Genomic DNA, 144,179 nt, shown 5'->3' with positions numbered 1-144,179 from the left:
AAAGCAGCGACCGCCCCCTCCGACTTCTGCTGCGGGATGTCGACCGGCCCAGCAGCAGAGGAGAACCGCCCCCTGATTTGCAACGGTGGGAACGAGGTGAAGAGGGAGCTCGACCTCGGAGAAATGGCAGAGTCAAGTGCATGCACGGCTGCCGATCTCAAGACAGCGAAGATGATCAGCAGGTGTCCGAGCGACGACGAAGAGATCCCGGCTTGCCCTCGCCCACCAGAGGCGGACCCGCATCCACTGCAGCTGAAGGATCTGAACTCCTTGGAGCCGCCGGCGTAGGAGCCGAGCCTACCTATTCCGACCACGGAGCCAGCAGGTGCGGAGCTATGGAGAGCGGAGCCACATCGAGAGGCCACCTTGGAGGAGCCGCGGTCCGGGCTGCAGCCGATTCCAGTGTCCTTGTCAGCGGACCGGATCGACATCGGTGGAATCACATCAGGCGCAGGTATGGAAGGCGCCCCTACTCCCCCGACCGATCCTGCTCTCCTGACCGCTCCCGCTCCCACGGCCGCTCCTCACCCCAACAATAACTGTTTCCTCTCGGTGGAGCGGGTGATCCTCACCCCCGACACGATGTGGAGGCTGGTACCTCCACTACCGACCAAGATGGGAGAACCCATAGACGTGAGCTCAGACGGGGTGGTCCTCCGGTGGGACACCCCCTGGATCGGGCCAGATGGAGCTCGGGAGGAGGGCCTCACCCTTGCTGTGCTCACTTGGGAACAATATAAACAATGCTTGATCCTACACTGGAAAAACCGAAAAGAGACAGAACAAACTGACGCGCCAAAAATGAAACAGCCAAAGCCTGCGCATGGCAGGAAAGACGTGGTAAAGCGGGGAACTGTGCTGGCCTTCCACCCGAAGCGGGGTTGGGGCTCCATACAGGAACCGGGACTACCGACTGACATCTTCGTTACAAGTCACGATGTGAAGACTCCTTTCCGCAACCGATACGGTGACCCACTATTGCAAAGGGGGATCAGGTGACCTACACCCGTCACCGGAGTGCACAAGGATGGTGCGCTCGGAACGTCCAACGATGTGGGCCTGAGGGGGTGTCACCTGTTGCCTCGGCCATGATTGAACCAGACTTGACAGATCTTGCTACTATCGCCACCGTACGCCTTGTTGCAGCTACTGAGCTGGCAGCTAGGGTTAGCCTTCGAATCCAGACACCAGGTGACCTGATTGCACCTGAGGGATCAACCACCGATCCTGATACCGCATCAGCCGGAGACCAGGGACCGAAGCCGCCCCCGGTCAGGAGATGTCCACTACCGGCTGATGTCTTGCAATTTACTATGAAGCTTTAAAGTGCTTTGCAAACTGTAAATAGTTAACTGTTCGTCTTTTTATGTGTTCCTCTGCTGCTACGACCAGTCTAGGGTTAACTCTTAAAGGGATCCCTTAGTTTACCCGGGATCCCTATTTTGCCTTTTTGCTTTTGTTTTGTTTCTTGTTCATCATTGTTGAAAAGAACTGCTGGATCATGAACACTGCATGATTACAAACTCATTGTAAATAGTTTGCACCTTCTTAAAGGTGCCCTCTACTTGTTTTACAAAAGAAAGGACTCTTTGCGAAGAAACTGTTCCTGGAAACAGCACCGGAGTCCTTACGGCATATGGACTTGTAGCTTGAGAAGTTGCACTACCTCATAGAGACTTGGTCCCTTCTTAAAGGGGACGTTCATCGATAGCACTTAGAGAATGATGATACTTTAACAGAAGAAGTAATAATGCTGACATGTAGCAGTTATATGTAGTTAGCTAGCTAATTGTAAGGAATGTTTAATAATGTGTTAGAGAATGAGGACAGGAAGTGAACCCGTACGGGGTTAGTCGGTGAGTCCTCCTAGGAGCCATACAGAGATGGCTCGGTGATCCTGAACTGAGAGATGGATGATACGTTCTATACTGTGTATAGTAGCAGAAAGGCAGAAGGCCCGGGCGGAAAGGGGCGGTCCTGCAACAGAACGAGAGCAGTAGGCCTGGGGCAGATAGACAGGCGGTCCTGCAGATGTAAGGATGGAAAATGAAGGAAACGTTGATTAGCCTTATAGTGTTTTATAAGAAGGTCTTTAGTGGATTCAGTGTGTACGTCCTTAAAGGCAACGTTAAATTATTGTTCAAAAATTTGCACTTAGTAGAATACCCGGTTGGGTAAGGAAAAGTTATTTATAGTACGTTATTTAAAGTATTTAACCATGTTTGTAACGTTCAAGTGTCCTCACCTCCCATAAAGGGAAGCTCTGTTCAAATTTGCTTCTTGTTACTGTGTTTCAAAATTGTATGTCTTTTTGCTGACATGTATTGTTGTTTTCTTCCCAGTCCAGGAATACTGGATTTAACCGGGGGGGAGTGCAGCGCCCCAGAGTCCTGGTCGTTGCAGTACTGATGCTTCGCCGCTAAGGAGGGCTATGGTACGTCTAATGGCACTGAAGGAGTTCACCTGACCAGGTATCATAGACACCAATACACTTCACAGTCTGGCCTCCAGGGGGAGCTAAGGGTGCTATGTATTAGGCCACTCCTCACAATCTGGTAAAACTGGGGGTTGGATAGGAAGTGAGTTAGAAAGCTGACTGGGTTGGAACCAGGCAACATCCTGTGGCAGAGGGTGTTGCAGGGGAAGATTCAGGAGGGTCCCTGTCAGGGGTGGGATCCTGACAGAGGCCTAGCGAACTGAGAGAACGTTACGGGACCGCGCCTGCACCTGATTGCGGCGGTACCCTAAGAAAGGACAAGAAGCGAGGTTTATTGTGATGAGTGAGAAACGAGATCAACGCAACAAGGAGAAACACCAGTAGGAGTCGTGCTGTAAGACGAGGCAACATCCTACTGAGGCGCGCAGCCGGTGGCCGGAACGCCGAGGAAGTATAGAGCTCCAGGCCTAACTTCAAACCTACGGCAGGACAGTCAGTTATAGGCGGGCTGTCTCACTCAAATCACCTAAGAAGACATAGGGGGCAACAACAGGAGAGGGGCGACACTAGGGTCCAGGAAGAGCTCCGAGCCTACCCGTCATATGGGTGCGTCCTAGCCATATCATCTGGGGGACGAAGAAGAACATCATAATCGAGTTGTAGGGAACTTCAGAAACAGACACAACAGTTGTGGGGACTATCCCGTAAGCACAGCAGGGGAGGACCACAACACACAAGCGCTAGAAGGTAGGCACAGATTTCCACCTGCAAAGGGAACTCTGGAGGTGCCTTCGGACTGGCCGGACTCCCACAGCCCGGTTAACCGTATTCCGGACCGAGGATCCTGAAGCCTTCAGTAAAGAGGTAAAGAGACTGCAACCTGGTGTCCTCGTTATTTACTGCGACCTGCACCGCACCACTACAGCATCACCACCCACACCTTTCATTGGGCGCCCCTCAGCAGGGTCACGGACCGGGTCTAGCCACCGTGACAACCCCAGAGCAGAGACTCAGAGGCCCGGTACCGGGTACCCCTCGGCCCTGCGGCAGTGGGGGCGCTACACAATGACTGATAATACCTCGATATACAGGAGATAACACAGGATCCACCATTCACAATAGGTGATGTGTGTCACAGCTCACCTCCTCCTCCGGTAAAATTACTGATAATACCTCTATCTACAGGAGATAACACAGGATCAACCATGCACAATAGGTGATGTCACATCTCACCTCCTCCTTTACAATGACTGATAACACCTCTATATACAGTTGATAACACAGGATCCACCATTCACAATAGGTGATGTCACAGCTCACCTCCTCCTGTACAATGACTGATAACACTTCTATATACAGTAGATAACACAGTATCCACCATTCACAATAGGTGGTATCACAGCTCACCTCCACCTCCTGTGCAATGACTGATAACACCTCTATATACAGTAGATAACACAGGATCCACCATTCACAATAGGTGATATCACAGCTCACCCCCTCCTCCTCCTGTACAATGGCTGATAACACCTCTATATACAGCAAATAACACAGGATCCACCATTCACAATAGGCATTGTCACAGCTGACCTCCTCTTCCTGTACAATGGCTGATCACACCTCTATATACAGTAGATAACACAGGATCCACCATTCACAATAGGTGATATCACAGGTCCCCTCCTCCTCCTGTACAATGACTGATAACACCTCTATATACAGTAGATAACACAGGATCCACCATTCACAATAGGTGATGTCACAGCTCACCTCCTCTTCCTCCTTTACAATGGCTGATAACACCTCTATATAAAGCAGATAACACAGAATCCACCATTCACAATAGGTGACGTCACAGCTCACCTCCTCCTCCTGTACAATGACTGAGTGATAACACCTCTAAATACAGTAGATAACAAAGGATCCACCATTCACAAAAGGTGATGTCACAGTTCACCTCCTCCTCCTGTACAATGACTGATAACACCTCTATATACAGTAGATAACACAGGATCCACCATTCACAATAGGTGATGTCACAGCTAACCTCCTCACGTACAATGGCTGACAACACCTCTATATACAGTCGATAACACAGCATCCACCATTCACAATAGGTGATGTCACAGCTCACCTCCTCCTCCTGTACAATGACTGATAATACCTCTATAAACAGTCGATAAGACAGGATCCACCATTCACAATAGGTGATGTCACAGCTCACCTCCTCATGTACAATGGCTGACAACACCTCTATATACAGTCGATAACACAGGATCCACCATTCACAATAGGTGATGTCACAGCTCACCTCCTCTTCCTGTACAATGACTGATAATACCTTTATATACAGTATATAACACAGGATCCACCATTCACAATAGGCGATGTCACAGCTCACCTCCTCCTGTACAATGACTGATAATACCTCTATATACAGTTGATAACACAGGATCCCCCATTCACAATAGGTAATGTCACAGATTACCTCCTCCTCCTGTACAATGACTGATAACCTGATAACACCTCTATATACAGTAGATGACACAGGAACCACCATTCACAATAGGTGATGTCACAGCTCACCTCCTCCTCCTGTACAATGACTGATAATACCTCTATATACAGTATATAACACAGGATCCACCATTCACAATAGGTGATGTCACAGCTCACCTCCTCCTCCTGTACAATGACTGATAATACCTCTATATACAGTAGATAACACAGGATCCACCATTCACAATAGGTGATGTCACAGCTCACCTCCTCCTCCTGTACAATGACTGATAATACCTCTATATACAGTCGATAACACAGGATCCACCATTCACAATAGGCAATGTCACAGCTAACCTCCTCATGTACAATGGCTGACAACACCTCTATATACAGTCGATAACACAGGATCCTCCATACACAATAGGTGATGTCACAGCTCACCTCCTCCTCCTGTAAAATGACTAAGATGTCTGAATACAGTAGATAACACAGCATTCACCATTCGCAATAGGTGATGTCACAGCTCACCTCCTCCTCCTATACAATGACTGATAATACCTCTATATACAATATATAACACAAGATCCACCATTCACAATAGGTGATGTAACAGCTCACCTCCTCCTCCTGTACAATGACTGATAATACCTCTATAAACAGTCGATAACACAGGATCCACCATTCACAATAGGTGATGTCACAGCTCACCTCCTCCTCCTGTACAATGACTGATAATACCTCTATAAACAGTCGATAAGACAGGATCCACCATTCACAATAGGTGATGTCACAGCTCACCTCCTCATGTACAATGGCTGACAACACCTCCATATACAGTCGATAACACAGGATCCACCATTCACAATAGGTGATGTCACAGCTCACCTCCTCTTCCTGTACAATTACTGATAATACCTCTATATACAGTATATAACACAAGATCCACCATTCACAATAGGTGATGTAACAGCTCACCTCCTCCTCCTGTACATTGACTGATAATACCTCTATAAACAGTCGATAAGACAGGATCCACCATTCACAATAGGTGATGTCACAGCTCACCTCCTCCTCCTGTACAATGACTGATAATACCTCTATAAACAGTCGATAAGACAGGATCCACCATTCACAATAGGTGATGTCACAGCTCACCTCCTCATGTACAATGGCTGACAACACCTCCATATACAGTCGATAACACAGGATCCACCATTCACAATAGGTGATGTCACAGCTCACCTCCTCCTGTACAATGACTGATAATACTTCTATATACAGTTGATAACACAGGATCCCCCATTCACAATAGGTAATGTCACAGCTTACCTCCTCCTCCTGTACAATGACTGATAACCTGATAACACCTCTATATACAGTAGATGACACAGGAACCACCATTCACAATAGGTGATGTCACAGCTCACCTCCTCCTCCTGTACAATGACTGATAATACCTCTATATACAGTATATAACACAGGATCCACCATTCACAATAGGTGATGTAACAGCTCACCTCCTCCTCCTGTACAATGACTGATAATACCTCTATATACAGTAGATAACACAGGATCCATCATTCACAATAGGTGATATCACAGCTCACCTCCTTCTCCTGTACAATGACTGATAACACCTCTACATACAGTAGATAACACAGGATCCACCATTCACAATAGGTGATATCACAGCTCACCTCCTCCTCCTGTGCAATGACTGATAACACCTCTATATACAGTTGATAACACAGGATCACCCATTCACAATAGGTAATGTCACAGCTTACCTCCTCCTCCTGTACAATGAGTGATAACCTGATAACACATCTATATACAGTAGATGACACAGGAACCACCATTCACAATAGGTGATGTCACAGCTCACCTCCTCCTCCTGTACAATGACGGATAATACCTCTATATACAGTATATAACACAGGATCCACCATTCACAATAGGTGATGTCACAGCTCACCTCCTCCTCCTGTACAATGCCTGATAATACCTCTATATACAGTCGATAACACAGGATCCACCATTCACAATAGGTAAAGTCACAGATCACCTCCTCCTCCTGTACAATGACTGATAAGACCTCTATATACAGTAGATAACACAGGATCCACCATTCACAATAGGTGATATCACAGCTCACCCTCTCCTCCTGTACAATGACTGATAACACCTCTACATACAGTAGATAACACAGGATCCACCATTCACAATAGGTGATATCACAGCTCACCTCCTCCTCCTGTGCAATGACTGATAACACTTCTATATACAGTAGATAACACAGGATCCATCATATAAAATAGGTGATGACACAGCTCACCTCCACCTCGTGTACAATGGCTGATCACACCTCTATATACAGTAGATAACACAGGATCCACCATTCACAATAGGTGATGTCACAGCTCACAACCTCCTCCTGTAAAATGACTGATAACACCTCTACATACAGTAGATAACACAGGATCCACCATTCACAATAGGTGATATCACAGCTCACCTCCTCCTCCTGTGCAATGACTGATAACACCTCTATATACAGTAGATAACACAGGATCACCCATTCACAATAGGTAATGTCACAGCTTACCTCCTCCTCCTGTACAATGACTGATAACCTGATAACACATCTATATACAGTAGATGACACAGGAACCACCATTCACAATAGGTGATGTCACAGCTCACCTCCTCCTCCTGTACAATGACGGATAATACCTCTATATACAGTATATAACACAGGATCCACCATTCACAATAGGTGATGTCACAGCTCACCTCCTCCTCCTGTACAATGCCTGATAATACCTCTATATACAGTCGATAACACAGGATCCACCATTCACAATAGGTAAAGTCACAGATCACCTCCTCCTCCTGTGCAATGACTGATAAGACCTCTATATACAGTAGATAACACAGGATCCACCATTCACAATAGGTGATATCACAGCTCACCCTCTCCTCCTGTACAATGACTGATAACACCTCTACATACAGTAGATAACACAGGATCCACCATTCACAATAGGTGATATCACAGCTCACCTCCTCCTCCTGTGCAATGACTGATAACACTTCTATATACAGTAGATAACACAGGATCCATCATATAAAATAGGTGATGACACAGCTCACCTCCACCTCGTGTACAATGGCTGATCACACCTCTATATACAGTAGATAACACAGGATCCACCATTCACAATAGGTGATGTCACAGCTCACAACCTCCTCCTGTAAAATGACTGATAATACCTCTATATACAGGAGATAACACAGGATCCACCATTCACAATAGGAGATGTCACAGCTCAGCTCCTCCTCCTGTACAATGACTGATAATACCTCTATATACAGGAGATAACACAGGATCCACCATTCATAATAGGTGATGGGTGCCACAGCTCACCTCCTCCTCCGGTAAAATTACTGATAATACCTCTATCTACAGGAGATAACACAGGATCCACCATGCACAATAGGTGATGTCACATCTAACCTCCTCCTGTACAATGACTGATAACACCTATATATACAGTAGATAACACAGGATCCACCATTCACAATAGGTGATGTCACAGCTCACCTCCTCCTCCTGTACAATGACTGATAACACCTCTATATACAGTAGATAACACAGGATCCACCATTCACAATAGATGTCACAGCTCACCTCCTCCTCCTGTACAATGACTGATAACAACTCTATATACAGTAGATAACACAGGATCCACGATTCACAATAGGTGATGTCACAGCTCACCTCCCCCTCCTGTACAATAATTGATAACACCTGTATATACAGTAGATAACACAGGATCCACCATTCACAATAGGTGATGTGTGTCACAGCTCACCTCCTCCTCCGGTACAATTACTGATAATACGTCTATCTACAGGAGATAACACAGGATCAACCATTCATAATATTTGATTTCACAGCTCACCTCCTCCTCCTGTACAATGACTGATAACACCTCTATATACAGTAGATAACACAGGATCCACCATTAACAATAGGAGATGTCACAGCTCACCTCCTCCTCCTGTATAACGACTGATAACACCTCTATATTCACTAGATAACACAAGATCAACCATTCACAATAGGTGACGTCACAGCACACTTCCTCTTCCTGTACAATGACTGATAATACCTCTATATACAGTAGATCACACAGGATCCACCATTCACAATAGGTGATGTCACAGCTCACCTCCTCCTCCCATACAATGACTGATAATACCTCTATACAGCAGATAACACAGCATACATCATTCACAATAGGTGATGTCACAGCTTACCTCCTCCTCCTCCTGTACAATGAATGATAAATCCTCTATATACAGTAGATAACACAGGATCCACGTTTCACAATAGGTGATGTCAAAGCTCACCTCCCCTTGTACAATGACTGATAACACCTCTATATACAGTAGATAACACAGGATCCACCATTAATAATAGGTGATGTCACAGCTCACCTCCTCCTCCTGTATAATGACTGATAACACCTATATATTCACTAGATAACACAAGATCCACCATTCACAATAAGTGAAGTCACAGCTCACTTTCTCTTCCTGTACAATGACTGATAATACCTCTATATACAGTAGATCACACAGGATCCACCATTCACAATAGGTGATGTCACAGCTCACCTCCTCCTCCTGTACAATGACTGATAATACCTCTATACAGGAGATAACACAAGATCCATCATTCACAATAGGTGATGTCACAGCTCACCTCCTCCTCCTCCTGTACAATGAATGATAAAACCTCTATATACAGGAGATAACACAGGATCCACCATTCACAATAGGTGATGTCAAAGCTCACCTCCCCTTGTACAATGACTGATAACACCTTTATATACAGTAGATAACACAGGATCCACTATTTACAATAGGTGATGTCACAGCTCACCTCCTCCTCCTGTACAATGACTGATCACACCTCTATATACAGTAGATAACACAGGATCCACCATTAACAATAGGTCATGTCACAGCTCACCTCCTCCTCGTGTATAATGACTGATAACTCCTCTATATTCACTAGATAACACAAGATCCACCACTCACAATAGGTGAAGTCACAGCTCACTTCCTCTTCCTGTACAATGACTGATAATACCTCTATATACAGTAGATCACACAGGATCCACCATTCACAATAGGTGATGTGACAGCTCACCTCCTCCTCCTGTACAATGACTGATAATACCTCTATACAGGAGATAACACAGGATCCACCATTCACAATAGGTGATGTCACAGCTCACCTCCTCCTCCTGTACAATAACTGATAACACCTCAATATACAGTAGATAACACAGGATCCACCATTCACAGAAGGAGATGTCACAGCTCACCTCCACTTCCTGTACAATGACTGATAATACCTCTATATACAGGAGATAACACAGGATCCACCATTCACAATTGGTGATGTGTGTCACAGCTCACCTCCTCCTCCGGTACAATTACTGATAATACGTCTATCCACAGGAGATAACACAGGATCCACCATTCACAATATGTGATGTCACAGCTCACCTCCTCCTCCTGTATAATGACTGATAACACCTCTATATTCACTAGATAACACAAGATCCCCCATTCACAATAGGTGACGTCACAGCTCACTTCCTCTTCCTGTACAATGACTGATAATACCTCTATATACAGTAGATCACACAGGATCCACCATTCACAATAGGTGATGTCACAGCTCACCCCCTCCTCCCATACAATGACTGTTAATACCTCTATACAGCAGATAACACAGGATCCATCATTCACAATAGGTGATGTCACAGCTCACCTCCTTCTCCTGTACAATGACTGATAACACCTCTATATTCACTAGATAACACAAGATCCACCATTCACAATAAGTGAAGTCACAGCTCACTTCCTCTTCCTGTACAATGACTGATAATACCTCTATGTACAGTAGATCACACAGGATCCACCATTCACAATAGGTGATGTCACAGCTCACCTCCTCCTCCTGTACAATGACTGATAACACCTCTATATACAGTAGATAACACAGGATCCACCATTCACAATAGGTGATGTCACAGCTAACCTCCTCATGTACAATGGCTGACAACACCTCTATATACAGTCGATAACACAGCATCCACCATATTCAATAGGTGATGTCACAGCTCACCTCCTCCTCCTGTACAATGACTAAGATGTCTGAATACAGTCGATAACACAGCATCCACCATATTCAATAGGTGATGTCACAGCTCACCTCCTCCTCCTGTACAATGACTGATAATACCTCTATATACAATATATTACACAAGATCCACCATTCACAATAGGTGATGTCACTGCTCACCTCCTCCTCCTGTACAATGACTGATAATACCTCTATAAACAGTCGATAAGACAGGATCCACCATTCACAATAGGTAATGTCACAGCTCACCTCCTCCTCCTGTACAATGACTGATAATACCTCTATATACAATATATTACACAGGATCCACCATTCACAATCGGTGATGTCATAGCTCACCTCCTCATGTACAATGGCTGACAAGTGACAACACCTCTATATACAGTCGATAACACAGGATCCACCATTCACAATAGGTGATGTCACAGCTCACCTCCTCTGTTGTGGATTCTGTTTGTGGGCTCCCTCTGGTGGTTACTGCTGGTACTGGGTGACTTTGGTGGGTTGCGGCCTTTGGTTTCCACCTGTCCATCAGAGGCTGGGTGTTTCCTATTTTACCTGGCCTTTCTGTCATTCCCTTGCCAGCTATCAATGTATTCAGATGTGCTCTGTTTGGTTCCTGCCTACCTGCTCCCAGATCTTTCAGGATAAGCTAAGTGCTGATTTTCAGTTGTTTGGTTTTTTGTCCAGCTTGCTTATTATGTCTCTATGCTAGCTGGTAGCTCTAGTGGACTGAGGTTCTCCCCATGTGCCATGAGTTGGCACATGGGTTCTTGTAATCTCAGGATGGTTTTTTTGATTAGGGTTTTTTGCTGACCGCTCAGCCCCCTTTTGTATCTTTCTGCTTTCTAGTTTACAGCGGGCCTCAATTTGCTAAAGCTATATATATCATCTCTATGTGTGTGCCTTCCTCTCATTTCACCGTCAATACATGCAGGGCCGGCGTTAGGGCCAGGCAGACTAGGCAGCTGCCTGGGGCCCCCACTCCCTTGGGGGCCCCCAGCATCTACAGCAGAAGCTTCACTGATAATAGCATTATCAGTGAAGCTTCCGAGTAGAGACTGGTTAAGGACCTGTAGTGACATCACGATCAGGTGACCTGCCATGTGACCGTGATGTCACCACAGGCCATGTACTCTGGGAATGTTTGTAGCAGTAAAATAGGAGCCTGCAGTGAAGCACAGGAGCAGCGGCCACTGAACCTCCCCCATCAGCGTGATAGAAGTGCTCATTGGCCAGCGCCCTGTCCTGCTGCACGGAGCCTCTGAGGGGAAGGGAGAGAGACCCAGCACCAGTAACAGCCTGAGCCGGCAGATAAGTAAAGAGCACCGTCCCACTGTGTGTGCTGCTCCTGGTGATGATGGCTCCTGTCCTGCTGTCAGCAACTCCTGCTCTTGTCGGCAGTCCCAGCAGAGGAGAGGGCAGGGAGGTGTCTGCTGGGAGCAGGAGGAGCTGCATCTGATAGTGTGCATCATCTCATTCCCTCCAGCATAAAGGTGTGTGTGTGTGTGTATAGCGTGTGTCATGTGTAGTGTGTGCTTATGTGAATCACATGTATCAAATGAGCATTTGTTGTGCTGCATGTGTGTGCCGTGTATGTGTGCATGTATAAGTGTGTCTTTGCTTGCCGTGTGTGTGTGTGTGTGTGTGTGTATGTATATATATATATATATTGTATGTGTGTATATATATGTGTGTGTATGTATGTGTGTATAAATGCGTGCCATGTATGTGTATAAATGCATGCCATGTATATATTTGTGTGTATAAGTGCATGCCATGTGTGTGTTTATGTGTGTGTAAAATATATATATACGCTATGTATGTGTGTATGTATAAGAATGCTATGTATGTGTCTGTGTATAAGTGCATGCCATATATATGTGTGTGTATATAAGTGTGTGCCGTGTATGTGTGTATGCGTGCGTGCCATGTACATGTATGTGTGTATAAGTGTGTGTGTATAAGCATGTGTCATGTGCGTGTGTGTTTAATTGTGTGTATATATATATATATATATATATATGACACACACACACACAGCCCTGCTGCTTATAGCATGATACTATATGGGGACAGATTGATCTACTAGTGTTCTGTCCCCATCATTCGATTCGTCCTCAGACGATGTAAAGAGGCCGAGAAACAAGAGCCAAACGACTTCAATGTTGTCAATCGCACGCATCGAACGGTCTGAACTCAACGCATGTAAATGCAACCAAAATGTTTGAGCGTCATGGTGCAATATGTATGTGAGCATTGGGGGCCTCATTTTAAACTTTTGCCTAGGGCCCCACTTTGTCTAAAACCGGCCCTGAATACATGTGAGGGGGCAACTATATCTTTTGGGGTTCATTCCTCTGGAGGCAAGTGAGGTCTTATTTTCTCTGCAGTACTAGTTAGCTCTTAGGCTGGTGCGTGGCGTCTAGAACCAACGTAGGCACGCTCCCTGGCTATCTCTAGTTGCGTTTGTCAGGCGTAGGGCAGCGGTCAGCCCAGGTTCCATCACCCTAGAGCTCGTCCGTTATTTATTTGTACTTTGCTTGTCCTGTGCTATCCCTAGCCATTGGGGATTCATGACAGTATAGCCGGCCCGCAAAGCGTTAATTGTTTGGGCTGAAGCAGGAGAAAAAGAAGTGTTTAAGGGAATTTTTTTTTTTTTTTTTTTTTTCCTTCAGAGTTTTGCTGCCTAGCCCTTAATTGCTGTCTAGCTGCTTCTTACCTCCTCTTAACCCTTGAATGGCTCTGATCTTAGCTGTTTAACATGGATGTCCAGAGTTTGGCTTCCAGCCTGAGTAATCTCGCGGCAAAAGTTCAAAACATACAGGATTTTGTTGTTCACACTCCCATGTCTGAACCTAGAATTCCTATTCCAGAGTTCTTTTCTGGAGATAGATCTACCTTCCTGAATTTCAGGAACAATTGTAAATTGTTTCTTTCTTTAACATCTCGCTCCTCTGGAGACCCTGCTCAACAGGTCAAGATTGTAATATCTTTCCTGCGGGGCGACCCTCAGAATTGGGCATTTGCATTGGCACCAGGGGATCCTGCATTGCTCAGTGTGGATGCGTTTTTTCTGGCATTGGGATTGCTCTATGAGGAACCTAACCTGGAGATTCAGGCTGAAAAGGCTTTATTAGCCCTCTCTCAGGGGCATGATGAAGCGGAAATATATTGTCAAAAATTTCGGAAATGGTCGGTGCTTACTCAGTGGAATGAGTGCGCCCTGGCTGCAAACTTCAGAAATGGTCTTTCTGAGGCCATTAAGGAGATTATGGTGGGGTTCCCTACGCCTACAGGTCTGAATGAGTCTATGGCTATGGCCATTCAGATTGATCGGCGTTTACGGGAGCGCAAACCCGTGCACCAGTTGGCGGTGTCTTCTGAACAGGCACCTGAGACTATGCAATGTGATAGAATTCAGTCCAGAAGTGAACGGCAAAATTATAGGCGGAAAAATGGATTGTGTTTTTATTGTGGTGATTCAGCTCATGTTATATCAGCATGCTCTAAACGCACAAAAAGGGTTGATAAATCTTTTGCCATTGGTACTCTGCAGCCTAAGTTCATTTTGTCTGTGACTCTGATTTTTTCACTGTCTTCCATTTCCGTCGATGCCTATGTGGATTCGGGCGCTGCCCTGAGTCTTATGGATTGGTCATTTGCTAAACGCTGCGGTTTTAGTCTGGAGCCTCTGGAAGTTCCTATTTCTCTGAAGGGAATTGACTCTACACCATTGGCTATGAATAAACCGCAGTACTGGACACAAGTGACCATGCGCATGACTCCCGTTCATCAGGAGGTGATTCGCTTCCTTGTACTGTATAATTTACATGATGTACTAGTGCTTGGTCTGCCATGGTTACAAACTCATAATCCTGTCCTGGACTGGAAAACAATGTCTGTGTTAAGCTGGGGATGTCAGGGGGTTCATGGTGATGCACCTCCGATTTCAATCGCTTCATCTACTCCTTCTGAGATCCCTGCGTTCTGACTATAGGGATGTTTTTGAGGAGCCTAAGCTCAATTCGCTCCCTCCTCATAGAGAGTGTGACTGTGCTATAGAATTGATTCCTGGCAGTAAGTTCCCTAAGGGTCGTTTATTTAATCTGTCACTACCAGAGCATACTGCTATGCGGAATTATATTAAGGAGTCCTTGGAAAAGGGACATATTCGTCCATCTTCGTCCCCTCTGGGAGCAGGTTTTTTTTTCGTGGCAAAAAAAGATGGTTCCCTGAGGCCTTGTACAGATTATCGCCTTCTAAATAAGATTACAGTCAAATATCAGTATCCATTGCCATTATTAACTGATTTGTTTGCTCGCATTAAGGGGGCCAGGTGGTTCACTAAGATAGATCTTCGCGGTGCGTATAATCTGGTGCGGATAAAACAGGGTGATGAGTGGAAAACCGCATTTAATACGCCTGAGGGCCATTTTGAGTATTTGGTAATGCCTTTTGGACTCTCCAATGCTCCGTCAGTCTTTCAGTCCTTTATGCACAATATTTTCCGTGAATATCTGGATAAGTTTATGATTGTGTATTTGGATGATATTTTGGTGTTTTCTGATGACTGGGAGTCTCATGTTCTACAGGTCAGGAAGGTGTTTCAGGTTCTGCGGGCCAATTCTCTGTTTGTGAAGGGCTCAAAGTGTCTCTTCGGAGTCCAGAAGATTTCTTTTTTGGGGTACATTTTTTCTCCTTCTACTATTGAGATGGATCCCGTCAAGGTTCAGGCTATTTGTGACTGGACACAACCTACATCTGTTAAGAGCCTTCAGAAGTTCTTGGGGTTTGCTAATTTTTATCGTCGGTTCATTGCTAATTTTTCCAGTATTGTTAAACCTTTGACTGATTTGACTAAAAAGGGTGCTGATGTTGCTGATTGGTCTCCTGCGGCTGTGGAGGCCTTTCAGGAACTTAAGCGCCGGTTTTCTTCTGCTCCTGTGTTGTGTCAACCAGATGTTTCACTTCCTTTTCAGGTTGAGGTTGATGCTTCCGAGATTGGAGCGGGGGCGGTTTTGTCACAGAGAAGTTCTAATGGCTCGGTGATGAAGCCATGTGCATTCTTCTCTAGAAAATTCTCGCCCGCCGAGCGCAATTATGATGTGGGTAATCGGGAGCTTTTGGCCATGAAATGGGCATTTGAGGAGTGGCGTCATTGGCTTGAGGGTGCTAAACATCGTGTGGTGGTCTTGACTGATCACAAGAATCTCATTTACCTTGAGTCTGCCAGGCGTTTGAATCCTAGACAGGCTCGTTGGTCGTTGTTTTTTTCTCGTTTCAATTTCGTGGTTTCATACCTGCCAGGTTCAAAGAATGTGAAGGCAGATGCTCTTTCCAGGAGTTTTGTGCCTGACTCTCCTGGAGCCTCTGGGCCTACTGGTATCCTTAGGGATGGGGTAATATTGTCCGCCGTATCCCCAGACTTGCGACGTGCATTGCAGGAGTTTCAGGTGGATAAACCGGATCGTTGTCCCCCAGAAAGACTGTTTGTCCCGGATGATTGGACCAGTAGAGTCATCTCCGAGGTCCATTCTTCTGTGTTGGCTGGTCATCCTGGAATATTTGGTACTAGAGACTTGGTGGCCAGGTCTTTTTGGTGGCCTTCCTTGTCTAGGGATGTGCGTACCTTTGTGCAGTCTTGTGAAGTGTGTGCTCGAGCTAAACCTTGCTGTTCTCGGGCCAGTGGGTTGTTGTTATCTTTGCCCATTCCGAAGAGGCCTTGGACACACATTTCCATGGATTTTATTTCTGATCTCCCGGTTTCACAGAAAATGTCCGTTATCTGGGTTGTGTGTGACCGCTTTTCCAAGATGGTTCATTTGGTGCCCTTGCCTAAGTTGCCCTCCTCCTCTGAGTTGGTCCCTTTATTTTTTCAGAACGTGGTTTGTTATGGTTCTCAATGGCAAGAGAACATAGCCCAGCAAACATAAGAACTAGCTCTTGGAAGGATGGAAACTAAACTGACCATGAACTAAACCTGCCGCACAACTAACAGTAGCCGGGTAGCGTAGCCTGCGTTTTATCCCTAGACGCCCAGCGCCGGCCGGAGGACTAACTAATCCTGGCAGAGGAAAATATAGTCCTGGCTCACCTCTAGAGAAATTTCCCCGAAAGGCAGACAGAGGCCCCCACAAATAATGGCGGTGATTTTAGATGAAATGACAAACGTAGTATGAAAATAGGTTTAGCAAAATTGAGGTCCGCTTACTAGATAGCAGGAAGACAGAAAGGGCACTTTCATGGTCAGCTGAAAACCCTATCAAAATACCATCCTGAAATTACTTTAAGACTCTAGTATTAACTCATAACATCAGAGTGGCAATTTCAGATCACAAGAGCTTTCCAGACACAGAAACGAAACTACAGCTGTGAACTGGAACAAAATGCAAAAACAAACAAGGACTAAGTCCAACTTAGCTGGGAGTTGTCTAGCAGCAGGAACATGCACAGAAAGGCTTCTGATTACAATGTTGACCGGCATGGAAGTGACAGAGGAGCAAGGCTAAATAGCGACTCCCACATCCTGATGGAAACAGGTGAACAGAGAGGATGATGCACACCAGTTCAATTCCACCAGTGGCCACCGGGGGAGCCCAAAATCCAATTTCACAACAGTACCCCCCCCTCAAGGAGGGGGCACCGAACCCTCACCAGAACCACCAGGGCGATCAGGATGAGCCCTATGAAAGGCACGGACCGAATCGGAGGCATGAACATCAGAGGCAGTCACCCAAGAATTATCCTCCTGACCGTATCCCTTCCATTTGACCAGATACTGGAGTTTCCGTCTGGAAACACGGGAGTCCAAGATTTTTTCCACAACGTACTCCAACTCGCCCTCAACCAACACCGGAGCAGGAGGCTCAACGGAAGGCACAACCGGTACCTCATACCTGCGCAATAATGACCGATGAAAAACATTATGAATAGAAAAAGATGCAGGGAGGTCCAAACGGAAGGACACAGGGTTAAGAATCTCCAATATCTTGTACGGGCCGATGAACCGAGGCTTAAACTTGGGAGAAGAAACCCTCATAGGGAGAAAACGAGAAGACAACCACACCAAGTCCCCAACACAAAGCCGAGGACCAACCCGACGCCGGCGGTTGGCAAAAAGCTGAGTCTTCTCCTGGGACAACTTCAAATTGTCCACTACCTGCCCCCAAATCTGATGCAACCTCTCCACCACAGCATCCACTCCAGGACAATCCGAAGATTCCACCTGACCAGAAGAAAATCGAGGATGAAACCCCGAATTACAGAAAAAGGGAGACACCAAGGTGGCAGAGCTGGCCCGATTATTGAGGGCAAACTCCGCTAAAGGCAAAAAAGCAACCCAATCATCCTGATCTGCAGACACAAAACACCTCAAATATGTCTCCAAGGTCTGATTCGTCCGCTCGGTCTGGCCATTAGTCTGAGGATGGAAAGCAGACGAGAAAGACAAATCTATGCCCATCCTAGCACAGAATGCTCGCCAAAATCTAGACACGAATTGGGTACCTCTGTCAGAAACGATATTCTCAGGAATACCATGCAAACGGACCACATTTTGAAAAAACAGAGGAACCAACTCGGAAGAAGAAGGCAACTTAGGCAGGGGAACCAAATGGACCATCTTAGAGAAACGATCACACACCACCCAGATGACAGACATCTTCTGAGAAACAGGAAGATCCGAAATAAAATCCATCGAGATGTGCGTCCAGGGCCTCTTCGGGATAGGCAAGGGCAACAACAATCCACTAGCCCGAGAACAACAAGGCTTGGCCCGAGCACAAACGTCACAAGACTGCACGAAGCCTCGCACATCTCGAGACAGGGAAGGCCACCAGAAGGACCTTGCCACCAAATCCCTGGTACCAAAGATTCCAGGATGACCTGCCAACGCAGAAGAATGAACCTCAGAAATGACTTTACTGGTCCAATCATCAGGAACAAACAGTCTACCAGGTGGGCAACGATCAGGTCTATCCGCCTGAAACTCCTGCAAGGCCCGCCGCAGGTCTGGAGAAACGGCAGACAATATCACTCCATCCTTAAGGATACCTGTAGGTTCAGAATTACCAGGGGAGTCAGGCTCAAAACTCCTAGAAAGGGCATCCGCCTTAACATTCTTAGAACCCGGCAGGTAGGACACCACAAAATTAAACCGAGAGAAAAACAACGACCAGCGCGCCTGTCTAGGATTCAGGCGTCTGGCGGACTCAAGATAAATTAGATTTTTGTGGTCAGTCAATACCACCACCTGATGTCTAGCCCCCTCAAGCCAATGACGCCACTCCTCAAAAGCCCACTTCATGGCCAAAAGCTCCCGATTCCCAACATCATAATTCCGCTCGGCGGGCGAAAATTTACGCGAGAAAAAAGCACAAGGTCTCATCACGGAGCAATCGGAACTTCTCTGCGACAAAACCGCCCCAGCTCCGATTTCAGAAGCGTCGACCTCAACCTGAAAAGGAAGAGCAACATCAGGCTGACGCAACACAGGGGCGGAAGAAAAGCGGCGCTTAAGCTCCCAAAAGGCCTCCACAGCAGCAGGGGACCAATCAGCAACATCAGCACCCTTCTTAGTCAAATCAGTCAATGGTTTAACAACATCAGAAAAACCAGCAATAAATCGACGATAAAAGTTAGCAAAGCCCAAAAATTTCTGAAGACTCTTAAGAGAAGAGGGTTGCGTCCAATCACAAATAGCCTGAACCTTGACAGGATCCATCTCGATGGAAGAGGGGGAAAAAATATATCCCAAAAAGGAAATCTTTTGAACCCCAAAAACGCACTTAGAACCCTTCACACACAAGGAATTAGACCGCAAAACCTGAAAAACCCTCCTGACCTGCTGGACATGAGAGTCCCAGTCATCCGAAAAAATCAAAATATCATCCAGATACACAATCATAAATTTATCCAAATAATCACGGAAAATGTCATGCATAAAGGACTGAAAGACTGAAGGGGCATTTGAAAGACCAAAAGGCATCACCAAATACTCAAAGTGGCCCTCGGGCGTATTAAATGCGGTTTTCCACTCATCCCCCTGCTTAATTCGCACCAAATTATACGCCCCACGAAGATCTATCTTAGAGAACCACTTGGCCCCCTTTATGCGAGCAAACAAATCAGTCAGCAGTGGCAACGGATATTGATATTTAACCGTGATTTTATTCAAAAGCCGATAATCAATGCACGGCCTCAAAGAGCCATCTTTCTTAGCCACAAAGAAAAAACCGGCTCCTAAGGGAGATGACGAAGGACGAATATGTCCCTTTTCCAAGGACTCCTTTATATATTCTCGCATAGCAGCATGTTCAGGCACAGACAGATTAAATAAACGACCCTTAGGGTATTTACTACCCGGAATCAAATCTATGGCACAATCGCACTCCCGGTGCGGAGGTAATGAACCAAGTTTAGGTTTTTCAAAAACGTCACGATATTCAGTCAAGAATTCAGGAATCTCAGAGGGAATAGATGATGAAATGGAAACCACAGGTACGTCCCCATGCGTCCCCTTACATCCCCAGCTTAACACAGACATAGCTTTCCAGTTAAGGACTGGGTTATGAGATTGCAGCCATGGCAATCCAAGCACCAACACATCATGTAGGTTATACAGCACAAGAAAGCGAATAATCTCCTGGTGATCCGGATTAATCCGCATAGTTACTTGTGTCCAGTATTGTGGTTTATTGCTAGCCAATGGGGTGGAGTCAATCCCCTTCAGGGGTATAGGAGTTTCAAGAGGCTCCAAATCATACCCACAGCGTTTGGCAAAGGACCAATCCATAAGACTCAAAGCTGCGCCAGAGTCGACATAGGCATCCGCGGTAATAGATGATAAAGAACAAATCAGGGTCACAGATAGAATAAACTTAGACTGTAAAGTGCCAATTGAAACAGACTTATCAAGCTTCTTAGTACGCTTAGAGCATGCTGATATAACATGAGTTGAATCACCGCAATAGAAGCACAATCCATTTTTTCGTCTAAAATTCTGCCGTTCACTTCTGGACAGAATTCTATCACATTGCATATTCTCTGGCGTCTTCTCAGTAGACACCGCCAAATGGTGCCCAGGTTTGCGCTCCCGCAGACGCCTATCGATCTGGATAGCCATTGTCATGGACTCATTCAGACCCGCAGGCACAGGGAACCCCACCATAACATCCTTAATGGCATCAGAGAGACCCTCTCTGAAATTCGCCGCCAGGGCGCACTCATTCCACTGAGTAAGCACAGCCCATTTACGGAATTTCTGGCAGTATATTTCAGCTTCGTCTTGCCCCTGAGATAGGGACATCAAGGCCTTTTCCGCCTGAAGTTCTAACTGAGGTTCCTCATAAAGCAACCCCAAGGCCAGAAAAAACGCATCCACATTGAGCAACGCAGGATCCCCTGGAGCCAATGCAAAAGCCCAATCCTGAGGGTCGCCCCGGAGCACAGAAATCACAATCCTGACCTGCTGAGCAGGATCTCCAGCAGAGCGAGATTTCAGGGACAAAAACAACTTGCAATTATTTTTGAAATTTTGAAAGCAAGATCTATTCCCCGAGAAAAATTCAGGCAAAGGAATTCTAGGTTCAGATATAGGAACATGAACAACAAAATCTTGTAAGTTTTGAACTTTCGTGGTGAGATTATTCAAACCTGCAGCTAAACTCTGAATATCCATTTTAAACAGGTGAACACAGAGCCATTCCAGGATTAGAAGGAGAGAGAGAGAGAAAGGCTGCAATATAGGCAGACTTGCAAGAGATTCAATTACAAGCACACTCAGAACTGAGAAAAAAAAAAAAAAAATCTTCAGCAGACTTCTCTTTTCTCTCCTTTCTCTGTCAATTAATTTAACCCTTTTAGGCCGGTCAAACTGTTATGGTTCTCAATGGCAAGAGAACATAGCCCAGCAAACATAAGAACTAGCTCTTGGAAGGATGGAAACTAAACTGACCATGAACTAAACCTGCCGCACAACTAACAGTAGCCGGGTAGCGTAGCCTGCGTTTTATCCCTAGACGCCCAGCGCCGGCCGGAGGACTAACTAATCCTGGCAGAGGAAAATATAGTCCTGGCTCACCTCTAGAGAAATTTCCCCGAAAGGCAGACAGAGGCCTCCACAAATAATGGCGGTGATTTTAGATGAAATGACAAACGTAGTATGAAAATAGGTTTAGCAAAATTGAGGTCCGCTTACTAGATAGCAGGAAGACAGAAAGGGCACTTTCATGGTCAGCTGAAAACCCTATCAAAATACCATCCTGAAATTACTTTAAGACTCTAGTATTAACTCATAACATCAGAGTGGCAATTTCAGATCACAAGAGCTTTCCAGACACAGAAACGAAACTACAGCTGTGAACTGGAACAAAATGCAAAAACAAACAAGGACTAAGTCCAACTTAGCTGGGAGTTGTCTAGCAGCAGGAACATGCACAGAAAGGCTTCTGATTACAATGTTGACCGGCATGGAAGTGACAGAGGAGCAAGGCTAAATAGCGACTCCCACATCCTGATGGAAACAGGTGAACAGAGAGGATGATGCACACCAGTTCAATTCCACCAGTGGCCACCGGGGGAGCCCAAAATCCAATTTCACAACAGTGGTTCGTTTGCATGGGATTCCGGAGAATATCGTTTCTGACAGGGGATCCCAGTTTGTGTCTAGATTTTGGCGGACGTTTTGTGCCAAGATGGGCATTGATTTGTCTTTCTCGTCTGCATTCCATCCTCAGACGAATGGCCAGACGGAGCGAACTAATCAGACCTTGGAAACTTATTTGAGGTGTTTTGTTTCTGCTGATCAAGATGACTGGGTTGCTTTTTTGCCACTGGCCGAATTTGCTCTTAATAATCGGGTTAGTTCTGCCACGTTGGTCTCTCCTTTTTTTTGTAATTCGGGGTTTCATCCTCGTTTTTCCTCTGGTCAGGTGGAGTCTTCGGATTGTCCTGGAGTGGACGTGGTGGTGGACAGGCTACATCAGATTTGGAATCAGGTGGTGGACAATTTGAAGTTATCTCAGGAGAAGACTCAGCAGTTTGCTAATCGCCGTCGCCGCGTGGGTCCCCGACTTCTTGTTGGGGATTTGGTGTGGTTGTCTTCTCGTTTTGTCCCTATGAAGGTCTCTTCTCCTAAGTTCAAGCCTCGGTTCATCGGTCCTTATAGGATCTCGGAGATTCTTAACCCTGTATCTTTTCGTTTGGATCTCCCAGCATCGTTTGCTATTCATAATGTGTTCCATCGGTCGTTGTTGCGGAGGTATGAGGTGCCCGTTGTTCCTTCGGTTGAGCCTCCTGCTCCGGTGCTGGTGGAGGGAGAATTGGAGTATGTTGTTGAGAAGATCTTGGATTCTCGTGTTTCCAGACGCAAACTCCAGTATTTGGTTAAGTGGAAGGGTTATGGTCAGGAGGATAATTCCTGGGTGGTCGCCTCCGATGTTCATGCGACTGATTTGGTCCGCGCCTTCCATAGAGCTCACCCTGATCGCCCTGGGGGTTCTCGTGAGGGTTCGGTGACCCCTCCTCAAGGGGGGGGTACTGTTGTGGATTCTGTTTGTGGGCTCCCTCTGGTGGTTACTGCTGGTACTGGGTGACTTTGGTGGGTTGCGGCCTTTGGTTTCCACCTGTCCATCAGAGGCTGGGTGTTTCCTATTTTACCTGGCCTTTCTGTCATTCCCTTGCCGGCTATCAATGTATTCAGATGTGCTCTGTTTGGTTCCTGCCTACCTGCTCCCAGATCTTTCAGGATAAGCTAAGTGCTGATTTTCAGTTGTTTGGTTTTTTGTCCAGCTTGCTTATTATGTCTCTATGCTAGCTGGTAGCTCTAGTGGACTGAGGTTCTCCCCATGTGCCATGAGTTGGCACATGGGTTCTTGTAATCTCAGGATGGTTTTTTTGATTAGGGTTTTTTGCTGACCGCTCAGCCCCCTTTTGTATCTTTCTGCTTTCTAGTTTACAGCGGGCCTCAATTTGCTAAAGCTATATATATCATCTCTATGTGTGTGCCTTCCTCTCATTTCACCGTCAATACATGTGAGGGGGCAACTATATCTTTTGGGGTTCATTCCTCTGGAGGCAAGTGAGGTCTTATTTTCTCTGCAGTACTAGTTAGCTCTTAGGCTGGTGCGTGGCGTCTAGAACCAACGTAGGCACGCTCCCTGGCTATCTCTAGTTGCGTTTGTCAGGCGTAGGGCAGCGGTCAGCCCAGGTTCCATCACCCTAGAGCTCGTCCGTTATTTATTTGTACTTTGCTTGTCCTGTGCTATCCCTAGCCATTGGGGATTCATAACACTCCTCTTCCTGTACAATCACTGATAATACCTCTATATACAGTATATAACACAGGATCCACCATTCACAATAGGTGATGTCACAGCTCACCTCCTCCTGTACAATGACTGATAATACCTCTATATACAGTTGATAACACAGGATCCACCATTCACAATAGGTAATGTCACAGCTTACCTCCTCCTCCTGTACAATGACTGATAACCTGATAACACCTCTATATACAGTAGATGACACAGGAACCACCATTCACAATAGGTGATGTCACAGCTCACCTCCTCCTCCTGTACAATGACTGATAATACCTCTGTATACAGTATATAACACAGGATCCACCATTCACAATAGGTGATGTCACAGCTCACCTCCTCCTCCTGTACAATGACTGATAATACCTCTATATACAGTAGATAATACAGGATCCACCATTCACATTAGGTAAAGTCACCTCCTCCTCCTGTACAATGACTGATAAGACCTCTATATACAGTAGATAACACAGGATCCACCAGTCACAATAGGTGATATCACAGCTCACCTCCTCCTCCTGTACAATGACTGATAACACATCTATATACAGTAGATAACACAGGATACACCATTCACAATAGGTGATGTCACAGCTTACCTCCTCCTCCTGAACAATGACTGATAATACCTCTATATACAGTAGATAACACAGGATCCATCATATAAAATAGGTGATGACACAGCTCACCTCCACCTCCTGTACAATGGCTGATCACACCTCTATATACAGTAGATAACTGTTGTGATTTCCGTTCTGGAGCTCCCTCCTGTGGTTGCTAATGGTATTTTTGTTAGTTCTGCCCTTGGGCTCCCTCTGGTGGTTTCGAGTGGAACTGCTGCTCCTTTAGGTAGCTGTAGCAGCTGCCTTCACTGATCGCCTTGCCTGGGTTTGTTATTTAAACCTGCTCTGGGCTTTAGTTCATGCCAGTTGGCAATGTTCTTGGTTGGATTTGGTTCTCTCCTTGGATTTCTCACATGGCCTGTCCTTGTCAGCAAAAGATAAGTTTTTGCTAGTTCTTGTTTGTCCATTTGTTTTGGACTCTATTGCTCTGCAAATTTGTCTCTTTTTGTCCAGCTTGTCACTATGTAATATTCAGGCTAGCTGGAAGCTCTGGGGTTGCAGATTTGCCCCTCCACACCGTGAGTCGGCGTGGAGTTCATTTTTGTAAACTCTGCGTGGATTTTGTAGTTTTTTATACTGACCGCACAGTATCCTTTTCTCTCTGTCTATCAAGTTTAGTATTGGTCTCCTTTGCTGAAATCTGATTTCATTTCTGTGTACGTCATTTCCCTCTCCACTCACAGTCAATATTTGTGGGGGGCTGTCTTTCCTTTTGGGGTTTTCTCTGAGGCAAGATAGCTTTCTATTTCCTACTTTAGGGGTAGTTAGTTCTTAGGCTGTGAAGAGGTGTCTAGGGAGAGTCAGGAACATCCCACGGCTATTACTAGTGTTGTTGTTAGGATTAGGGACTGCGGTCAGTAGAAATACCACCTCCTCAGAGCTCGTCCCATGTTGCGTTTTAGCCACCAGGTCATATCAGTGTGGCCTCTTAACCACCAGGTCATAACAGTTAACACAGGATCCACCATTCACAATAGGTGATGTCACAGCTCACCTCCGCTTCCTCCTGTACAATGGCTGATAACACCTCTATATACAGCAAATAACACAGGATCCACCATTCACAATAGGTGTTGTGACAGCTGACCTCCTCTTCCTGTACAATGGCTGATCACACCTCTATATACAGTAGATAACACAGGATCCACCATTCACAATAGGTGATGTCACAGGTCACCCCCTCCTCCTGTACAATGACTGATAATACCTCTATATACAGGATATAACACAGGATCCACCATTCACAATAGGAGAAGTCACAACTCAGCTCCTCCTCCTGTACAATGACTGATAATACCTCTATATACAGGAGATAACACAGGATCCACCATTCACAATAGGTGATGTGTGTCACAGCTCACCTCCTCCTCCGGTAAAATTACTGATAATACCTCTATCTACAGGAGATAACACAGGATCCACCATGCACAATAGGTGATGTCACATCTCACCTCCTCCTGCACAATGACTGATAACACCTCTATATACAGTAGATAACACAGGATCCACCATTCACAATAGGTGATGTCACAGCTCACCTCCTCCTCCTGTAAAATGACTGATAACACCTCTATATACAGTAGTTAACACAGGATCCACCATTCACAATAGATGTCACAGCTCACCTCATCCTCCAGTACAATGACTGATAACACCTCTATATACAGTAGATAACACAGGATCCACCATTCACAATAGATGTCACAGCTCACCTCATCCTCCTGTACAATGACTGATAACACCTCCATATACCGTAGATAACACAGGATCCACCATTCACAATAGGTGATGTCACAGCTCACCTCCTCCTCCTGTACAATGACTGATAACACCTCTATATACAGTAGATAACACAGGATCCACCATTCACAATAGATGTCACAGCTCACCTCCTCCTCCTGTACAATGACTGGTAACACCTCTATATACAGTAGATAACACAGGATCCACGATTCACAATAGGTGATGTCACAGCTCACCTCCCCCTCCTGTAAAATGACTGATAACACCTCTATTTACAGTAGTTAACACAGGATCCACCATTCACAATAGATGTCACAGCTCACCTCATCCTCCAGTACAATGACTGATAACACCTCTATATACAGTAGATAACACAGGATCCACCATTCACAATAGATGTCACAGCTCACCTCATCCTCCTGTACAATGACTGATAACACCTCTATATACAGTAGATAACACAGGATCCACCATTCACAATAGATGTCACAGCTCACCTCCTCCTCCTGTACAATGACTGGTAACACCTCTATATACAGTAGATAACACAGGATCCACGATTCACAATAGGTGATGTCACAGCTCACCTCCCCCTCCTGTACAATAATTGATAACACCTGTATATACAGTAGATAACACAGGATCCACCATTCACAATAGAAGATGCCATAGCGCACCTCGTCCTCCTGTACAATGACTATTAATACCTCTATATACAGGAGATAACACAGGATCCACCATTCACAATAGGTGATGTCACAGCTCACCTCCTCCTCCTGTACAATAACTGATAACACCTCTATATACAGTAGATAACACAGGATCCACCATTCACAATAGGAGATGTCACAGCTCACCTCCTCTTCCTGTACAATGACTGATAATACCTCTATATACAGGAGATAACACAGGATCCACCATTCACAATAGGTGATGTGTGTCACAGCTCACCTCCTCCTCCGGTACAATTACTGATAATACGTCTATCTACAGGAGATAACACAGGATCCACCATTCACAATATGTGATGTCACAGCTCACCTCCTCCTCCTGTACAATGACTGATAATACCTCTATATACAGTAGATAACACAGGATCCACCATTCACAATACGTGATGTCACAGCTCACTTCCTCTTCCTGTACAATGACTGATAAAACCTCTATATACAGTATATCACACAGGATCCACCATTCACAATAGGTGATGTCACAGCTCACCTCCTCCTCCTGTACAATGAATGATAAAACCTCTATATACAGTACATAACACAGGATCCACCATTCACAATAGGTGATGTCAAAGCTCACCTCCCCTTGTACAATGACTGATAACACCTCTATATACAGTAGATAACACAGGATCCACCATTACCAATAGGTGATGTCACAGCTCACCTCCTCCTCCTGTATAATGACTGATAACACCTCTATATTCACTAGATAACACAAGATCCACCATTCACAATAAGTGAAGTCACAGCTCACTTCCTCTTCCTGTACAATGACTGATAATACCTCTATATACAGTAGATCACACAGGATCCACCATTCACAATAGGTGATGTCACAGCTCACCTCCTCCTCCTGTACAATGACTGATAATACCTCTATATACAGGAGATAACACAGGATCCACCATTCACAACAGGTGATGTCAAAGCTCACCTCCCCTTGTACAATGACTGATAACACCTCTATATACAGTAGATAACACAGGATCCACCATTCACAATAGGTGATGTCACAGGTCACCTCCTCCTCCTGTACAATGACTGATAACACCTCTATATACAGTAGATAACACAGGATCCACCATTAACAATAGATGATGTCACAGCTCACCTCCTCCTCGTGTATAATGACTGATAACACCTCTATGTTCACTAGATAACACAAGATCCACCATTCACAATAGGTGAAGTCACAGCTCACTTCCTCTTCCTGTACAATGACTGATAATACCTCTATACAGGAGATAACACAGGATCCATCATTCACAATAGGTGATGTCACAGCTCACCTCCTCCTCCTCCTGTACAATGAATGATAAAACCTCTATATACAGGAGATAACACAGGATCCACCATTCACAATAGGTGATGTCACAGCTCACCTCCTCCTCCTGTACAATGACTGATAATACCTCTATACAGGAGATAACACAGGATCCATCATTCACAATAGGTGATGTCACAGCTCACCTCCTCCTCCTCCTGTACAATGAATGATAAAACCTCTATATCCTCTTCATGACCTTGGGATTTTCTGTTTTTCCGTATTCGATTTTCACTCCCCTCCTTCCCAGAGCCATAACTTTTTTATTTTTCCGTTAATTTGGCCATGTGAGGGCTTATTTTTTGCGGGACGAGTTGTACTTTTGAACGACATCATTGGTTTTAGCATGTCATGTACTAGAAAACGGGAAAAAAATTCCAAGTGCGGTGAAATTGCAAAAGAAGTGCAATCCCACACTTGTTTTTTGTTTGGCTTTTTTGCTAGGTTCACTAAATGCTAAAACTCAGCTACCTTTATGATTCTCCAGGTCATTACAAGTTCATAGACACCTAACATGACTAGGTTCTTTTTTATCTAAGTGGTAAAAAAAAATTCCAAACTTTGCTAAAAAAATTTTTTAAAAAAATTGCGCCATTTTCCGATATCCGTAGCGTTTCCATTTTTCATGATCTGGGGTCGGTTGAGGGCTTATTTTTTCGTGCCTAGCTGGCATTTTTAATGATACCATTTTGGTGCAGATACGTTCTGTTGATCGCCCTTTATTGCATTTTAATGCAATGTCACAGCGACCAAAAAAACGTAATTCTGGCGTTTCCAATTTTTTTTTTTCGCTACGCTGTTTAGTGATCAGGTTAATGGGTTTTTTTTATTGATAGATCGGGCGATTCTGAACGCGGCGATACCAAATATGCGTAGATTTGATTTTTTTTTATTGATTTATTTTGAATGGGGCGAAAGGGGGGTGATTTAAACTTTTAGTTTTTTTTATTTTTTCACATTTTTTTTTAACTTTTGCCAAGCTTCAATAGCCTCCATAGGAGGCTAGAAGCTGGCACAACGCGATCGCCTCTGCTACATAGCAGTGATCTTATGTTCGCTGCTATGTAGCAGAAAATCAGGTGTGCTGTGAGCGCCGACCACAGGGTGGTGCTCACAGCTACCATGCATCAGTAACCATAGAGGTCTCAAGGACCTCCATGGTTACAATAGAGAAGTATCGCCGACTTCCGATCATGTGACGGGGGTCGGTGATGCGCTTATTTCCGGCCGCCCGGCCGGAAGCGGTAGTTAACTGCCGCTGTCTGCGTTTGACAGCGGCATTTAACTAGTTAATAGGCGCAGGCAGATCGCAATTCTGCCTGCGCCTATTACGGGCACATGTCAGCTGTTCAAAACAGCTTACATGTCCCGGCTTTGATGCAGGCTCACCGCCAGAGCCCGCATCAAAGCGGGGCTTCTGACCTCGGACGTACTATCCCGTCCGAGGTCAGAAAGGGGATATACAGTAGATAACACAGGATCCACCATTCACAATAGGTGATGTCAAAGCTCACCTCCCCTTTTACAATGACTGATAACACCTCTATATACAGTAGATAACACAGGATCCACCATTCACAATAGGTGATGTCACAGCTCACCTCCTCCTGTACAATGACTGATAACACCTCTATATACAGTAGATAACACAGAATCCACCATTCACAATAGGTGATGTCACAGCTCACCTCCTCCTCCTGTACAATGACTGATAACACCTCTATATACAGTAGATAACACAGGATCCACCATTCACAATAGGTGATGTCACAGCTCACCTCCTCCTCCTGTACAATGACTGATAACTCCTCTATATACAGTAGATAACACAGGATCCACCATTCACAATAGGTGATGCCACAGCTAACCTCCTTTTCCTCCTGTACAATGACTGATAACACCTCTATATATAGTAGATAACGCAGGATCCACCATTCACAATAGGTGATGTCACAACTCACCTCCTCCTCCTGTACAATGACTGATAACACCTCTATATACAGTAGATAACACAGGATCCACCATTCACAATAGGTGATGCCACAGCTAACCTCCTTCTCCTCCTGTACAATGACTGATAACACCTCTATATATAGTAGATAACGCAGGATCCACCATTCACAATAGGGGATGTCACAGCTCACCTCCTCCTCCTGTACAATGACTGATAACACCTCTATATACAGTGATAACACAGAATCCACCATTCACAATAGATGATATCACAGCTCACTATAAGGCCATGTGCACACGTTGCGGATTTCTTGCAGAAATTTCCTGAAGAAAACCGGAAATTTTCTGCAAGAAATCCGCATTTTTTTTTTTGCATTTTTTTTCCGTTTTTTTCGCGTTTTTTTAGCATTCTGCAAGCGTAATTAGCTTGCAGAATGCTAAAGTTTTCCAAGCGATCTGTAGCATCGCTTGGAAAACTGACTGACAAGTTGGTCACACTTGTCAAACATAGTGTTTGACAAGTGTGACCAACTTTTTACTATAGATGCAGCTTATGCAGCATCTATAGTAAAAGATAGAATGTTTAAAAATAATAAAAAAAATAAAAAAATGCTTATACTCACCCAGACATCTCATCAGCGGCGTCCGTTCGTCTTCCTATAGCTGGTCTGTGCGCACAGGGCCTTCCGTGACGTCACGGTCACGTGAGCGGTCACATGACCGCTCACGACCAATCACAGGACAGTGACGTCATCGGCAAGGTCCTCCACCGCACATCAGCTACAGGAACCGAACGGCAGCGTGCAGCGGTGAGGCGGGAACACTGCGCGGGACATCGAGGGTGAGTATAGGACTATTTTTTATTTTATTTCTTATTTTTTGACCACTTATATGGTGCCCAGTGCGTGGAGGAGAGTCTCCTCTCCTCCACCCTGGGTACCAACCGCACATAATCTGCTTACTTCCCGCATGGTGTGCACAGCCCCGTGCGGGAAGTAAGCAGATCAATGGACCCCTAGGTGTGCGGAATCCCTGCAATTCCGCATTTTTAATGAACATGTTGCTTTTTTTTCCGCGATGCGATTTTTTCGCGGAAAAAATCGCAACATTTGCACAAAAAATGCGGAATACCTTGTAAATAATAGGAGGCATATGTTAGCGTTTTTTTCGCGTTTTTATCACGTTTTTATAGCGAAAAAACGCGAAAAAAACGCTAAAAATCCGCAACGTGTGCACATGGCCTAAATGTATAGAAATAGATGCCATTTACAATCTTGAGTTACGCAGTAGGTAATTTTCTGATGATACATTTCCTTTAAAATGGAATTTTATAAAAGGCAGAATATAAAGACTGATAAAAATGCAGTCAGACAGATACTACTCAAGAATGCAAGATAAGCAAAAAAAAACAGAAAGATAAGAAATAAATACACAGTAGGTGGAATTGTCATGGTAGAAGGCATAAACGTTTTATAAAATGTAATTTAAAAAATTGCAACCAGAAGGCTGATTCTGGCAGCAGGGTCGCTGATGGGTATGAGCTGATAACAAGTTCACTAATAAGTAAACTCACTGAGTTTTACCGTAAAACATGATGTAATACTAAAATTTCATAAGAGTTCAGAATATTTTAACATTGCTGACCAATGCCAGTTTTCGTCCCACCGTACACTCATCCCTATGATTTGTCTAACAAGCTCATCATTTGATCTCCTTTCGCTCCTCTTCTCCCACTTTCCTGTCGGTTTTACTGATTTGCATTTGGACATATTTTTTAACAGCTATGAAGGTTTCAAAATATTTCCAGAAAAAGAATGGAAAGAGGAACTATAGGAAATAGGAGTTAAATATAGATATACTCTATAATGTTGCAATCAAAATTATTCATCCCCCTCTCCACCATTGTAGATAAAGTTTATAAGCAAAATGTATAACTTTCTACTTTTTGCAATAAACCAACCAAATGAGAAAAATGTAAACCCTTCCAAATGTAGAACATTATAGCATAGTCCTACATGGGGTGTATGTAGCAGGCTCAAGAGCTGAGCCCGCACCATACCCAGCAGATGCAGACAGTGTCATACTGCTGTCATCTGCCTGTACTGTAACTGCAGCGACTGGAGCTGACTGCGATTGCTCCTGTTTTAACCATTAAAATGTCACTTTCAATGGCCAACAGCGTAATTTAAATTGTAAAATTGCTGGTGCACATATCAATAGGCATTCTGCCCTAAATTATCTCACCCTACCGCACCCTGATGGGATCCTGTAAGATCTCCTCCTGGACCTGGATCAGGACATCAGTGAGCCCCCGGAGAGTGGGTGGTGCAGTAGCATTGGGTTGGCATTGGGTTTGCTGACACATAATGTCCCAGAAGGTCTTATTTTGTATCACATTTGTGGAATATGAGACAATTCCTCGACGGCAACGGCGCTAATTCCTTCATCATAATGGAACTGCCTCCCTATTCTGGCCACATGATGGAAGCCATTTTTTTTTTGCTTCAGTGATAACCCAGGGCTCAATGCACCATTTTAATGTCAGACTATAGCTCTTAGGATATCAGCTCGGTACCTAACATTAGTCAGGGTATTGTTGGCCATCATGTGGACCATCACTATTCCAGTCATGCTTGACAATTCTGAAGGTACCATAATGTTCAGGCTTCAAACGTCCATCACATTAGCTCAGTATGAACCTGCTCTCATCGGTGAAGACAACATGGCACCATTGACAGACCTGACAATTCTGGTTCTTTGGTGATTGCCGATCGAGCTGTACGTTACAGAGCTGTGAGCACTGGTCACACTACAGGATGTCAGACCCTCACGCCACTCACATGGAGTCTGTTTGGGCAGATACATGCACACCAGTAGCCTGTTGGAGGTTATTTTTTAAGACTTTGGTAGTGATCTACATGTTCCTTCCTCAAACAAAGAAGCCATACTGTTCTCACTACGGTGTTGATGTCCTTCTAAGGCTCTGTCCAGCTTTGTTCGTGTAACTGTCCATGACGTGATATATTTTCCATGTTCTTGAGACTGCTCTGGCAGAAACAACAAACCATGTTCTGGTGGCATTTGTTGATGTGGTATCCTGGAGGTGCTGGACTACTTATGCAACCTGAATTCGCTGCATGTACAACCTCAAGCTACTAGTAATGACAAGGACACCAGTGAGATGCAAAACTAGAGATTAATCGGTCCAGAAGGTAATTGTCTGTGGTCACCACCAGCAAAACCTGGTTCATCGCTGCTCAGAAAGACCCAGCACATTTGTGCATTACATGGACAACATATTGATTTTATTGATGACTGCGTAATGCTTTATTTTACCTGCAGAGAAGGAGAAGAAAAATTGATTACACGGTGCAGCGTCTACCTGCAGTTTACAGCTAATGCAGCATTCATGTGTAAGGAGGTGACAGGGACCCTCATTTGCCCCCAATCTCTCCTATGCACCCTGTGTGGTACCCTGATGGTTTACCTGTATGTTAATGTTGTGTATTACTGTTGTATTAATGTAATGTACTGTGTCCTGTGTATATTGTCCATTGCATGTGTACAGGTTAGGGATAGAAAGGGTTAAGTAAAGAAAGGGGGTTGGCCCAGTAGGCTGCAAAAAGCAGCAATTTCCTGCTTCTAGAGCAGAACCGGGGCAGGCTTGCCCATGGCAGGACAAGCACCACTGACTGGAGGAGGATGTACCCCTGGAGAAGGATAAGCCACTACCAAGGACTGCCGGGCAGTGAACACGGGCAACAGGACTGTGGAAGTGCTTACCAAAGGACTGTCAGTTCCCAGGAACCGGATGGGAGCTCATGCTGTGACAGAGCTTGATAGTGAAAGGATGTTTTGCCTCATTTACCTCATCTACCCCATCCCTATTAAAGTTTGTTAATGTTGGAACTGAAGCGTGGCGTGTGTTGTATCCGGAGGACGCCGTTCCAGTGTTGGGAGCAACCGTGTGCTAGAGGTAACTGACTGTGCTGCAGGACCGGGACTTTATCTGTCTCTCTATGTGCAAGGGGCCGGGGTCCTCACTGACTGTGCCTTAGTGGAGTCGCCCATGACTACCACCCCGTGCCACCTTGTTACACTTGCATCCATGTGTCACAGTCCGAGCAGGGGTCATGATGCATGGACTGTCTCCTAAACCAAAGTTAACAGCCTTATACATCCGAGAGTCCTGATCTCAGCATTGATCATGATGCATAAACTGTCTGCAGATTTCTTGATTCAAACTTTAGAGCCTTATACATCCATGTGTCATGGTCTGAGCACAGACAGGGATGCATGGCCTGTCCATGGATCTCCTGACCTGAATTTGCCAGCTTCATATATGCCTATGAGTCTGTCAATTTCAGGTCAGGAGACCCAAGAACAGTCCGTGCATCATATTCTGTGCTCAGACCATGACACACCGATGTATAAAGCTGTCAATTTTGGGTCAGGAGACCTGGGGACAGTCCATGCATCATGGTCCGTGTTACGACCGGCACACACATAAGTGTTAATGATGCATAAGTTTTAGCGGTCTCAGAAGCAAAACAACTAGTAATACACTTATTTTTAGCTGATCATGAGAGCAAACCAGGATTATATAGAGTGGACAGCCCGTTTTACATTTTTCAACAGGTTAGTATGAATATTAAGAAAGTTAAAAATGTCTAGAAAGCTGGAACCAACATACTATCTGGTTGGTGTTTCAGAAACAAGTGACCTACATGCCTGACTATCTCTAGGCCAATACCTAAAGTTGCTTCCCTCCACCCGAAATATCTGTGTTTTCTTTTCTGCTTACATCACTAGACAGATTAGTTAATGGAGGATGGGAGCTTTCATGTTGATCGAGGGCCCTCTTACGGCAAGAATTCCCAACATTCAGCACTGTACCTTGGACCCATTGTAATAAAAGCAACGTGCTGAAGTTCAAATGATCGTAAAAGCATACAAATCATTAATATTTTGTTATAAGTCAATTATTAGCTAATTGTAGGTGCAATAACATCAAATTATTACCTCTACTTCCTTAAACAAGGACCTGACCATGCACAATTAGTAAAAAGGGAAGAATCATTTTTAATTCTCACCTAACCATCTTTGAAGAACTTTGACCCTTTTCAAATGTTTTTATTATGGCCATAGTTATTCCCCCTGGTGGTTCTACAGAGCCTAAGGTAGATCATCATTGAACCTTATTGTGATCTAACTTTTTCAGTAGGAGAGAGTCCGAATGGGAGTCTGAATATTGCATGAGTCTACCTTTAGATCAAGAAACTTTGCTGTCTTAAAGAACCTAAACGTGAGAATAAAGATTTGCCATGAGTGATTAGGCAAACACCAAGATTTCTGGAATGCAAAAATTTGGCCACGGTACCAGAAGGCGTGTTTTTGGAAACCAAAAACCAGGAGTTCATTAAAAGTAATTTGTAGCCAATTAGTTTCAGTAGGATTAGTTAGCTCTCCATCCTTGCTTAACTCTCCATCCTTGTTTAGCTCTCCATCCTTGGTTAACTCTCCATCCTTGGTTAGCTCTCCATCCTTGGTTAGCTCTCCATCCTAGGTTAACTCTCCGTCCTTGGTTATCTCTCCGTCCTTGGATAGCTCTCCATCCTTGGTTAGCTCTCCGTCCTTGGTTAGCGCTCCATCCTTGGTTAGCTATCCATCCTTTGTTAACTCTCCATCCTTGGTTAGCTCTCCATCCTTGGTTAGCTCTCTGTCCTTGGATAGCTCTCCATCCTTGGTAGCTCTCCTTTCTTGGTTAGCTCGCCATCCTTGGTTAGCTCTTCAACCTTGGTTAGCTCTCCATTCTTGGATAGTTCTCCATCCTTAGTTAGCTCTCTGTCCTTGGTTAGCTCTCCGTCCTTGGTTAGCTCTCCATCCTTGGGTCATTCTCCATTATTGCTTAGCTCTCCGTCCTTGGTTAGCTCTCCATCCTTGGTTAGCTCTCCATCCTCAAATCCATTATGAATTCTTTATTGCACTATTGCACCAGAATGTGATTGAGAATTAGAGTATGTGCACATACAGGTGGAAAAAGCGCTAAAAAAGGCAATGTAAAAAAACTTAGTGCATAAGTTCAGTTTTTTCTTTTTCCAAAGCGGATAGAAGAAGTGACTGGTCCATTCTAGCACTGCCTAAGAAATAAAAACAAAGCACTTCAGGAAAAAAAAATACTGACATTTATCTGAAACCTCACCTCAGCGAGTACGCCAGCAGCTCTAAGGGGACATTTAAATCTCATTGAATTGTTTTTCTTTTTTCTTTTAGAAGAGTGTTGAGAAATTGGACACACAACATCTTTTACAGGTGGATTTCATCTGGAATACGCCTGAAAAAGCAAAACCCACGGAAAAAATGGGCATAACGCACGACAATGTTAAAACGGCATTGCTGTGCACATGTTTGGTAACAATGATGCAGTTAAAAAAAGTAACATGTTCAGTCTTCAGGAAGTAGGCAGTGCTCTATACTGACAGCAAAAGACACCAGTGGTGGACTTGCAGCAAGAACAAAGGCAGAGCTGCCAGTCTAGCTGGTTCGGGAAATCGACTGCTTGCATTTTCCTGAAGCGGCTTTGCTTGGATTAACTTGGTGGCTGCAATGATATCTTATACATAAACTTCATGTGGACATACATTTTGAGATATTGGATGAAGGTAATGGCAAATCTGTTCGCTTTTGGTTAAGAACCCAAAAAGCCACCACCGCAAAGCAACCGAGTACCACCATGGTGAAACTATAAGTGTGCTCTTCCTTAACTTTACTCTTGGCTCGATACGTCCTGAGAAGGGTGGCATTAGATGAAAAGTATTGAAAAAAAGAACAGGATTTTGCAACACTCTGTCGGGAGACAACTATACCATTTGTGCCTATACGTAGCTACTCAGGTTTTTTTTACGTGAATTTTGTGCGCTGACTTTTACTACAATTCTGCAGTATTATGTTGAATTTGTATCATAAGAAATAACTTGTTGACAATTAAGACTGGCCAAATCTGGACTCCATCTTTATTTTTTTATACGGCTTAGAACAATTATTGATATGATCCGATATGATAAAGTGCAATTCCTTAACTGGCCTTCGCAATCAGCATGGAATTTTGGGCGTATTTATACTAAAAAGGAAGAGTTTGGGCGGCTTGAACTTTAGACATTAATGGGATAAGTTATTAATTGCACGATCATGAACTTGTAGACGAATTTTGGCAATAAAAGCCAAGTCATAACCACAAGGATTCGGGTTCATATGTAACAAGCACAGTTCAGGGATTTTTCGCAAACAATTTATGGGAATCAAATGTTGAGTTATGTACAACCCCAAATACCCAAAAATGTAAAATGTGAAGAAAACATGAATGCATTGATTTGGAAATCTCTTGTAAGAACCTAGAACACATTTGAGTGTCAACGTTGGACGTTTTTCCATTTAAGTGACCATGTGTACCATGTAAATGGTCTGGGAAGTGAGGAGACAATTGCTGGAGTTTTGGAAGAGGAAATTTGTCTCATGTAGAATTTTCACTGATCCTCTGTCCATCATAAATGGATTTTGACCCAGAGAAGATGGCAGCATTTCTGGATTGGGTTGACATATGGCTTCTCCTTTAACTTATATTTGTGGGTTGCACAGAGGGCTGTGTTCACATACAAAGCCACCAGGCGTCCTATAGATTGTGAGGATCCAATACTGACCATCAGCCTTGTCACTTGTGCACATGGATTTCTACAGAATCTCTGATTCTTGTGATAACATCATGTACTATAGATTATGGATATTCAAAGTCTTATCAATTATACATTGATGAATATTTTTCACAATTACACAATTTTTAGTTGCACTTGTTCAGATTGGTGAACTCCAACCATCTTTGCTTCTGGGAGACTCTACCTCTCTAACATAGTCTTTTTATACACAATCATTTGACATAACCGAAAATTGACCCTCCAGCTGTTTTTCAATACTCCTAGTGTGGAGTAAATGTGCTTGGATAAGGTGTTATCCAAATATGCTCTGGTGCTAACAGAGTATCTTCGGCATGCTTGAATACTATGTTGAAGTCACTACAGCTGCATGTCTTGCGGCTGTTCAACAGCAGCAACACATGCAGAGATTACCTAACAAAACTGTCAATCCCTGCTTGTGTTGCGCCTGTTGAATAGCCGCGGGGACTAGAACATAGTATTCGAGCATGCTGAATATACTATGTTAGCATTCGAGCTTGCTCGGATAACACCATATCTGGGCTGGTTCCTTCAACATTAATTACTATCACTTACCTTTTCAACCTTTTGTTAAACCTGTCCCGACTCTTTTTGATACGTGTCGATGCCATCAATTTCTAAATGACTTAATCTTTTTTAATGAAATGGAAAAATGATTTCTTTAAACTTTACACAATGTCTCCACTTTTTGGGAATTGGGGTTGTACCTGAGGTAAGAAGATTAAAGACATGTGGTTGGTTGGTTGATTCATTGGGGCATCTTTTTCCACTTTTTTGTCTATTGAACTATTGAAAATTTTAATGCTGCGGTATTCTTTATAGGAAGTAGCGAAACATATTTTTGTATTGGTAAGGCGTGAAAAATTGGTGGATCTGAAAAACCTTAAAAGAGTTGCTTTAGTGGAACATTAGAAGTCTTATTGCCTGAGGAGACTCAATGGCCACTTGGCCAGAAGAGAAGGCACAAGTGAGATTAACGGCATTCGGTTGGTTGAGAACTTGATATCAATTTTTGATTTTTTTGGAAGGCACACTTTTTTGATGGCCAGTCGGAAACTCCCGAGTCATGCATTTTCCTTACAGCACCCACCACTTGGCAAATGTAGTATTACATACAAAGATGTAAATGAAGCATCTGAACCCAAATGAAAAATTGGTACCATGCGTCACCAATAAAATTAATTTCAAAGAGGCTACTAAAGGCAGAAAGGCCTTCGAGGGGCGCCAGAGATCAGGGTTCAGCTATCTCCAGGGCCAGGACTGTTCTTTGCCCTCGGCTTGAAGGAAGAGGCATAATCCCTCATCGACAGTGATAATTCTTAACAGATAATATGCAAATACTTTAACGTTTTTTCCTGTTTACGAAGTACTGCAGACTTTGTCATGTGTCAGCTATAAATATCCGTGACATGATTAACAATCACCAGAAGAAAATATACGAGGATTAATGACACAAAGTGGCAGGTAAAATGTTTTCATTGCTCATTAGAAATCAGATCTGTGCACTGGGGACAAATGTCCTGGTGGGTATTTTATCGTAGACACTTTATTATCGTCGGCAAATAAAAAAATAGAAAATGTCTACCTGCGCCAAAAAAGAGAGGACAACTCTACAAATTCTCACAGCACCCTCTGTTGGTCACTTAATGATCATGAAGGAATGGAATAATAATTCGTGAAGTGCAAATGAACAAAAGAGGAATCAAAATCACATCAATATTTGGTTTGATCGCTCTTTGCCTCCAAATTTATTTTGCCCCAGCAAAAGGTTCCCGAACATCCAGCCAATGTATTCAAGAAGAACAACGAATCCTTAGGGCTCATTCCCACTTGCGTTGAAATTGGCCAAATGCAAACTGATAAAAAAATCGGATTGAATTTGGACCAATGTTATTCTATGATTGTGTCTTCATCTGTTTTTTTTTCCAGCTCGGAACGGATCACAATCGGACTGGAAAAAAGTTGAAGCATGCTGCGATTGTAATTGGAATTCGGATCCCATCCAGCAATAGAAGTCAATGGGTGTGGATCGCCCCCACGCGTAAGGGCAGTGGGGTACTCAGTACCGGGTCCCTCTCAGTTCCAGGGATGTCACGGTGGCCCGACCCGGTCCGTGGCCCTTCTGAGGGGCGTCCAATTAAAGGTGAAGTTTGTACGGTGTTTGTGACGCCACCTGTGGTATTCGGTCAGGGTGACCGACGCTGCTATGGGTCCGCTGGGGTGATGGAATGGCAGCTAGATGGTATACCTTCCCACAGGTGAAGTGTATCTCCAGGGCTTCCCAGATGTCTAGGTGGTGATGGTGGACGATGTAAGGTGCAATGAATAACGAGGACACAAGGTTGCAGTCTCTTTACCTTTTACTGAAGACTTCAGCGTCCGCAGTCCAGAGCACAGATCTCAGGGCTGGCAGAGTCCGGCCGGTCCGAAGGCACATCCAGAGCCCTCTTGTGCAGGTGGAAATCAGTAGCCTTCCTACTAGCGCTTGTGTGTTGTAGTACCTCCCTGCTGAGCACCACGGGATAGTCCTCACAACTGTCGTGGATGTTTCTGATGTTCTCTCTCTCTCTGTCCCCCAGATGGTATGGATAGGACAACCCATATGATGGGGTAGGCCTGGAGCTTATTTATAGGGACCCTAGAGACGCCCCTCTCCCACAATTTGCCTCCGTGTCTTCATAGGTATTAAGGTCAGGCAACCAACTTGGAATTGACTGTCCTGCCGGTCTCTGAAGTAATGCGTAGAGCCTATTACTCCCTCGGTGTTCCGGCCACCGGCTATGCGCCTCAGAAGGAGGCTGCCGATCTTGGGGCAGAACTCCTCCCGGTATTATCTCCTTGTGCTGTGACTTCGTTTCTCACTCTCCACAATACAATTCGCTTCGTGTCCTTTCTTAGGATGCTACCGCAATGGGTGCAGGCGCAGCTCCGTAACGTTCTATCTCGTGCTATGTCTCTGTCAGGATCCCACCCCTGACAGGGACCCTCTGTCTACAGCTCAGATGTTCCTCCTTTCCCCCTGTCTGCCTGACAGGTCCTCTCTGGGTCAAACCCAGGTAGCTTCTGACTAACTTCCTATCCAACCCACCAGTTTTACCCGTGTGTGAGGAGTGGCCTAGTAGATAGAACCTTTGCTCCTCCTGGTGGACTGGAGTGTGAAGTGTAGTGTGTGACTGTGATACCTGGCAAGGTGAACTCCTTTAGTACCATCAGACGTAATATCACTCCCCCTGGTGGAAGAGCGACATTACTGCAACGACTAGGACTCTGGGGCGCTGCAGGTGCGAGAAAGAAATCACACAGCACTCGGACCATGTGAGTGCTGGCCAATTTTTACACACCGATCTCCTTGTAAAAGCAAGCAATTCATACATGGGTACAGTAAAATCACACTGACAGGTTAGAATAGAATAGATATATAAACATAGAACACACATATATATATATATATATATATATATATATATATATATATATATATATATATATATAATTGTCTAAGGGGTACTTCCATCTTTCCGTCTGCAACTTCCGTCACGGAAATCCCGCGTCGCTGATTGGTCTCGCCAGCTGCCTGTCATGGCTGCCGCGACCAATCAACGACGGGCACAGTCCGATTAGTCCCTCCCTCCTCCCCTGCAGTCAGTGCCCGGCGCCCGCTCCATACTCCCTGCAGTCAGTGCCCGGCGCCCGCTCCATACTCCCCACAGTCAGTGCCCGGTGCCCGCTCCATACTCCCCTCACCGCTCACACAGGGTTAATGCCAGCGGTAACATACCGCGCTATGCCGCGGGTAACGTTACCCCTGCTATTAACCCTGTGTCCCCAACTTTTTACTATTGATGCTGCCTATGCAGCGTCAATAGTAAAAACATCTAATGTCAAAAAATAATTAAAAAAACAAAAAACCTGCTATACTCACCCTCCGTAGTCCGACGATGCGCTCGCGGCTGCCACCATCTTCTCTTACCAGAGATGCTTTGCGAAATTACCCAGAAGACTTAGCGGTCTCGCGAGACCGCTAAGTCATCTGGGTAATTTCGCAATGCATCCTGGGAACGGAAGATGGCGGCAGCCGCGCGCCTCGGGACAGCTTCGCTGGATCCCGGTGGGTGAGTATAGAACTATTTTTTGTTTTAATTATCTTTTTTTAACACGGATATGTGCCCACACTGCTATATACTACGTGGGCAGTGTTATATACCGCGTGGGCTGCGTTCTATACCGCGTGGGCTGCTATATACTACGTGGCCAGTGTTATATACTGCGTGGGCAGTATTATATACCGCGTGGGCAGTATTATATACAGCGTGGGCAGTGTTATATACTGCATGGGCTGCGTTATATAGCACGTGGCTGCTATATACTATGTGGCCAGTGTTAGATACTATGTGGGCTGTGTTATGTACTGCGTGGCCTGTGCTATATATTACGTGGCCACTGTTATATACTGCATGGCCTGTGTTATATACTATGTCGCCTGTGTTATATACTGCGTAGGCTGTGTTATATACTATTTGGGCTGTGTTATATACTGCGTGGCCACTGTTATATATTGCGTGGCCTGTATTAACGCATCGGGTATTCTACAATATGTATGTATGTATGTATATAGCAGCCACATAGTATATAGCACAGGCCACGTAGTATTTGTCTTCTATATACTACATGGCTCCTATATACTATGTGGCCTGTGCTATATACTATGTGGCTGCTATATACATACACACATACATATTCTAGAATACCCAATGCGTTAGAATCGGGCCACCATCTAGTATATATATATATATATATATATATATATATATATATATAGAGAGAGAGAGAGAAATATAGGTGTCACACACCTCTATGTATTTATATTACATACATAGATAGATAGATAGATAGATAGATAGATAGATGAAAAGCCAGTAATTCAGCAGCGCGGTAGTGTAAAATCACAGCAGGAACCGACAGGATAGAAGAGATGAATTACATACAGTAAATACAAATGGAATAGGTAGATATATAGATCTCAGTGACAAATACAATTAGTAATGTGTGTGCAAATTACTGTACATGTATTTAATTAATAAAAGATTATTTCTTGGAAAAAAGTGGCGTGGGCTCACGTGCAATTTTCAAAACCAGCAGGGGGAAAGCCGATGACTGGGGGCAGATGTTTATAGCCTGGGAAGGGGGTAATACCCATGGAGCTTCCCAGGCTATTAATATCAGCTCACAACTGAATAGTTAGCCTTTACTGGCAATTAAAATGGGGGACCCTCCAAAAATGAGGTGGGGTCCCCCTATAATTAATAACCAGCAAAGGCTATGCAGACAGCTGCGGGCTGATATTAATAGCCTAGGAAGGGGCCATGGATACTGGCCCCCCCTGGCTAAAGCCATCACCTCTCAGAAAAGGCGCATCTCTAAGATGCGCCAATTCTGGCAATTAGCCTCACTCTTCCCACTTGCCCTGTAGCGGTGGCAAGTGGGGTAATAGTTTGGGGGGGTTGATGTCCTGAGGTTAGTAATGGAGAGGCATCAATATAACGCCCCCATTACTAACCCCATAGTCACATTGTAAGAAAACACAGACACCCAGAAAAAAGTCCTTTAATTGAAAGAAAGACACATACTCCTTTAATATTCTTAATTAAACCATACTTATGATTTCGCCTAATTCCACCGAAGCCCTCGATTTCCTGTAATAAAAGTAAAATAAAAAAAACAAGAATATATCATATGTGTCCATCATTCTGTCCCACACCGTAATCCATGTCTGGGGAATAAACAGTTTTCAACCTGGATGGTGACAAGATGCGACCGCCCAGCTGAAAACAACTGGGGAATGAGCTGCTGGGAGCGCAGCTTCAGTGACTAGTGGTGACATCACTGAGGCTGCGCTCTCAGCCAGCCTGAACAGCTGTGACCACTGGACTGTGGGAAAATGCCAGTATGAGGTCACTGTAGTTCAAGCTCAGTGTCTTCACAGCAGATCACCGTGAGAATTTTTACTCAAGGGTGCTTCTAACACACCAGAATCGCGTCAGGTGTTTCCTATGTATTTAAAGGGAACCTGTCACCACGTTTTTGGAAGATGGGATAAAAATAGCGTTAAATAGGGGCAGAGGTGGGCATTACATTAGTGTGTTTGTTATGCGTTTATTACCCACCTAAGTTGCCGAAATACCTTTGCAAAGTCTCCGTTTTCGCCTGTCAATCAGGCTGGTCTGCTCAAAAGGGCGTCTTGTCTTCCCCCAGATTTTGCGTAGTTTTCCGTTGGTGGCGTAGTGGTGTGCGCATGCCCAAAGTCCTGAATCCTCTGCCAGGGGATTTAAAAGAGCGCGCTGTTCGTTTTCATTGGTGATCGGTGGGCGCGGCCATCTTCCTTTGGCCGCGCGTGCGCAGAAGCGGCGCTATGCTGGCCGCGGCTTCAGGAAAATGGCCGCGGGATGCCGCGCGTGCGCAGATGGATATCGCGGCGGCCATTTTCCTGAAGCCGCGGCCAGCAGAGCGCCGCTTCTGCGCACGCGCGGCCAAAGGAAGATGGCCGCGCCCACCGATCACCAATGAAAACGAACAGCGCGCTCTTTTAAATCCCCTGGCAGAGGATTCGGGACCTTGGGCATGCGCACACCACTACGCCACCAACGGAAAACTACGCAAAATCTGGGGGAAGACAACGCCCTTTTGACCAGACCAGCCTGATTGACAGGCGAAAACGGAGACTTTGCAAAGGTATTTCGGCAACTTAGGTGGGTAATAAACGCATAACAAACACACTAATGTAATGCCCACCTCTGCCCCTATTTAACGCTATTTTTATCCCATCTTCCAAAAACGTGGTGACAGGTTCCCTTTAACATGGCTTGACTTGCCGGAATGAAGTGTTTGGATTTTATTATATGGGTTGGAGTGCCGAATCTTTCCTCTTCCCACCAATATAATATTCAATATAAATCCTAAGGATATAACAGACGCTGAGAAACACTAAGAGTTATAAAATTGGATTTTAGGAGGCAGTAAGGCCATGTGCACACGTTAAGTATTTTTCGCGTTTTTTTCGCGTTTTTTCGCTATAAAAACGTGATAAAAACGCGAAAAAAACGCTTACATATGCCTCCCATTATTTTCAGTGTATTCCGCATTTTTTGTGCAAATGTAGCCTTTTTTTCCACGAAAAAATCGCATCGCGGAAAAAAAAGCAACATGTTCATTAAAATGCAGAATTGCAGGGGATTCCGCACACCTAGGGGTCCATTGATCTGCTTACTTCCCGCACGGGGCTGTGCCCACGATGCGGGAAGTAAGCAGATTATGTGCGGTTGGTACCCAGGGTGGAGGAGAGGAGACTCTCCTCCACGGACTGGGCACCATATAATTGGTAAAAAAATAAGAATTAAAATAAAAAACAGTCCTATACTCACCCTCGATGTCTTCCCGCCTCCACTGCATGCTGCCGCTTCGGTTCCTGTAGCTGATGTGCGGTGGAGGACCTTGCCGATGACGTCACTGTCCTGTGATTGGTCGTGAGCGGTCATGTGACCGGTCACGTGACCGTGACGTCACGGAAGGTCCTGTGCGCACAGACCAGCTATAGGAAGAGGAACGGACGCCGGTGAGGAGATGTCTGGGTGAGTATAACCTTTTTTTTTATTTTTTTTTTTATTATTTTTAAACATTCTATCTTTTACTATAGATGCTGCATAAGCTGCATCTATAGTAAAAAGTTGGTCACACTTGTCAAACACTATGTTTGACAAGTGTGACCAACCTGTCAGTCAGTTTTCCAAGCGATGCTACAGATCGCTTGGAAAACTTTAGCATTCTGCAAGCTAATTACGCTTGCAGAATGCTAAAAAAACGCGAAAAAAACGGAAAAAAAAACGCAAAAAAAAAAATGCGGATTTCTTGCAGAAAATTTCCGGTTTTCTTCAGGAAATTTCTGCAAGAAATCCGCAACGTGTGCACATACCCTTACACCTGTTCTCATAAGATAAATATTTAAAACATGAACTGAAAGTTACACAGTTGAAAAAAACAAGAACAACCAATTTTCAAATTCCCTATTGAGAAACTTCACATATAAAGGGAGTCCCCCATTTAAAACTGCTTAACCTTTGGCCTTTTTCCAATACCATCAGCTTCCTCTAGGTTACTAATTTGAGAGCCATAATCTGGGTTTACAATTACTGTAGATAAGATCTTTCCTCTTAACCTTTTTATGTTTTCTAAATCTTTAATTTGGAAAATTCTTTTTTTTTCCCCATTTAGAATCAAAATAAAAATGTGTGATCTTTCCTGTCTATTAGCTCTTTTAGTGTGACATACTTACTGACTTACCTAATGTCTTACCCACTTGTCTACCTAAACATAGAATTACAGGCCGCGATTCTGTCTGTAGAATGAACTTGCAAGTTATTAAAGTCCTGCAATTACAGCTGTTACAGCTCTGTGATTGCTGCAGCCCGAGTCCTCTGATCGCCGCAGCCTCAGTCCTGCGATCACCGCACCCTCAGTCCTGCGATTACCGCACCCTCAGTCCTGCGATTACTGCAGCCTCAGTCCTGTGATCACCGCACCCTCAGTCCTGCGATCACCGCAGCCTCAGTCCTGCGATCACCGCACCCTCAGTCCTACGATTACTGCAGCCCTAGTCCTGCGATCACCGCACCCTCAGTCCTGCGATTACTGCAGCCTCAGTCCTGTGATCACCGCACCCTCAGTCCTACGATCACCGCACCCTTAGTCCTACGATTACTGCAGCCCTAGTCCTGCGATCACCGCACCCTCAGTCCTGCGATTACTGCAGCCTCAGTCCTGTGATCACCGCACCCTCAGTCCTGTGATCACCGCACCCTCAGTCCTGCGATCACCGCAGCCTCAGTCCTGCGATCACCGCAGCCTCAGTCCTGTGATCACCGCACCCTCAGTCCTGCGATCACCGCAGCCTCAGTCCTGCGATCACCGCACCCTCAGTCCTACGATTACTGCAGCCCTAGTCCTGCGATCACCGCACCCTCAGTCCTGCGATTACTGCAGCCTCAGTCCTGCGATCACCGCACCCTCAGTCCTGCAATTACCGCACCCTCAGTCCTGCGATCACCGCACCCTCAGTCCTGCAATTACCGCACCCTCAGTCCTGCGATTACTGCAGCCTCAGTCCTGCGATTACTGCAGCCTCAGTCCTGTGATCACCGCACCCTCAGTCCTGCGATCACCGCACCCTCAGTCCTACGATTACTGCAGCCCTAGTCCTGCGATCACCGCACCCTCAGTCCTGCGATTACTGCAGCCTCAGTCCTGTGATCACCGCAGCCTCAGTCCTGTGATCACCGCACCCTCAGTCCTGCGATCACCGCAGCCTCAGTCCTGTGATCACCGCAGCCTCAGTCCTGCGATCACCGCACCCTCAGTCCTGCGATTACTGCAGCCTCAGTCCTGTGATCACCGCAGCCTCAGTCCTGTGATCACCGCACCCTCAGTCCTGCGATCACCGCAGCCTCAGTCCTGTGATCACCGCACCCTCAGTCCTGCGATCACCGCAGCCTCAGTCCTGCGATCACCGCACCCTCAGTCCTACGATTACTGCAGCCCTAGTCCTGCGATCACCGCACCCTCAGTCCTGCGATTACTGCAGCCTCAGTCCTGTGATCACCGCACCCTCAGTCCTGCGATCACCGCAGCCTCAGTCCTGCGATCACCGCACCCTCAGTCCTACGATTACTGCAGCCCTAGTCCTGCGATCACCGCACCCTCAGTCCTGCGATTACTGCAGCCTCAGTCCTGTGATCACCGCACCCTCAGTCCTGCGATCACCGCAGCCTCAGTCCTGCGATCACCGCACCCTCAGTCCTGCGATTACCGCACCCTCAGTCCTGCGATTACTGCAGCCTCAGTCCTGCGATCACCGCACCCTCAGTCCTGCGATTACCGCAGCCTCAGTCCTGCGATTACTGCAGCCTCAGTCCTGCGATCACCGCACCCTCAGTCCTGCGATTACCGCACCCTCAGTCCTGCGATTACTGCAGCCTCAGTCCTGCGATCACCGCACCCTCAGTCCTGCGATTACCGCAGCCTCAGTCCTGCGATTACTGCAGCCTCAGTCCTGCGATCACCGCACCCTCAGTCCTGCGATTACCGCACCCTCAGTCCTGCGATTACTGCAGCCTCAGTCCTGCGATCACCGCACCCTCAGTCCTGCGATTACCGCAGCCTCAGTCCTACGATTACTGCAGCCCTAGTCCTGTGATTACTGCAGCCTCAGGTCATGAGTGCATTATGTCCTCCTGGGACACCTGGGGTTAGGTGATCTTTACGTACTGTGAATCGCAGTTCTCCCATTTAGCCTGTGTGTTTTGTTCCTGATATTAAATGGACTTCATTTCCTTTGGAAGAAGGAAAGATCAACAGATATATTGTCTCAACATTGCAGGGATAGTCTCCAGCAAAATCGCACTGTACATCACCTAAAAGCACTGTTTTTTTTTTCTGTGGATGTATGCTTTAAGGCGAATTTACACACTTTTTGGAAAAAGCACTTACAGATAGAAGATTTCCAATGTTGCCCATAATGGACAGTACATATGTAAATATCCATGTTACTATGTCCAATTTGCATTGCATAGTCAATCCTATTAATAAAACAAAAGCATACAATAAAAATAAAGTGACAAATCAGCAAAATGTGTGTACTGTCCACTTTAATAGTTAAGTAATCCTAGATTGTTAGCGCAATATATACATATAGTCCTTCAGCTATGGTTACTGAATTATCTTTTTGGTCCAAATACTTTGAAATAAATCTGTGCTATTTGGCTATTGCTGCACTTCACTAATATCTTCTGTATTTATATCTTTCTACGCTTCATTTGGATTTCAGTTCTCAGTTTCAGTTTCACTGTACGACGAGGGAAATTCTGAGTTACTCTTAGAATATCAGATGACAGGACAAGGAGGAAAAGCAATTTCTTTTCATGAGAACTGAAAAAACTCATGAGGGCCAAAACGTCTGCAGTCACAGGTACGAGGCTGCTGCAATCACAGGGCAGAGGCTGCTGCAAGCACAGGGCAGAGGCTGCTGTAATCACAGTACCGATGCTGCAGTAATCACAGTGCCAAGGCTGCTGCAATCACAGGTCCGAGGCTGCTGCAATCACAGGACCGAGGCTGCTGCAAGCACAGGACCGAGGCTGCTGCAAGCACAGGACCGAGGCTGCTGCAAGCACAGGACCGAGGCTGCTGCAAGCACAGGACCGAGGCTGCTGCAAGCACAGGACCGAGGCTGCTGCAAGCACAGGACCGAGGCTGCTGCAAGCACAGGACCGAGGCTGCTGCAAGCACAGGACCGAGGCTGCTGCAAGCACAGGAACGAGGCTGCTGCAAGCACAGGAACGAGGCTGCTGCAATCACAGGGCAGAGGCTGCTGCAATCACAGGGCAGAGGCTGCTGCAATCACAGGGCAGAGGCTGCTGCAATCACAGGGCAGAGGCTGCTGCAATCACAGGGCAGAGGCTGCTGTAATCACAGTACCGAGGCTGCAGTAATCACAGGACCGAGGCTGCAGTAATCACAGGTCCAAGGCTGCTGCAAGCACAGGACCAAGGCTGCTGCAAGCACAGGACCATGGCTGCTGCAAGCACAGGGCAGAGGCTGCTGCAAGCACAGGGCAGAGGCTGCTGTAATCACAGTACCGATGCTGCAGTAATCACAGTGCTGAGGCTGCTGCAATCACAGGACTTTAATACCGTAACTTGCAAGTTCATTTTACAGACAAAATGACAGCCTATAGTTCTCTACTTCGGTAAGACAAGTGGTAAAAACAAGGGAAAGTGCTTAAAAGGAAAAAAGGAAGTTTGTCAGCAAAAATTGACTGTTCAAACCAAGCACAGAGATTTGATGCATCCTTGGCATAGCTAAACAGTTCAGTGCATCTTATTTATCTTCCATCTATCTATCTCTCATCTATCAATTGTAGAGTTGTAAATCAAGGAAGAACTCCCCTTCCATTGCTTAATAACTAAAAAGTGCAGCTCTTGTGTAATATCAGGAAAGCAAAACTTCCCTGAAACAATTAGTTTACGGACATCATATAAAGCTTCATGTCCTCATAGATATCTATTCATCAGCTACATCCGAAAGCTGATCAGTCAATTATTAGGGATTCTCTGCAGCGTTGTGGGAAAGGTGTCCATGAGCGAGGAATCTACAGATCCAGCCTGGGCAGGTCATGTTTTTCCAAGAGCTATACCTTAAAACGAAAAAAAAAACCAAACAAACAAACAAAAAAAATATACACACACACACACACACACACACACACACACACACACACACACACACACACACACACACACACACACACACACACACACACACGATGGTAGCCGGATTCTAATGCATCGGGTATTCTAGAATATGTATGTAGTTTATTTATGAAGATTTTAGAATAATACATTGAATACACATGATTCGGCCAACCGCGACCAATTAGCAAAGTGTGGTTCAAATCCCGTGCCAATTCGCGGCCGGACTGCGTCTGTCGCTAATTGTTTGCGGCCGGCTACGTAGTATATAGCACAGCCACGTAGTATATAACAGCCCACGTAGTAAATAGCACAGCCACGTAGTATATAACAGCCCACGGAGTATATAGCACAGCCCACATTGTATATTGCACAGCCCACATAGTATATTGCACAGCCCACGTAGGATATAGCAATGTGGGCATCATATCCCTGTTAAAAAAAAAAGAATTAAAATAAAAAATAGCTATATACTCACCTTCCGTTGGCCCCCGGATCCAGGCGAAGCGTTTACCGATGCTCCTTGCGCGCTCCGGTCCCAAGAGTGCATTGCGGTCTCGCGAGATGATGACGTAGCGGTCTCGCGAGATCGCAATGCATGGAGCGGTCACCGGAGCGTCGCGAGGAGCGGGAAAGGCCTGTTCTGGATCAGAGGGGCCGACGGACGGTGAGTATATAACTATTTTTTTTTTAATTATTTTTAACATTAGATCTTTTTACTATTGATGCTGCATAGGCAGCATCAATAGTAAAAAGTTGGTCACACAGGGTTAATAGCAGCGTTAACGGAGTGCGTTACACCACGGCATAACGCGGTCCGTTAACGCTGCCATTAACCCTGTGTGAGCGCTGACTGGAGGGGAGTATGAAGCGGGCGCTGACTGCGGGGAGGAAGGAGCGGACATTTTGCCGCCAGACTGTGCCCGTCACTGATTGGTCGTGGCTGTTTTGCCGCGACCAATCAGCGACTTGGGATTTCCATTACAGACAGACAGATGGACAGAAGGGTAGACAGAAAGACGGAAGTGACCCTTAGACAATTATATAGTAGATTATATATATATATATATATATATATATATATATATATATATATTTATTTATATATATATACTGTATATATACACATACCGAGATCTACTATATAATTGTCTAAGGGTCAATTCCGTCTTTCTGTCTATCCTTCTGTCGTTCTTTCTGTCTGTCACGGAAATCCCAAGTCGCTGATTGGTCGTGGCAAAACGTAACACACTCCGTTAACGCTATTAACCCTGTGTGACCAACTTTTTACTATTGACGCTGCCTATGCAGCATCAATAGTAAAAAGATCTAATGTTATTAATAATAATAATAATAATAATAATAATAAAAAAAAATCATTATATACTCACCCTCCGTCGCCCCCCCGGATCCAGCCGAGGCCTTTCCCGCTCCACGCAATGCTCCGGTGACCGGTCCATGCATTGCAGTCTCGCGAGATGACGTAGCGGTCTCGTGAGACCGCTACATCATCATCTCGTGAGACTGCAATGCACTCTTGGGAGCAACGGGCAAAGTCCGGCAGCGAAATGGCCGCTCCCTACTCCCCTGCACTCAGTACCCCCTCTATACTACCCCCCGTCAGCACTCGCCACCCACATAGCGCTGTAGCAGTCTGTTAAAGCGACTGCGTTACACCGCGGCATAACGCGGTGTAATGCAGTGTGTTAATGCTGCTATTAACCCTATGTGACAAACTTTTTACTATTGATGCTGCCTAAGCAGCATCAATAGTAAAAGGATATAATGTTAAAAATACTAAAAAAATCATGATTCTCACCTTCCGTCGCCTCCACAGCAGTTTTTCCTGCAGCTCGCGATGCTCCGGTCCCACTGCTTCGCTGATTGGGCACGACCAATCGGTGACATTGGCGCGGAATTTAAATCCCGCAGCAACGACCAATCAGCGACGGGCACAGTCCAGCAGCAAAATGGCCGCTCCATACTCCCCTCCAGTCAGCGCTCACACAGGGTTAATGGCAGCGTTAACGGACCGCGTTATGCCGCGGTGTAACGCACTCCGTTAACGCTGCTATTAACCCTGTGTGACCAACTTTTTACTATTGATGCTGCCTATGCAGCATCAATAGTAAAAAGATCTAATGTTAAAAATAATTTTAAAAAATAAAAATCATTATATATTCACCCTCCGTCAGCCCCCCCCGGATCCAGCCGAGGCCTTTCCCGCTCCACGCGACGCTCCAGTGACCAGTCCATGCATTGCGGTCTCGCGAGATGATGACGTAGTGGTCTCGCAAGACCGCTACGTCATCATCTCGCGAGACCGCAATGCATTCTTGGGATCGGAGCATCGTGAGGAGCATTTGTGAACGCCTCGGCTGGATCCAGGGGGCCGACGGAGGGTGAGTATATAACTGTTTTTTATTTTAATTCTTTTTTTAACAGGAATATGGTGCCCACATTGCTATATACTACGTGGGCTGTGTTATATACTACGTGGGCTGTGTTATATACTGCGTGGGCTGTGCTATATACTGCATGAGCTGTGTTATATACTACATCTCTGTGCTATATACTATGTGGGCTGTGCTATATATTACGTGGCTGGGCACTATACCACATTGCTGTGCTCTAAACTACGTGGCCTGTGCTATATACTACGTGCCTGTGTTATATACTACATCATAGTGCTATATACTATGTGGCTGTGCTATATATTCTGTGGCTGGGCTTTATACTACGTGGCTGGGCTATATACTACGTGTCTGTGCTATATACACTACGTGTCTGCTATATACTACGTGGCTGCGCTATATATTACGTCGCTGTGCAATATACTACGTGGCTGGGCTTTATACTACGTGGCTGGGCTATATACTACATGGCTGAGCAATATACTACTCGGCTGAGCAATATACTACGTGGCCTGTGTTATATACTATGTCTCTGTGATATATACTACATCTCTGTGCTATATACTACGTGGCTGCGCTATATATTACGTGGCTGTGCAATATACTACGTGGCTGGGCTTTATACTATGTGGCTGGGCTATATACTACGTGTCTGTGCTATATACACTACGTGTCTGTGCTATATACACTACGTGTCTGCTATATACTATGTGGCTGCGCTATATATTATGTGGCTGTGCAATATACTACGTGGCTGGGCTTTATACTACGTGGCTGGGCTTTGTACTACGTGGCTGAGCAATATACTATGTGGCAGTCTTATATACTACGTGGGCTGTGTTATATACTACGTGGGCTGTGTTATATACTACGTGGCTCTGCGATATATTACGTGGGCTGTATTATATGCTGCTTGACTGTGCTATATTTCTCTGCTGTATCTGTGCATCATGAATCGTGGTATGTGTTAAAGAAGGGGGCCCACTGAGACTCTTTCGCCCGGGGCCCTCAAAAACCTGGAGCCGGCCCTGGCTTCACTGATTGGTCGCGCCCGGCCGCAACCAATCAGCGACAGTCACAGTCCGCCCGCAAATTGGCGCGGAATTTGAACCACGCTTCACTAATTGGTCGCCCCTGGTCTAATACTGTGTATAAATTCATAAATAAACTACATACATATTCTAGAATACCTGATGCGCTAGAATCGGGCCACCATCTAGTGTGTATATATATTTATACATTATATACTGTGTGTGTATATATATATATATATATATATATATATATATATATATATATATATATATATATATATATATACATATATACACACACATATACACATATATACACACACATACATACACACTAATATAATTATATATATATAATTATATATATATGTATATATATATATATATATATATATATATATATATATATATATATTTGTTTGTTTGTTTTTTATTTTAAAAAAATTAACATTGACAGCTATATAAGGGGCTTGTCTTTTTGTGAGACGAGTCATAATTCATTTTCAACATAAAATGAAAAGCGCTGGGTACAATAAAATTGTACATGGGCTGAAATGCTGAACAGACCACAATACCGGCATTGTTCTTAAATTCATTTTTACTGCATTCATTGTGCACTAAAAATTACCTTGCATCACAATTGTCCAGGTCAGTATGTTTATGGCAAATCCTATTTTTTTTTATATTTTACCTTTTAAGAAAATCCATGATAGAGTTGTGGGACAAATTCCTTTTACTGACTCTTTTTGCACCATTTTGGAGTACATACAGTACATATTTTTGATAACTTTTGATCCAATTTTTAAGACAGGATGAAGGTGATTAAAAAAAAGCTAAATTTATTTTACATTTTTTACTTTATGGTAGTGACCAAAAGGGTTAGAAAATTTTAAGATTTTTAAAGATCAGACTTTTTTTAATTATTGAGAAAATAGGGTGATTTGAACTTTTAGGTTTTTGAATTATTTATATTTTTTCATGTTTATTTATTCCCTAGGGTACATAAAATCACAATTGTTCTACTGCTTGCACTATATACTCAAATACTTGCAGTACATAGTGAAAATAATTGTCTCCTATGAAGGAGCACTGAGGTGGTGGTGAGGAAGGGGCTGTCATAAGGAGATTAACAGTTGCTAAACAGCAGCGACCAGAGCTAGCTCCGATCATTGCTGTTAGAGGCAGGTAAAACTCATCCACTATGGACCATGGTCCTACGAATGTGGTTGCTCAACTCTACTTTTGTGTAAATATATCCTTAGGTTTTTACATGAAATGCCAAAATAATGTTATAATAGCAATAACCAACTCACATGCTTAAGAGAGACAGACGCCATTTTAATTATATTCATATATATTTACAGTATAGTGCTCACATATACCATAGATGTGTGAAGAGTGGTGCATTCACTCACGGCTGTACCTGCTCCAGTGGAGCTCACAATTATCCCAATACTTACAGTACATATACAACCAACTACAAAGGACAGCAATAAAAGGGGTTAGAGAGGCCTCCGTTACCCTCAAACTTGCTCCCTAGTTTTCCTCCATTGTGGCAATAGACAGTGGAATCTCCCCACCTGAACTGAGCCACTATGTCCAGAGACGCCATATCAGCTGCAAAAAAGGGGCAGACCGAAAATTACCTTGGCACAGGGCAATTAGGGAAATTAGCCCCCTTACCGTGCACATTTGTATAAATATGTAAACTCTACGATGTCAAAAAGTTTCAAAGTTCTTTATATTAAAAAATGATGGGGATCCACTCCTGTGAGGACTGTGGATTAGAGAGAAGCAAAAAGATTCACACTACACTGGTCCGGTATTTTCTAGAGCCACCACCATGCTACACTGGTCCAGAGTTCACTTCAGCATTTCATAGAGCCTCCACCATACCACACTGGTCCAGAGTCCACTTCAGAACTTCATGTCATCTCTATCTCACTACACTGGTCCAGAGCCCATTTTGGTTCTCCATCAAGCTTCTATAGTATCAGCCTGGCCCGGTGTCCACTTCGGTACTCCATGGATATGGAGCCTCTATCATACTAGTCTGGTCCAGAGCCCACTTTGGTTCTCCATGAAGCCTCTATCATACTAGCCTGATCTAGAGCCCACTGCATTACTCCATGGAGTCAATATAGTTCAAGCCTTGTCCAAAGCACACTACAGAACTCCATGACATCTCTATCGTACTAGCATGGTTTGGAGTCTACTTCAGCACTCCATGGCGTCTATATCACATTATACTGGTTCGGAGGCCACTTGTGTACTCCATGGAGCCACCATCATACTAGCTTGGTCAACAATCCACTTAGGTGCTCTTGGCAGCTGGACCAGAGTGGTGTGAACTTCCTTGGCCATCACTTGAGTGCCGGGATCTTGCGCACCTATTTCAGTTACAAAGTCTTCACGACTCCATAATATCCAGTGAGGCTTAGTAATCACAAGACGTGTCCAAGATGCTGTGAATTGATTTTCGACCAAAGAAGTTCACACTGCTCTGGTCTGGCCATCATGGAGTAATGGAGTGGAAGTCAGCCAAGGATAGAGTAGATGTCGGTCCAGAGTAGTGCAATAGAGGTGTCCGAGAACGTGGGCACTGGTCTGTCAATCTTTTTGCTCATCTCTACTGGGGCCCCTTTAACGATCTGAGCGCTGGGCTATGATGTTCCACTCTTGGTGAAAAGAAGTCCACATAGAAACCCATATTGTGATTTGGCAATTAACTCATGATCTTATAGGAACCTCTTCTTCACAGGAAATGAGTCCTTTGAAAATTATCTATCATTTCAAGTTTTTATGATAAACATCTTAAGAAATTTGGGCAAATTTCATGAATTACTATTTTATAGAAAAAAATATCCTAAAATCTTGTACTTCTTACTCTGACCATTGAGCTTAATAGTAGGCTGACACTTCCTGTTCTGTAGAGATCACTTCTCAGCAGCTTCATTACCATCACAGGCAGGATCACAATACAAGGTAATACCTATATAGAGATAACACAGGGTCCACCATTGACAATAGGCAATGTCACAGCTCACTTCCCTCCCCTCCCTCCCTGCACAGGTCACAGAACATGCCCACAACACTCTCCCATAGAAGTCAATGAGTCAGATCCTGTCTATTGTTGTCTATGGTCCATGTAGCTGTTAATAGAAGCTCCGGCAAAATGGCTGCCCTCGTAAATCATGTACAGAAAATTAAAATAATAATAACAAAAAAATATATATTGTAAAAAAATAAGCAACAGAAAAGCAAAGGGGTGAGTAATCAGGTGGTAGAGGAGGGTTTGGGAAACTTTGAGCACACTCACCAGATAATTTAATTTTTTTTACCCAAATTGCTGATGGCAAAATAAGTTCACAGAGGAATGCCCTCATCCGCCCAAATAGAATGAGACCACCTACTTTTTTTTTTTTTTTTTTTTTTTTTTTAGTGTGGCCAACATAAACCTTCTCCTTTTACATCAGGGATAGCCCAAATTTTTCCCAAAAACACAGGGCAGTCCCAGCAAATTTGAGATGGTTTAGTCATGCAGACCATTAACGGAGGTGTAAATTTAAGCTCCTGAGCCCCAAAGCAAATTTTGTAACCAGGTTCCCTATCTACCATGTGCTATTTATAATACTGGTGTAGTTTGTGGCAGAGGGGCCTTGGAGCACCTTAGGCACCAGGGTGATGCACCTTTTTAGGCCAGTGGTATGACTAACCAGTGGCAGACATATAGATGCATCCAGTGTCGGACTGGATTGGCGACGGCCCACCAGAAACTTTGATTCACTGTTCAGTTGACCCTAGCACACAAATTTACTTTTGCTTCTATGTAATATTAATTTGGTGAGCTTGTTTAATATATTATTACATTATACCTTTTTACGCAAATTGTGAATCAAGTATAATAGCATTACTCATTATTACTCCTTCACAGGGGCCCACCGGAGGATTTTCCGGTACCACCATGGGCCAGTCCGAGCCTGGGTGCAACATGTGCAGCCACACAAGGGTCCCCATTTCCACCTTTAGGAAAATGTTATCTTCCGCCTCTTCCAAGAACGCACCCACCTATTCATCCTGGACATCCACTATTGGGCGAGGCTTACAATTAACCCTCACCACCATTTTTGGCCCAGGAATACCAGCTAATCCAGGACAGTTGGCTGGCTCTACAGATGAGTCTTTCTAGAGTATTACATTTTCCATGGAGGAGTACAGTAGAGACATTTTATGGTAAAAAAATAAAATTCAAATTTTTTTTTTTTTTTTTAGATAAGATTCTGTAATGTTAAGGTCACCTCAAGTTCCTCTGCAAAAAAAATGACTTCATTGCATGCAACTGTCTTGCAAAAAAAAACACTACTTGAGAAATAAAAAATGTATAGGGGATAATATCTCGCACGAAAACATGTCCCATCTTAGAAACGGAAATCATTCTATCCCTTTAAAACTTTTTTTCTCGTTTCGCGAAGGTACATTTAGCTGCCATTCTTCACCTGGACACCAGAGGGCGGCATGAGACAGGCAGGAAGCACAGGACTAAAGCTACACTGGGAAAAGGTTCACATTGTGTCAGAGCCTGAGGTTGGATGGACGGTTCAGCTTCGGTGCTGAGCTCATGTCCTGCCAGGACGGAGCCGGGTAACTCACATCCTGAGCTGCGTTGAATTTACACATCCGACAGAGTGTCAAGAAGATGGATAGTACAGCAAATCCTGGTGCACGGTTGTAGGAATGTTGGAGAAATGAGACATTTCGGAAAGGAAAAAGACTTTCAACGTAATTTCAGTTCCGAATACACCACGTTGTCTGAAGGCGGCGGCGCTTCTGGACTCCGGTTTTCATATATTACTTCAGGTGTCTGAAGGAGAGAAAAAAAAATAATATTAGCAGTAGTATCACCAGCAGATTTCACAATACAAATGGCATTAATTGGACCTGATGAGGCTGGTGTACTTACGCTGAAAATCCATGTCAGCATGACCAAATCCATTTTGGAACGTTTCCATGCTTTAGCTGGTCTCATAAAATGCTCATTTTGATTAGAGCATTTATAAAGCCATTCTGACGTAGATTTTCAAAGTAAGTACAGTACACCATCAGGTCCAAGAGATCTATTTCATGATGGAGGCAGCTTGGAAATGTGATCTTTAAATTATAGTTAAGGCGGTTTTTTTCTGTCACTTTCTTTCATAATAAAAAGTGTGTTTTATCTTTAAATTGACCTGATGAAGCTGTTGTGCTTACTTTGAAACTCAATTTCTAAATGATTGTGAAACTTTACTAAAAGGTTTTTACAAACTAATATTAAAATGAGCATTAATGAGTCCTGCTCAAGCTGGGCTCATAAAATGCTTCATGGAGGATTATACAGGCAATTTAATTGTGGATTTTCAAAGTAAGTAACCAGTCTCACTAGGTGTAAGAGCTGTATTGTGAAATATGGTGTTCAGATCTGCTATAAATTGATTGCATCATGGCTGCTTTCTTCGGTCACCATGTTTCACAATACAAACTGCATTCATTAGTAATTAGACCCATAGAGGCTTATGTACTTAAGTTGAAAATCAATTTTTGAATGACTGACTCTATAAGCCTTTTTGAAGCGTTTCACTAGATAATATTAAAATAGAAAATGTTAGGAGTCCTGCTCTAAGGACTCAAAATGCTTGTTTAATTAAAGGATCATGCAGGCAATTTAATGTGTTTTTTTTTCAAAGTAAGTACACCAGCCTCATCAAGTCTAAGAGGTCTGTATAATGATGGATGCGGTTTGTAATTTGAAATCTGGTGCCTTATATGCTTTAAGTTGATTAGCTTTCTTACCAAAGCAGAGCCACTAATATTTATTGGTTGGTTCTGATACTGCAGCCAAGCTACCTTGTGAAGGAGCTGCAATACCATATGGGCATGTGCAGCGTTTTGGCCAATCCATTTGGGATCAGTTCAAACTTTACTGCAAAAGTTTTAAAATGGCAAGAGGCTTATAGGCAGAAGTAGCCCAAAGAATGAACATGCTACTTCTTCTAACAGCTTCTGGGCTTTCGAAGCATAAGAAAAGATGGAACATGAGCACAGCAATGTCGTATTTGCTTGCTGTGCACTATGTTCATTCTTCGTAGCATTTATTTTAGGTGGGTTCCAAACGGAGTGCACACCACGTAGACATGGAAACTTTCCCAAAATATCCAAGAGGCTTTTGAAAAAGTAGAAGACCTCCTACACTTCTGAAAAAGTTGACAAATATCTCGGGAGCATGTTGATGCCTTCTAAATGCTTCCAATGGATGACAATGGCATGCTCCACGAATAGACGAGGGAGGAATGTAAGAGGGTTGCCTGGATCATGGAGAAGATGTAGTTGGGTGAGGCCTGACGGGTGTAGGTATGTGGATAAAATTTCTAATCAAAGACCACTAGGTGGTCACGTCTATATGCTGACAAGTATGACCTAATGTGGCCCCAAAAAAAGCTTATGGGAAAAACAAACCATTAGCCATGCCTAGTGCAAGGTCAAAAGGGTGGAGCAAGACAAAGAAGATCGTGTAGAGAATCCCTTTGTCACGTCACGCATTTATACTGGAACTGTATTGTCCATATTGTGGAATTAATCGCGCCTACTATTACAGGACCAAGTATTAAAAGAGCATTGGCATGTCAGGGCGTTCTATCTTGTGGTTTGAAAATGTATACACAATGGGACCAGCCCCCTCACATTAAGGTCCACCCAGCAAAAGCTGAAAAGGGAGGCTAAAAAGGGGTAAAAAAAAGAAAAAAAAGTTGCAAAACTTTATGGGGGCATGTGGCTTCATAAATGTCCCACCATGGACAAGATTTAATCAAAAGTAATCCAAATGAAAGTGAAACATTTGCCCGCAACAACCAATCAAATGCCAGTTCTCATTTTTCGCTGACCTTCTGATTGGTTGGAAAATTTTACTTGAAAGTGGTGCCAAGAATATCAAAATTTCCTTGTGCTGACGCATTTCAGCGAAACGCCTACAGACAGGCACGTCGTTACTGTACCTTTTCCTTTTTTGGCTGGTTCTTGAACTCAATCGCAGCGTACTGAAGCTCATGCTGCTCCTAAAATAAAACACAACAGTAATTTTTTTTTCCACTATCGTTTTTTATTAAAGGTTTTTCACCTTATCAACTTCATGCATCCTCACATGTAATATAAAAAACATACGACTATCGAATATTAATCTTCTGTTCTGCATTTGACTCTTTTCCAATCAATTTATCATTTTACTATTTACCACTAGTTGCCCAAGTTACCGGTTACCCTGCAGTCTATCACAGGTGGTTGAACATACATTATGCTTACAAGCTCTTTCCAAGAGAACTTGTAAGCACTGCTCTGAAATTGGAGTGCACTGTTAGCATCCAATCCTCGCCATCTCCAGTGCCACGGTGCTCCTCTGATGAACTGTTGAAAAAGTCACAGTTCGATTAATCCAAACTATAATGCCGCTGATCAAGTAGGACCAAACTGCCCCCTGCAAGGATGGGAGCCAGTGGAGCAGTGCGCTCCTGCAGAAAAAAGAAAAGAAAAAAAAAAAGGAGACAACCCCTTTAGTAGTGAAATACCCTAGATGTAGGGTCCTCATGAGTAATTATGCCTGACCAGAGTTATCCAGATGCAGTGCCCCCTGGCAAGGAGAAAGCTGGGAGGCAGGGGAGCAGTGCGCTCCTGCAGAAAAGAAAAAAAAAGAGACATCCCCCCGTTAATAGTGAAATAATCCTACATGTAGGGTCCTCATAAGTAATTATGCCAGACCAGCGCTATCCAGACAACATGGCTGACCTATAATAAGACTTTCTACACCACTTTAAAAAGGGATGTCTGGTGTAGAATACCCTTTGTCAAATACCCTATTTAGGTGTTTTGGTTTAGAAAAGGGGGTCACCAGTTATGGTTCGTCTTCTATAAAGGCAGATATAAAGAGTATCTCTCTTTCAGGATGACCCAGCTCCTCTGTGTATAAGGACAGCTCATTCAATTGTAACAGTGTAATGCTCCATTTTTCCTGCGGAGGCACTGCAGAAGAATTGAACACTTCCTGCCATGCTTCCTCTACAGATTATAACACATTTCTGTAACCCACTGCAATGGAGGAACTTGTAATCAGCCTAATATTAAAAAAATCCTTAACTGTCCAGATCACAAACTTTTTGGTAGGATTCCCTGAAATAAAGGGCTTTGTGTGAGTGAGTGGTTCCCTTTAATGGCCAAGTTGATTGTGATGAATCTTAGCAACCACATTCTGAGCGGAGTGAATGCGGATACTGGCTTTGTATTCCCCGGCAGCAGAGACCGCAAAAAATCAAGACCTGAAAGTGTAATTTCTATCTTAGACAAGGGGAAGGTCGTTTTTCTAGTAAAAGCAGAAAATATGGGTCAGAACTACCTCTGACGTAGTCAATGTCCTCCTTCTGGATATTGGTTTATGCGTTTTACAAAAAAAAATAAAATAAAAAAATTGCTTTTCAACATTCAGGATGGAAAAAAATAGCATGATCTCCTATGAAATGGTGGATCATGAGGGTGGAGTAATTTGCAGATGCTCCTCTGCACCACCGGTAGAGGGAAGTCTTCGAGACAAGGATGAAAGATTCATTTCAGATCAAATGCAACATTGATTTTGGAATAATGAAAGTTGAACTAATTTTCCCAAATGTGTATAATTCTTAATACCTAAACTATCACACAACGCCCACATACTATTGCCTATGTAATGGTGCCACACAGTACCCAAAAAAACAATGGCCAAACAATACGTCAGCTCTCAGCTTAATATCAACTTGAGGTAACTTTTTGAGCTAAGGAGACCAATTCCCCCACCCATACAGAAACCAAGTGAAAAAGGGAACTAATAAGTATTTGCAGAAGTTTCATGTTATGTAACTAGAAAGATGATTTGCAAAATAGACTAAGTCAACTACGTGATCTTTCTATACTACCGTAATTAAAGGCACGTATCCATGGAAAGATGAGGAGGCCCTGCCTTGGATCATCCCATTTCCTTTGTTGTTGGGTGGGAAAAAGGAGGTGGAATAGTCTCTCCTCTCCAGAGCAACTAAATTGCTAGCAAACAAATGTATAAAAAGGAGTTTGTTTTTCTTTATTTTTTATTTTTTAAGTACTCCATGGTAAGGGATGTTGATGAAAGAAACCGTCCCTACCCCTGAAATCTACGCTTCTCTCCAGCTGTCCTTGGCATGGTAGAAGAGAGGACATCCCGACTACCAATCACCTGACACCACAGCCAGTCTTCTGGCTGATCATTTCGATAACTGGTGGTCGTGACGTCAACTTTTCCGGTCGAGTCAACACAATCAGGGTGGCAGATTGTGAGGGTAAAGCCAACCGTACACATTAGATGGCTCATAGCTGAGCAGAGTTTTGGCCTCCAGTTGTCCTTGGCATAGTGAAAGAGATGACATCCCGACTACCCATCCATCACCTGACACTACAGCTAATCTTCTGGCTCATCATTTCGATAACTGGTGGTCGTGACGTCAACTTTTCTGGTCAGGTGGAGACAATCAGGGGGCAGGTTGTGAGGGTGAGCCAACCGTACACATTAGATGGTTGATAGCTGAACTAAGTTTTGGCCTATCGCTCGGACAATAGCCATCTCAGTCATTTCTCCAGTACAAGGGAATGCTTGTTCGGCCAGGAAAACAAGATGATCAGCAGTCTGAATGCCGGATAGAGTTCTCCGACAATCAGATCACAGATTCCCCCACACACATTAGAGTGTCAGCCAAACCCATCAGGCGCATCAGGGTGGGGTCAAACATTAAAATGCACCTTCCCACTTGCTTATTTTCCCTTAATCTCCAACCACCCCCCTCTTGGATTGATAGCTTTGTTTTCATAGAGTCAGAGGTGGGTGGAGATAGATAGAAGACAAGTCGTAAACGATCGGTGAACCCTTGGTGTGGCCAAGCGCCTATACTTGGTTTGAACAGTTATCCTTTGCTGACAGAGTGCTTAAAGCATGCCTTCTTTCAGTTTTCAATATAAAATAAACCCGGCACTCAACTTAAGGTGGATCTCTTTGTGTTTATTTGCCAAAGAGAAAATAAATGTTTCGGCCTTTGTGGCCTTCCTCAGTAACTGTGTTGTGCTGTGACTCTGTGTCAGCGTGTGTCCGACGACGCGGCAGACAAGCGGTGGACACCGCGTCGCCGGACACACGCTGACACAGAGTCACAGCACAACGCGGTTACTGAGGAAGGCCACAAAGGCAGAAACGTTTATTTTCTCTTTGGCAAATAAACACAAAGAGATCCACCTTAAGTTGGGTGCCGGGTTTATTTTATATGGTCACATGGTGTGGGATCCTACCCGGGCACCTTTACAGGGTAGTGCATACGGTATCTTCTTCTACACGTTAACCTTTACGTATAGCACACCCCATGGTCATGACATCTTTAGTCTTCTCCTATAATGCAGAGGAGACCTCCAATATCATTCCACAATCCACCCTTTCCAGCGATTTCTTGAAAGTCCCCCCCAGGGAAACCAGGGGCAGGGATTTAGAAAGGGAACAACGCCACCTGATAAATATTGAATTACATTGTGCCACATTAACGGAGTATTTAAGGGTCCAGAGAATACCGCGTGGCCTGAGAGTCCCTTTACGCCCCACACTCTTTAGCGACTCTACGGAATATTGCTCTAAATTTGAGAAAATACTCAATAAGTGTTCCTTTGATCTAATCACTCTGACCATAGAGCATCTCCACAAGGAAATTGAATCCAGCTCAGCCCGAATCCAGAGTATCGAGACACAGCTGGCCTCGGCTAGCACAGCAGAAGAACTTAGTTCTCTCAAAACTTGGATCCAAACTGTCTTGGATCTACACCGCAAGGATACAGAAGGCAAAAAGCAGAATAAGTTCGCACGGGACACTGAGGATTACGAGTTGGACCGAGTCTATAAATGGCGCAGCAAATCCTCCTCAAGGTGGGCCCCAACCAGAAACGTTTCCAGGTCTTAGACTTATCCACCTCGGGGTCAGAGCCAGAGAGGAGAGAACCAGCGTCCACGAGTCATTTTTTACCAAAAGGCAGGAGACAGCCCAGAAGAAGAGGACCAGAAGAGGCCATGGGCACAGGCAGAGACAACGGAAAGAAACGCATGACCCGCTCCCAGGTAATTGGCCACTAGCTGTTAACATTTCCTCCAGGACTTTGGGAATAGCAGAACATAACATTCTACAAAAGGGCTTATCCTAGGCAGACAAGTGGTGAACACCGCGTCGCCGGACACACGCTGACACAGAGTCACAGCACAACGCAGTTACTGAGGAAGGCCACAAAGGCCGAAACGTTTATTTTCTCTTTGACAAAGAGATCCACCTTAAGTTGAGTGCCGGGTTTATTTTATATTGTCACATGGTGTGGGATCCTACCCGGGCACCTTTACGGGGTAGTGCATATGGTATCTTCTTTCAGTTTTCAGCATCCCTTCCCATGGATGACTTAATCGAAACCCCCTTTAATAAGAGGAGGTAGGGAGCAAGGCACACGTGGTGGAGGTGGAGGTGTTTAACTTTGCTATACATGCATGTCGCAAGAAAACAATATTGTGTCTACTTACCGGAGACTGTGTTGGAATGTCGGCCTGACCTGTTAGAAAATAAAAAGTAGAAATAATTAGATGTTGGTTATTTTAACACTTCCTACTTTCAGCAACTTAATAAACAGGTACAGTGAAAGTTTCCAGAAATAGTTATAGAAACTATAGTCAATTTGCGATGATGAAATATTGTACAAAAACCAAGTGACTCACAAGTGGCATGAGAAAGGTATAAATTAAAAGGCATGGTCTGGTTTTAGAAACAATTGTCAATTTTCCCCAGAATAATCTAAATCGATAGACTAAGATACTGTAGGTCATTCCTCTAGACCAACTTTGATCTTTCATCCGCTCCCCTACATCATACAGGTTTATTCTGGACTACAGAAGTCCCCAACAAGACCGGCCAATTACAGCCAAAATTCAGGAAACCACAGAAAATGGTTAATGATTTCCATATGTGAAAGAATTTTTGGCTCACACGAAAAAAAAAGAAAAGTTTGAGACTGGTTAATGGACAAGGAGAGGCTAAGCAGTGGTAAAACCTTCAAGAGGCAGGAATTTTTATTTATTTTTTTCTTATAGAGATATTCTCCATTAGATAGGAGAAAGCTTCCAGATCACCAAGTCTGACTGCTGGGATATCCACTGATCCCAAGAACTGAGACCCTGAAGAGCCGCCTGTGAATAGCGCAGTGGACGACCTTGCGCACCTCTGTTCCATTGATTCCAATTGACTCGTCAGAATGTCTTCAGCACTCCTATAAAAATTAATGAAGTGTCAGTGTGCACGATCGACCACTGCACCATTCACATGGAGGTGTTCAGAGCCCCGGTTCTTGGCATCAGTAGGGATCCCAAAAAGGAGACCCGTAGTGATCAGCAAATTATTTCCTATCCAGTGAATAGGAGAAAACTTCCAAACTTGGTAAAATATCCCTTTCAGTAAAACCCCAGCTGCCATGAAAACCCTTTGATGATCCCAATGTGAGGGGGAAGGATGGGTTTCTGAAGCAACACCCATCGCAGTGCCTAACTTTTATGCTGTCTACACAAATGAAAGCGGCATCCAAGATTAAACTGTTTTGCTACAGCCAGCTCTCAAAGAAATTATTCTGTGGTGCCAGCTGTAGACCACAGCCGGCAAATGAAGCTTGCTCAGCTCCTGATCCCAGTCTATACAGAAAGTGGCCTCATCAGAGCTTGCGCCCGAAATGGGATTTGTACGTATGTACAGATGGGCCCACAGATTGTAATGGTGCAGACAGAGCAAACAGGATTTCTGATGTGGATAATTTTTGGGCATATATGCCTATTGGAGATGGACACCCAGACACAAATGTAGAAAAAGGAAGCAGCATCCGTTCCAGGTGAAAAAAATATAAAGATTCTTTATTCTGCCATAGTCACATACATATGTATGTGACTATGGCAGAATAAAGAATCTTTATATTTTTTTCACCTGGAACGGATGCTGCTTCCTTTTTCTACATTTGTGAGTATTGTCCAAATTGGATCCTTGGACTTTGGAGCGTGCATCCTAACACTTCGGTGCTGTTGGTTGTTGTTTTTTTATATGGACACCCAGACACAGTCTACTATGTAAAAGGTATTCTAAAAAATTACAGGGAGTCTTTATTTCATCACGCTGAAGCTCTTAAAAAGGCAAGAGTGTCCAACCTAAGTTTTTCTCGAATTTAGTTTCATTCAAAAAAATATTAAATACAATATTGTAAAATATTAGAAAACGCCTCAATGGGTGGCACTTCACAGTTATAGACACATAGCCAGGGTTGGACTGGCCCACCAGAGAACCGGAGAATCCTCCGGTGGGCCTTGGCTTCTCTTTCAGGAGAGTTCATAGTGCAAACCTTGCAGCTGCTATGGGGCTCTTTAGTGGGGGAGAAAGGTGGGCCCTCAAAAATTAAATCCTCTGGTGGGTAGAGTGTTCTTCAGTCTGACACTGCATATAGCATAAACTTATTTGGGGATATAGTAAGCAAAGAGCATATGTAAGGAAGGTCATATATCTGTAGCTGACCACCTTCTTACATTAGGATCACACCATGATGGTAGACTATTCCAAAGAGACATGTAAAAGGTGTCTCCATGGTGGAGCTCCACTAACGTCAAGACTGAAGCACAACCAAGTCTTCGGTCAAGAAACCAAGACGTGAGGAATACCTTAATAATATATATTAACTAAATTGTTTAGAATGGGAATCTCTCTGTTTGTTGCATTTTTCTTTTTCAGACGGCAAGAGGAAATAGAAAACTATATTCCAAAGAAATATTTTTCTGAGGTATGAAATGTTGGCCGTTGGCCATTCAGGATGGTCTCAAGTTCATACATGCCTTGTAGATCTCAGGTATGAACTATTCTGTTACAGAAAGTCTAGACTTGTAAACTTGGCTGTAACTTCCCGGTATTACGGTACTTAATAGACATTAGACAATGACTCCTCACACACCCTGGCATCTGCTTGGCATCGTAACAGTAACTAGAGCACCGTACAATAAGAAAGCAAGCAGTTCAATAGACACGCTGATCCATGAATTTTATGGATCTCTGACCAAGTGAATAGCCAAGATTGAATTTACTACCAGGTCTCTGTGCCCGAGGGTCCCAACAACCCTTCTACTTTATGAGAAGGCACCAGTATTATAAATGGTAATTAGTTAGAATTGGTGCCCAAGAGCTTCAAGTTACGTACGAATATGGCAGCAGAACATGTAATACGTTGAGAGGTCTGGGCCATCAGGTCTGACATCGGACTGCACTCAGATGTCAGAGTGCAGTCCGATGTTTCTTCGCACTCATTGACTTGCATGGCCAAATGCGATATGAAAATCAGATCAAACTCGAGCATGCAGCAATTTTTTCCTCGGACATTATCGGTCTAAGGAAAAAGAGTAGATATGCGAGTGGTCCAACAGCCTAACATTGGTCCAAGTGCGATCATGTGCTGTGTCAAATCAAGCTTGGACTAAAAGTAAGCGTGTCTGCATCTGGCCTAAAAACAAGCAAAAATGGATGGGACCAAGAATGGAGGACGGAGGCCGGTGAGGCATGTTATAGCCCTTCTCCTGTCAGTTGAGACACAGATCTTGGGAGCTGTGTTTCTTCAGACTGCAACCTGACACATGACTTTAATGGGCTGCCATCTGAATTATGCAATGGGGCCATTTAACTCTTTCCTTGGAGAACCCTTTTTAAAGTTATATACTCCGAATAGCCCATAAAATGAGAACGCTCCCCTCAACCAAACGCTCCTGTGTTATCAGAGAGATCCTGGTAGCTCATGTCCAAAGGAACAAACGTATGGCCTGCTGAAATCTAACAGAGTTGATTCTTCTTTTTTGCACGACAAAAATGGTTGAGGAAGAGTCGAGAGACCCCCCATGCATATTAGACGGTTGATGCATTCCACTCATTGGCGGATTCTTACAACTTTAATTTACAAAAAGGAGAAACGCAGCATTCTGTAGAGACCAATATATTTGTGAACACAATCTATGATAGTTGCTGAGTAAACTGTAATAAAAAGTAAAAAAAAAAAAAAAAAAACAACACAAAAGTGAAGGTTCTTAGCTCATAAATTGGCCAATTCATGTGAGCCCATCAACCGCGACAAGGTGACACGTCTCTGACTTTAATATATACAAAGGCCCCAGATATTCTCCTCCCTTTATCTATATCCAATTCATATTTACTAGGATAGGTGCTCTAAGGTGTCTAAAATACACAAATACTACAGGCCATCAGCTCGGATTATTTGGGGCAATTTAGAAAATCTCTCGTTGGGAAGAAAATTCAAGGAAGTGTAATGCGTAATGTAATTGTGTTGAAAAATATATAATAACATTTTTTTTAAAAAAAAAGCTGAATCACATGGAAAAGTTCCTTTATTTTATTTTAAAGTGGTAGGACCAGCTCCAAGATCATATCCCAATATGTAGTAGGTGTAATAATATTAGAAAGTTCTTCCAAGGAGAAATGTAGCATAGTTCTTCTGATTAGTTATATTGCTTACCCCCATGTGCAGGGTATTGCAGTCGCGACACATGCATGGAGAGCCCAACAAACAAGGAAGTCGGGTTCCCTCTGTAGCTAATTTGGCAAGAGCTATAGCTTGCCGAATAAGAGTGAACCCGAGCAAATTCGCTCATCTCTAGTTACGACCACTCATATACTGTCAGCTGTTAGTGGCTTTAACCATGGATACGCAACTGACTGCAATGCCCTGCATAAGGGGGTAAGTGACATAGCTAATCAGAAGAACTATTTTACATTTCTACAGTAATTGGACATATTTGCTAACATAATTATTATTACACCTACTACATCTTGGGATAGTATCTTGAAGATAGGAATACTCCTTTAAAGGGAACCTGTCACCACGTTTTTGGAAGATGGGATAAAAATAGCGTTAAATAGGGGCAGAGGTGGGCGTTACATTAGTGTGTGTGTTATGCGTTTATTACCCACCTAAGTTGCCGAAATAACTTTGCAAAGTCTCCGTTTTCGCCTGTCAATCAGGCTGGTCAGGTCACATGGGCGTGGTGTCTTCACCCAGATTTGGCGTAGTTTTCCGTTGGTGGCGTAGTGGTGTGCGCATGCCCAAAGTCCGGAATCCTCTTCCAGGGGATTTAAAATAGCGCGGTGTTCGTTATTGCATTGGTGATCGGTGGGCGCGGCCATCTTCCTTTGGCCGCGCGTGCGCAGAAGCGGCGCTCTGCTGGCCGCGGCTTCAGGAAAATGGCCGCGGGATGCCGCGCGTGCGCAGATGGATATCGCGGCGGCCATTTTCCTGAAGCCGCGGCCAGCAGAGCGCCGCTTCTGCGCACGCGCGGCCAAAAGAAGATGGCCGCGCCCACCGATCACCAATGCAATAACGAACACCGCGCTATTTTAAATCCCCTGGAAGAGGATTCCGGACTTTGGGCATGCGCACACCACTACGCCACCAACGGAAAACTACGCCAAATCTGGGGGAAGACAACGCCCATGCGACCTGACCAGCCTGATTGACAGGCGAAAACGGAGACTTTGCAAAGTTATTTCGGCAACTTAGGTGGGTAATAAACGCATAACACACACACTAATGTAACGCCCACCTCTGCCCCTATTTAACGCTATTTTTATCCCATCTTCCAAAAACGTGGTGACAGGTTCCCTTTAAGATTAACAGCAAATTACCAACTCTGCTACATCCGGATGATGTGTTGAGCGGCTGAGTGAGATGTGGGCTGGATTAACGGCAGACCCCTTTGGAAAACGTGAGCGTGTTTTGTACAAATAAAGGACTTTTCTCTGTGTGTTTTTTGCTTTAAAAAAACAAAAAAAACCTTACGGGGTTAGTAATGGGGGTGTCTTATAGATGCCTCTCCATTTCTAACACCTGGGCTTGATGTCAGCTGACATAATAAAGCAGACAAATCTCAGATCAATTACCCCTGCTTGCCAATGCACCAGGGCAAGCGGGAAGAGCTTAGGCTAAGTACCAGGAGTGGCTTATCTAAAGGATGTGCCATTTCTGGGGTGGCTGAGGGCTGGTGTTATTAATCTAGAAGGGGCCAATCTGTAGCCCCTTCCCAGGCTAATAATATCAGCCCGTGGATGTCTGCTTAGCCTTTGCTGGTTATTAAAATTAAGGGAGACCCTACATCATTTCTTTTTGGGGGGTCTCCCCTTTTTAACAACCAGTAAAGGCTAAGTAGACAGCTGTGAGCTGATATTAATAGCTTAGGAAGCTCCATATTTATTGCCCTCTTCCAGACTTAAAGACCAGCTCTCAGCTTTCCCTCAGCTGGTTAATAAAAATAAGGGGAGCCCCCACACCATTGTCTTTCCTTTTACGTATTTCCTAAATACATATACAGAAAACTACACACACAAAACGCTGATTATATATCTCACTGATATATTTCTTTATATCTATATAGAAGATTGTTTTATTAGTTAGAAAACTAGCTTGAAATTAGACAGAATTACTATATATAAAAGCTGATAAAAATCGTATTGCATACGCATGTCATACGTATGCTAGGTGAGAGAAAAAAACTAATTATACTCTCCAACTTTTCCTGTTGAGAATCTCAGCTACTTTATATACGCAGATGTGAAGCACACCCTCACTGTCATTATCTGAGCAGTCCCAGCCATGGATACCTAAGCTACTGCAATGCCCTTCATATGATAAGCGACATAGCTAATCAGAACAACTAGACTACATTTGAAATTGGAGGCATTTGATAATATTTTTTGCACCTACTACATATTGGGTTAGGATCCTGGAGATGGGAACACCCCTTTAAGTGATGTATAAATACAATGGTATGCTAACTTAAAGGGTTTATAAAAAAAAAAAACAACACAAGGACTTTGGTTGAAAAATCCACATAAAAGATTGGCGCTTTTTTTGGAACAGAAATGGGTCCATGTTCTTAATATTGTACAACCCTTTTAAGCTTTCATCCAGCCATCATCTGCCTTGTAATTTCATTAAACCACATTTTCATAGATGCAAAAAAGACATACCTACCGTATCTTTCTTAACCAAAAATATGTTGGTCTAGTAAATATGTCCAAGTATCTAAGCAAAGTCATGTGTCCTGAAATCTCTTTCATACCGAAAGATAACGCTTCTATAGTAACGTAATCTTTACAGATAAGGCAGGTGTCGGCTTCTCAGCTGGCACCATCTACAATATGCAGAGGTGTTATACATATTTACATGGCTGATAAAGAAGAAAAAAAAGACACAAACAGCCTTCGTCAAATGTAACGTAGAAAAAAAAAAAAATGAAAAATATGGAATTTCTGAGACCAGAAAAATGTAACACAAAATCAATAGTGGTGCACTAAATGCAGCAGGTCAGATCAGTTTCTTAAAGATCTTACCCATATCTCTAAAATTAAAAACCTACCCTTAAGATAGGTCATCAAGCAAGATGAGCGAATATTTTGAAATTTTTTTTTTAAAATGTGAATTTTAAATTTGCCAAGAACAAGTATTACAAAGCCTCCAATTGTCCTGAAAAGGCGCGTGTAACACTCTGAGGTCTCCTAGGACCAAATCCAATTCTTTTCAAGCTCTTTTAAAAAAAAAAAAAAAAAACCACAATTGCAGAGCTCTTCATTTCTGGCTGTGGGTAAATAGATGGGAGCTTTTTATCATTGCCGAGCTGTCACACACTATCTGTAATGTTTATTCATTGAAACAAAGAAGGGAGGAGGATGGAGAGGAGAGGAGAGGAGAGGAGAGGTGGGGATTAGATTAAATTTAAAAAATTAACTTATTGTATTAGATTCAAATTTGAATAATGAGAAATATGAAAGTGAGGGCTGGTAATCAGTATGCGGTCTACAAATTAGGAAAAATAATGACTATGTACAGTCAGAAATATAGAATCTCCACATCAGTTTCGATATAATGGCACAATGGGGATAATGACACTCCAAAGAAATAACCCCAGTTGCATACTTGTCGCAATGTGTGCACAGAGTCGGACTGCCATATAAACGAAATAATAGAGCATGGACTGGCAGTCGGCAATTCCGACCAAATCCTGACAGCTGCATAGAAATACATAAAGCAGTCAGGCTTGGATCGGAATAGACGCCTGCCAGTCCACGCACTATGATTTCATTTATACGGCCATCTGACTGCACCCAACAGATTTCTCCAAAGACGTGAAAAACAGTCGGATTATCCAGATCAGACTTTGAGCAGAGCGGCATCAGTTTACTCGTAGTTTTTTAGGAAAAAAAGTTTCTCCATCTTGTCCTTTAAGTCAGCCCGTGAAAATCAGAATGGAACTGAATGTTACCCTAGTGCGGTCAGAATTTATTTGCAGACCCATAGACTTAAATTATTGATTTTGATCTAACCCCTCTGATCAAAATTGGACAGGTCTCCATATTTCTTTCCCCGCAGACTATCGGCTCAACTAAATTGGCTTTTAGGTTTTATACTTATGGGCCATGTAGTGGTCTATTGGGCTCCCGGCATATAGTCAAAAAGCCAAAGAAGGGTTTGGACAGGTGCGCTTATTTTTTACCTGTAGTCGACCATCTAGGGTTCAGCAAAATGTCCTCTGCTTTTGGTCTCAATTTTTTCCAAAATTCGTGTGGAGCAAATTGGCCAAAAAAAAAAAATATATTTTTTTTCTTTTTTTTTTAAATATTCTGGAGACTACTAATTTTTGTAAAATTATAAATCTAAGTCAATAAGTTTGCTCATCTCTATTAATGACCAACTATTACCAGTCCTTGCCTCGCTATTGAGTGTCGTATCCTGCTTCATACATGATGCAGCCGCAGACGACAACAACAACAGAAAACTTTCCTCGCTTCTGTGTATATTTGATTTTTTATATTTTGGGAGCTAGATTTAAAGGACAATTTCCTTCCTTTAAGGCCGGCCTCACACTGGGTGTAAGACAATACGCCATGTATTATACGTCCGTACTACGGCCGTAATACGGAGAAATGTTCCCAAAATATTGATCCGTAGTCAGGGTGTGTCAGCGTATTTTGCGCATGGCATCCTCCGTATGTAATCCGTATGGCATCCGTACTGCGAGATTTTCGCGCAGGCTTGCAAAACCGACATCTAAGGCCGGCCTCACACTGGGCGTAAGACAATACGCCACGTATTATACGTCCGTACTACGGCCGTAATACGGAGAAATGTTCCCAAAATATTGATCCGTAGTCAGGGTGTGTCAGCGTATTTTGCGCATGGCATCCTCCGTATGTAATCCGTATGGCATCCGTACTGCGAGATTTTCGCGCAGGCTTGCAAAACCGACATCTAATGGATTTATGTGCTCAAATGTTCGGGAAAACATATATACAGTATATATATATATATATATATGTCATTGAGACACATATATATATATTCTGTATTTAGATTTCATTCAGCGCGATATGTGTTAAAAGCCGGTAATTCAATTGCCGGCTTTTCATTTCTCCTGCACAAACCCGACATGATATGAGACATGGTTTACATACAGTAAACCATCTCATATCCCCTTTTTTTTTGCATATTCCACACTACTAATGTTAGTAGTGTGTATGTGCAAAATTTCAGCGCTGTAGCTGCGGAAATAAAGGGTTAAATGGCGGAAAAAATTGGCGTGGGCTCCCGCGCAATTTTCTCCGCCAGAATGGTAAAGCCAGTGACTGAGGGCAGATATTAATAGCCAGGAGAGGGTCCATGGTTATTGGCCCCCCCGTGGCTAAAAACATCTGCCCCCAGCCACCCCAGAAAAGGCACATCTGGAAGATGCGCCTATTCTGGCACTTGGCCACTCTCTTCCCACTCCCTGTAGCGGTGGGATATGGGGTAATGAAGGGTTAATGCCACCTTGCTATTGTAAGGTGACATTAAGCCAGATTAATAATGGAGAGGCGTCAATTATGACACCTATCCATTATTAATCCAATTGTAGGAAAGGGTTAAAAAAACACACACATGATTTAAAAGTATTTTAATGAAATAAACACAGCTGTTGTTGTAATAATTTATTGTTCTCGCAATCCATCAGGAACACCCTCGCTTGGAAAAATAATAAACGCACAAGATACATACCTTCTGGTGAACCGTCTCGTCCCACGAAGTAATCCATCTGAAGGGGTTAACTAATATTACAGGCAGGAGCCCTGCTAAATGCAGCTGTGCTCCGTGCCTGTAATCCCCGGCGAATGAATGAAATGTAGGTCATTGACCTACATTTCCTTCAGTCGCGGTGAGGCGCCCTCTGGTGGATGTTCTCATGAACTGCAGCCTGGGAACTTTTTCCCACGCTCCAGGTCATATGAGAACATCCACCAGGGGGCGCATCACCGCGACTGAAGGAAATGTAGGTCAATGACCTACATTTCATTCATTCGCCGGGGATTACAGGCACGGAGCACAGCTGCATTTAGCAGGGCTCCTGCCTGTAATATTAGTTAACCCCCTTCAGATGGATTACTTCGTGGGACGAGACGGTTCACCAGAAGGTATGTATCTTGTGCGTTTATTATTTTTCCAAGCGAGGGTGTTCCTGATGGATTGCGAGAACAATAAATTATTACAACAACAGCTGTGTTTATTTCATTAAAATACTTTTAAATCATGTGTGTGTTTTTTTAACCCTTTCCTACAATTGGATTAATAATGGATAGGTGTCATAATTGACGCCTCTCCATTATTAATCTGGCTTAATGTCACCTTACAATAGCAAGGTGGCATTAACCCTTCATTACCCCATATCCCACCGCTACAGGGAGTGGGAAGAGAGTGGCCAAGTGCCAGAATAGGCGCATCTTCCAGATGTGCCTTTTCTGGGGTGGCTGGGGGCAGATGTTTTTAGCCACGGGGGGGCCAATAACCATGGACCCTCTCCTGGCTATTAATATCTGCCCTCAGTCACTGGCTTTACCACTCTGGCGGAGAAAATTGCGCGGGAGCCCACGCCAATTTTTTCCGCCATTTAACCCTTTATTTCAGCAGCTACAGCGCTGAAATTTTGCACATACACACTACTAACATTAGTAGTGTGGAATATGCAAAAAAAAAGGGGATATGAGATGGTTTACTGTATGTAAACCATGTCTCATATCATGTCGGGTTTGTGCAGGAGAAATGAAAAGCCGGCAATTGAATTACCGACTTTTCACTAACACCGCTGCGTATTTCTCGCAAGTCACACTGCTGGTCCGTGTGGAATCCGTATTTTTCTCGCCCCCATAGACTTTCATTGGCGATTTTTTTGCGCAATACGGTGACAAACGCAGCATGCTGCGATTTTGTACGGCCGTAGAAAGCCGTATAATACTGAACCGTAATATACGGCTAATAGGAGCAGCCCCATTGAGAATAATTGTGCAGTTTATTTTGCGAGTTTTACGGACGTAGTTTATGCGCTCATACGTCCGTAAAACTCGCTAGTGTGAGGCCGGCCTAAATGGGATAGGAAGTGAAAAGTTAAATGTCCTCACTGCAGCTTCCTGCAGGTCAGAGGTCAAACTGACCCTATAAATCAGAGAACAAGTAAAGTGATCAACATGGAGCAGGAGAGCGGGTGAGGGGTCATGGCACAGAACTTGCACTCATTTCCTTCTGTAAAATTTACTATAATTTGAGATTAAAATTTTCCATACTGTACAGTCAATGTCAGCTGGATTTCATAGTATCCTCCTGTCCCATCTCTACTGGCCATCAATGAAAACATACCGATACCATGTGCCATTTATGACATTGGTGTGTCCTTATGTGATTAAAGGGCATTTGGACCTTGCGAAGTAGCCGGGTCCTGATATAATTGCTCCCTCTGCACCCCCAATCACTATAGGTAATACATTGTCAGAAAATTAGTTATTGTTTGGATCTAAGTTTTGTGTTTTTTTTTCTTGTAATCTTGCAATTTAAACAAGGGCTATTGTAGAGTCAACCTTCCTTTCTGCAGTCTCATTATTATCACAGGCAGGATTATAATGACAGTTGTGTTATCTACTGTATATAATTAATTTGACCCACCAATCATGATAGGTGATGTCACAGCTCACCTCCTCTTCCCCCTCTATAATGACTGAGTACACCTCTATATACCGCAGCTCACCTCCTCCCACTTCCTTTACAAACCCTTTGCACATGCTCATTAGATGCATCAATATAAGAGATAGGATGTGACTCAGTCTATTGCTGCTAATATACATGTGAATTTCCTGAAAGATCAGGTAGAATCAGGTGTAGAACAGCATTGCTGCAAATTTTTTTTTTTATTACTATTAATACAGATGGTGTTCTGAAAAATAGAAAAAATTGCCTACACTGTTTAAAAGCATATAGTACATTTAGCATAACAATGTGAAGTAGACCATAATCATTGACACATTCATTTACGCTATCGATAGATTAGGTAATGTTTCACATGACGGCTGCTGGTTACAGTCTGACATTATTTGCACAACCTTGGCTTTTGGAGCGTCCCATCATTTTGCAAACCGTTTCCGTGAGAATATAGGTTGAAAACATAACTCCGTTTTTGGTTTCGTGAACACGGTCACATGACTGTTCTGTGTCGTAAGGATCCAAAATTAGACAGTAGTGCCAACTGGTGCTGTACCTTCATATCCCTTTTCATTTTAAATGGGGCAAGTCCCATTAGATGTCACAAATGTGCACCGAATCTACGTGTATATACCCAGCTTCATTGACTGTGTGCATGCACCGGAGCTGCTGAGAGTCATGGGGTCTGTGACTATGCTCGACAATGCGCATGCGCGGGGAGCCGCTCGACACTGCACATGCGCGGGTTGCCGCTCGACACTGCGCATGCGCAGGATTTTAGAGCAGATTCCCGTGACATCGGCGCACTGTGGAACATCAATCAGAATGCGTTGGTGTTGACATTAAGACGAGCCCATGACTGAAAGAAAAGGAAGAGACATCCTTATGACTGAAAAAGAATGTACTATAAAAAGGGAGATGGACACGATTACAGCACCATTTTGATTGCATCACTAACAACACACTGGGGTCAGTTTAGTTGCCAACAATTACATGACAGGTTCCCTTTAAGGGCAATAATATCGCAAGGTGGTGCGGGCGGTAGCCGTGGGTGAGGTACTCATCTTACATCCCAGCATGTTAAATGAAAGTGGGGGTCCTGGCTGGGTGTGTGGACTTGTACTGTGGGGGGGCGTTACGTCCTTGCCGCCCACTAGACACCGATGACTTTGGTTGGCCAGGACCAGATGTTTTACAGTTTAATGAGGAAGACTACCTGTCAAAAATAAACTTTTTACTGGATGATAACTTGTTGGAGGGGGTTATTATATACAGTAGAAAGCGAGTACACAACTTGAAAAGGTTTCCTTCAAAATACGGAGCATTTTCCATCCCTTCCTCTTCTCTATCTTCACCAAAGTCAAGCTCAGTACTACAGTCCAGTTATCAAGGGTCCTTAAGTCAACCCACGGTTCTGAACCTTTCCCCCCCCCTCTACGAAACTAGTTTGCCAGTATGGGCAGTACTTAATATATTCTTCTACTGACGCTCTGGAACTCCCGCCCTGGGCACGCTCTCCATCTTATATACTCTATCCCATTTAGGACCGTTACCACTGTGAATTATAAACTCTGGGACATACTGTTAGGTGTCCTGTTCCAGGACTAATTTCCCATCGATCACTCACGTCACTTCCTTTTCCTTCAGCTAGGATCTCACTATCCCCATCACGGTCTCCTCTCACATTAGGGACACCCACATCATGCAGCACTGCTCAGTTCAGACCTTAGGTCTGTTTTCTTCACACACTGGGCCCTATCTGACATCCTGACAGGAAATTGTCTCTGTCCCCTCACTTTAGCCCCTCCCAAACATTAAACTCTCAATTTGCTCACTGTCAAACACCAGACATTGCCAACATCAGTAATGCATATCACATTACACACCAAAAATACAGATGTTCTTCAAGGGAGGAACGTGGGCAACACATCCATCTCCTTACAAAATGACCACATATTATGGTCTTCACAAGACTGCAACACATCCTAAGGTTATCACCCTGTATTAGACACAGTCATCACAAGCTTGGTATATTCATTTCTTAGAGTCTAAATCCTCAGAGAAGTCAATTTTCTGTGGTTCTGTGGCACAGAACTTACCATTTCGGGATGAGGACTTCATCTTGGAATTTGTGGTGTCACTTGAACTGAAAGTAAAAAAGGTATTAAATACTGAGAAAAAAAATGAAAAAAAATGGAAAAATTCTACACCCTTCCAACTTTGGGCCCTGCAATTTTATCATCAGGACAGAGACTATAGACAAGTCATCAGTCTACTACAGTCAATAGGACCTCGTGCCTGCATCTTTTTCTTTTTGTGACCTCATGACCAAACTTCCCATTAAAAGAACACCCAATTCCTTGCTTGGATGTAGCATTGTTAGTTACCAACATTTGTTCTGGCAATTGTGGGACGTTTTCGTCCTTCTACCAATCTCACCCCTGAGGAATCACCTACATGTGGTCTTGGTTTGTTCAAGCTCCATCCTTGTTTGACCCAGGACACCACACACTTCCAGGATAGTCCTGGCAAATTTAGGACATTTGACATATACTGTTGTAGTATGGAGCCAAATCACCATCTACATCAATATCCATACATATAAAGCCAATGTTTTTGATATTGATATAGATTGTCTTTTGGTTGCCTAAAGTTGTGCCGGTTATGTAAGGAGTTTACAAAAAGATCTTTTCTAGCAAGAAAAAGTAATTAACCACCCATTCGCTTGATCGATGAAAACTTCTAGATCATCGGGGGTCAGAAAAATGACCAAAATTGGTGTTTTTTTCCCCCTTGTTTGACTGACGTATCATTGCACAGGTGTTACTCTCATTCTCTATGGGACTAAAAGATGGAGTGCAGCACATGGCTGAAGAATGGTGGTTGCGCCTCGGTCACGTATTGCGCTGTACTTACCTTTTGCGCCGTTTGTGTATGATAAACAGATAAATTAATGCTATGATGAGAATCAGCAATAACACTCCAGCCACCACCACTCCAATGATCATTGGCAGATCTTCGCTGACAGGTTCTGTATATTCTGCAAAATAATAAGGGGTCGTCGTCATTTAAAAAAATCGAAGACAAAATTATTTTGCAGTAAAAGTAACACAAGAAACTCTTAAAAATTATTTTTCCTACGGTACGATTATGCCATACAATGCATCATTTGGTTGTGCTCTCCACCTACAATGCGAAACGCGAAGGGGACAAAATTGGGACGGACAAAATGGTTGGCACCCTCAACTTAATATCTGGTTGCTAGTGTTGAGCATTCCGATACCGCAAGTATCGGGTATCGGCCGATACTTAGCGGTATCGGAATTCCGATACCGAGATCCGATACTTGCCGCGTATCGGATACCGGAATCGGAAGTTCCCAGGATTCAAACTGCACAAATTTGCACGAAATCAGCCAATGAGAATGATTCCAAGTGTGGGCACATCCTGTTCAGCATGGAGGGCATGAAACTACTGGCAAGGCTGTGATTGGCTGCTGAAATGATGTCATGATGCAGTTTAAAAGTCGCTGGCGCCATTTTGCGCTCACTCTGCTGTGAATTCAGTTACTGGCAGGACGCTGTTTGCTGACTGAGGGCCAGTTTTGAGATAGCGATTTGCTTAATTGTTCTTTTCCAAGTCTAATTTAGCAACCGCTGTGTTCACCTGCTAATCACCTTGCTTTTGCCTTGTAGCGCTGTTTTCACAGCGATCTGCAAGGTCTCTGTGTGTGTGTGTGTGTGTGTGTGAGTGCAGCCCACTCTCTAGTCTGAGTGCAGCCATAGGCCATCCATAGCTGGTTGTATTCAGCTCAGGGAGGGTGGTTCATTGCCTCATACTGTTCTTTTTTTTTTTTTCAAGTAGTGTAGTCTGCTGCTCATTTTTTCAAAAAATTCCTATTAGTGACTTTCCACCCATCTCCAGCTAACTTGTGGAAAAACACTACATAGGATAACGTAGAGGAGGGTTTTTGGGCCTTGCAGCGCCGTTTACGGCTGTCTGCACGGTCTCCGTGTGACTGCAGCTCGCCCTGTAGTCTGTGAGCAGCCATAGCCTGGTTGTCTCCAGCTCAGGGTTCTTCACTGCGTCATACCGTAAAATCAATTTTCCTTTTGTTTTAAGTAGTGCAGGCTGCTGCACATTTTTTCTAAAAATTCCTATTAGTGTCTTTCCACCCGTCTCCAGCTAACTTGTGGAAAAACACTACATAGGATAAAGTAGAGGAGGGTTTTTGGGCCTTGCAGCGCCGTTTACGGGGCTGTCTGCACGGTCTCCGTGTGACTGCAGCTCGCCCTGTAGTCTGTGAGCAGCCATAGCCTGGTTGTCTCCAGCTCAGGGTTCTTCACTGCGTCATACCGTAAAATAAATTTTACTTTTGTTTTAAGTAGTGCAGGCTGCTGCACATTTTTTCTAAAAATTCCTATTAGTGTCTTTCCACCCGTCTCCAGCTAACTTGTGGAAAAACACTACATAGGATAACGTAGAGGAGGGTTTTTGGGCCTTGCAGCGCCGTTTACGGCTGTCTGCACGGTCTCCGTGTGACTGCAGCTCGCCCTGTAGTCTGTGAGCAGCCATAGCCTGGTTGTCTCCAGCTCAGGGTTCTTCACTGCGTCATACCGTAAAATCAAATTTCCTTTTGTTTTAAGTAGTGCAGGCTGCTGCACATTTTTTCAAAAAATTCCTATTAGTGTCTTTCCACCCGTATCCAGCTAACTTGTGGAAAAACACTACATAGGATAAAGTAGAGGAGGGTTTTTGGGCCTTGCAGCGCCGTTTACGGCTGTCTGCACGGTCTCCGTGTGACTGCAGCTCTCTCTGTTGTCAGTTCAGCCCCCAAAAAATAAATAAATAATAAAGTTCACCAAACACACCAGTGACACCACTTTACATTTGTGTAGGCCACATTAGCCCATATTAAAGTCTAGTCCACACTTTAGAAAATTAGTGTTTCTTATACCTGTTAGGAGTTGTTCAGGAATAAGCACACAAAGCCGTTAGTACTTTTCTGCTTATCTTTATCAGTCAACCAAGATGAAGAAGGCAGTGAGTAAGGCACGTGGGCGTGGGCGCGGAGCAGGGAGAGGACGTGGGGATTCTGTGCCTGCTGCGGGCACCGGTGACTCATCAGCACCCACTTTCACCAGGGAACAGTCCTTCATGCGCAGCTTTGTCGCAGAGCGCCGTACACCGCTGCTGCGTGAAGAACAAATTGAAGCCGTTGTCGGATGGATGGCAGCTAATGCATCAACTTCAATTAGTGCCACATTCTCTCAGACACAGAGCACTGGAGAGCACCCATCTGTCTCTTCACCACCTGCCAAATTGCCCAGGCAGACAGAGATCCCAGGACAGGAGCCGTCTCTACTTCTGTTCTCTGAATCATCTCTTGGCTTGGAAACAGGGGGCCAGCCAAGCAGCATTGGAGAAATGGAAGAAGAGGCAGGGTGCAGTGATGCCCAACAGCTTTTTCTCTCTTCCTCTGAAGAGGCGGGTGCCTCCGGTCACCACATCGCAGGCCGCATCCGCTGATGACACTCAGGTGCCACTTACTGGTGCGTGCTCTGCTGCTGAGACTACCCAGGAGGAGCAGTTGGGGGCAGAGGGTAGTGTAGATGATGAGGTCCTCGACCCATCTTGGCGTGAGGGACAGGAAGGTGGTGGGAGCAGCTCTGAGGAAGAGAATCCCCGTACGGCCCAAAGAGGGAGAGGGAGGGGGAAGACTGCGGATCCTGCAGCCTCCGCTTTGGCACCCGTTAGGAGCATGTCTCTTCCAAAAGCCAAAAAGGGTGCTCCCAAGACTTGCAGTGCCTGGTCCTTTTTTGACACAGTTGCAGCTGACATTTGCTATGTCAAATGCAAGGTGTGTCATCACAAAGTCAAAAGAGGTCAAAATGTCAGCAACCTCAATACCTCCAACATGTGGAAACATGTGCGCACCAGGCACGCGGCGGAGTTAGAAAAACACACTGAAGAGCTAGGCCAACCAACAGCGGCAGCTACCACCTCTTCAGCTCGTGTTGCCTCTTCCTCCAGCTCACATGCAGCTGGTTCGGCTTCCTCCCAGGATCGCCGTGGAAGAACCTCTGGCCCTGTTGTCCTGAGACCCGCTGTAATTCCACCCGCAGCACCACTTTCCCAGTCATCCACACACTCCCAGCCCAGTCTACAGCCATCGGTAGTACAGGCATGGGAGAAAAGGCGGCCTTTCTCGTCCAACCACCCACGAGCACAGGCTCTGACTGCAGGCATTGCCAAACTTCTGTCACTGGAAATGCTGTCATTCAGGCTGGTGGAGACTGACAGCTTCCGTGACTTGATGTCATTGGCAGTCCCCCAGTACAATGTGCCCAGCCGCTTTTACTTCAGCAGGCAAGCCGTCCCTGTCCTGCACAAGCATGTGGAGGGACACATAAAACACGCGCTACTGAACGCCGTCAGTAGCAAGGTCCACCTCACCACCGATGCGTGGACCAGTCAACATGGACAGGGGCGATACCTTTCCCTCACTGCCCATTGGGTTAATGTCGTTGAGCCGGGTACAGATCGTGCGAGTGGCGCAGGACGTGTCCTGCCCACTCCAAGGATTGCAGGAATCCATTCTGTACGCATTGACTCCTCCTCTTACACCAGTTCCTCAGAATCATCGCTGCAGGAGCCGTCACAGTCCACCTCCACATGGACCCGTGATGAACGTTTACCTGTTACGACCGACATGAGCACAGCCGTGGCCAAACGTCAACAGGCCGTCTTGAAATTAATTTCTTTGGGGAATCGAAGCCACACAGCACAGGAGCTCTGGAATGCCATCAAGCAGGAGAGCGATGTGTGGTTTGTGCCAGCGAATCTCCAACCAGGCATGGTAGTGTGTGATAATGGCCGAAATCTGGTGGCAGCTCTGGGCCTCGGCAACCTCACTCACATCCCATGTCTGGCACATGTGCTCAATTTGGTCGTGCAGAGTTTTTTGAGGGACTATCCGGATCTTGATGCGCTGCTGCACAAGGTCCGCCAAGAGTGTGCTCACTTGCGGCGTTCCAGCACGGCAAAAGCGCGCATTGCGGCTCTGCAGCGCCGACACCACCTGCCGGAACATCGCATCATATGTGACCTACCTACCAGGTGGAATTCCACGTTACATATGTTGGAGCGGTTGTGTGAGCAGCAGCAAGCTGTAATGGAGTACCAGCTGTATCAGGCGCAAAGAAGTCGCACTCCGCGCCGTACAGACTTCACAACCACAGAGTGGGCCACTATGAATGACGTCTGCCAGGTTTTGCGTCCCTTTGATTATTCCACGCGGATGGCGAGTGCAGATGATGCACTAGTCAGCATGACTGTCCCCCTTATCTGCCTGCTTGAAAAATCATTGCAAGCGCTAAGGGATGATGTTGTGGAAGAGGTGGAGGATGAGGATTCACCACTTCCATCATCTTCTGGACAGTCAGCGCCACGTGGTTCCTCACAAACGCGTAGGCAGGGGACAGTTTGTGAGGAGGATGAGGAGGAGTCAATGGAGGAGGAAGACATCCGTCCAGAGGAGGGAGTTACACAATTGTCCAGTACTCAGTGTGTACAGCGAGGGTGGGGTGATGACGAGCCGGCAGAGATCACGCCTCCAGCAGGGGACAGCGTTTCTTGGGCAGTTGGCAGTCTGCAGCACATGGTGGATTACATGCTGCAGTGCCTGAGAAACGACCGCCGCATCGCCCACATTCTCAACATGTCTGATTATTGGGTGTTCACCCTCCTCGATCCTCGCTACCGGGACAACGTAGAAAGCCTCATCACACCGTTGAACCGGGAGCGAAAAATGCGGGAGTACCAAGACACACTGGTGAATTCCATCATCTTCTCCATTCCAAGTGAGAGAAGTGCTGCTAGTGCATTACAAAGCAGCTCAGTGCGTCCAGGCAGTGGTGGAGGCTCTGCACAAAGAGGGAGCAGAAGCAGTGCCTCTGCCCAAGGCAAGACCAGTATGGCCCAACTGTGGCACAGTTTTCTGTGCCCCCCACAAAAGTCTACACCATCACAGATGGCTCCAGTCAGCAGGAGGCAACGGGTCCGTCAGATGGTGACAGACTACATGTCTTGCCCTCTTGCTGTACTCCCAGACGGCTCTTCCCCTTTCAAGTTTTGGGTCTCAAAGCTGGATACATGGCCAGAGCTAAGCCAGTATGCATTGGAGGTGCTGGCTTGCCCTGCGGCTAGTGTATTATCGGAACATGTCTTTAGTGCTGCAGGTGGTGTACTAACTGACCGTCGCATGCAAATATCCTCCGATAACGTTGACCGGCTTACTTTCCTGAAAATAAACAAGGCCTGGATCTCGAAGGAATTTGCCACTCCTCTTCCTGATTAAATAATTAGGTGACTGTCTACGTTATCCAGGTCTCCTGTTGTGTTCATCTTTCTACCACCTGAACTTAAATTCCTGTGCTCCAACACCGCCAGTTGAGGCTCAGAAGTGCCGTCTGCACAGTCAAAACATACGACCCAGTGTTATTGGGTTTCAGTAACGTCAGCTGATCCCCAGCTGTGTAGCCGGCAATGTGTCCTGCGACCGCCACGCTGACACAACTGAAATGTAAGGGAACCTGTCCCCCCCCCCCCAAGGCGTTTGTTACTGAAAGAGCCACCATGTGCAGCAGTAATGCTGCACAAGGAAAAGGTAGCTATTTTCATTATGCTCCTTGCACACGCAGAACTTAACACTTATAAAATGTGTCTACTGATACCGTAAAACCGTCCCGGAGGTGGGACTTTCCTTCGTAATATGACGCAGCACAGCTGTCATTCCTACCCCCTCGGCGCCGTGCCCCGGCTCCTCAGTGTTGTTTGATTCCGTTCCGGAGCCTGCGCTGTTATGTTATCCCTTGGCCAGGCACACTTAGCGCTGCCCATCTTCTGACATCATTTGGTGTCAGGCTGGCTGCGCCTGTGCGGCCGCGCTGGCCGAGAGCCTGCCTCGCATTGTCTTCTGATTTAATCCCACTGGGGGCCTGAGATCCATGGACATGCGCAGTGCATATCTGAACCTCCGCCTCTCACTCATCTCCCTACGCCTTCTTCAGACTGTGCGGTGTCAGCTGATCCCTAATAGCATGCCACGGCCGTGACGCCGCACAGTCTGAAGAAGCCGTAGGGAGGGGAGTGAGAGGCGAGGATATGCACTGCGCATGGCCACGGATCCCAGGCCCGCGGTGGGATTACATTAGACGACACTGCGAGGCGGGCTCTCGGCCAGCGCGGCCGCACAGGCGCAGCCAGCCTGACACCAAATGATGTCAGAAGATGGGCAGCGCTAAGTGTGCCTGGCCAAGGGATAACATAACAGCGCAGGCTCCGGGACGGAATCAAACAACGCTGAGGAGCCGGGGCATGGCGCCGAGGGGGTAGGAATGACAGCTGTGCTGCGTCATATTACGAAGGAAAGTCCCACCTCCGGGACGGTCTCACGGTTTCAGGGGACACATTTTATAAGTGTTTAGTTCTGTGTTTGCAAGGAGCATAATGAAAAGAGCCACCTTTTCCTTTTGCATCTTTTGCGCTGCACAAGCTGGCTCTTTCAGGTACAAACGCCTTGGGGGGGGGGTTAAAGGTTCCCTTTCGACTTTCTCCAATCAGGCTTCGGCCTACATTGTGTTCCTCTCCTCCTCCTCCTGTCCCTGGGCTCCAACACCGCTAGTTGCTGTCCAGAAGTGCTGTACGCACAGAGCCAAACACCTCGCCAATGTGTTAGTGGGGTTCAGTAACGCCTGCTGCTCCCCTGCTGTGTGTGTGGCAATCCCTCCTATCTCCTCCACCTCCTCCTCCTCCTGTCCCTGGGCTCCAACACCGCTAGTTGTTGCCTGGTAGTGCTGTACGCACAGTCCCAACAGTCGCTCCTCTGTTATTGGGGTTCAGTAACGTCAGCTGTTCCCCAGCTGTGTGTGTGGCAATCCCTCCTATCTCCTCCACCTCCTCCTCCTCCTGTCCCTGGGCTCCAACACCGCTAGTTGTTGCCTGGTAGTGCTGTACGCACAGTCCCAACAGTCGCTCCTCTGTTATTGGGGTTCAGTAACGTCAGCTGTTCCCCAGCTGTGTGTGTGGCAATCCCTCCTATCTCCTCCACCTCCTCCTCCTCCTGTCCCTGGGCTCCAACACCGCTAGTTGTTGCCTGGTAGTGCTGTACGCACAGTCCCAACAGTCGCTCCTCTGTTATTGGGGTTCAGTAACGTCAGCTGTTCCCCAGCTGTGTGTGTGGCAATCCCTCCTATCTCCTCCACCTCCTCCTCCTCCTGTCCCTGGGCACCAACACCGCTAGTTGCTGTCCAGAAGTGCTGTACGCACAGAGCCAAACACCTCGCCAATGTGTTAGTGGGGTTCAGTAACGCCTGCTGCTCCCCTGCTGTGTATACGGCAACGTGTACTGCGACCGCCACGCAGGCACAACAAGTCAAATTTAAGGGAACCTGTCCCCCCCCCCCCCAGGCGTTTGTTACTGAAGGAGCCACCTTGTGCAGCAGTAATGATGCAAAGGGAAAAAGTGCCTCTTTTCGTGGTGGTCCTTGCACATGCTGAACCTAACACTTATGAAATGTGTCCCCTCACACCGTTAAACCGTCCGGTAGGTGGTACTTTCCTTTGTCATGTGACGCAGCACAGCCGTCATACTTACCCCCTTGACGCCGTGCGCCGCCTCCTCAGCGTTGTTTGAATCTGTCCCGGAGCCTGCGCTGTTAGGTTACCCCTTGGCCATGCACACATTTTGCGCTGCCCGTCTTCTGACATCATTTGGTGTCAGGCTGGCTTCGCCTGTGCGGCCGCGCTGGCCGAGAGCCCGCCTCGCATTGTCTTCTGATTTAATCCCACTGGGGGCCTGAGATTCATGGACATGCGCAGTGCATATCTGAACCTCCGCCTCTCACTCATCTCCCTACGGCTTCTTCAGACTGTGCGGTGTCAGCTGATCCTTAATAGCATGCCACGGCCGTGACACCGCACAGTCTGAAGAAGCCGTAGGGAGGGGAGTGAGAGGCGAGGATATGCACTGCGCATGGCCACGGATCCCAGGCCCGCGGTGGGATTACATTAGATGACACAGCGAGGCGGGCTCTCGGCCAGCGCGGCCGCACAGGCGCAGCCAGCCTGACACCAAATGATGTCAGAAGACTGGCAGCGCAAAATGTGTGCATGGCCAAGGGCTAACCTAACAGCGCAGGCTCCGGGACAGATTCAAACAACGCTGAGGAGGCGGCGCACGGCGCCAAGGGGGTAAGAATGACGGCTGTGCTGCGTCACATGACAAAGGAAATTACCACCTACCGGACGGTTTAACGGTGTGAGGGGACACATTTCATAAGTGTTAGGTTCAGCATGTGCAAGGACCATAATTAAAAGAGCTAAGTTTACCTTTTCCAGCATTACTGCTGTACACGATGGCTCTTTCAGCTACAAAAGCCTGGGGGGGGGGGTTAAAGGTTCCCTTTCAACTTGCTCCAGTGCAGGCTTTGGCCTACAGTCCGCTCCCCCTGCTCCTCCTCCTGCTGACCCTGGGCTCTAACACCGCTAGTTGCTGTCCGGAAGTGCTGGCTGCACAGAGCCAAACACCTCGCCAATGTGTCAGTGGGGTTCAGCACCGCCAGCTGTTCCCCTGCTGTGTAACCGGCAACGTGTCCTGCGACCGCCACGCAGACACAACAGACCCAAAGCTGCCGCCAGTGCAGGCTTCGGCCTACACTCCCCTCCCCCTGCTCCTCCTCCTACTCCTCCTCCTCCTGCTGACCCTGGGCTCTAACACCGCCAGTTGGGGCCCAGATGTGCTAGCTGCACAGAGAAAAACACCAGCCAATGTGTCAGTGGGGTCCAGCACCGCCAGCTGTTCCCCTGCTGTGTAGCCGGCAACGTGTCCTGCGACAGCCACGCAGACACAAGAACCGAAATTGAAGGGAACCTGTCCCCCCTCCCCCAGGTGTTTCTATGTTTTACAGCCACCTTGTACAGCAGTAATGCTGCATGTGTGCAAGGTGGCTCGGAAACTTATTCTCCTTGCCCATGGGGAACTGAACACGTCTAAAATGTGTCCTCTGTGACCATTTAACCGTCCCGGAGGTGTGACTTTCCTTTGTAATGACACGCTGCAACCCCCTTGGTAGCGCTGCCCGTCTTCTGGCATCATTGTTTGGCTGGCTGCGCCTCTGCGGCCGCCCTGACCCACACAACGCCCCTCGGTGTCTTATTTATTTGGACTGCGAGGGTGTGATTGATGGGCATGAGCAGTGCCTATGTTCGCCTGTCCCTCATCTCCTTCCGCCTTCTTCAGACTGTGCGGCTTCATGGCCGTGGCATGCGATAAGGGATCAGCTGACGCCGCACAGTCTGAAGCGGGTGTAAGGACCCGAGTGTGAGAGGCGAACATATGTACTGCGCCAGGCCATGAATCCCAGCCCCGCAGTGTTTTAACAATGTTAAGACACTGCGGAGCTGGGATTCATGGGCATCGCGAGCCGCACCGGCCGACATCAAATGTTGTCAGAGGACGGGCAGCGCTAACAGCGCAAGGCCAAGGGATAACACGACAGCGCAAACTCCTGTACAGCAAATAACAACGCTCAGGAGGCTGCGCTCAGCACCAAGGTGGGATTCTTGACATCTGTGCTGCGTCTCATTACGAAGGGAACTCTCGCCTCCAACACAGCTTGACTGTATAAAGGGCTATATGTTATACGTGTTTCATTCAGCGTGTGCAAGGAGAAAAATTAAAAGAGCAACCTTTGACTTGTGCAGCACTACTGCTGCATAAGCTGTGGCTCTTCTAGTTTGTAACCCCTGAGGGGGGGGTTAAAGGTTACCTTTGAAATCGGTTCAATTAGGCTTCGGCCTACACTGTGCTCCACCTGCAGAGCCCGGGCTCCAACACCGCTAGTTGCTGTCCGGAAGTGCTGGCTGCACAGAGCCAAACACCTCGCCAATGTGTCAGTGGGGTCCAGCACCGCCAGCTGTTCCCCTGCTGTGTAGCCGGCAACGTGTCCTGCGACCGCCACGCAGACACAACAGACCCAAAGCTGCCGCCAGTGCAGGCTTCGGCCTACACTCCCCTCCCCCTGCTCCTCCTCCTGCTCCTCCTCCTCCTGCTGACCCTGGGCTCTAACACCGCCAGTTGGGGCCCAGATGTGCTAGCTGCACAGAGAAAAACACCAGCCAATGTGTCAGTGGGGTCCAGCACCGCCAGCTGTTCCCCTGCTGTGTAGCCGGCAACGTGTCCTGCGACAGCCACGCAGACACAACAGACCCAAAGCTGCCACCAGTGCAGGCTTCGGCCTACACTCCCCTCCCTCTCCTCCTTCTGCTGACCCTGGGCTCTAACACCACCAGTTGGGGCTCTAGGAAGACAAGCTTGAATAGGTCCCCATCCTGGTTCCAGTACCGTCAGCTGGTTCCGGGCAGAGCCTTTGGCTTAGGTGTCCGAGTTCCACCAACGTCAGGTGGTCCTTGGTAGTGCTTTCAGGCACGGGTACCTCCTGCTTAGTAACCGGGTTCCAGTAACGTCAGCTGGTCCTCGGTAGTTCCATTGGCTCTTGGACCTTCGGCTACCCATCCGGGTCCCAGTACCGTCAGCTGGTTCTCGGCAGTGTCTTTTGCTCTTGTACCTTCTGCTCCCCATCCTGGTTCCAGTACCGTCAGCTGGTTCCGGGCAGAGCCTTTGGCTTAGGTACCTCCCTCTGGGTATCCGAGTTCCACCAACGTCAGGTGGTCCTTGGTAGTGCTTTCAGGCACGGGTACCTCCTGCTTAGTAACCGGGTTCCAGTAACGTCAGCTGGTCCACGGTAGTTCCATTGGCTCTTGGACCTTCGGGTAGCCATCCGAGTTCCAGTTCCATCAGCTGTTTCTCGGCATTTTCTCAGCCTTCTTGTACCTTCTGCTACATTTTCAAGTTCAAGACCCTAAAGACGATGACCCGGAAGACCACCCCTAAGATAATGAAGACACCAGAGACAACAACCACCGAGATGACGACGACCCTGGAGACGATGACCCTGAAGACGACCCCGATGACGACCCCGGAGACGACGACGACAACCTGGAAGACCGAGAAGCAGAAGAACAAGAGGCTGCAGAACAAAGAGCAGAAGAACATTAAGCATAAGACTAAATATCAGAGCAAAAGATATTATCTAAATTATAAGCAGAAGAAGACTAAGCAGTGTATGGGGGTGAGTCCGTTCCTCCTCGTGGTGCCCCTGGATAAAGCCTGATGCTGCAGGCCAAACTGAACGCGGACAAATGTAACTCTTTTGTGACAGGCAGAACGGAAGGTGTAATCTTCAAACTTTTATAGATAACAACTACGGGAATGCCTGTCACAAATAAGAATATGATGAAGAAGTTGAATATGAAGAAGATAATAGTTAAATAAAAAGAATATGAACAATGTAACAAAAAAAAAAAAATAGGTAGAAGATGAAGAAGAAGATGAATAAAGGTGAAGAAGTTGATGTCAAAGAAGCTGATGATGAGGATAATGAAGAAGAAAGTGTGGGAGAAGTAAAAAAGAAGGTGAAGGGCGTGGAAGTAGTGAAACATCAATATCTGACAAAATAAGTAAAAAATTAACATAGTCAAAATATTTCTAAGGACGAACGTCATAAAAAAAAAAAAATCCTGCTATTCTATTTGATTGGGCTAAACCTCTGTGCCTTTAATGTCTCCGCCACCTCCCCCAATACATCCTACATTATTCTTAGTTGTTTTCCTTCATGTAGAATTAACCTACAAGGAAAGAAAGGGTTTATTTTAATTCCGATATTTTCGTCCCATTGACTTGCATTGGGATCGGGTATCGGTATCGGATTAGATCCGATACTTTGACGGTATCGGCCGATACTTTCCGATACCGATACTTTCCGATATCGGAAGGTATCGCTCAACACTACTGGTTGCACATCCTTTGAATTAAATAACTGCAATCATCACTTCTTATAATCTTCAACAAGCTTCTTACAACTCTCAGCTGGAATTTTTGACCACTCTTTTGCAAACGGATCTCTCATATTTGAACAGTGCCTTTTTCCAACAGCAATTTTAAGATCTCTCCATAGATGTTCAATAGGATTTAGATCTGGACTCATTGCTGTCCACTTTTGAACTCTCCAGCACTTTGTTTCAATCCATTTGTGGGAGCTTCTTGAAGTATGTTTGGGTCATTGTTCGGCTGGAAGACATGACTTTGGGCACTACACTGCAACGCAAAATCCATTGAACATCTTCAGATTTCATGATGCCTCGCACACAGTAAAGGCAACCAGTGCTAGAGGCAGCAAAACAACCCCAAAACATCTTTGAACATGCACCATATATGACTGTAGGTGTTGTGGGTTTTTTTTGTAGGCCTCACTCCATTCTCGGTAAACAGTAGAATGATGTGTTTTACGAAAAAGCTCTATCTTGGTCTCATCTGTCCACAAGACATTTTCCCAGAAGGATTTTGGCAAACTGCAGTCTAGCTTTTTTAGGTCTGTGTCAGCAGTGGGGTCATTCTGGGTTTCCTGCCATAATACTTAATTTAATTGAAATGTCCATGGATTGTTTACGCTGATGCTGATGGACCCTGAGCCTGCAGGACAGCTTGAATTGCTTTGGTACTTGAATGGGGCTATTTATCCACCATCCACACTATCCTGCTTCACAATCTTTCATCAAACTTTCTCTGCCGTCCATGTCCAAGGAGATTAGCTACAGTGCCATGGGTTGTAAACATCTCAAATATGTCGCACACCGTGGATAAAGGAACATCAAGATCTTTGGAGATGGACTTGTAACCTTGAGATTGTACCAAAAAAAAGCAAAACATTTCTCCCAGAAAATGATTGCAACAAATTTAGTTATCAACTCCTTAGACAGTTCTCTTCTCCTCATTCTGTTCTTCGTGCTCAGTGTGGAACACAGACAATTCAAAGATTGAGGTATCTTTTCTCCTTTTCATCTGGTTTCAGATGTGATTTTCATATTGCCCACACCTGTTTCTTGCCACAGGTGAGTTTGTTTCAAGCATGGGATGCTAATTCAAAGTGGTTTATCCACAATTTTGGAAAGGTTTCAACAATTTTATCCAGCCAATTTTTGTGGTTTTGTGTGAAATGATAGACAAGGAAAAGGCAAATTGTACATGTTTTTTTTTGCGTTGTTCCAATACACACAGGAAGTAAACATGTGCATAACAAAACATGTTGCTCTCAGGGGGAAAAAAAAACAAGATAATCTTGCGGTTATGATACCTTTTAATGGCTAAGAAAAAGTAAAATAAATGATGTTACAAAGCAAGCTTTTGAGAATTCGTATATGTCTCTTCCTCAGGCATGGTATATAAAAGAAAGTTTTTTGTGTAGGATGTGGTGAAGTTGTTTAGTAGTTTTTCTCATTACCTCAAGCTGTGGGTTGTAGATCACCACAAGAGGTACACTATTATTTCCTCTTTATCTCCGTATTGAAGTAATTGACTTCTAGGGATCCTTGTGGCTCTAATGATCTGATCATCAATGGAGGTGGGGTGGTAGCCTTGGTCTAAAAATGCCTTTTTAAGATGGGTTCATCCCTGTTGGTTGGGCAGGAACAGATACGATTATATCTAAGGGCCTGGCTGTAGACAATGGACGTTTTAATGTGTTTCGGGTGGAAACTGTGCCATCTGAGGTATGTAGGATGGTCATTTGGTTTCTGATACTCCGATGTCTGGAATGAATCATTGAGAATTTTTTTGGTGGTATCCAGAAAGTTGATTTCCATTTTTAAGTGGTCCAATGTTAAATTTTTGGTGGAATGAACTGTATTGAACTGGTCATGGAATTTTTTATAGTTCTTGTTCAGACTCAGTCCAGATTATTAAGATGTCATTGATGTAATGGAAATAGACCAAGGGTTTGATGGAGCAGGATGCTAAAAAAATAATTAATTTTAGCAATGAAAAGGTTGGCATTCTGGGGTGCCATTTTGCTGCCCATGGCAGTTCCTGTACACTGTAGATATACCTCCTCTGTTATATATTATGCCATGCCTGTTTTGTTTTTATGTGTGAATATATTTATTTGTGATTTTTCAGAAACTGTGTTATACTATGCATGCCTGAGGAAGAGGCCTACAAGAGGTCTCGAAAGCTTGCTTTGGAACATCATTTATTTTAGCCATTAAAAAGGTATCATAACTACAAGATTATCTTGTTTTTTCCCACTAAGAGCAATCTTTTTTAACTGTCTTACACAGTACCAAACAGTTTTTCCTTTTAACAAAATGTTTAATTGCAATAATTTTCTGAGAGAAATACAAAGTGTGTTCTGGAACAATATCACGGTTACAAGTCCATCTCCTTTATCCACGGAGCATCAAAGTAGTTTACAACCCATGGCACTTTAGCTAGTCTCCTTGGATGTGGACAGGAGAGAAAAATTGAAGAAAGGTTGAAACGCAGGATAGTCCAGATGGTGAATAAGCAGCCGCACTCAAGTTCCAAAGAAGCTGAAGCTTTCCTGCAGGGTAAGTGGGCTTCAGTGTCAGCATGAACTATCCATTCACATTTGAATGAAATTAAACACTATAGCATAAGACCCAGGAAGACCCCACATGCTGAAACAGACATAAAAAGCTAGACTGTAGTTTGTCAAAATGTACGCGAGTAAACGAAAATCCTTTCGGGAAAGCATCTTGTGGACTGATGACACCGAGATAAAGCTATTTGGTAAAGCGCATCATTTTACTATTTATCGAGAACAGAATGAGGCCTACAAAGAAAAGGACACAGTACCTACAGTCAAATATCTTGGAGGTTCAAAGAGGTTTTGGGGTTGTTTTGCTGTCTCTAGCATCAGGTGCCATGCCCATGACTGAGCAAGGCATCGTGAAATCTGAAGATTGCCTAAAGGATTTTGGGTTGTAATATAGAGCCCAATGTCAGAAAGATGGGTTTGCAGCTTAGGTCGTGAATCTTCCAGCAGGGCAATGACCCCAGACATACTTCAAAAAGCACCCAGCAATGGATGGAAACAAAGCGCTGGAGCATTCTGAAGTAGCCAGCAATGAGTCTGGATCTAAATCCTATTGAACACCTGTGTAGAGATCTTAAAATTGCTGTTGGGAGAAGACGCCTTCACATATTACAGACCTGGAGAAGTTTGCAAGACTGGTCCAAAATTTTAGTTGAGAGGTGTAAGAAGCTTGTTGATGGTTATAGGAAGTGATGATTGCAATTCTTTATTTGGTTACACATATTAAGTTGAGGGTACCAACATTTTTTTCTGGCCCATTTGGGGGGGTTTTGTGAGAAATTGTCAAATTTGCCTTTTTTCTCCATTTTTTTGTATTTTGTCCCAATATACACATTTATCTCCTGTTTGTGTGTACCAAAATTAGACTAGATTTTAGAAAAAACTTTTTGACAGTCAGGGCGATCAATAAGCGGAACATACGAGAGGTGGCGAGCTCTCCTTCAATGGAAGTCTTCAAGCAGAGGCTGGACAGACATCTGTCTGAGATGCTTTAGTGAATTATATTTATATATATATATATATATATATATATATATATATATATATATATATATATATATATACACACACACATACACATACATGTACATCATACATATACACACATACACTCACTGGCCACTTTATTAGGTACACCTGTCCAACTTCTTGTTAACACTTAATTTCTAATCAGCCAATCACATGGCGGCAACTCAGTGCATTTAGGCATGTAGACATGGTCAAGACAATCTCCTGCAGTTCAAACCGAGCATCAGTATGGGGAAGAAAGGTGATTTGAGTGCCTTTGAACGTGGCATGGTTGTTGGTGCCAGAAGGGCTGGTCTGAGTATTTCAGAAACTGCTGATCTACTGGGATTTTCACGCACAACCATCTCTAGGGTTTACAGAGAATGGCCCGAAAAAGAAAAAAAATCCAGTGAGCGGCAGTTCTGTGGGCGGAAATGCCTTGTTGATGCCAGAGGTCAGAGGAGAATGGGCAGACTGGTTCGAGCTGATAGAAAGGCAACAGTGACTCAAATCGCCACCCGTTACAACCAAGGTAGGCCTAAGAGCATCTCTGAACGCACAGTGCGTCGAACTTTGAGGCAGATGGGCTACAGCAGCAGAAGACCACACCGGGTACCACTCCTTTCAGCTAAGAACAGGAAACTGAGGCTACAATTTGCACAAGCTCATCGAAATTGGACAGTAGAAGATTGGAAAAACGTTGCTTGGTCTGATGAGTCTCGATTTCTGCTGCGACATTCGGATGGTAGGGTCAGAATTTGGCGTAAACAACATGAAAGCATGGATCCATCCTGCCTTGTATGGAGCATCTTTGGGATGTGCAGCCGACAAATCTGCGGCAACTGTGTGATGCCATCATGTCAATATGGACCAAAATCTCTGAGGAATGCTTCCAGCACCTTGTTGAATCTATGCCACGAAGAATTGAGGCAGTTCTGAAGGCAAAAGGGGGTCCAACCCGTTACTAGCATGGTGTACCTAATAAAGTGGCCGGTGAGTGTATAATACAGTGATGGAGCTTTTTAATGCTATTGTGTTGTGTATATTTACCTGCAGTTACGTTTACATATACAGAGTCATTAGCCGTGCGGAGGGTCACCGGGTTCCTCACCACACACGTGTACAGTCCTTCATCCTCAGGGGCAGCATTACTAATAGTATATTTGCTTGTTTTTTCCTGTATGTCTGTGCTATTACGCTTCCATTGGTATTCGGGAGGTGGGACAGAATCAGCAGAACATGTTAATGTGATGGAGGAACCAGGCCTCACAAATGATGCACTTTCTATTTGTGCCTTGTCTGGGCCATCTGTAGAAGAAAAGAAGCAGGTACAGTAAATACATCAGATTAAAAGAAAATGAATTAGATATTGTGGGTTCCCGCTTAGGCCAAACATCAGGAGAGATGCAAGCAAATAATGTCTGGCTCAAACACCACGTTAAGATCTTAGAGGAGTTGGTTCTCAAGTCACAAAGTCTTCATTTCCCTTGAAGTGTGGGAGAACTTGGCAGATTACTGCACTAGACCCCTAGAGATTTTAAGAAGTTACTCAAAATATCCCTGGTAATCTAGAGAAGTGTAATTAAGGGATCAACTTTTTATGAACAGGTTCTCTCTTTATCTTGACCACTGCAACACTATGTGGATTGGCCATCAACCAAAAACTGAGCTTCTCAGAAAAGAGGGATCACTCATATGGTGATATTATACCCTAAAGGCCTCCATACACATCAGAATAACTATTGCCATACTGGTTTGGTCAACAGACTAATGAGCATGGGGGCCTCCCAACTCTCCACCAACAGATGGTGTTGAAGGATATAAGGGTCCGGCATGTCAAGATTTCTGAAGGCTGCTCGTTTTGTTATTAATCAGATTAGCAGATTAGTGGTGGCATCACTCTCATTGTGAACACAGTGGAGCTTGGGTAGAGTGAACGGAGGAATCCGGAAAAATAGGTTTTGGCTGAACGATCGGCCACCGGCTATCAATTGTGTATGCTGAGCTTTACTGACTCGTAGGTAAACCCTGCAAATTAACTTTCCCTTTTTTCTTCCAAACTCTAAATTTGTAAATATGAAAGTGGTTCAAGTTAGTTTTAAAAGGATTCAGACTGGTATGACAAAACTAAAAGAACTCTCCAGGAACCCCAGCAACTTCCATCCAGTCACTTACCCGGTCCTCTGTTGACCCTTTTCCTGGTAAAGTCTCAAAACCCCTATTTTTGGGCAGATATGCTCAATTAGCCAATTAATGGCAAAAGACAGTCATCACAACATAAAGTGGATCAGGTGGAATTTCCATCCATTTCTGTTGTGTCTCGAAAAGACCAAGAAGCAGAAACCATCGGGGACCAGTGAGGGGGAGATGGGGGGGTGGGAGTATGACCCATTTTATTTTTTTGTATGCCAGTCGTGTACTATGACCGCTAGGTATGAATAACTTTACTTTCTAATGCAGTTTTACAAATAGAATATACACCATAATCTCTTTCTTTTTTTTAATATAGCTCCTATCTAGACTTATGTATTTCCATGACCTTGGGAAAAAAAAGCTCTAAGTGGTATCTGATTCAGCAGGTCCTGCTCAGCGCCCTAGTCTCCTTATTTTTGATGACCCTACAAACAGAGTTAGAGGAGGTAGGTCGAAAAGACAACTACAAATCAGACTACACAGCGTTTTCCTGCAGTCTGTAACTATGGTATATAGGAAACATGTTCACACCAGCATACTCACAGGCCACAGTCACTGTGTATGGATCACTAGTATTGGCACTGACAAGGTTCCGAGCTTCACACCGGTATTCTCCTGCGTCTCCTCGTTTAACACTGGAGAAGGTGAGAGTCTTGTTATCTCCAGATGATTTGGATCCCGAAGGGACACTGGCACCATTCCTGGTCCACCTTATGGTCATAGCGTGTACGGTGTTACAAGTTAGGGTGAATGACTCATTTTCCTTGGGTTGAGCTGTGGATTCTGCAATTTTAGGTTTAGTGACTGGCTCTGTAAATGAAGGAAGAGGAACATGGGACAGAAATTATTCATACATAATAATAGAGGATTACAACATCTATCTATATATATATATATATATATATATATATATATATATATATATATATATATATATATACACACACACTCACTGGCCACTTTATTAGGTACACCTGTCCAACTTCTTGTTAACACTTAATTTCTAATCAGCCAATCACATGGCGGCAACTCAGTGCATTTAGGCATGTAGACATGGTCAAGACAATCTCCTGCAGTTCAAACCGAGCATCAGTATGGGGAAGAAAGGTGATTTGAGTGCCTTTGAACGTGGCATGGTTGTTGGTGCCAGAAGGGCTGGTCTGAGTATTTCAGAAACTGCTGATCTACTGGGATTTTCACGCACAACCATCTCTAGGGTTTACAGAGAATGGTCCGAAAAAGAAAAAAAATCCAGTGAGCGGCAGTTCTGTGGGCGGAAATGCCTTGTTGATGCCAGAGGTCAGAGGAGAATGGGCAGACTGGTTCGAGCTGATAGAAAGGCAACAGTGACTCAAATCGCCACCCGTTACAACCAAGGTAGGCCTAAGAGCATCTTTGAACGCACAGTGCGTCGAACTTTGAGGCAGATGGGCTACAGCAGCAGAAGACCACACCGGGTACCACTCCTTTCAGCTAAGAACAGGAAACTGAGGCTACAATTTGTACAAGCTCATCGAAATTGGACAGTAGAAGATTGGAAAAACGTTGCTTGGTCTGATGAGTCTCGATTTCTGCTGCGACATTCGGATGGTAGGGTCAGAATTTGGCGTAAACAACATGAAAGCATGGATCCATCCTGCCTTGTATGGAGCATCTTTGGGATGTGCAGCCGACAAATCTGCGGCAACTGTGTGATGCCATCATGTCAATATGGACCAAAATCTCTGAGGAATGCTTCCAGCACCTTGTTGAATCTATGCCACGAAGAATTGAGGCAGTTCTGAAGGCAAAAGGGGTCCAACCCGTTACTAGCATGGTGTACCTAATAAAGTGGCCGGTGAGTGTATATACACACATATATATTTGTGCATGGTCTCATTTCCTATTGGTCAATTTAATATGAGGAATTTACAGACATAACGAAAAAATATTGGCAAATCGACTCCATACGGATGACATTCTCTTTCTAGATGAAAACTCGAGTTTTTAGAAAGTACAAAGGTTCTCCTGTCTCACAACATTTCAGCAAAAGTTGCTCCTACACCCAATACAGATGCCAACTGAATGCTTCATTGAACATCATCTATCTCTCCCATATTCGTGAAAGCTCGCCTTAAAATCGTCATGCTTTTCAGGGGTGGACATACTATTGGTGCAATCTGTGCAGCCACACGAGGACCCAAGATTTGAGGAGGCAACTTCTACCTCCAATGCAGGTGGAATTGTATATGAGCCATTAGACTCTAAAAGGGCCCATATATTGTTCTTGCACAGGGGCCCTCTACCGTGATGTGTCTTTTGAGCGTGAGAGTGGAGTAAACCACTGTAAGACACTTTTGGCAGTGGCTTATCTAGCAGGCAGACATTTATCTCCACTAATGATTTGGGATTTTTGTGGCGGCTACCATACGTCGTAGATGGTCAGCCAATCCCAAGAACATTGGAAAGCATTTATTAAATGGTAGGGTGTTTTGCCTTTAAATGGAATCTTTCACCAGGTTTTTGCCACCTAATTTAAGAACAGCATGATGCATGGACAGAAACCCCGATTCCAGTGATGTATCACGTACCAGGCTGCTCACTGTATTTTTGATTTAAAAAACAAAAAAAAAACAAACACTATTGCAAAGAATAGGTTGTCTGGTCTAAATCTGTGTGACTGCAGACTTATGAATAATCCAACCAGTACATGAACTGTGCGCTGCGAGGATTCACCTGTTTCTGAGTCAAGACCAGCGGGTATGTACGTGGGACACCCCAGGAATCCGGTTGTCACAGTGGTATTGCCTTCCTCACGGGGAGGGTGATGCCATGCCTGGAAGCGAGAAGGATCTCCTTAACAGGTAACACTTGCATGCAACACTTTTCTGACTCCAGGCCAGAAGGGAGAGCTCTAGACCTGGTTTCAGGGTAGCTTCCCTATATATATTCTGGCTGGAGGAGGAGTTAGGGAAGTCTGTAGGAGACAGGGAAGGGAGAAGGAGCACAGGAGGAGAAAGAAACTGGAGTGGAACTGTGACTAGGCTCCCTCCAGGTTCAAGCACAAGAAACCAGACGCCAGAAGTCCGAGATTGTGGGAGAACTGTATGCCCCACAGCAGAAACCGGCAGGCAGGAGATTCCAAGGCCACAATTACACCTGGAGGCACAGCAGATTAGAGCCCGGAGTAACCACGAGAAGGGACACCTGTAAAAAGGCTCGAGTTGCCTGCCATGCGGGTAGTGTCCACCTAAAGGGATAGACAGAGAGGACCTTGTGTGAGGCCTCAGGCAGCAAGGGACAGAGAACACAGCGCAGTAAGGAAGGCTTCCAACCCCACCTGGCTAGGGAGATTCTGAATCACGTCCAGGCTGCCCGGATTCCAAAGATCACCTGTAACCTGTACCGGAACTTTATCAGCAAAAGGTAAAGAGACTGCAACCTTGTGTCCTACAATCCTTTCCTGCACCTCAACACCTATCATACTTACCAACTGTACCGGTAGCCCTTGGGACTAAGCTCTACCTGTGGGAGCTATGCCTTCTAAGGTGCAATACCATCATCCTCCGGTGGACCCCTTTAAGCAGTGTCAGCCATCCCTGGCCGAGTATCATAGGTGGCGTCATGAACATTACTCTTTAGGCCAGCGTCACACTGGCGAGTTTTACGGACGTATGAGCGCAGAAAATACACCCGTAAAATACGCATAACACACGGCCCAATGATTCTCTATGGCCCAGCTCCTATCAGCCGTATTTTACGGATCCGTATTATACGGTCTTCTACGGCCGTACAAAATCGCAGCATGCTGCGTTTGTCACCGTATTGCGCAAAAAAAATCACCAATGAAAGTCTATGGGGCGAGAAAAATACGAATTACACACGGACCAGCAGTGTGACTTGCGAGAAATACGCAGCGGTGTTCTATAGAAAAGCCGGTAATTCAATTGCCGGCTTTTCATTTCTCCTTCACAAACCCGACATGATATGAGACATGGTTTACATACAGTAAACCATCTCATATGCCTTTTTTTTGCATATTCCACACTACTAATGTTAGTAGTGTGTATGTGCAAAATTTGGGTGCTGTAGCTTGTAAAATAAAAGGTTAAATGGCGGAAAAAATTGGCGTGGGCTCCCGCGCAATTTTCTCCGCCAGAGTGGTAAAGCCAGTGACTGAGGGCAGATATTAATAGCCTAGAGAGGGTCTATTGTTATTGCCCCCCCCCGGCTACAAACATCTGCCCCCAGCCACCCCAGAAAAGGCACATCTGGAAGATGCGCCTATTCTGGCATTTAGCCTCTCTCTTCCCACTCCCGTGTAGCGGTGGGATATGGGGTAATGAAGGGTTAATGTCACCTTGCTATTGTAAGGTGACATTAAGCCAGATTAATAATGGAGAGGCATCAATTATGACACCTATCCATTATTAATCCAATAGTACGAAATGGTTAATAAAACACACACACACATTATTACAAAGTCCTTTAATGAAATAAAGACACAGGGTGTTGTAATATTTTATTATTCTCTTAATCCAGCTGAAGACCCTCATTCTGTAACAAAGTAAAAATAAAAAAATCAACAATATCTCATACCTTCCGACGCTCAGGTCAAGTCCCACGAAGTAAATCCATCTGAAGGGGTTAAATCATTTTACAGCCAGGAGCTGTGCTAAAACACAGCTCGTGGTTGTAAAACCCCCGGGAATGAATGGAGTGCAGGGGAATGACCTGTAGTTACCTTGAGTTGCGGTGATGCGCCCTCTGCTGGATGTCCTCATATGAACTCGAGCGTGGGAACTTTTACCAGGCTCCAGTTCATGAGGACATCCAGCAGAGGGTGCATCACCGCAACTCAAGGTAACTACAGGTCACCCTGCACTCCATTCATTCCCGGGGGTTTTACAACCACAAGCAGTGCTTTAGCACAGCTCCTGGCTGTAAAATGATTTAACCCCTTCAGATGGATTTACTTCGTGGGACGTGACTGATCATCGGAAGGTATGAGAGATTGTTGATTTTTTATTTTTACTTTGTTACAGAACGAGGGTCATCAGCTGGATTAACCCCTTCACCCCAAAGCCTGTTTTCACCTAAGTGACACGGCCAATTTTTACAATTCTGACCACTGTCACTTTATGAGGTCATAACTCTGAAACGCTTCAACGGATCCTGGTGATTCGGAGATTGTTTTCTCGTGACATATTGTACTTTATGATAGTGGTAAAACTTCTTCGATATGACTTGCATTTATTTGTGAAAAAAACAGAAATTTGTCGAAAATTATGAAAATTTAGCAATTTTCAAATTTTTCTTTTTTATGCCCTTAAATTAGAGAGTTATATCACATAATATAGTTAATAAACAACATTTCCCACATGTCTGATTTACATCAGCACAATTTTGGAAACATAATTTTTTTTTGTTAGGGAGTTATACGGGTTAAAAGTTGACCAGCGATTTCTCATTTTTGCAACAAAATTTGCAAAAACATTTTTTTTATGGACCACCTCACACTTGAAGTGACTTTGAGGGGTCTATATGACAGAAAATGCCCAAAAGAGACACCATTCTAAAAACTGCACCCCTCAAGGTACTCAAAACCACATTCAAAAAGTTTATTAACCCTTCAGGTGCTTCACAGGAATTTTTGGAATTTTTTAAAAAAATTGAACATTCAACTTTTTTTCACAACATTTTTACTTCAGATCCAATTTGTTTTACTTTACCAAGGGTAACAGGAGAAATTGGACCAAAAAAGTTGTTGTACAATTTGTCCTGAGTACGCCGATACCCCACATGTTGGGGTAAACCATTGATTGGGCACATGGCAGAGCTCGGAAGGGAAGGAGCGCCATTTGACTTTTCAATGCAAAATTGGCTGGAATTGAGATCGGAACCCATGTCGTGTTTGGAGAGCCCCTGACGTGCCTAAACAGTGGAAACCCCCACAAGTGACACCATTTTGGAAAGAAGACCACCTAAGGAACTTATCTAGATGTGTGGTGAGCACTTTGAACCTCCAAGTGCTTCACAGAAGTTTATAATGTAGAGCCGTAAAAAAAAAATAATATTAATTTTCACAAAAAATGATCTTTTTGCCCCAAATTTTTTATTTTCCCAAGGGTAGCAGGATAAATTGGACCCCAAAAGTTGTTGTGCAATTTGTCCTGAGTACGCTGATACTTCATATATGGGGATAAAACACTGTTTGGGTGCATGGCAGAGCTCTGAAGGGAAGGAGCGCCATTTGACTTTTCAATGCAAAATTGGCTGGAATTGAGATCGGAACCCATGTCGTGTTTGGAGAGCCCCTAACGAGCCTAAACAGTGGAAACTCCCACAAGTGACACCATTTTGGAAAGAAGACCCCCTAAGGAACTTATCTAGATGTGTGGTGAGCACTTTTAACCCCCAGTTGTTTCTCTAAAGTTTAGAATGTAGCACTGTGAAAATTAAAAAATCATTTTTTCTATCCACAAAATGATGTTTTAGCCCGCAATTTTTTTTCCCCAAGGGTAACAGGAGAAATTGGACCACAAAAGTTATTGTCCAATTTGTCCTGAGTACGCTGATACCCCATACATTGAGGGGAACCACTGTTTGGGCACACGGCAGAGCTCGGAAGGGAAGGAGCGCCGTTTGAAATGCAGACTTAGATGGATTGGTCTGCAGGTGTCATGTTGCATTTGCAGAGCCCCTGATGCACCTAAACAGTAGAAACCCCCCACAAGTGACCCCATATTGGAAACTAGACCCCCCACGGAACTTATCTAGATGTGTTGTGAGAACTTTGAACCAACAAGTGTTTCACTACAGTTTATCACGCAGAGCCGTGAAAATAAAAAATATATTGTTTTCCACGAAAATTATATTTTAGCCCCCATGTTTTTATTTTCCCAAGGGTAAGGCTGGTTTCACACTTGCGTTTTTATCTGCATGAAAAAACGCATGTGTGAAAAAACGCATGTAAACGTGGTAAAACGCATGTGTTTTTTAGACGCATGCGTTTTTATAGGAAAACACAAGAAAACAAGAAAAAACCAAAAAAATCTAACCCTAACCCTACCCCTAACCCTACCCCTAACCCTACCCCTAACCTGAAATACGTGGCACTGAAATACGTGGCACTGAAATACGTTTATATACGTATATACGTATATAAGTGCCACGATATTTCAGTGGCCACGTATATAAGTGCCACGTATATAAGTGCCACGTATATAAGTGCCACGTATATAAGTGCCACGTATTTCAAGTAAATGCCACGATATTTCAGTGGCCACGCATTTAAGTGCCACGTATTTAAGTGCCACGTATTTCACGTAAATGCCACGATATATCAGTGCCACGTATTTCAGTGCCACGTATTTAAGTGCCATGATATTTCAAAGACGTGGCACTGAAATACGTGGCACTGAAAGACGTGGCACTGAAATATCGTGGCACTGAAAGACGTGGCACTGACATATCGTGGCACTGAAAGATGTGGCACTGAAAGATGTGGCACTGAAAGACGTGGCACTGAAATACGTGGCACTGAAATACGTGGCACTGAAATACGTGGCACTATGACTGTCAGAAAATGTTCATTAAACGGTTAGGGGTGAGTTTAGGGGTAGGGTTAGGGTTAGGGTTTGGATCCCTTTATCACCTTGATGGTGGGTGACTTTTCAGTGTGTGTTCTGGTTTTTTTCTATAAAAACGCATGCGTTTTTTACGCAAACGCGTTGAGATCGAATGCCATGTTGCGTTTGGAGAGCCCCTGATGTGCCTAAACAGTGAAAACTCCCCAATTCTAACTGAAACCCCAACCCTAACCCCAAGCCTAGCCCTAACCCCAACCCTAGTCCTAACCCTAGCGCTACTTTCACACTAGCGTTTTTTTGCATACGTCGCAATGCGTCGTTTTGGCGAAAAAACGCATCCTGCAAAGTCATCTGCAGGATGCGTTTTTTCCCCATAGACTAACATTAGCGACGTATTGACACACGTCGCAAGCGTCGTGCGACGGTTGCGTCGTGTTGTGGCGGACCGCCAGCAGCAAAAAACGTTACATGTAACTTTTTTTGTGCCGACGGTCCACCATTTCCGACCGCGCATGCGGCTGGAACTCCACCCCCACCTCCCCGCACCTCACAATGGGGCAGCAGATGCGTGGAAAAACAGCATCCGCTGCCCCCGTTGTGCAGCGCTTGCACAGTATGCGTCGGTATGTCGGGCCGACGCAGCGCGACGGCCCCGTACCGACGCTAGTGTGAAAGTAGCCTAACGGGAAAATGGAAATAAATATATTTTTTAAAATTTTATTATTTTTCCCTAACTAAGGGGGTGATGAAGGGGGATTTGATTTACTTTTATAGCGTTTTTTGGGCGGATTTTTATGGTTGGCAGCTGTCACACACTAAAAGACGCTTTTTATTGCAAAAAATAGTTTTTGCATCACCACATTTTGAGAGCTATAATTTTTCCATATTTTGGTCCACAGAGTCATGTGAGGTCTTGTTTTTTGCAGGACGAGTTGACGTTTTTACTGGTACCATTTTCGGGTACATGACATTTTTGATCGCTTTTTATTCCGATTTTTGGGAGGCGGAATGAACAAAAACCAGCAATTCCTGAAATTCTTTTAGGGGGGGCGTTTATACCATTCCGCGTTTGGTAAAAAGGATAAAGCAGTTTTATTCTTCGGGTCAGTACGATTACAGCAATATCTCATTTATGTAATTTTTTTATGTTTTGGCGCTTTTACACAATAAAAACTATTTTATATAAAAAAATAATTGTTTTTGCATCGCTTTATTCTGAGAGCTATAACTTTTTTATTTTTCTGCTGATGATGCTGTATGGCGGCTTTTTCTTTGCGGGACAAGATGACGTTTTCAGCGGTACCATGGTTTTTTATATCCGTCTTTTTGATCGCGTGTTATTCCACTTTTTGTTTGGCGGTATGAGAATAAAGCGTTGTTTTCTGCCTTTTTTTTACTTTTTTACTTTGTCCCAGGGGGGGACATCACAGATCGGTGATCTGACAGTGTGCACAGCACTCTGTCAGATCACCGAGCTTAGAGGCACATTGCAGAGGCTTGCCGGCGCCTGCTATGAGGAATTCTCAGCAGACGCCGGCAAGCAGGGTCATCTCATGACCCGGAAGGAGTCCCGCGGCCATCTTGGATCCGGGGACTCCTTCCAGGTCACCGGAGCAGCGCGATCTCATTGCGCTGCTCCGGTGGGAGAGCGCAGGGAGCCCCCGTCCCTGCGCGATCCCCCTCTATGCCGCTGTCACTATTGACAGCGGCATCAGAGGGGTTAAATGCCCGCGATCGGCGACAGCGCCGATCGTGGGCATTGCTGCGGGGTGTCAGCTGTCATATACAGCTGACACCCGCACCCGATCACCGCGGCACTCAGCGCGAGACCGCGGTGATCGGGGCGCCGTACTAGTACTGCTGCTGGCACTAATGCAGTGCCGGCAGCGCAGTACTAGTACGGCGCATGTCGCGAAGGGGTTAAGAGAATAATAAAATATTACAACACCCTGTGTCTTTATTTCATTAAAGGACTTTGTAATAATGTGTGTGTGTTTTATTAACCATTTCGTACTATTGGATTAATAATGGATAGGAGTCATAATTGACGCCTCTCCATTATTAATCTGGCTTAATGTCACCTTACAATAGCAAGGTGACATTAACCCTTTATTACCCCATATCCCACCGCTACACGGGAGTGGGAAGAGAGTGGCCATCTTACAGATGTGCCTTTTCTGGGGTGGCTGGGGGCAGACGTTTTTAGCCAGGGGGGCCAATAACCATGGTACCTCCCTAGGCTATTAATATCTGCCCTCAGTCACTGGCTTTACTACTCTGGCGGAAAAATTGCCAATTTTTCCCGCCATTTAACCCTTTATTTTACAAGCTACAGCGCCCAAATTTTGCACATACACACTACTAACATTAGTAGTGTGGAATATGCAAAAAAAAAGGGATATGAGATGGTTTACTGTAAACCATGTCTCATATCATGTCGGATTTGTGAAAGAGAGAGGAAAAGCCGGCAATTGAATTACCGGCTTTTCTATAGAACACTGCTGCGTATTTCTCGCAAGTCACACTGCTGGTCCATGTGTAATCCTTATTTTTCTCGCCCCCATAGACTTTCATTGGTGATTTTTTTGCGCAATACGGTGACAAACGCAGCATGCTGCGATTTTGTACGGCCGTAGAAGACCGTATAATACGGATCCGTAAAATACGGCTGATAGGAGCTGGGCCATAGAGAATCATTGGGCCGTGTGTTACGCGTATTTTACGGGTGTATTTTCTGCGCTCATACGTCCGTAAAACTCGCCAGTGTGACGCAGCCTTAGACTGTATTTCCCACTACACTTTATTCCCCTTTTATTGGATGCCCAGGGCCATGGACCGGGTCACTGCCACCGTGACCACCCCTTTAACCCCTTCATGACCTTGGGATTTTCCGTTTTTCCGTGTTCGTTTTTCACTCCCCTCCTTCCCAGAGCCATAACTTTTTTATTTTTCCGTCAATTTGGCCATGTGAGGGCTTATTTTTTGCGGGACGAGCTGTACTTTTGAACGACATCATTGGTTTTACCATGTCATGTACTAGAAAATGGGAAAAAAATTCCAAGTGCAGTGAAATTGCAAAAAAGTGCAGTCCCACACTTGTTTTTTGTTTGGCTTTTTTGCTAGGTTCACTAAATGCTAAAACCTGCTATTATGATTCTCCAGGTCAGTACGAGTTCATAGACACCTAACATGACTAGGTTCTTTTTTATCTAAGTGGTGAAAAAAAATTCCAAACTTTGCTTAAAAAAAACAAACAAACAAAAAAAAAAACTCGTAACGTACTCCATTTTCCATGATCTGGGGTCGGTTGTGGGCTTATTTTTTGTGTGCCGAGCTGGCGTTTTTAATGATACCATTTCGGTGCAGATACGTTCTTTTGATCGCCCCTTATTGCATTTTAATGCAATGTCGCGGCGACCAAAATAACGTAATTCTAGCGTTTCTAATTTTTTTCTCGCTACACCGTTTAGCGATCAGGTTAATGCTTTTTTTTATTGATAAATTGGGCGATTCTGAACGCAGCGATACCAAATATGTGTAGGTTTGATTTTGTTTTTATTTATTTATTTTGATTGGGGCGAAAGGGGGGTGATTTAAACTTTTATTTTTTTTATTTTTTTCACATTTTTTTTAACTTTTTTTTTTTTTTTTTACTTTTGCCATGCTTCAATAGCCTCCATGGGAGGCTAGAAGCTGGCACCACTCGATCGGCTCTGCTACATAGCAGCGATCTGATGTTCGCTGCTATGTAGCAGAAATGCAGGTGTGCTGTGAGCGCCGACCACAGGGTGGCGCTCACAGCTGCCGGGGATCAGTAACCATAGAGGTCTCAAGGACCTCTATGGTTACAATGCTGAAGCATCACCGACCTCCGATCATGTGACGGGGGTCGGTGATGCGATCATTTCCGGCCGCCCGGCCGGAAGCGGTAGTTAAATGCCGCTGTCTGCGTTTGACAGTGGCATTTAACTAGTTAATAGGCGCGGGCAGATCGCGATTCTGCCCGCGCCTATTACGGGCACATGTCAGCTGTTCAAAACAGCTGACATGTCCCGGCTTTGATGCGGGCTCACCGCCGGAGCCCGCATCAAAGCGGGGCTTCTGACCTCGGATGTACTATCCCCTCCGAGGTCAGAAAGGGGTTAAGAACAGAACCGGCCCGATACTGAGTGACCCACGGTCCTAGCGGGTGCTCCATACACATTATTCATACTCCCAGCCAGAGCCCGACTATTGGTCGTGGCTTCACTCCATACACCTTTATTGAGCGAGGCCGTGTCCAATGGACGGCCTAGTCTCTAGATCGGGTGCACCCTTGCTCAATACAAGGGTATGCAGACATATCAATTTGGACTGGACAACCTCTTTAAATGCATCCATGTACACGGCTGTTTTCACATTTGCATCAAAATGATACAGAAGCTGCATGCACAATCTACCCATGGCCAAGCACTAAACATTGATTTATGGGTCTTGATGCAACTGTTGGGGCACGTTATTGGTCAACTGTTCATAAAATGAATTTTGGATTTAGAGTGATGAAAAATACAAGATATTTGAGATAAACACATCCCTCCTTGCTACTATAGAGACTAAAGTAAAATAATATAGAAACATTTTTGCCATTCCACCCTCCTCCTCATATCATCCTTAGACAGGGTATCTCAGTTCTTAATCTACAGAGCAACTTTTATATTTCATCTTTTGTTTAAACAGACGAGGGGTCTTAGGCTGAATGAATTCTTTTCTCCTTTCTTCTTCTGCTGGAGTGTTTGTGAATGGCTCAGACTTTGCTCGACTCCATCAGATATAGAATAAGTTTTATAGTTTTTTTTCAGATGGGTTTGACCTAATAAAATAAATGAATTGTAAATAAATTCTCTGAGCAGTCTTATGGTCTTCACGCAGTTTGAAGGCTCTCATGCAGCGAGTGGTTCCGTATGTGAGGTCACCGGGGTTCATCGGCTATGAACTCCTGTAACCTTTCTAATGGAAGCTCAGCGCTACACATTGCAGGAGCGCAATTACGCTCCTATCTCAGTGCGAGTCAGCTGGCATGGAAACCGGTCGCATCACTGATGTGACCTCTATCCAAATCATCTGGATCATTGTGGGACAGCTATGGATTATCTTCTAGTCAGACAAGCGAGTGATCAAGTGGTTTATTATTTTTCTTCTTTTACAGGGGACATGGGCTTCAGTGGATTAGGTGTAATAGGCGAGTGTAACTTTGCCTTTTTATTTCAAATAAAGGAGATTTATTTCAATTAAAGGATTGTATTATGGCTATGATTTTTTTTACAATCTAAATATGGGGTTAGTAATGGGGCATCATAGGTCTGTTACTAACCCCTGGGATTGATGTCAGCGGCCATGAAACAGCCAACCCTTTTACCCCACTTGCCATTACACCAGAGCTAGTGGGAAGAGCCGGGCAAAGCGCCAGAATTGAAGCATCTAATAAATGTGCCTTTTCTGGGACGACAGCCGGCTGCTAATTTTAGGCTGGTGAAGGCCAATATCCATGGCATCTTACCAGTCAGTAAAGACATCATGCACAGTGTGGGAAAGACTAAGTGAAACATGAAGGGATGAGGGGAAGGAAGCCCAGACACTAGGGCGAGTGGAGATCCCTAGGCAGATCTAAGAACACCCTACTGTCCCTAAATTGGTTCCTCACCAATTGCCAGGCAGGAAACCTAAGCCCTGTATCTTCCAAGAGCTTAACCCTGGATAGGGAGAGGGTGGGATGAGCACTTGTCAATCCTCACTGTAAATTAAAGACAAAAAGGTAGACAGACAAGGGGAATGAACTTAGCTTTAGCAGACTCAGAGCGGTAACACCAAAAGTCCTCAAACAGCAACAGAGAGGAAGATAGCCGACTGTTAAAGCTCCAAGCCTTCACAATGGATAAATGTGAATATGACCGGTGAGTCTCTGCAGCAGACTGGGGATTTATAGACACCCAGGCCCAGGTGTGTCAATTAGAGCTGGAGGGAGGTTGCCGCTAGGTCCAAGAGTCAGAAGGATTAAGGAGGCGTCTGTAATGCTAAACGCAGAGACCTTCTGGAGCCAGATGCAGAGCAACTGTCTTTTGCATCTGACACACCAGTGACAAAATACTCTCCCCCAGCTATATGCTTTAGCTTGGCTGGCTGTCACAAATGGGGGAGACCCCACTCTTTTGATAACCAGCCATGGTAAAGTTGACAGCTGAAGGTTGCAGTCTGCAGCTGTCAGTTTTTTTCTGTGCTGGTTACCGCACAAAAAAAAAAAATTATATATACGTATATATATATATATATATATATATATATATATATATATATACATACACACATACATACATATACATATAAGACTCCACATAATTTTTATTTATTTTTATTTATTTATTTTTATTTATTTATTTTTATTTATAGCACAGGCGCTGGTTGACGAATACTCCCATTAGTTGCGCCTGCTCTTACCATTTTCAGCTGCAGCTGATGGGAGTAGTACTCTCTATGTGACCCACAGTAACCTTTGTACCGCCGGTAACAGCAATGATGGCAGATTTTATTTTTTTTTTTGTTTGTTTGTTGAAAAGGGAAAATGGGCAGTTTAAATCTTTTATATTTTTTTTCATTTGATCGTATGTGCCATGAGCTACAATACCACAGTATTGCAGTACATCGTAGCATAGCGGATGCCCTAAGGTTCAGGTTCTAATATAAATTAGTAAGCACAAGAAAAATCATGCGAGTATTACAGGTTCCCTTCCTCCTTCCTCACAGACTGCACAGTTCACCTCTTATCAAAATGTCCATTGATGAAAGAGCAAGTGACCGGCCTCGTCTTCCAATGGAGAAATACTGTTCATAAGAAAGTTTTTTGTTTTTTTTTCTTCAATTGGAGGAGACTACTTGTCAGGGCTGGTCACATTCTCCTCCATCAGTGGACAATTTGAGAAGAGAGCTGTGCAGTCTAAGAAGATGGTGGTGGAGAATCTGTAATACTAATATACAAGTGCCACAAAATCACACCCCCAACACGTTTTTTTAATTTTAAAATTATTAGCAAACTCATTTAGGGAGTTGTCAGGAAGCAAAAGAGATTTTCATACAAAATGTTTGTGTAATCCAATAATCTAACCACATTTCTATTGTGCTTCATTTAAAAATCCCTTCCACTCTTAAGTTCTGGGGTTTTCGAATTTGTTTTTACTTCTAAAAAAAAAAAATGGGATGTCATCAGGAGGTTGGCTTTGCAGTTACTGCTCCAGCTGCTGTCACCACCCTGAAAAAAGTGTTACCAATGATGTCCATTTCATGGCCTGGGCTAGTCCCTGCTCTACGGATTGTCGATTTTGACGCACACTCCATGTGTTATATTCTTTTAAATGTTCACTGACAGTGCACTCCATCGCTGGGTCTAAAGAGAAGCAACCAGCCAGCAAGAGAAAGCACTGTCAGTGGACCTAGAAAAGGAGAGAATACAGCAGGCAGGGAGAACAGAAACCGGGCCAGCCCCTGAAATCAGCATCACTGATCTGAAATGAAACGTCGTCAGTGACTAACCTTTTGGTTATAGAGATCACCAACTTAATTAGACTTTTACCAGATCAGTGGCCGCGGCTCATTGCAGTAGCATACAGATCACACCGCACCACAATCCTTCCTGGCAGCTATCCATCTCAGACATTGTCTCTGGTTGTTCAGACTGGACTCCCGTAACAGCAGGAGAAGACATGAAAAGCTGGACTGATATCACATGGGTAGACCTCAATTTAAGGGTGCTTTCACATTGTGTTCATAAAAACATAGTTAAGAAGGCCGAAGAAAGACATTTGTCCATCCAGTTCAGCCTATATTCCGTCAGAATAAATCCCCAGATCTACATCCTTCTAAAGATAATAATCACTGTAAGATACAATATTGTTATGCTCCAGGAATACATCCAGATCTCTCTTGAACCCCTCAACTGAGTTCGCCATCACCACCTCCTCAGGCAAAGAATTCCAGATTCTCACGGCCCAAATAGTAAAGAATCCTCTTCTATGTTGGTGGAAAAACCTCTCCTCGAGACGCAGAGAATGACCTCTTGGTACAGTCACCTTCCTTGGTATAAACAGATCCTCGGAGAGATATTTGTATTGTCCCCTTATATACTTATACATGGTTATTAGATCGCCCCTCAGTCGTCATTTTTCTAGACTAAATAATCCTAATTTTGCTAATCTCTCTGGGTATTGTAGCTCCCCCATCCCCTTTATTAATTTTGTTTCCCTTCCTTGTACTCGCTCTAGTTCCATTAAATCCTTCCTAAGCACCGGTGCCCAAAACTGTACACAGTACTCCGTGTGCGGTCTAAACGCACCTGTTCAGCGGCCCCATCAGGGGCCAACTGAACAGGGATTTGGACGTATACACCCACAGTGCCATAAGCTGTAATGATGTCGGCAAAGGGAACGTGCGCTGACGTCCATAATTTTCAGGCCAGGAGGTGAACACTCAGACATAGTAGACTGCATCTGGGTGTCAGTCTCCAAGTGTACACTCTGCAAAAAAAAAAAAATTCATAATGGCTTAGCACTTGATCTTCTGCAGTCTCCACCTCAGATCCAACTCTAGCTCTTCTAACTTTGGGAAAGTGATCCCTTATACGAAATTGACCCTGGACCCATCACAAGCCATTCTATTCACAATATGGTTCCTGGGACCAATTTTCTCAGTGGCCATATACTTAAAGTCGTGGCCTGTAGATCTACATAAGGATTATCAATAACGTACACAGAAAAACATGGCATAACAACAGCCAAGAGATGGTGCAACAAAACGAACATAGCAAATAATACTTACTACATACCGATCCCATCTTCATGCTGATGGTTCACACCTACAATACATTGCAACAAGGCGAGGTCCATACTGGTTCCAGTCCTTGAATGGGAACTATTAATATTTCTATTCCCGGACAGTAAACAGAGGTCTTTAAAATAGTGAGGAATTGAGACAAACTAGAGGTTAAAACACATGACGTGACACGTCTTGTATGCTGAAGTGTAGCAATAAGGTTGGATGTGCTTGGCGATCTTTGGCCGTGACACTGGTCCTGCAGTCATACATCGCTGTATGCTACTTCTATTGCTCAGTATAAGGTGAGCCACAAGGAACCACGACTGACACACAAGTCACAAAGTCAGTCGGACTTTGAGACTTGCTTGTCACGGCTGCAGTACTTGTGATCCCGTTCAGTTGCACTATGCAGTGATGTACAAGAGGCATAGAGCCATCTTTTGCTACATGACCTGTGTCGTGGCCAAAGTCACCTAAGACATTACTGAAGATTACACTAGAAAATACTCACAACGTGACAAGTATTTTTGTGTGGAAAAGGTGGCAGGTTGTTACCTAGAACAGTAGTTTGGAACAAGAAAGTGAAACATATTCTATTCTGGCACATAGTACTCACCATAGACGGTCAGGGTCACATTTACGTCCTTTGCTGATGACACCATCTGTACAGCCACTATATAATTCCCCCCATCTGTGACACGAAGATCTTTGATGTGTAATGATCCATTATTGAAAGTCGAGATCCGATCATTGTACATAAGTCCGGGAACTAATGTGGGAGGACTACTACCAGGAAAATATACCAGGATCTGATACTGAGTACTTGTACTCGGTCCTTTATACCAGTTGACAACCTCTAATTTGTTAGTAATCCCAGTAACACTCAGGGTGACAGGTCCATTAATAACCGGATACTGAGGGATCGGCTGGATACTGATCTGTCCACTGGTCACATCCATCGTGAGGACGAGGAGAACTGAAAGAGAACAGATTCCACTCAGTGATCACATGAGAAATACACAGAAATCTCACATGTTTGAAGATCAGATTATGGCAATTGTGTCTATGATATACAATACCCTTATGTGTGACATAGTACAAGGCAAACCCATAAACCGCCGATCACTTTGCTGCACTTGTTGAAGTAGAAGTAAAATCTTACTAGTTGCCAGATCTACTTTTAAACCCATCCAACCCTCTAAACATAATCCATAAGTGTCAACATGCCAACATTAAAATACCAGACTGCAGGGCACTTGGGGTACGTTCCCATGATCAGTAAACGCTGCGGGTTGGACACTGTGTACTTGTGCAGCAACCAACCCACAACGTCCAGATGTTACAGCATAGAGGATGGGATTTCTAGAAATCCCATCCACTATGTATCCACAGACGCCCGCGGCTTACCTGCAGAGATGGACATGCGGCGCGTCTTTCCAGACCAGAGCATGTCTATTTATCATGCAGAGAAATTTCACCCATACAATGTATTGGATGCGGTGAATTCACACAGTTCAGTGACCCCATGAGGAATCACCTGCATTCCATAGATGGCAGTGTCTTGGTTGCAGTCAACATGCATTGTGTCCAAAGGGCTGCCACCTGCCAGTTCCGGATTATCTATACCTTAGACTTGGCACATACACGATCCCACATCCATAAATGTATGGTGCTGAGAGTTAAGTACCGGGCTAAGGTTACTGACAAAATGACATTCACATGTTTAGTTATGGGACATTTTTTGGAAAAGTGAGGAGACAAGCAGTGATAAAATGTTCTCCCTTTTGAATGAAAAATTGAAGATCAGTGAGAAAATAAAAGCAATGACAGTTTCAGTTTTGTCTTTAGTTTTGAAGGAGCTAAAATAGAAGTAACAACCAATATGCCAAATCTGCTGAGGCTCTAAATTTTTGTTTAGCAATATGCGATCATTTGGGGTGAAAATCCTCCATAGGACGTGTCTATGACAGCTTCTGTTTGCAAAAGGAGCAAGATGAAATGAAAAGAAAATACCAGGAGGGCAATACCCTGTCCCCTGATGTTCTCTGCCTATGAAGGTTTTGAAATAAATGAATAAAGTAAGAAAAAGGTCTACAAAGAGAGCAATCCCTACTTGTTTCATGGGTATCATCTTCTCCCTGGAGGCCAAGACCAGTGGTGCATCATCTGTGACATTCCGCAATGTGAGGAGCATTTGTAGCCAATATACTGGGGGGAGATTTTGCCTGGCTGCATTTGCAAATAGCATTATGGGGGGCTAATACTGCTGATCTAGATGGCAGTTGAGGCTAGCAGAGGTAGTTAAAGCTGACAAGGTGCATCGGTGACTGCATTCTGGGGGGGGTGGACATGTTGCTAGCAGTCAGTAGTACATATCTGGTTGGCATCATAGCAGCTATCGTTGGCCCGCTAAGGAAATACATGGCTAGCAATCTGAAGGACATCTATAACTGGCACCTGGCATAGCAGTAGCTGGCACTTTATGATCCGACTATGGCTGACACTAACGGGAAAAGTGGCTGGCCTGTACCTGGAACTCTACGAGGTGACTATGGCTGGAAATTTAAGTTGCGTCTGTGCCTGGCATTTGGGGTGTTCTGAGGTTTCTGAATTTAGCATGGTTTTTCTAGAATGGAGTCTGAACCTCGTTTTTGAATGTTGGAAGGAAAACACACAGGAAAATGTACCCATCTGTAATATTTGTGCAGTGGCCCACAATGTGTTACTGTGATTCTTTAGTCGGCCCATGCTGTTCCTTGTGCTCTGCAGAAATCATCTAGTCTTTGATCCGTAGCGGGCCGCTTTGTTGCAGTGCAGCGTCGCCCCACCTAAGTCCTGTCTCTTGGCAGTGTATCTCCAGTATGTTCTCCTGACCACAGAACACTTAATAACAATCAGCCTTCTATAAAGCTATGGTCTCTCCCACCCGCTCCGACCTCCACCTGTTCTTCACAAGCTGTAGAACAGAGCGGCCTGGGAGTAGCCCAGCTGCACGCCCGTCACAATGCTCTACTATGATGCAGAATCCAGGAGGGAAATTTTCATCTTGATTCTGTTTTCCTAAAGCAAAATAAAGCAAAAACGTCACCCTTCTTAATCCCTGTAGGAAGAAGGACAGCATGACCTTTAGGCCTTACTTTATGTGCCATCATTGAGGTGCCCATGTGGAGCCATCCTAAGACCAGAGTCGTTTTTCTTTTTAAAAGAGAGCTAAGGCCTGTAATTTAGCTGCATGTAGATCCTCAAAGAACCCTATAAATCCTAATTCTACTGTCATTATTTTAGTTCAACAGAACCCAACGGAGTGCGGCACTTGTAGATGAAATATGGACCCTAAAACACGACCATATTACAGCCATCTGAAATAGGAGTTAAGGGACGGATTAACTGCTAGCAGCAGGGTTGCCAATTTCACTTTTTTTTGGTCCAGAAAATTTTTTTTTTTACAGATGCATTATAATTATAAGTGATGAATGTCTGCAGCCCATTAATAAGACAACATCAGCTTTATTCACAGTAATCTGTAAAATGCTGAAAATTACAAATCAAAATAACCTGTAGAAGTTTCATCACCTCCAAAAAAAAAAAAAAAAAAATCACAGTCATCTTCAATTTTTTATTGACAGGTCAAAAGAGTGCCCTATTTTTTGCAGACCGTCCAGGAATGTCTGTACGGTTGGCAACACTGGCTAGAAGTCATACATAGTGGTGTACATAGGAAAGCAAGTGACCCAAAGCGAAGATTAAAATTGGGTACCCCACTAGAGATTGGATGATGTGTGTGTGTGTGTGTGTGTGTGTGTGTGTGTGTGTGTGTGTGTCTTGTTGTGATGCAATATGAATTATGATGTGCATTAAAGATGTTAGTAATGTTGATAAAGTGTATAGTTTGATGGTAAAGGAACAAAGTTAAGTGTTGGGACTAGTCCATAGTGGGAGGGGCTAGTGCGAGGGAAAGTGACAGTTTCCTGTTAGATAGGGCTTAGCATTTGACAGAGAGACCTGAAGACTGAGTAGTCTCCAGAGCCTTGTGACAAGGGTGTCCCTTAGCCGAGGGAGGAGGCCGAAAGATAGGATAGTGAGATCCTGAGTGCCAAGATAGAGAAAAAGTGTGGAACGAGTAACAGAGTGATCAAGGTGAAACAGGTCAGTGGACTTTAGAGAGGACTAGGAGACAGGTCCTGGTACTGGACGGACCACAACGTGGAACAAAGCGAGTACCCTGGGTGGGAGTTCCTTAAAGCACCACTGCAGCATCTTTTTTTATTGCACAGCTGGAGTGGTGCTTTAGATCCAAGTTCCCTTCCACCTGTCTGATACTCGCCTGTCATCACCTACATTCTTTTCCAGCGTCGCTCTGGCAAAAAGTAAGCTGCCGGCACACTAGTGCCTGTGTGTCGGAGGTCGCCTTTCAATAGAAGTGTATAAGAACCTCGTTCTGATTCTGAGACTTGCATTGAGAGCTTGTGACAGATTCTGACTTCCAGCCAGCCAGAAGCCTCTGTCACAAGATGGCACCACAGGATGGGAATGGAGTCGGTAAAAGGTGAAGCAGTCGAAGGTGAGTATAAGAACAGGGGCAAAGGGCTTATATTTAAAAGCACCACTCCAGCGCTGGGAAAAAAAACAAACACACAATTGAGTGGTGCTTTAAAGTGAACCGGTCAGCAGGATTTTGGTAAGTAAGCTACAGATGCTGTTAGGTTGGCAGTGTTGAACTGATTAAAAAGATACCTGGGGTGATTAAATCAGTCTTGTGGTTCTTGTGTAATTAGCGTTAGAAGTTTTCAGTTAATGATATGCCCGTGATCCCAGGTGGGACTGTAGGCAGTCTTATCTCCCTGTTTTAAGCCAGAGAAATGAAGGAAAGACCTGTTCTTAGGTCTCCCCAAAGCACAAACATGTTCTTCATCATAGAGACAGAGAGACTGTCTGTGCTTAGGGGCGGCCTGAAGGCAGGTCTTTCCTTAATTTCTCTGGCTTAGAGCAGCAAGATAAGACTGCTTCAGTCCCGCCCTGGTTCACGAGAATATCATTAACTGAAAACTTCTAATACTGATTCTGATTATACAAGAACCAGAAGACGGATTTCATCACCCCAGGTATCATTTTAATAAGTATAAACACTGCCAACCTGACACTGTCTGTAGTTAACTTAGCAAAATCCTGCTGACAGGTTTGCTTTAAGCGTCAACCAGCGACAAATAAGTTTTGGCCACATTGTTTATCCTCTTAAAGGGATGGTGCCAAAGCAGAACCGTGGGAGGAGAAGATGATTTTCATGGACTGCAATATGGTAGGAGGCTAGGTTGTGCAACTACAAATGGGCATAGTGGAGACGCGAACAAGAGAAGTGAAGAGAATATGTATAGAGATGATCTGTAATGTTGAAACGCAAGAGAAGAATAAATTTGCTGTAATCTCATGTATATAGTGGTCATCAGACATTTTATTCAGTAAAACTACGTATTTAAATATCTGGAGGTCTCACTTCTTGAGCTGTAAAACATCTGGTCCTAGCCAACTAGCAACAATGGTTATAGGAGGCCTGCAAGGGTGTAGTGCCCTCACAGCACAAGTCCACACACCCAGCCAAGATCCCATTCTTCATGTAATGTGCTGGAGCATAAGAAACGAGTACCTCACCCACGGCTACTGCCCTGTGCCACGTTACATGTCTACAGGGCATTTAAGATGCTGGGTAGTGATGAGCGAATATACTCGTTGCTCGGGTTTTCCCAAGCATGCTTGGGTGACCTCCGAGTATTTTTTAGTGCTCGGAGATTTAGTTTTCATCGCTGCAGCTGAATGATTTACAGCTACTAGCCTGCTTGAATACATGTGGGGATTCCCTAGCAACTAGGCAACCCCCACATGTACTCAGCCTGGCTAGTAGCTGAAAATAATTCAGCTGTGGTGATGAAAACTAAATCTCCGAACACTAACAAATACTTGGAGACCACCCGAGCAACGAGTACACTCTCTCATCACTAATGCTGAACCCACACTAAATATGGCAGATGTCACCAGTGTTATGCAGCCGGTATTTACAGCAACTAGAGCCAGCTCCAATTGCAACTGTATAACCATTTAAATGCCAACTTTCAATCACATGAAAAATCACATTACACACATTAAACGCTGTAAAAACAAAACAATGGCAGAATTGCTTCAGAAGACTTCACTTTTTTCTTTCCCCTCATCCTTCCATTTTTCAGGGTGGGGGAAATGGCCCTGGTGGTAGTAATCTGGTGAGCACTCTAGTATTCTCTCTTCCACCATGCTTTCCTGAGAGTATAATCTTTACTCACACAACACATCAATTCCTATGCATAAAAAAATAAATAATAAAAAAAAAAAAAAAAAAAGTGCAGCGGCTTTACGTAGAAATCATAGAACAGACAAAAAAGTTATAGCAACCAGTCACTGAATCAATGGCTTATATACCATGAATGTACAGTGTCTACACACCCCTATTAAAATGCCATCTGAAAAAAATTATTCCAGAACATTTTCAACTTTTAATATCACCCATAATCTATACAAATCCATTGAAAAGCAAACTAAAAATATTTTTTTGAATGGAAGACGAAAACAATAGAACTAAAATAGTGTGGTTGCATAATATGAACATTCTTAAACTAATACTCTGTTGAAGCATTTAGTTTTTGGGGTAGGCACATGACACATCTAGAAATGGCATCCTTTACCTACTCCTCCTTGCAGTAGCTCCACATTTGTCAGATTGCGAGGGCATCTCCTTCGTACAGCGCCCTCTTCAGGCCACCCACAGTCTTTCAATTGAGTTCAGATCTGGGCTCTGGATGGGCCATTCCAAAAGCGTTATCTTATTCAGGCAAACCCATTCTTTTGTTGATTTGGAGGTATGCTTAGGATTGTTATCACGCTGAAAGTTGAAATTCCTCACCATCTTTTTAACAGAGGCCTGAAGGTTTTGATGCAAAATTGAGTGATATTTGGAACGATTCATAAATCCCACCACCTTACCTAATGCCCCAGTTTCTGATGCCAAAGAAATTACCTCAGAGCATAATGCTGCATCCACCATGCTTCACAGTGGGTATGGTATTCTTTTGGTGATGCACAGTATTGGCTTTGTGCCTAGCATAAACTTTTGGAATTATGGATAAAGTTCAACCCCTTTCTCATCAGACCATAACACGGTTTTCACATGCTTTTGGCAGACTATGTAGGTTTTGGCAAGGCATAGCCAGGCTTGGATGTTTCTCTTTGTAAGAAATGGTTTCCATCTTGCCACTCTACCGCACAGGCCAGACATATGTAAAATACAGGAGATTTCTGTCATCAAGCACTACTTGCCCAAAATTCCTGCAGCTACTTTAATGTTGCCCTAGGCCTTTTGGAAGCCTCTTAGACCAGTTTTCTACTTGTCTTATTACTTTCTGGAATGATGTTCAGTTCTAGGTAATGTCACTGTTTTGCCAAATTTCAGGCACATCTTGATGACGTCTTCACAGCATTCTAATCCAATATGTTGGAAATTTGTTTCTACTCTTCTCCTGACTGAACTTTCTACAAAGAGATCCCTTTGCTGTGTTGTCAGCTGTTTAAAACAAGGTCGTTAGCTGTAAAATGTAACTAAGAAAATGTCAGGAAAATACATCTAAACTTTATATGGGTTTAATTACAATAAGACGGTGTTCACACTTATGCAACAACATAATTTTGAGAGTGAAAACTAAAATAATTTCAGTTTGTTTATCAATAGATTTGTACAGATTATGGGCGACATTAAAGGTAGAAAAAGTTCTGAAATTACTCTTCTTGCTATGATTTTTTTTTCATATGACCGAAACCTCGCATTTTAATAGGGGCGTGTAGCCTATTTATATCCACTATACCAGGTTTGAACTTTACATGGATCGCTCCTATCTTGTACTGTCTGCAAATATTAAACATGGGGCAGAGTCCAGTTAAATAGGTCACTGACATCAGAGATGATGTGTCCTGGTTTTCCTACTGCAGTGGAAATTCAGCTACAATTGATCTTCTGGTATGTCAATGTGACGGCCGGGTTATGAATGTAAACTCATACGCTGACAATTTCTAAACTGAAGGGTCCAAATTGTTGGCTGAAAAAAAAAATTCAGCAACAGTTCAGGACTTGGGCAGAATGTGAACTCTGGTGAAGGCAAAAGGGCCATGTTAATGTTGTCATTGGCACACAGTACCCAAGGATCATGAGTAGGTAGAGCCACGTTCTAGCCCACATGGCCAAACCATTGTGGTACAGTGTTGGAATTTAACCAGAAATCAGGACTCCTATGACATAGTCCCCGGCCATGTCATGGAAATATTTTTTTCCCCCTGTGACAACATACAACTGCAAAACATGGACCATAAACAGAGAAGAATCGACGCCTCGGAAATCTAGTGCTGGAAAAGGATGGTATCAAAACCACGGATGGCAAGAAGGACAAACAAATGAATTTTGGAACAACTCAAGCCAGACAGGTCATTCGAAGCAAGGATCACCAAGCTATATGACTTGCCCACTTTGGGCACATCATACAAACAGAGCAATCACTGGAGAAGGACATCATGGTCAGAAGAATAGAAGGAACAAAGAAGATAAAGACCGGCTTTACGTAATCAAGATAATGGCAGAGAAGACCCTGGTGGACCTATCTAGGCTTGCACAATATCGATCTTCTTACAGATCGTTCATCCATCAAGTAACCACGGATCAAGATCGAACCAAAGGCCGAATATGTAAATATTTAGCATATCATCAAGATGTAACAGTTCACACAGCACCATCTTCTATCTGCTCAGCACAATACTCCAACACAAGCCTGTAGCTGTTGTATGCTCCAGTAGTAACAGTGGTATTGTATGGCTCACATTCATTTCGAGTTTGTCACTGCGTTGGTAATACATGTGATCAGTCAACAAGTACAGGCTCTTTGCCAAGCAGAAGACAAAAGGGACATATTTGCAAAAAGTCTAAAATTAATTCTGAAGAGCTGATAAGAGTAGCTATACAAATTGTCAAATAAAATAAAAGGTAAAGAAATACAGAAGTTTTTTTTTTTTTTATAGATCACTTGGATTCAGAGTCATAGAAGGGTGCCGGCTAGAAATTAGAAAGAGGGTGGCACAAGAGCAAGTATAAGGAGATACCTTTATACTCACCTGATGAAGGCCCTGGTTCGGAGCCGAAAACGAGTTAGTCTTTGGAAGATTTCTAAGAAAATGTATCTACTTATACTTGCTGTTGCGCCACCTTCTTTCATTGGGCAGCGCGCCGGCACCCTTCCATGACTCAGAACACATTTAAACTGTTCAACTCCTGAATGGTTAATTAATCAGCGGGGCATCCCTTATCACAGGTGAATGTGTATCCCTCACATCACTAGACTAACCACCTCACTCTCCATCTGATGGTTTGTGGAGGCACACTTGGTTAAAGAGAACCCGTCAGCCCGATTCTGGAGTGTAGAGTAAAGTCAAGGCTGTGATGGCGCTGTAAAAGATTCTATTGATACATTTGGTGAGGAAATCCACTTTGTTGTTTTTCTTTAATCACCATTTAAATTTTTCTGCCAATTAGATTTTGTTGCACAGGGGCCGGACTGTGCACTGGGTCATCTCCTCCCTGTCTGTGATTTCCCAGCCCCTCTACCTGCCAAAAGTCTTGACTGACCTTCTCCCTCTGTTTGAAATCTCAGCAGTGACCTGTCATTCAAAGATGGAGGCAGGCAGGGGAGTCGGGGAATCAGAGAAAGGGAGGAAAAGACTCAGTGCACAGTCTGGCCCCCGTGCATCAAAGTCCAATTAGCAGAAGGCTTCAAATGCTGATTAAAGCAGAACCACAAAGCGGATTTCTTCGCCAAAGGTATCAATAGAATCTGTATTGCAGCCCCTTTACAGCCATGTCATCACTTTACACCACAAAATCGTGCTGGTGGGTTCTCTTTAAATATTGGTAAAATGTCACTGTCAAGGGTTGCTAGTTGCACGTGCCTCTTACAACCTCTGGAGACCCTATGTCCTTTAAATTTAGTCCCATGGATGCACTCTTCTCTTTAGCAAGATGGGTTTATTCCCATCTTCATAGTTTACCCCACTCCTCCCTCCTTTCCTCCCGATTGTTGAAGACCAGATGCGGCTACTGGATTGACTGTTCAGACCTTCAACATCATTGCTGTGTTTTCTCCGACGCTGCTATATGAGGCAGCATTCCTGCTACTGCATCGGAGCACAGTGCCACTGAAGCTCACTGGCTCAGAGCTAAGAGTCAACTCCAGTGATTCCGGACAGCTTCAGAGCAGTGATTACAAGCTGTATGAGAAAGAGCTTTTAAGCACTTCACATTTTTTGGACATTGCTACTAGACAACGGTGGTGGCCAGTAACCTAGAGAAGGAGCAATAAACAATTGAATTAAAAATCACTCAGTTCTTAAGAATGGAGACGATTTTTAACAACCAGCAAATTGCAAAGTTTCTTATCTGTACAAGCCTGTTGCAATTTTTTTTTCAGAACACGGGCTAATCCCTTTTATATGCAGTTAATTTATTCTTTGTGTAAAATTACAAATCCCAGCATCCTGTTAGGGCGGATTCACAAGCAGAAGATCATCTTACAGAAATTTCTACTAGCCTCTAAAGTCTCTGTTATAAACTAGGAGGCCAAAGATGGCAGACATCTGTTGAAATTCTGCTGCCAGTTCACGCATCACCAGATTGGAAATGACTCATTTTTGGTGTCCTATAGTATATATCACACTTCTCAAGATCGAAAAGAGAGAAGTCTGGGTTACATACAGAGATTTCATCATCTGATCTGGAGGGAAAAAAAACACCCAAGCCTGTTTCTATAATGGGTGAATTGTGATCAGATGGAAATCTCCATTATGATGCACAGTAGATCCTCCTTGTGTTCTGACACCAATGCCTATAAAAACGGATCCTTATTTTTATAAGATTTGCAAATAACTATTATAATTGCTGTATGGGCCCAACTAGTGTATATAAAAATATAGTAGTGCTTGTAAAGTGCTACGAAGGTAGCCTAGGTGTACGGTCACCTAGCCTAAAAAAAAAAAAAAAAGGGGGAACATAGGTGGACACTCCATTGGTGCAACATGTGCACAGGGGCCACATCTACCTCCAAAGTAGCTTTTGGTCACATTATTGGCCCATATTCTGTTCTTATAGGGGCCCTCTTCTGTGTATTTACCAGTAGTCAGAAGAATTTTCCGATGTATACCGTACCCTTGCCAAAGACCCCCGTTCACCAGACGAGGGCCAAAAATACCATCTGACCGGTATATGACTGCAATGTGGTCTATTACATAAGGCAAGTGCGAAGAAGCGGATGCAGTGCCCCAGAGTCCTGGTTGTTTTTGCTGTAATGTTGCTCTCCCACCAGGGGGAGTGATGGTACGTCTGATGGTACTAAAAGAGTTCACCTGACCAGGTATCACAGTCACACACTGCACTTCACACTCTGGCCACCAGGGGGAGCAAAAGGTTCTATCTATTAGGCCTCTCCTCACACTCGGGTAAAACTGGGGGTTGGATAGAAAGTTAGGGAGAGAAGCTGCCTGGGTGAGACCCAGAGAAGACCTGTCAGGCAGACAGGGAGAGAAGGAGGAACATCTGAGCTGCAGACAGAGGTCCCTGTCAGGGGTGGGATCCTGACAGAGACATAGCAAGAGATAGAACGTTACGGAGCTGAGCCTGCACCTCATTGCGGCAGCATCCTAAGAAAGGACAAGAAGCGAAGTGTATTGTGGAGAAGTGAGAAACGAGATCACAGCACAAGGAGATAATACCAGGAGGAGTCCTGCCTTAAGATCGGCAACATCCTTCTGAGGAGCGTAGCCGGAACACCGAGGGAGTAATTGGCTCTACGCATTACTTTGAAACATGGCAGGACAGTTAATTCCAAGTTGGCTGCCCAACCTTTAACCTAATGAAGACAATGGAGGCAAATTGTGGGAGAGGGGCGTCACTAGGGTCCCTATAAAATAGCTCCAGGCCTACCCCATCATACGAGTCGTCCTAGCCATACCATCTGGGAGACGGAGAGAGAGAAACAGAAACATACACTACAGTTGTGAGGACTATCCCGTGGTGCTCAGCAGGGAGGTACTACAACACACAGGCGCTAGTAGGAAGGCTACTTATTTCCACCTGCAAAGGGAACTCTGGATGTGCCTTCGGACCGGCCGGACTCTGCCTGCCCTGTGAACGGTACTCTGGACTGTGGACTCTGAGGTCTTCAGTAAAAGGTAAAGAGACTGCAACCTTTGTGTCCTCGTTATTCATCGCGCCTTACAACACCCACCATTACCACCTACTCATCAAGGGAAGCCCTGGGGACATACTGCACCTGTGGGAAGGTATATCATCTAGCTGCCATTCCATCACCCCAGCGGACCCCTAGCAGTGTCGGTCATCCTGACCGAATACCACAGGTGGCGTCACAAACACTTGACAAACTACACCTTTAATTGGGCGCCCCTTATCAGGGCCACGGACCGGGTTGGGCCACCATGACATTCCCACAACCGAGACAGAGGGACCCGGTACCGAGTACCCCACTGCCCTGCGCCTGGGGGCGATCCACGGACACAGTGTGATATATACAGTACGTTTCTTTACAACGGGTCCCTAAGGTTGTCGGGTATCTGAGCATCCACACTGACTGTGCCCACCAACACGGTCTGGACTTGGGCTTACACATATTTTAGGGCTTGTACTAAAGATTGAACTATACGACCATAGTGGACCACCGGCAGATGCACAAAAGAACATTCCTCCTGCTATGGAGATGTTAGTGGGCCCACCCTTACCTCCTGGACCCCTGTTGCCCCAATGATACGCCCGCCCCTGGTGGACAGCGGTTAGCAGTTTAGCTTAGCGGTCAAATCTACAGCTCCACGTAACAGTAAATTCCAAAATATTTCATATGATTCCTAGGATATTGGATCTACAGTTTATCAGAGATGAAGAAATTACACTTGGGACAAGGACTGATGTGACCGGTGTACTGCGCTGTGGACTATGCTGGCGCTATATACACAAGTAAGACGTAAAACAAGCCCCAAGTGATGCTCCTTAGGCTCATAGAGAAGGAGGGGCTCCATGTTTTGCAGGCAGAATATGTATCACAGCCATCTATCGCAGGCCTTATACATAGGCAGTCGGAATAATTCAATGACAATGCTACACGGACGAATATTAGGGCTAATGGATTTTCTTGTCCGAGCAAACTAACGAGGGGTTATGATATCTGGAAATACGGAAAAAGAAAATACGACTCTCTTCCCAAAATAATGAATGACCCAAACACCAATATGATCTATCATGATAAACAACCAGAGCATCTCCTACCTGACAGCAGCAGCCAAGGACTGAAGTGATGGATCTGGAGATACATTGTATCCAATCTGTAAACACAAATGTAACAAATATGTAAACAGCGTCCTGATCAGCCGGATCCTGGCATCCTGCGATCCCCCGGATCCTGGTGATGTGGTGCCGGAGGATTTGGGTTTATGACATCTTGATTTTTTTTTTTTTACTAGATATACAGATCTTTCCTCCCACACGTCTCTGTGGCTTCTCCTCCAATTCTCTGTGCAGCTCTTTGTCACATGGCTGGCTGTATGGGGCTGTCCAATATCAGGGAGGTGCTAATGGGGAAGTAGCACAAGGATTTCCAAATTCAGCCCTGTTACTCAGTGTCCTGTGCTGAATGCTGATTTACATGCAAGTGTTCGCTATGAAAGGACTAGAGCCTCTATGGCTTCAGGGACTACAGGTCACAACAATCCCCTAAGAAACAGCTATGAGGGATCCGAGCCTTTATTCTTCTCTGGTGTAATGATGGGGGTCAGGATTGGAGCTGGGTATGAAAATTCTGATAAGCATATAGGTTTTATTTCCCTGTTCACATTAGGATAGTAGTGTATGTCAGGAATATAATCTCTTTTATACCATCCAGCAACTGTGATGCTAAAAACACACCCACACACAAAAAAACAACCCCCCCCAAAAAAACGACAACCCACAAATTGCAATAAAACAAAAAAAACCCGAAAACACAACAAATAAACTCACAAATAAAACACAACACAAAACATAAAGAAAACAAAAAAAACCACAAAAACAACAACCCCCCGAAACACAATAAACTCACAAAAAACAATAAAAAAACAAGCAAAAAAAACACAAAAAACAATCCCCCCCAAAAAACAACAAATAAACCTACAAAAAACACAACAAAAAAATTAAGAAACAAAGAAGAAACCCACAAAACAACCCCCCAAAACAACAAATAAACCCACAAAAAATAAAACAAACAAAAAACACACAAAAAACAATCCCCCAAAAAAGCAACAAATAAATCTACAAAAAACACGCAACAAAAAACCCAAAAAACAACCCCCAAAAACACAGCACATAAACCCACACAAAACATGATAAAGAAAGCAAAAAACACCCACAAAAACAACCCCCCAAAAAACACAACAAATAAACCCACAAAAAAACAATAAAAAAACAGAAAAAAAACAATCCCCCCAAAAAGCAACAAATAAACCTACAAAAAAACACAACAAAAAAATAAAGAAAACAAACAAGAAACCCACAAAACAACAAGCCCCAAAAAACACAATAAACCCACAACACAAAAAAAATTATAAAAAAAACCCCCACAAAAACAACCCCCAAAAAACACAGCAAAACAATAAAAAGAACAAAAAAACAATAAACCCACCAAAAAAACACAAATTTAAAACATGTAGTGTTCAGTTGTTTGGTTTTTTTTTAGCAACCAGCTATATAGGAAAGTGTATTCTGCTGGACTTAACTACCGTAAAGACAAGGTACACTATTGCCAGTGGACCGAACGCCTGCCGGATTATTAAGTGTCAAAAACACAGCTCCACATATTGCCACGTTACAGATTTGTCTTGTTTTTATTATTTTCCGTGCAGATTTGTCACAAAATCTGAAGGGTTGAAAAAGGTAATGAGAATCCTGAAGTTTATTATTATTGATTATTTTTTATTTAAATCCGCACTTGTCGATTCTTTGGCCACGTTCAGATAGACAGTATTCTATGTCAGTATTTGTAATCCAAAAATCAGGAGTGGAAGAATCAGAGGAAAAGTATTATAGAAACATGTCATCATTTCTGTATTTATCACTCACTCCTGAATTTGGCTTATAAATACTGATGAAAAAAAAATGTAAATGAAAACAAATACCTGCAACAAAAACCTGCAACAAAAGTGCATGTAAAAACGAGCTCATTTTCCTGCCGCTTGCTTTTCCTGCCGAGAGATGCAGAAATTTCCGCACCAAATACTTAATGTGTGCACACACCCTTAGACTGTTGCATTTTTTTGCTACTTTTTTTATGCAAATTTTAAGCTGCGTTTTAGAGATCCAGCAAAGACTATGAGATTTCAGAAATCTCACACACACTTTTCCTGACTGATTTGGCACACCGCTGTGGTTTTTTTTTTTTTGCAAACTGCAGCATGCCACTTTTTTTTTCGTTTTTTTTTCACCCATAGAAAGCAATGAGTAAGTGCAAAATCGCAGGAAAAAAATGCAGGAAACAGGTTTTGCTGCGAAAAGTTGTATCATCCTTTTTTTTTGGGGGGGGGGGGAGGGCACTAAACAAGAGACCAATAAAAAAAAAAAAAGAAAAGCAGCAAAACCTACTTTTTTTATGCCGTTTCTTTACTGCCAAGAGAGCAGGTTTTGCCAGCAGAAATAAAACGCAACTTGTGATCATCGCCTTCCAGTTCCAGCAATGTGGATGGGATTTATAGAAATCTCATGCCCATTTTTTTTTTTTTTCCTTGCTCAGCATAAATGGAGCGGCGGCGCCTGTTTCAAATACATAACTTGTCAATTTCTCTTGCAGATATGCTGAGTTTGATGTGCAGATTAGATGCAGAAAATCCATAGGTAAAAAAAAGTTTCCGCATCGGAAAACACGTCAAAAACGCATGTAATCTGCACTGAACGTTTGATAAAATTTTGTCACAGCTAAAACATGACGCACCAACAAAAGAGGCAACATCAAAAAACGTGATAAAATCTCATATTAAAAAAAGCAACAAAAAACTCAAAAATACAATTAGAAATTCAAGTATCCAGAAAGAACAAATGCTGCATTGACAAAAACTCACCAAAAGCTGATAGTGGGAACGTAGCCGAATACAAAATCAGCCATTACTTTATAGTTTCCTCCTTCTTTAGAGGAGTTTTCTTTTTTTTCTGATTTATCAAACGAATCTGAGCTAAAAGCAATCATTCAATTAAGGGAGTTTCTGGGTTATCAAACACCAGGTTCCCCATAATATGCTGGAATTTACTTAAAGAGGACTGATCGGTTACAAATCGCGCCATCCCTCGGTTATTCCTCCTGAAGAAGCATGAAGGCGTTGAGAAATGAATTCTAGCATTCGTTTCGCCCTTGAGGCTTCTTCACACACTGCATTTTTGTTGCACGTTTTTCAAGATTAAAAACCGCTGCAATTTTCAGTACCAGCAAAATGGATGAGACATCTGAAATCTCATGCACAGATTTCTCCATTTTTGCAGAATTTTTAACCCATTCAAAAGAACTAGTAAAATAGCGTAAAAATGCATAAAAACAGCAAATATTTTCGCAGTATTTTTCCCTTCCAACACTCTGGATTTTGATGCAGAAAAAGGTGCTGCAAATGTTCAACATGTGCACTTATCCTTACGGTGTGTTCAGGCACAGTCCGATACTAAAGCAAAACTGAAAACATGGAGCGGCATAGCTGTCGGTATAAGTGCAAAGTGTAGGTGCGCATTCACACTGTGGTCACTAACAGACTAACGCAACTTAGGATAAAAACAATAAATAGATACCATGCAGTAAATAACAAACAACAATGGTGGCGGCCTGCTCTTTCACGGATGTACTCCATCGCACCTCCCCTTCCTGGGTGGAGCTACTTCCGGCTCACCTGCCCATTTTCTGCAAGTACCCACCCATTCTCCACTGACACTCTGCAATGGGAGGGATTTCTTTTTCTTCCACAGTGCACCGAGTTCGGCCACCTGCCCTTCACACGGTTCTGTGTCCCTTTTTCCCTTGTGTGCCAGAGGACACAATGCGCCCTCTAGCTCCCATGTCGGGCCTTGGGCTCCAGACGCTGCTAGAATGTCCACACAAGATATCAGTACAACCTTCCACTCCCTAGAACGATTGGTACATACTGGCCCTAGCAGACCACTGCACATGAGCTTGATCTTGCTACTGTACTTCCTTATCTCCCAACTACCAGGAAGTGAGTCCCTTTTCTAACCTCACCAACCCTGTCCCACTGTGGGCTAGCCCCAAACAGTAATTATATTGTATCCTAAATCTGTTTTTTATAACCTTTTTCTTTGCTCCTATCCTTATACTTTGCACTATCCACACGTCCTATACCACTGCTAAGTCACATAACTATATTAATAGTACTTTTACTATTCCAAATTATAGTCTAGGTAAAACATACACTAAACCACAGTACATGGTTCACATTTCAAATGACACTAAATCTATATACTGTATAAAACGCATGGCATTATTTACATTACTCGATTGTTGTCTTCAGGGACAGGAACCGGGCAAAGACAGTCCACACCTTTTCATGGGGCAGAAAAGGACCTGAGTCTGAATGTTTTGCATTATTTTTCCTTCCAACACTCTGGTTTTTGGTTCAGAAAAGCCTGGCAAGTCAGAGTGAGGAGACTTATTGGCAGACGCGCTCCTTTGTAAAATGAAATCTACAAATTGTCTCTTCAGAAAGAAAAAGGACTAGAATTTTAAATCCATTTATTGAGATCAGCAATCCTAAAAGTCAATATCAACTCTTTAACAAGACCTGCAATATGACTTAGGATAAAAGCTATACCAGAATGTCAATTTGCAGACACACTGTTTCAGGGTATTGCCCCTCATCAGTGCAAAGTATGAAATTTGGTTGGGTTGGTTACATGATTTTGTTCGGTAAGAGGCCCTGGACTGGGGTCTAAGAGGTAACTTTTCTCCTTGTGGAGAGTGACAAGCCAGGCCTGGCATGTCAGAGTAAGGAGACAATTTCCATATGTTATTTTCCAGAGGAGCATGTGTAAGGCCGTGGTCAAGCTGTGATACGCCCCTCCCCTGAAGACATCAATGAGTTTAATGTAAATGTTTGAAAGATGTGCCATGCAGCAAGGATCCAGCCAAGCATAGGAAGTGAGTTCTGTAGGAGGGAGCAGAGCAATGTGAGACATGGTCCATCGGGAAGATGGCAAAGGTAGGAGGCGTGGCCATAGGTGGAGTCCCTGGGAGTGAAGTATGATGCAGGGTATGTATCAGAACTCCAGTCCAGGAAGAGGTGGAGTCAAACCCACAAAAATACGTAGTAAGTTCACGATCTGCGCCATTTTCTCAGAGGAAGGAGCTGAGGAGAGAAGCTCTAGTGAAAATGGCTGATATTGATAGAGACACAGCTAGGTAGCAGTGCAGAAGCATGGACACCAGCAAGGAAGATGAGGAAGCACAGGAGATGCCACAGATTGTCACCCCAGGGGCTGCGGTGTGAAGATACTGTTCAGAAGGCACTATCTGTGGACTGTCACCCCTGCCACAGATGATAATGCAGTGGTCAACTACTCAGCAGCCCGAGGTAGGCCTCCTAGTCCATGACCTGTGGGAGGGGAAGTCTCTGGGTAAACCATAAGGAGGGAAACAGATTTGCCTTTTGTAAAATTGTTACCTCATTTTGGTTCACAAGTTGACCAGAAAGCCATGGAAAGAAAAAATTGGTCTAGTTAAGCAGACGAGTCAGGACTCAGAAGGCTACAGTTTGAGTGTCCCACCTCTGTTGTAGATTCAAAATAAAAAGGACTGTTTGGTATCTTTTTGTCTGTAAGACCTGTGTTTTTTTCTCCCTTAAAGTGAAAGAGGGACTGTTTGAGACACTTTCATGGCCAGAAGAGGTCTGTATGTAGAAACTGTGTTAAGATAAGGACTCTGCCAACCCATGAAAGGACTCTACCCCCAAAACACTGCTCCTACAGGACTGTGTCAAAGTCCTAAGGACTGTTTTGTTTGTAGGGGTAAAGGATAACTTGGTGAGATGTGCCGAGTTGAATAAAAATGGCTGTACCTTCATGGACTGTATCCTGGTCATGAGGACCAATGTTTTGGGAGGGGATTGAACTACCCGATGTTCCGGCTGGTTCAAGAACCTAAAGGACTGTGGCCTTGGACAGGAAGGTCTGCTGCCGTGTTGGCATGTGGTTCTGTGAACACTTGGCTCCGGGGTCCCAACCTAGTGGGAACGAGGTCATGATGACCTGGAGATAAAGGAGAGAAAACATTGGTCTTCAGGTGAAGAAAATAATGTTTTATGGTTTGGTTTTGTGCATTGATGTCTTTCAGATTTCTCGACGGTTGAGGACGACCATCATTAAAGACAGGAAGAATGTAAGGAGGGGGTCAAGCTCTCATACTCCCCCTCACTTGAAGACATCAATTTGTTTTATGTAAATGTGTGAAATATGTTTTCTTGTGGTAACACGTGTTTATTTCATTGTGGGCTGCAGTACTAACCAACAATGTATCTCATTTGCTCTGCTTATTTACAGTCCCATGTAAAGTGCCGTCACCCAAAACTGATAAGAATATACCTCTGTAGGAGACAGAAGAACTTGTAAAGTGTACTGCCAGCTACCTATGATTAAGTGTGTTGCCAAGTAAACAGTGCTTTTTTTTCAAGAACGTGCTTGGCGTCCTTTTCTTCAAGTCTAATGGACCTGGTGAGGAGCAGAACGGGAGCGGCCGGAAAAGTAAGGGAACCAATAGCAACTCTGCCAGCATACACTCACACATCCAGAACTCTCATCTTTGCTGTAAGAACCTGCCGGGGTGTCGAACTCATAACACTTGTCCACGGCTACCGTCCTGGCACCATTTCGCATACATGGCTTATAAGTCTCCTCATTATGACATGACTTGCTGTTAAAAAATTATCTTCGTCTTCAAGACTGGAAGTTTTTTATGCTTTAGTTTACTGCTTGTTGCTTAGTTTACCAGCCACCATTGCAGTCTATCAGAAGTGGCCAGTTTCCTAGGCTATACAGGATGCAAGTGCAGCGCCCCATAGTCCTGGTCGTTGCAGTACTGTGGCTCCGCCACTAAGGGGAGCTATGGTACGTCTGATGGCACTGAAGGAGTTCATCTGATCAGGTATCACAGACACCAATACATTTCACCGCCGGGCCTCCAGGGGGAGCTAAGGGTTCTATTCATTAGGCCACTCCTCACACACTGGTAAAACTGGGGGTCAGGCAGGAAGTTAGGGAGAAAGCTGACTGGGTTGGAACCAGGCAACACCTTGTGGCAGAGGGTGTTGTGGGGGAAGATACAGTAGGGTCTCTGTCCGGGGTGGGATCCTGACAGAGACTTGGCGACTTGAGCGAACGTAACGGGACCGTGCCTGCTCAGGATAGCGGCGGTGCCCAAGGAAGGATCAGAAGCGAGATAGATTGTGCTGAGTGAGAAACGAGATCAAAGCAATAAGGAGAACACCAGTAGGAGTCGTGCTGTAAGACCGAGGCAACATCCTACTGAGGCGCACAACCGGTGGCCGGAACGCCGAGGGAGTATTACAATATTCAGCTTCAAGCAATACTCTAAACAGCGGCAGGACAGTCAGTCTAAGGCGGGCTGTCTCACTTAAATCACCTATGTAGTCTTGGGGGGCAACTTGTGGAGAGGGGCGACTCTAGGGTCCCGGAAGAGCTCCGAGCCTACCCGTCAAACGGGTGCCGTCCTAACCGTAACATCAGGGAGGGACGGAGGATTAGCAGAACATCATCTAATCGAGTTGTGAGGGAACTTAAGAAACAGACACAACAGTTGTGGGGACTTTCCGTAAGCACAGCAGGGAAGGACCGCAACACATAGCGCTAGAAGGAAGGCACAGATTTCCACCTGCTAAGAGAACTCTGGAGGTGCCATTGGGCCGGCCGGACTTGCGCAGCCTGGTTATCCAGATTCCGGACTGAGGACCCAGAGATCTTCAGTAAAGAGGTAAAGAGACTGCAAAACTTGGTGTCCTCGTTATTTACTGCACCCCACTATCATCATCTATCCACATCTTTCACCGTGCACCCCTCGGCAGGGTCACGGACCGGGGCCTAGCCACCGTGACAACCCCAGAGCAGAGACTCAGAGGCCCGGTACCGGGTACCCCTCGGCCCTGCGGCAGTGGGGGCGCTACAAAACTTGGCGTCACGAACAGGATCTACTTAAGCCTGAAGAATCAGGTCATGTGTGCCTTGGAGCTGTGATTTATTGCAAAGACTGTGTATTGCCACTTGCCGCCAGAAGTTCCCGCCAAAACCGCCGCCATTACAGCGCTAAGGAGAGCGCAGGAGAAGAAGAAGGGCGTGGAGTGGGCGTAGACAAGCTGGAGAGCGCGAAAGACAATGGCCGCCCAGTCTAAATATTTCAGCCCCTTGAGGACGTGTCCGTCAGCAGCCGAGATCCGCCTACTGATCCTCAATGGGGGGCGGAGACAACGAAAGCGAAACCGCCCACGAAGGAGAGAGCGGGAAAAGGACCAGGAAGAAGAAGTGAGCGACATGGAGGACGCCATGGCGAGCCACCCGGAGGGGCACCGCAACCAGGCCTCCACCGCTGATGCTGAATTCCTGCAGGCCGGAGTGGACGAGCTCAGCGACCGACCCCGGCGGACGCAGCTGAGCACTGAGGCCGGGTGGAAGAAGGCCATCATCAGGAGCCTCACCAGACATCTGTCGGCGGCCTCGTCTGGTCCGGAGCAGGAAAGAAGTCCCAGCGCTCCGAAGCTGGAAAGCAAGGCCCTGCCGGAAAGCGAGATGCTGCGAGCAGAGATGACAACGTCGCAGCACAAGGCCCCGCAACCAGCGTTCCAGACCCCAGCGGAGACGGAGCAGATCGGCACCGGAGGGACCGCATCTGAAGCAGGTATGAAGGACGACCCTGCCCTGACGACCGACACCGCTCCAGTGACTGCTAGTGCCGCAACTGCTGACTCCATCCCAGTGACTGATCTTGCAGCAGCCGCTACCTCTGCTGCAGCAAATGCCCTTACTCAAGCTGCGCAGACCTCCATCGCTGCGCATGATTTAACCATACATGAAAGACGGATTAACGGTGTTTGTCCAGCACTGGGTGTAACCCTGGACCTCACTTTTCCCAGGCCAAGAAGGGTTAAGTGCCAGGTGCAGCCCTGGAAGCCGTCCAACTAAACCTCGGAAACCTGAACATGTAAATAGTTAACTGTTTGTTTCCCTGCTTTTGCTGCTTTAAACCCGACTAGGGTTATTCTTAAAGGGATCCCTTTGTTTACCCGGGATCCCTATTGCCTTTTATTTTTGCTTTTGTTTTCCTTTTTGCTTTTTGTTCACCCATGTTGAAAAGAACTGCTGAATCATGAACAGTGCATGATACAAACTGCTTGTAGATAGTTTGCACCTTCTTAAAGGTGCTTCCTACTGCTTTTACTTAAAGAAGGACTCTTTGTGAAGATACCACACTGGAACCATTGCTGAGTATGGACTGGTAGCTTGAGAAGATATGCTACCTCATAAAGACTTGGTCCCCTCTTAAAGGGGATGTCCATTAGTTGCATTTAAAGAATGGTATTGCTTTGAGACTGAGAGATAGCAATAATGTCTTGTTAAAAAGAAAGTGATGATAAAGTTTGCATGAGAAAGTTATATGTATCCAACTAGTTAATTGTAAAGAAATGCTGATAATGTTCCCTGAAAGAAAGTGAAAGCTAGAAGAAGGATGCAGTGGGCCTGTAGGGGTAGACGTAGTGTCCTGCATACGTGTTAGTAAGAAAGTAATGAGAAGGTTTAATGTTATATAGAAAATATTTGATAATGTTGATAGACAACGAGGACAGAAGGTGAACCCTGAGTCCTCCTAGGAGCCATATAGAGATGGCTCAGTGCTCTTAAACTGAAAGTAGTGTTATGTTCTATACTGTGTATAGTAGTTGAAAGGACAGAAGGCTCGGGCTGAAAGGAGCGGTCCTGTAAGAAAGGAGAGGCAGTAGGTCTGGTGCCGTTAGGACAGGCGGTCCTGCAGATTTAAAGAAGGAGAATGTAGAAGTTAAATTGCCTTATAATGTGATTATAAGAAGGTCTTTAGCGGATTCAGAGTGTACATCCTTAAGGACAACGTTAACTTATTATTCAAAAGTTTGCACTAAGTAGAATACCCGGTTGGGTAACAGGAGTTATTTATAGCCTGTAATTTATAATGTTAACCATGTTTGTAACGTTCAAGTGTCCTCACCTCCCATAAAGGGAAGCTTTGTTCAAATATGCTTATTGTTATTGCACTCAACAAAACTGTATGTCTTTTTGCTAACTTGTATTGTTGTTTTCTTCCCAGTCCCGGAGTACTGTGTTTAACCAGGGGGGAGTGCAGCGCCCCAGAGTCCTGGTCGTTGCAGTACTGTGGCTCCGCCACTAAGGGGAGCTATGGTACGTCTGATGGCACTGAAGGAGTTCATCTGATCAGGTATCACAGACACCAATACATTTCACCGCCGGGCCTCCAGGGGGAGCTAAGGGTTCTATTCATTAGGCCACTCCTCACACACTGGTAAAACTGGGGGTCAGGCAGGAAGTTAGGGAGAAAGCTGACTGGGTTGGAACCAGGCAACACCTTGTGGCAGAGGGTGTTGTGGGGGAAGATACAGTAGGGTCTCTGTCCGGGGTGGGATCCTGACAGAGACTTGGCGACTTGAGCGAACGTAACGGGACCGTGCCTGCTCAGGATAGCGGTGGTGCCCAAGGAAGGATCAGAAGCGAGATAGATTGTGCTGAGTGAGAAATGAGATCAAAGCAATAAGGAGAACACCAGTAGGAGTCGTGCTGTAAGACCGAGGCAACATCCTACTGAGGCGCACAACCGGTGGCCGGAACGCCGAGGGAGTATTACAATATTCAGCTTCAAGCAATACTCTAAACAGCAGCAGGACAGTCAGTCTAAGGCGGGCTGTCTCACTTAAATCACCTATGCAGTCTTGGGGGGCAACTTGTGGAGAGGGGCGACTCTAGGGTCCCGGAAGAGCTCCGAGCCTACCCGTCAAACGGGTGCCGTCCTAACCGTAACATCAGGGAGGGACGGAGGATTAGCAGAACATCATCTAATCGAGTTGTGAGGGAACTTAAGAAACAGACACAACAGTTGTGGGGACTTTCCGTAAGCACAGCAGGGAAGGACCGCAACACATAGCGCTAGAAGGAAGGCACAGATTTCCACCTGCTAAGAGAACTCTGGAGGTGCCATTGGGCCGGCCGGACTTGCGCAGCCTGGTTATCCAGATTCCGGACTGAGGACCCAGAGATCTTCAGTAAAGAGGTAAAGAGACTGCAAAACTTGGTGTCCTCGTTATTTACTGCACCCCACTATCATCATCTATCCACATCTTTCACCGTGCGCCCCTCGGCAGGGTCACGGACCGGGGCCTAGCCACCGTGACAACCCCAGAGCAGAGACTCAGAGGCCCGGTAGCGGGTACCCCTCGGCCCTGCGGCAGTGGGGGCACTACACAAGCATTGCTCCGAAGCTGGCAGGATTGGTGAGCCCTGGACACTGAATGCCTGCAAAACTAGGATGGAAGAAACACTGCATGCATATGGAGGCTAATGCCATGGCTGGGGAGTAACAAACTATTTTGGAGGAAGAAGCGCAGCAACCCCAAATCTACTATATACCTCCAAGTCTTCATCCGCTCCACCATGGGTGTATACTGGCTCCTATCAAGGTCTGCCATCTTATGCCCAAGGGAAGGGTGGAGTAGAACATGACACAACTAAAATATCAAGTTTCTATTTATTCCCCAGTGAAATATCCTATGAAAACATTTGGACTCCCAGCAGCAGGTGATGGATATTTCTCAGCTTTGTCTTCACAGAATATATGAAATAATATTGGTAGGTGATTGCGGCTCAGATGTCAGAACAAAAAGATCAAACACTGCATCACGTGTCATGCAGAGCTGAGAATGGACGGACCGAGAAGACAGTGTGAACATGGCCAGGACATACCAGCTCACATCACAGAGTTTCCAAATTTTCTATGGGAATATTGTATAAATGGCCTCACACCAATATATTAAGATGATGATGACAATGAATTTATTAAGATGTTTGTGTGTGCAAAAGAGAACATTGTCTGACTTGAATTTTTTTTTAAATTATTTCCTAAGCCGTAGTTGTGAAATATTGTGTCTTTATCGAAAAACCTCACTTTACAAGCAGAAGTAATGCAATAATAAAAAGCTGGGCTGTTGTAAGTTTCTAAAAACCTCAACACAACATGACAGGCTGTAATTTTAATGGCCTTTACTTTATGCAATGCACAGTGAAGACTTAGGAGGATACTGAACAAGTCTAACTAATTGCTCAAAGAGGGTCCTGCCCTTTAATCTTCAGAATATCAAGTCAATCAAGACCCTCAATTCTGGCTCAGTCTATTAAAATAAAACAATTTTGAAATATTCCAATTGTCACACCAACTCTGGAAAAGCAAAAAAAGCTAAAATTTACTACAGTTTTCTTTTCAGCTTTACTGTATAGATTGGGTGAGGTTCAGCAGAGTCATCTCAATGTCATTCAAAGGTGGGTAATTGAATGGCAGAGCTCTTGTACTGCTGAAGAACTTGATAAGCTAGCATAATAACAGTATGTGCTATATACACAGATTAGGCTCTCTTGCCACTCTCTGATCTATGGCGGAGGGGCCGTTTCAGGGCAGTATTATATTATAGACCAGTGTTCCCAACTAACGTCCTCAGGAGTCACCAACAATGCATGTTTTCAGGATTTCCTTAGTAATGAACAGGTGATGGAATTATCACCTGGACAATACTAATGAAATCCTGAAAACATAATTTGTTGGTGGCTCTTGAGGACTGGAGTTGGGATAAACTGCTCAAGACACATTTCTCCTTTCTTCTGACGCTTGACATTATGGGTGGATCCTCCCTAGCACTAGTCTGTGCTCACTAGATGCCTTCTTATATAGTTTATAATTTATTTGCATTTCCTGAATTGTAGTATTCCCCCAGAATTCAAACTCAGTCACCACCTCTACCATTCCAGGCTGCACTGCTAAATATAGGAAAATGTTTTCTGCCTAAAGATCTAAATAGTATTCTTCTTTACAGGCATATTGTACTGGTAAACAGAAATGTGTCTCTATGTACCAGTACATCTCAAATACTGTAGGTGTAAAATAAATGTCAGGGATTTTTTTGCCTATGGAATTATTAACACAAAAGACAAGTACAATATTCATATTTTTAATACACTTTTCAAAAATAAATGTCACAATTTAGGATATACCGGTATGTAGAATTAGGCTCTTGGAAGTAAATTGAGTTGATATTTGCGATTCAACATAAAATGATTTAGTCAATCACTCAGACCTTCTTCAGATGTAGGAGAGGTGTGTATAATAAACAGGCGCTAGTGGTGAGTTGCCTAAGGGTATGACCCTACTAGTTTACCACTCACTGAGAGTGCCTTGATCTACACACAAAATAGTTTATAACATATACATATTCACTGTCCACCCCTGCTTAGATATATCTGCCCAACCTACTACACCATCACTGAAAAGATTATAAAAAGAAGAATTTTGAGCTGCACCACAGCTTCTCTCTATGATGAAACTAATCCGCTGGGTATACAGGAAGCATTTTTGTTTCTTATGAATGTACGATTGATTTTTTTTCTGCCTAGAAAGAAAACAAAAGAAGTTTTGTTATGCGGTCACACAGGAACCTGTCACTCCTCTCACAGGTTAGGCGACAGTGAACTTTTACTGGAGGTTACAAACTAATATAAAAGATGGCAATAAAGATCAGAAGGGACATCGTCAACATCTCCTTCTTATCCACTTATGGACTATACAAGGCTATATAGAGCCTTCATCAGACTTTATAAAAGGAATGAAGACCAATAAAGTTGGAAATCCTTGGTCCACGGTGGTTTTCCCTGTAGTACACCAGAAGGTTGTAGACCAATGATTGCCAATCTTCAGTCCTCGGGGACCCTCACAGATCATGTTTTCAGGATTTCCTTAGTATTGCACAGATGAAAGAACCTGTAGCCATCTCTGAAGCTCAGATAATAATTCCATCACCTTTGCAATATTATGGAAATCCTAAAAACATGATCTGTTGTTGTCCATGAGATCTGTACTTTGGTAAACGCTAGTGTAGACCAATGTGCTGGACACCTTCTGCAACCTACTAGTCTACCAGAAGGGAAACCACCTTGGACCAGAGATGTTCAACTTTCTAAATGTGTCTACATTCTTCTTACAATATCTGAAGAAGGGTCTACAAGCGAAACATTGCCACGTACTATGTACATCTTCCTTTCTGGAGTGCTCCTCTAATGCAGCTCCACTGTCATTTCAGTCCATGAGCCCTACGTGGAGCTGCTATGGATAATGGCGATAAATCCTTGAGTGCCAAATCAAAAGCCAAAATATATAAATATTTAAAACTTTATCAACGTGGTAAAAATCCAGAACGATGATGCTGATCATGACCACCGCTTCTTAAACCAGGGAGAGAAAAGTTAAACATGAGTGGAGCCAGGTTCTGCAAATCCCTCTTCCAAATTCATCCATAGTTAACAAATATGGTGCCATCATACAATCCAAGTATCTTCAGTACCCCATGCCATCATACGATATAACCTGTCTGGTTGATAAAGTATATCAGATGGTCAACACATAGCTGACCACTTTGTGGAAAAGCAGATTACGTAGTCTAACACCCCAGAAGAAGCCAATATTATGGAGAAACCTTGTTGAGCACTACACATTTATTTCTACAGTCAGTTTGAAGGTGTGATGGTCAGTTTACCTGGAAATTGCACTTTCTGATAAATTCAGCCTTCTAGAATGTGGGGATCACTGAACTCCGTTGGTGATTCTACCCTGAGGTTGTCTAGTGGGTAAACCCTGTCCCTAAAGGGTACATTTTGAGGGGTCCTTTGATCTCTACTTCTCAGTTTAGTTCCAGACAAACCCTTTTGGTGGCATCAGATCTTCTACTCCCAGGTAGGCCTCATGTTAGCAGCTCTCTTACAACCAAAGTGACATCGGGAATGGAGGGACGCTGCTGCGTGTTGCCAAGGCAACTGTCTGATACCCCGCAGATGTCTTATAATCAGCGGCAGCGCTACTCCACATCTGACCTAATGTTAGATCCGGCGGAAGGGAAAAACATAGAACCAAGCCTTTATTTTTTCATCATGATCTATACAATGAATTTAATATATAATGGTTGGACAACCCCTTCAAGAAAAACATTGAGCTGGTTAATTTTTCATTTTTTTCATTTTTTGTTACATTTTACGCTGAAAAAAAGACTAATTTCTCCTCAACCGAAAACAGTCAAGCAGCACAAAAAAAAAATTGCTAGATTTTGATGAATAAATGAGAGGACCACAGAACAACAAAGTATTCTCTGGCAGCGAAAGGGATAACGGGCTCCGTGCCTAACAACGACTGCTCCTACAAAAGATGTCAGCACTGCCCATAGCAACCAATCGGATCGCTGCTCTGGAAAAATGAAAGACGGAATAGGATTGGTTGCTACGGGCAACACTGACATTTCTCAGAACATTTGTTATGAGGCCGAATATGCCCTGTGGTATAGAGTGAATGCGATCGCTCCGTAATCCAGACAGCACTGAGCCGAGAACTTCTCTCCGGCCAATTCATAATCGCTCCTCTTCTGTAATAACATCTGAATCTGGAGGGTTCTCAGCAGTTATACTGCAGCCATGATTCTCATATAAAGACGGGATCCGCTGTACAACATGGAAGCTGAGCAATCAGTGATAGATCGGGCTACTAACATCATTCGTGTGTGACACGAGTCCATGCAGCAAAAACATATGTATATATATATAAATACAAACACAGACACAAATAACCAGATATATACACACACGTTACACACATACACACACATATATATATATATATATATATATATATATATATATATATATATATATATATAACACATATATACACATTACACACACATACATATACCTATACACTGTGTTCCAAATTATTATGCAAATTGCATTTAAGTGTCATAAAGATTTAATTGTTTTGTTTTTCAAATAAACTCGTGGATGGTATTGTGTCTCAGGGCTCAATGGATCACTGAAATCAATCTTAAACACATGTGATAATTAGTTTTCTAGGTGATTCTAATTAAAGGAAAACTACTTAAAAATTATGTTCCACATTATTTAGCAGGCCACAGGTTTCAAGCAATATGGGAAATAAAAAGGATCTCTCTGCTGCCGAAAAGCGTTAAATAGTGCAATGCCTTGGACAAGGTATGAAAACATTAGATATTTCACGAAAACTTAGGAGTGATCATCATACTGTGAAGAGCTTTGTGACTGAAACAGAGCACAAAGT

At 44.4% G+C, this 144,179-nt stretch overlaps 1 protein-coding gene across 1 annotated transcript; it reads right to left on the bottom strand.

Annotated features, from left to right (window-relative positions):
* Positions 1 to 55,652: 55,652 nt before the first annotated feature.
* LOC143770338 (cell adhesion molecule CEACAM8-like) lies at positions 55,653 to 128,464 on the bottom strand. Its single transcript, XM_077259866.1, has 9 exons — positions 128,009 to 128,464; positions 115,238 to 115,597; positions 98,756 to 99,022; positions 97,070 to 97,327; positions 80,415 to 80,538; positions 79,598 to 79,644; positions 65,953 to 65,981; positions 61,361 to 61,420; positions 55,653 to 59,196 (listed from the first exon to the last, which is right to left on the bottom strand). The coding sequence occupies exons 1-9, from the start codon at positions 128,052 to 128,054 to the stop codon at positions 59,110 to 59,112; spliced, it is 1,278 nt and encodes a 425-aa protein (XP_077115981.1). The 5' UTR covers positions 128,055 to 128,464; the 3' UTR covers positions 55,653 to 59,109.
* Between the last annotated feature and the right edge of the window lie 15,715 nt (positions 128,465 to 144,179).

Source organism: Ranitomeya variabilis, chromosome 4, assembly GCF_051348905.1.
Source record: "Ranitomeya variabilis isolate aRanVar5 chromosome 4, aRanVar5.hap1, whole genome shotgun sequence".
Lineage (NCBI taxonomy): Eukaryota > Metazoa > Chordata > Amphibia > Anura > Dendrobatidae > Ranitomeya > Ranitomeya variabilis.
Note: the sequence above shows the minus strand (reverse complement) of the source record. Positions and strands in the feature narration are given on the sequence as shown.

What these genes read in the sequence shown, in the direction of transcription:
- LOC143770338 (XM_077259866.1), bottom strand. Translation starts at nt 128,054, where the DNA reads ATGTATCTCCAGATCCATCACTTCAGTCCTTGGCTGCTGCTGTCAG. An exon ending in TCCTTGGCTGCTGCTGTCAG is followed by an intron (nt 115,598 to 128,008) that starts GTAGGAGATGCT and finishes GTTCTCTTTCAG; the next exon opens with TTCTCCTCGTCCTCACGATG. An exon ending in GAAGTCCTCATCCCGAAATG is followed by an intron (nt 65,982 to 79,597) that starts GTAAGTTCTGTG and finishes ATTTTCTAACAG; the next exon opens with GTCAGGCCGACATTCCAACA.